This window comes from Artemia sp. Qi Xiang Cuo, unplaced genomic scaffold (assembly GCF_049724085.1).
Source record: "Artemia sp. Qi Xiang Cuo unplaced genomic scaffold, ASM4972408v1 HiC_scaffold_3142, whole genome shotgun sequence".
NCBI classification, from domain to species: Eukaryota; Metazoa; Arthropoda; class Branchiopoda; order Anostraca; family Artemiidae; genus Artemia; species Artemia sp. Qi Xiang Cuo.
Window position 1 is genome coordinate 1 of NW_028300537.1, and position 101,165 is coordinate 101,165.

Genomic DNA, 101,165 nt, shown 5'->3' on the forward strand with positions numbered 1-101,165 from the left:
AACATTCAAGTAAAGGTACAATAAACACATCACAGAAATAAAATGAGGGAATTACAAGTAGAATTATATCTTCATTCTTGAGAGAGCCAAGAAAATTGTAAAAAAAAGACAAAAATAATAAAATAAAACATACCCAGTTGAAATAGACAAACTTAAAAGATGTCGGTAGAATCAATTCCTTTCTTTGTAAAATTAGTGCTCCCAGCCATAATGAATACCATAGGAATACGTCTTCTCAACATAGGACTAATAACTTCTAATGTCAAATACTGACCAGCATTGAAACAGATAGATATTTATCCATAAACAATGCAGGAACAATAGCGAAGAGTAAAAGCGCATACATCATCAACCACTGCGAGGCTCTTTGACCAGGGATACTCCCTTGAAGCCCTTTTGAAAAAGAGAAGACAAGAAATGCTCTTCATTGCTTTTAAAACAGGCATTTTGACGATTTCATTTCAGCCTCATTTAAGTATCTCTTAAAGTTTAGACTTTATAATCGAATAGAAATTACCTGATTAGATAAAATTCAACGCCTTTTCTAGCCAAATCTCAGTTACATAGCTTCAATTATGCTATTGACCCTCTCTCTACCCTGCTTCGCGTAGTTCAGTTTTGACCACGGCTATGGTTTAAGCTATTGCTAGTTTTGCGCTGTCAAATGAAGAAACCGAACAAAAACAGTTATCTCGTTCCTCATGTGTCCTAAGTTAAGAACTATAATATAACTATAACACAAGCATAACGTAACAGAAGAATGGAGGCAGTTGGTTTAATTTTTCGTCTTTTACAGGGCCTACCCTACTTATGATTTCGCATGTCCCATCGTTGATTCCGAAGAGGGAGTCACACATGCTCTGAGAACAACAGAATACCATGATAGAAATGACCAGTACTACTGGCTTTGTGATGCTTTGGGCATAAGAAAGCCTTATATTCACGACTACGCCCGATTGTGTATGAATAATACAGTTCTATCGAAGAGAAAGCTTACAAGGTTTGTCAACGAAGGATATGTTGATGGATGGTTAGTTTCTTCTTTTTAATTATATTTCTTTAAACAGAATATTTTTTTTTCAATATAGGTTTATTGAAAAATAAAATAATATAGTTTATTATGCTTTGTAGTGTGCTGTTTTATGGATGGTTAGTCCTAAGCATTCCTCAGTTACTCTGGTTTTTTTCCTCTCGTGTTTTTGATCAGAGTAATCTTTACTGAAGTTATATTTATTTTTGGGTGTTTGGCAAACATGCTTTTTTCTAAGGGAAAGCTTGTATGCGTTAGCAAAGAACATGTTGATGGATAGTTATTTATTTCTTTTCAATTTGCATTTCCTTAAACAGAATGTTTTATTCACTAACGGTTTTTGCCTCTCTTGCGCTCGGGGTAAAATCTGGATTATCTCCCCCTCTTGTCTCCCACAACAATTTCAGGGCAAATTAAAAAATAATAATCATTTATTAGTAAAATTATTTTCAGTTTACTAATTAATTAATAATTTATTTTTTAGTTCATTGTTTTTTAAATTACTTAAATATTATTAATTATTTTGAATTAATTATTTAATTAATATTGTTTAATTGTTTTTATTTTTAATTTATTTTGTCAATTCATTAATAATGTATAATTTACTAATTGCGCCCTCTACTTTATTTTTATAAAAATGAAATTTCAAAAATTACAAAATATTATAACCGTTAGATTGTTTATTGGAAATTTTGAGCCCTTAGAATGTCTACACGGGGGACAAACGCCCTTTTTTCCCCCATAAAACTGCCTCTGATTTTATTTAATAGTCTAATATTCTTTATTAGCCATGTATTTTGCTGTCGTATGACTTATTTTCTCGCTTTTCATTCTTCATTCTGTCGCTTACTTAGATTTTTTTCTCTCATTTTTTTTATCAACATATTATATATCTATTTGTAAGTTTTTTTAAAAAAAAATTTTTGTTTATTAGAAATACTGTATACTTTGATCGATGGTTAGTTTCATTTGTTTTTTTTTTATCTCTTTACAATGTTTTTCAATATTCTAATATATATCTTTTCCTAGTATGTGTTAATCCATTTTTGACTGAACTTCCCCTGTTTCCTTTTTGCCCCGTCGCTCACTTTGATTTTGTACTCTGACCTTGTAGACTGATATACTACTAACTACACTACATTATGTAGCTCATAGCTTTGGGGGCACGACCCGGCAGTATAGTTGGAATCAGTACAGCTGCAATTCTTTATAAATTAACTGGTCTCAATTTATTGATACATAATTCGGTTATAAATGGTGAATTATTTTCGCTTCGATTAAGTAGTAATTTACTGTGATTTTACTGATTTACTTTGATTTACTGTGATTCTACTGTGATTTACTGTGATTCAGTAGACAGAATATACAGTACCGACAAAGGCTATACTCCCCGTTAAAAAAAATGTGAAACAGATTTAAAACCATACAAGATTCATACTCCGCCATCACGCACGCGCATGACAAATGTTTCCGATCTACACATCACGAGGAAATTATGGAAATTGAACTAAGGTTATGACGTATATTGCCAGGGACGATCCGCGCGGTATCAGATGTGTATCATGTTTGGAAAAAGAAGACGCTACAGTCTACAGTGGACGTAAAAGATGCAGCACTGGCTTAAGTTTGTAAGCCTCCTGGGAGATAGGTTAGCAAATGCAGCTTATTTGTGGATGTTACGGTCGAAGCGGATAGGATCAAATAAAACCTGTTTTACAAGGAGCAGGACTATCAAAGTCGTTTATTGTTATTAACAAAACATAGAGGCTTTTGTTGGTTGCTGATTATACAAAAATAAAATGAGACACCTGCAGCAACTAATAAAATCAAATACTACTACAAAAAACAAAAATCAATACTTGATATTTCAAAATTAAAGCTGGGGTCCTCATATTCATACTGGTAAATATCATTAATGGGCAATGAGCTCTTGAATTGTGCACAGCTTTCAGTAAATAGACACGTGAATAATGTGGTACTGACTTAAAGCTCTGAGTCTTTGACTAGTTAGCAAATGCAGCTTATTTGGGGTTGCCACGGTAGAAACTGAAAAGATCTTGGCTGCATTAAACAGAAGCTGTATTAGGTGGAGTAGGACTATCATATGTTTGAGATGACTGGCTTAATTGTTAGATTTATTACTACCACAGCAAAGAAAGATTTTTCTTCTCGTGCATAATACAAAGATACAATAAAACACGTGGAGTAACTAATACCAATGCAACAAACACAAATCAACACTTCATACTTCAGAACTAGAGCTGGGTTTGTATGAGTTTTTTATGTTTTTCAGTTTTTATGAGTCAGCCCAAGAATTGGCTTCTTAAGTCTCTCAATTCTGTCCAAGAATTGGTATTTTGTTATGGAGGTAATGGGATTTGTGGCATGGATCTTGACTCCGTTTTGATGAATCAGCCAATAGTAATCAAAATCAAAATATTTGTACTTCCGCTATCAAAGGAACACTGTGGACATAGAATTGCGAAAATTTATTCTTAACATTGAAGCCACATTTTGGAGGTATCGTGATAAGTCGTTGTGTTTGCTAAGATCATAAGGCAGTCTTAGGGCCCGGTGAAGGAAGCCTCACTTAATACGGTAAGTAAGAACCTGCCTAAAGTCTACATGTTCTTATAACTTAGCATTTTCAGCCTCATACTAGAGCTGGGATCTTCTAATTCATACTGGTGAAAATCACTGCTGGCTAATGAGCTCTTGAATTGTGCAAGGCTTTCAAAATATACGACATCATTTGAAAGATGGTTAGGGCGGTTAAATCTCGAAAATCATAACTATTCGAACCGATCTTCTATTAACTATTGAGGGACCCGACAAAGCAAGGATGTTGCCTAGTAGCTCTGAAGAACATACTCAGATCTATATTATCAGTATAATGGACAAGTCTTGAAATTAAATTCTTGAATTCCAGATTTGAATCCGGAAAGTAAGAAAATCGGAGACATTGAAGTTTTATGCCTATACTAAAAAGGTTTTTGATTTGAAATTTTATTTTAGATTTGACTTACAAACCGAAATGTTTGAGTCTTGATTTTATATTTGAATGAATTTTATATCGAAAAAAGAATTTTTGAAAGAAGAATGCTGGTCCCAGGTACTCTTCTATTCACTTCTGAGCGACACAACTTGCAAGAACGTCGCCTAGTAGCTCTGACATGCGAAATCTGAAGAACATACTTGGCTCCATATTATCAGTATGATGGACATTCCTTGAATTACAGATTTGAATCCAGTACGTAATATCAGAGACATTGTAGTTCTATGCATATGCGAAAGGTGTTTTCTCTATGAAATTTTCTATAAATTTGAATTACCGACCGAATCGTCTGTGTCTTGATTTTATATTTAAATGAATTGTCTATTGAAAAAAGGATTTTTGAAAGAAGAATGCTGGTCCCAGGTACTCTTCTATTCACTTCTGAGCGACACAACTTGCAAGAACGTCGCCTAGTAGCTCTGACATGCAAAATCTAAAGAACATACTTGGCTCCATATTATCAGTATGATGGACATTCCTTGAATTCCAGATTTGAATCCAGGAAGTAATATCAAAGACATTGAAGTTTTATACATATGCGAAAGGGGTTTTCGTTTTGAAATTTTTTATAAATTTGACTTAACGACCGAATCGTCTGTGTCTTGATTTTATATTTAAATGAATTGTCTATTGAAAAAAGGATTTTTGAAAGAAGAATGCTGGTCCCAGGTACTCTTCTATTCACTTCTGAGCGACACAACTTGGAAGAACGTCGCCTAGTAGCTCTGACATGCGAAATCTGAAGAACATACTTGGCTCCATATTATCAGTATGATGGACAATCCTTGAATTCCAGATTTGAATCCAGGAAGTAATATCAAAGACATTGAAGTTTTATGCATATGCGAAAGGGGTTTTCGCTTTGAAATTTTATATAAATTTGACTTACCGACCGAATCGTCTGTGTCTTGATTTTATATTTGAATGAATTGTCTATTGAAAAAAGGATTTTTGAAAGAAGAATGCTGGTCCCAGGTACTCTTCTATTCACTTCTGAGTGACACAACTTGGAAGATCGTCGCCTAGTAGCTCTGACATGCGAAATCTGAAGAACATACTTGGCTCCATATTATCAGTATCATTGACAATTCTTGAAATCCAGATTTGAATCCAGGAAGTAATATCAGAGACACTGAAGTCTTATGCATATGCGAAAGAGGTTTTCCCTTTGAAATTTTATATAAATTTAGCTTACCGACCGAATCGTCTGGGTCTTGATTTTATATTTGAATGATTTGTCTATCGAAAAAAGAATTTTTGAAAGAAGAATGCTGGGCTCAGGTACTCGTCTATTCACTTCTGAGTGACACAACGTGGAAGATCGTCGCCTAGTAGCTCTGACATGCAAAATCTAAAGAACATTCGTGGCTCCATCTTATCAGTATCATTGACAATTCTTTAATTCCAGATTTGAATCAAGGAAGTAATAACAAAGACACTGAAGTTTTATGCATATGCTAAAGAGGTTTTCGCTTTGAAATTTTATATAAAATTGACTTACAGACCGAATCGTTTGTGTTTTGATTTTATATTTAAATTAATTATAAAATATAATAAAGGTTTCAAAAGGAAAGGGCTATCCCCAAATGCCAATTACTCTTGTCTCAGATATAATTTAGAAGTGAGGGACGTGGCTCCACTTGAAATGGAGTTCTTGAAATAGAGTGGCCCCTTGGAGAAGTGGAGTGTTTATAGAGGGCCAGCTACTTTCTCATTTCAGAAGTAATTTTTATGATTATACTCTCAAGGTCCCAGGAATCCTGCAGACGACTATGAAATGGATATTAATGAAATGTTGTGGAAAATATGTTGTTTTAAGCTCATTTTTTTGGAGATGTGGGGGGATATTGATATTTTTGTTATTTATATTGTAATGCGTATTATTGGATATTGTGTTGTATGGCCTTGTTTGGCTTATAATAAAAAATTTATTATGGAAAACTGAGAAGAGATGAACCTTCGGCTATTTAAGATGGATTCATCAGGAACTAATAACTACTAGTACGATTAATAGTGTGATCTATCAGAACTAGAAAAGTTCAAAATAACCTTAATTTAATATTAAATTAAGCACTTAATAATAATATAGTAATGAAATATTATATATATATATATATATATATATATATATATATATATATATATATATATATATATATATATATATAAATATTAATAAACAATTACAATATAGTATAACAATTATAATATAGTATAGAATAACATAAATATGGTAATAAATAATAATACAATTTTGATTTCAATTGAAGGTCTAGGTTTATGTGGATCCAATTGAAAATCATTTGGAAGCAGGTAGGTTTTTTTATTTTCTGGAATTCAGAAGATACTGAAAAATTCTTTTGTTTTATTTTGTTTAAATATGAAGCAGTCCGTCATAGTTTAATTTTTAGAACACAGGCCGCTCAAATAAAATCCCGGATGGAACAGTGGAGACTGGGAAAGAGATAAATGACTTTAAAATCTACTAGTACGACTAACAACTCACTATTGCACCATGCTGCCTGAGGCCAACAGGACTACGCGCGCTCCTTCTCCATCCCAATCTATTCAAAGCTTCCCTCTTTACATCCTCCCAAGAAGTTCTAATTTCCTTGAATTCCTTTCTTACGACCTTGTTCCACCCCATTCAGGGATGAACAGCTTTTTTTTAACCCTAGATTTGGCCGAAATGGAGGATGTTTGACAATCTGTCATCCTTAATCCGCAAAATGTGTTCTAGCCATTTCAACCTTTCTGTCATTATAACCCTAAGAAGTGCGTTAGAATCGTATTTTTGGTACCTATTAATTCCAATTTAAAATCGATAATCTGTTGTTTTTTTTTCAAGGGATGATCCAAGAATGCCTACTGTTCGCGGAGTGCTTCGAAGAGGAGTTTCTAAGAATCTTTTCATCCTAAAGATGAAAAGATTGGGTATAAAATGGTTTGGACGGCACCAAAAGTGTTAATTGAGGCTGCTGATGCTGAAATGTTGATGGTAAATGTTAAGTGTTTTTATTTAATTGTTTTTATTTTTAATTTATTTTGTCAATTCAGTAATAATGTATAATTTACTAATTGCGCCCTCTTCTTTATTTTTATAAAAACGAAATTTCAAAAATTACAAAATATTATAACCGTTAGATTGTTTATTGGAAATTTTGAGCCCTTAGAATGTCTACACGGGGGGCAAACGCCCTTTTTTTCCCCATAAAACTGCCTCTGATTTTATTTAATAGTCTAATATTCTTTATTAACCATGTATTTTGCTGTCGTATGACTTATTTTCTCGCTTTTCATTCTTCATTCTGTCGCTTACTTAGATTTTTTTTTCTCATTTTTGTGATAAACATAGTATATATCTATTTGTAAGTTTTTTAAAAACAAATTTTTGCGTATGAGAAAGCCTGTATACATTAGTAAAGGACAAATTAATCGATGGTTAGTTTTATTTGTTTTTTTTATTTCTTTACAATGTTTTTCAATATTCTAATATATATCTTTCCCTAGTATGTGTTAATCCCTTTTTGACTGAACTTCCCCTTTTTCCTTTTTGCCCCGTCGCTCACTTTGATCTTGCACTCTGACCTCGTAGACTGATATACTGCTACCTACACTACATTATGTAGCTCATAGCTTTGGGGGCACACGTGAATAATGTGGTACTGACTTAAAGCTCTGAGTATTTGACTAGTTAGCAAATGCAGCTTATTTGGGGATGCCACGGTAGAAACAGAAAAGATCTTGGCTGTATTAAACAGAAGCTGTATTAGGTGGAGTAGGACTATCATATGTTTGAGATGAGTGGCTAAATTGTTAGATTTATTACTACCACAGCAAAGAAAGATTTTGCTTCTCTTGCATAATACAAAGATACAATAAAACACTTGGAGTAACTAATACTAATGCAACAAACACAAATCAACACTTCATATTTCAGAACTACAGCTGGGTTTGTATGAGTTTTTTTATGTTTTTCAGTTTTTATGAGTCAGCCCAAGAATTGGCTTCTTAAGTCTCTCAATTCTGTCCAAGAATTGGTATTTTGTTATGGAGGCAATGGGATTTGTGGCATGGATCTTGACTCAGTTTTGATGAATCAGCCCATAATAATTAAAATCAAAATATTTCTACTTCCGCTATCAAAGGAACAATGTGGACATTGAATTGCGAAAATTTAGTCTTAACATTGAAGCCACATTTTGGAGGTATTGTGATAAGTTGTTGTGTTTGCTAAGATCATAAGGCATTATTAGGGCCCAGTGAAGGAAGCCTTACTTAATACGGTAAGTAAGAACCTGCCTAAAGTCTACATGTTCTTATAACTTAGCATTTTCAGCCTCACACTAGAACTTGGATCCTCTAATTCCTACTGGTGAAAATCACTGCTGGCTAATGAGCTCTTGAATTGTGCAAGCCTTTCAAAATATACAACATCATCTGAAAGATGGTTAGGGTGGTTAAATCTCGAAAATCAAAACTATTCGAACCGATCTTCTATTAACTATTGAGGGACCAGACAAAGCAAGGATGTTGCCTAGTAGCTCTGAAGAACATACTCAGATCTATATGATCAGTATAATGGACAAGTCTTGAAATGAAATTCTTGAATTCCAGATTTCAGCCCGGGCAGTAAGAAAATCGGAAACATTGAAGTTTTATGCCTATACTAAAAAGGTTTTTGATTTAAAATTTTATTTTAGATTTGACTTACGAACCGAAACGTTTGAGTCTTGATTTTATATTTGAATGAATTGTCTATCGAAAAAAGATTTTTTGAAAGAAGAATGCTGGGCCCAGGTACTCTTCTATTCACTTCTGAGCGACACAACTTGCAAGAACGTCGCCTAGTAGCTCTGACATGCGAAATCTGAAGACTTGGCTCTTCAGATTTCTGAAATCTAACATACTTGGCTCCATATTATCAGTAGCATTGACAATTCTTGAATTACAGATTTTAATCCCGGAAGTAATATCAAAGACACTGAAGTCTTATGCATATGCGAAAGGGGTTTTCGCTTTGAAATTTTATATAAATTTGACTTGCCGACCGAATCGTTAGTGTTTTGATTTTATATTTGAATGAAGTATAAAATAGAATAAAGGTTTCAAAAGGAAAGGGCTATCCCCAAATACCAATTACTCTTGTCTCAGATGTAATTTAGAAGTGAGGGACGTGGCCCCACTTGAAGTGGAGTTCTTGAAATGGAGTGGCCCCTTGAAGAAGTGGAGTTTTTATAGAGGGCCAGCTACTTTTTCATTTCAGAAGTAATTTTTATGATTATACTCTCAAGTTCCCAGGAATCCTGCAGACGACTATTAAATGGATATTAATGAAATGTTGAGGAAAGCATGTTGTTTTAAGCTCATTTGTCGGGGGATATTGATATTTGTTTTATTTATATTGTAATGCGTATTATTGGATATTGTGTTGTATGGCCTTGTTTGGCTTATAATAAAAATTTTATTATGGAAAACTGAGCAGAGATGAGCCTGCGGCTATTTAAGATGGATTCATCAGGAACTAATAACAACTAGTACGATTAATAGTGTGACCTATCAGAACTAGAAAAGTTCAAAATAACCTTAATTTAATATTAAATTAAGCACTTAATAATAATATAGTAATGAAATATTATATATATATATATATATAAATATTAATAAACAATTACAATATAGTATAACAATTATAATATAGTATAGAATAACATAAATATGGTAATAAATAATAATACAATTTTGATTTCAATTGAAGGTCTAGGTTTATGTGGATCCAATTGAAAATCATTTTGAAGTAGGAAGGTTTTTTTATTTTCTGGAATTCAGAAGATTCTGAAAAATTCTTTTGTTTTTATTTTGTTTAATTATGAAGCAGTCCGTCATAGGTTAATTTTTAGAACACAGGCCGCTCAAATAAAATCCGGGATGGAACAGTGGAGACTGGGAAAGAGATAAATGAATTTAAAATGTACTTCTACGACTAACAACTCACTATTGCACCATGCTGCCGAGGCCAACAGGATTACGCGCGCTCCTTCTCCATCCCAATCTATTCAAAACTTCACTCTTTACATCCTCCCAAGAAGTTCCAATTTCCTTGAATTCCTTTCTTACGACCTTCTTCCACCCCATTCAGGGATGACCAGCTTTTTGTTTGACCCTAGATTTGGCCGAAATGGAGGATGTTTGACAATACGTCATCCTTAATCCGCAAAATGTGTCCTAGCCATTTCAACCTTTCTGTCATTATGGCCCTAAGAAGTGCGTTAGAATCGTATTTTTGGTACCTATTAATTCCAATTTAAAATCCAAGAATGCCTACTGTTCGCGGAGTGCTTCAAAGAGGAATGACTGTGGAAGGACTTCAAAATTTTATTATTGCTCAATGATAATCACTATCTTTAGTCAACATGGGCTTGGACAAAATTTGGGCCATTAATCAGCAGGTAAGTGCATACAAATAATTTTTCCGCTTGTCCGCAGTTGAATAATCTGTTTGTTGAAATGGAGCAAGTCTAGTGCCAATGTAGAGAATTTCTAAGAACTATTGAGAATCCGAAAGTTTAGTATTTTTCTTTTTAAAAAGGTCATAGATTCTAAATATCCTGGATCGCCCTCATTGACAGTCAGCAAGGCCGGATCCAGGATTTCTGTTAGGGGAGGGGGTGCAAAATATGTTGATCCGATAAACTTGCATTAGGAGCAAGTTTAATTAACGTAAACTTTCTTTAATTAAGTAAATTACACTACTTTAGACTACGTTAGGGGGGGGGGCCGGGATCGGCCACTGACTGTCAGGGTGTTCTATATAATGTTTTGTTGAAGTGTAAGATACGTTGCTCGGATATGATTTCGTTAGCATATCAGAGAGACACTTGAATCTTGAATACTTCATTCTTTGATTGCTATGACATTCATATTATTATTATTGTAACAAAGTATTATTAACAATTCCAAAACTTCTAAGAGTTTATTACGAGGGGTATCGAAAAAGTATGTTTTAGAATTAAAAATAAACAACGTATAAGAAAGTAAATTCATTATGCAGTTGAAAGCGCACTAAGACCCGCTCTTGGCGGTTACAGAGGAAAACTTTTTCTACTTTTGGATAGCCCTTTGAGATATGAATTACAGCACGGACAATACAGTTTATGTAAATTTAGACATATTCTGGATCTGAAATTTCGGTGCTTTCAATATAGTGTTTATGATTAATGGTACTAAATAGTACATCAGATAATCGTAATCTTAATTAAAATTTTATGCTGCTAGACGTTTACCCGTTATTAAAGAAAGCTAAAAAAATGTAAGAAAAATGGACCAAAAAAATATGAGGTTGCTTTCTTCATGCTGAGTACTATTACTCTAAATATATTAATATTGTGGTAAGGTAGTCAAATATAAATCTTGAAAGACCCTTTGAGTCTGAAGCTATTGCACTTTCAATGCTTTGTTTTCGTTAAATTTGACTACATACAAAATTAAAAAATCCTAATTTTAGTTAGTTTTTTTTTTTTGCTGTTAAAAATATCCCTTTTAAAATAAAATAAGCTTACAAATGATTTTTATGCATAAAACTTGTCCCCAAAAAAGGGAAGAGAAATCAATATTTTTGAAACAACCCCTATGTTTCGTTCCTTTTTATTACAATGATTAAAAATATTTTAGTCAGGTCGTTCAGTAATCAGAATAGAATTTTGGCAAACCATTCAGACTTTAAATTGCTGCTCTGTCAATACAGCGGGTTGACTTCGAATAAAACACAGTTTAAAAGAATACAAAATAATGTTTTATCTGTAGATTTATTAGCACTTACTAGTGACAAATAAAATATATATAGATATTTTAGTCCGATCGCAGAGCAACCAAAATATTAATTTTAACAACCTATTGAAAATTAAATTGCACCATTTTCTATACAGTGCATATAACTGAAAATGTCATTTTGCGTATACAGTTTTTGGCGTCAATAAGATGGCGACTTTTTCGTTTTTTGTTGTCTTTTCCAGTCGTTTTTCTGTATATGATACTTGTTAATTAAACGAAAAACACTAAATAATTAATCTTATGTTAGATATAAGAAATATGGTTTAGTAGCCGAGTTATGGGTGATTCAATGCATTGGACTTAGACAGAATGCATTGGAAATGTATAGTTTGAGCTATATATTTGCACATTAGGGGAGTGGGTGTTAGGTTAGGTCATGGGCGCTGTTCAAATACCTTACCTTACCCCTCCCTCCTTTAATGTGCAAATATATAGCCCAAATTATATAAGCATATAAACTTAATATTATACTTCATTAGGATTAACCCTACTTCATTTCTTGGCTGTGTTTCGTTTAATTAACAATTGCCCTGTATATATTTATTGCAAATAGAAACCTAGTTGAAATTCAGTTTTATCTTTTCAGGTAGTTGAACCAATTGCCCCACGTTACACTGCCATTGAGAAGGAGGGAAGAGTTCCGGTATTTATAAGCGGGGCTAAAGGGGAAGCGCTGACAGTTCAAAAGCATCCTAAAGAGGAAAAGATTGGGTATAAAATGGTTTGGACGGCACCAAAAGTGTTAATTGAGGCTGCTGATGCTGAAATGTTGAAGGTAAATGTTAACTGAATAATACATCGTGAAATTTATTATATTTATCACAAAAATTTACAAATTATCTAGTGTTGATGCGAAACTATTCACGTCTTAACAATTATTTTGCACTAAATAGTTACATGGAACGAGAGAGAAAAAAAAACATTAAATGGGCAAAACACTCTTTATTTAGCCCAATAAACGGGCTAAATACTCTAGTTAACAAAAAAGCTTCGGTGGATATCTTAGTATCCAGCACATGTATTAAGACAATTGAGGCATGCTGAATGAAAATTGGCAAACTGTTTGAAATATCTGACTGAAATATCGCCCACCGTTATTAAGATATCTGATATTAACTATTTATTCTTATATATTTTAATCCAACGAAAGAGGATTAAAAATATGTTCCGGTCGGTATCTTGAAATCTGTAGTTTTCAGAGCAAATAGAGCAGAACAATTTTAAGAGATATAATAAGCACGAAAAAATACATTAAAAAAAGATTCAGGTATAAGAATTAGTGTGCAAATGAGCTCTTAAACATCTCTCTGTGATGTGTTTATCCAACTTTATCCAGTAAAAGGGTATTAAAAATATTTTTTTTTATATATCTTGAAAACCTGACTTGATAGAGCAAATAGTTTTCAGATTTATAATAAACACGAAAAAACTACACTAGGAAAAGATTCAGGTATAAGAATTAGTGTACAAATGAGCTCTTAAACATCTATCTGTGATGTGTTTATAGAACGAAATCCAGTAAAAGGGTAAAAAAAATTGTTTTTTTTATACCCTTAAAACCTGACTTGATAGAGCAAATAGTTTTCAGATTTATAATAAGCACGAAACAACTACATTAGAAAAAGATTCAGATATAAGAATTAGTGTGCAAATGAGCTTTTAAACATCTCTCTGTGATGTTTTTATCCAACGAAATCCAGTAAAAGGGTATTAAAAAATATGTTTTTTTTTTATATCTTGAAAACCTAACTTGATAGAGATAATATTTTTAAGATCTGTAATAATCACGAAAAAACTACATTAGGAAAAGTTTCAGGCAATAAAATTAATATGAAAATGAGCTCTTAAACATCTCTCTGTGATGTTTTTATCCAACGAAATAAAGTAAAAACGTATAAAAAAATATGTTTTTTTTTATATCTTTAAAACATAAATCGATAGATTAAATATTAGTCAGATTTATAATAAAATCGAAAAAACTATATTAGGAAAAGATTCAAATATAAGAATTAGTGTGCAAATGAGCTCTTAAACATCTCTCTGCGATAAGTTTATCCAACGAAATCCAGTAAAAGGGTATTAAAAAATATGTTTTTTTTTATGTCTTGAAAACCTGACTTGATAGAGCAAATAGTTTTCAGATTTATAATAAGCACGAAAAAAATATATTAGAAAAAGATTCAGGTATAAGAATTAGTTTGCAAATGAGCTCTTAAACATCTCTCTGTGATGTGTTTATACAAAGAAATCCAGTAAAAGGGTATAAAAAAATATGTTTTTTTTTATATCTTGAAAACCTGACTTGATAGAACAATAGTTTTCATATTTATAATAAACACGAAAAAACTACATTAGAAAAAGATTCAGATATAAGAATTAGTGTGCAAATGAGCTCTTAAACATCTCTCTGTGATGTGTTTATTCAATGAAATCCAGTAAAAGGGTATAAAAAAAATATTTTTTATTTTTATTTTGAAAACTTGACTTAATAGAGCAAATAGTTTTCAGATTTATAATAAGCACGAAAAAACTACATTAGAAAAAGATTCAGATATAAGAATTTTTGTGCAAATGAGCTCTTAAACATCTCTCTGTGATGTGTTTATCCAACGAAATCCAGTAAAAGGGTATTAAAAAATATTTTTTTTTTATATCTTGAAAACCTGACTTGATAGAGCTAATAGTTTTCAGATTTATAATAAGCACGAAAAAACTACATTAGAAAAAGATTCAGATAAAATAATTAGTGTGCAAATGAGCTCTTAAACATCTCTCTGTGATGTGTTTATCCAACGAAATCCAGTAAAAGGGTATTAAAAATATGTTGTTATTTTTATATCTTGAAAACCTGACTTGATAGAGCAAATAGTTTTCAGATTTATAATAAGCTCGAAAAAACTACATTAGAAAAAGATTCAGATAAAAAAATTAGTGTGCAAATGAGCTCTTAAACATCTCTCTGTGATGTGTTTATCCAAATAAATCAAGTAAAAGAGTATAAAAAAATATGTTTTTTTTTACACCCTTAAAACATGAATTGATAGATCAAATAGTTTTCAGATTTATAATGAACACTAAGAAACTACACTAGGAAAAGATTTAAGTATAATAATTTACGTTAAAATGAGCTCTTTAACATCTTTTTGTGATGTGTTTATAAAATGAAATCAATTAAAAGGGTATAAAAAAATATGTTTTTTTTTATATCTTGAAAAACTGACTTGATAGAGCAAATAGTTTTCAGATTTATAATAAGCACGAAAAAACTACATTAGAAAAAGATTCAGATATAAGAATTAGTATGCAAATGAGCTCTTAAACATCTCTCTGTGATTTGTTTATTAAACGAAATCCAGTAAAATTGTGTAGAAAAATATGTTTTTTTATATATCTTTAAAAACTGACTTGATAGAGTAAATAGTTTTCAGATTTTTTATAAACAAGAAAAAAATGCATTAGGAATAGTTTCTAATATATTAATTAGCATGCAAATGAGCTCTTAAGCATCTCTTTGCGATTTGTTTATTGAATGAAATAAAGTTAAAGTTTATTAACAAATATGTTTTTTTTTACACATTAAAAAAAAAAATTTATAATATTTTTATGATTTATAATAATCAATAAACAACTAAATTATGAAAAGATTCAGGCATAATAATTAGTATGCAAATGAGCTATTTAACCTCTCTATGTGATGTGTTTATACAAATAAATCCAGTAAAAAGGTATTAAAAAATATGTTTTTTTTTATATCCTGAAAACCTGAATGGATAGAGCAAATAGTTTTCAAATTTATAATGAACCCGAAAAAACTAGACTAGGAAAAGATATAGAGATAAGAATTAGTTTTCAAATGCGCCCTTAAGCATCTCTCTATGATGATTCATCCAACGAAATCCAATACAAGGGAATTAAAAAATGTTTCTTTTAAATTTTGAATGCTGTCGTCAAACAATTGTCAGGTTTGTCATCAGCATGACCAACTACCTTTAGAAAAAGATATAGAGATAGAACTAGTGTGCGAATGAGCTCTTATAACATCTCTCTATGACGATTCATCCAACGAAATTCTACAAAAGTGGACTACAAAATATATTTTTGTTTATAACTTGAAAACCCGATGTGAGAGGAAACCTGTTTGCAGATGTATAATCATGCTGTAAAACGAGTAACATTAATAGAGAAAAATAATAAAAATTATTTATGCTTCATATACTGGTACCTTAATGTATGTTCAATCTTACAGACCACTATTAACAATATTGCAAACGCAGACCAATTACCAATATAGATAACACAGACCTACCACTAAATTTAAGTGCAAACATTCAAATCTTTGGTGGATGCGTTTCTACAAAAACTGTAGAAACGCATCAAGATGTGTTTATATTAATGTTTTTACGTTTTTACGTAACAGTTGGACAATAATTTCAGGGGGGGAGGGGGGTAAACACCCTAACCCCCTCCCCCCTGAATACGACCTTGATTATACGTACTGCGGAAAAATGTATGTATGAAGCTATATTTATTTTAACGCAATTTTTAAGTTGTATATGGAGATCAAAGAATAAGGATCAAGTCATTCTATATTCCATTCACTTGCTGTGTTCTGATTAAGTTGAAAATTGGCATCTATATTAATTCCTACCTTAGTTAAAATAATTTTCACTTTAATAGTCCAGGCCCAGAATAAGAGACCCAGAATAAAAATGCCCCCTCTCCCAATATTGAACCCCATCTTTGAACAACGGGCAGCTTGAATAACTTACAGCCCTTGTCCCAGGGGCTGTGAAGGACCACGTCATCTCTGGAAGCATAATTAGCTGAACCTGAATTCAAAATAATGTATTCTGCAGTAGGCATCAAGACATGACTAATTGTAGAAAAAAGCCAAGACATAGCCCGAGTAATTGAGAGGCAAGAATGTTTAAATGGCTATGTTGAACAAAATGCTATCCCAAAATTTGATCGAACTTTTTTTTGGGGGGGGGGAGGTTTAGTGTCGAAAAATTGTAGTGAAACGCTTTTCTCTAAATAAAAATTCATGGAGTTGGCAAATTTTTTTTTAGGCAGTGTACTCGCTACGTGAGGAATTAAAGGACATAGTTATTAAAAAAAATAATCACATTGTGTGTGATTGTATTACACACAATCTTTACATAGCGCATAAAAGAGTTTTTTAAATGCATTTTTGCCACTTTTTTGCATGTCGGACAAAGATTTCGGGGGTTCAAACCTGGGACTCCCCTCCCTGGATATGGCCTTGACCTCTAACAAATAATTTCTCGTAAAAGGGCGCTAACTTTGTGGCACCTCGTATGCTGAAATCTACAGGAAGAGTTGCCAGCCAGAGAGTTGCCTATTTGGCTCATGACACCTCGAATACTGCCAACCATTCTAAGCTTTTAACTTCCGTTACGAAGGGAAACTAGAAATCCTCATAGAAATTGAGTTTTTAATAGTAACTTTTGGAAGCTTTATAGTTTGTGAGGTATTTTTGTGTTTTAATTCAATCCGGTATCCCAATTTCTTCTGCTTAATCCAGATTAATTTTCACTTCAACTTATTACTCCAGTTCATACTCAGTAAATAGTTGATTTGAGTTTTAACTGAATTTTAGGAAGGAGAAAATAGCACGTTTGTCAACAATGGAAACGTAATGATAAAGAAAATTCACCGCAAATACGGAAAAGTTGAATCTATTGAAGGGGATGCCAACTTGGACGACAAGGACTACAAGAAAACATTAACGATTACGTGGCTCGCAGATACGCCTAAAGCCCCTTTGATCCCTACTGTCGAAGTGGATTTCGTTCATTTAATCAACAAATCTGTGCTGGACAAAGAGGAAGACTTTAAACAGTTCATTGGTCATCAGACTTGGGTATGTCTTAGTTTGTCTCCCTTCTCTTTTATCATTCCATCGATCTTTTTCCATGGTTGTGTATAAAGTCCTCACTCTTTGGGAAGGATGATAGTCAACGATTTTGTGATGGGGATTTGTCTGATGCATTAAACGAATCGTCAAGTATCATAAAGTAATGTCTTGTAATATTTGGTCTTTTTCCTTGGTTGTGCATACAGTCCTCACCCTTAGGAAAAGATTATTTTTTCCAAGAGGAATTTTTTTGATGCATTGGACGAGGCGTAATGTATCATAAAATAATGTATAATCGTAATATAATATATGATCCGCATATAATCGTAATGTACTGGACAAATGATTGTTATGCATGAGGGCTGTTTTTAAGACTTAACTTCACCGGCCTCCATAACCAATACCGTTGAGCACGATTTTTTCTCTCTAACCGTTGAAAGGACAATTCCGTGACTTCTGTAACCAAAGCGTATCCATCTTCTAATTTTACCACCCTGGTTTAAATTATTACATAAATTTAGTGGCCAAACCACTATTGTTCCGTGGTCGATTTAAAGGACAGTTCCGTGACTGTTCGGACGGAAATCACACGTCTTTTAAATTTTACCGACCTGGTTTAAAGTATTAAATAAATATAGTGGTAAACACCACTATTATTCCGTGGTCGATGTAAAGAACAGTTCCGTGACTGTTCAGGGACTAAAACTCTCCCGTATTTTAAATTTTACCACCATGGTTTAAAGTATTACATAAATATAGTAGTGAACATCGCTATTGTTCCGTTGCCATTTTAAAAAACAGTTCCATGACTTTTCTTTGACCAACGCATGGTCATCTTTTTAAAATTTTACTACCCTGGTTTAAAGTATGGAATAAATATAGTGGGAAACACCATTGTTGTTCCGTGGCCGTTTTGAAGACAAGTTCCTTGACTAAAACACGTCTGCCTCCAGTTACAGTTTCTGATTTTTGGTAATTTATCATTATACCGTGAATATTACTGTTTTTCCGTGAATGCTTATAAGACTTAGTGACTTTTAACATTACAATTTTGTCCAGGAGATCTGTACTGAATTTTTTTTCAAAAAAAAAAATTGTTCAAGGTTAAAAGCTATAAAAGGATGTCTGTGCTCATGCCATTATTAGATTGTTTATTAGAGTTGCAGTCATGTTTCTGTTTCGTTGTTCTTGTTTGAAAAGCAACAACTGGCTTGAAAAACTTCTTGGACCATAGCTCCTCCTTCTCTGGAACTGCTTTTTTTCATTTGGGCAAGATTATGATACTCTTTAAATTGACTTTAATTGATACGACTAAATTGACTTTAAATTGATCCGACTTTAAATTGATGATCTTTTATTGAATGATACCGTAAATTCTGATTTTTCTGTAGTGGAAGAGAGCCCTATTTTTTTTACTATATGCTTAATATACTTAACTTGATTTAACAGCATCTACATTTGGTTTCATTATATTTCTTTATTTTTTATAGTATGTTTCAGTTATTTGTCAGGGTTCATGTTATAGTTTTTAAAAGTGAGAACAAGTCCAAAAAAAAATATTATTGGACCTTAGTCCTCACCATTTCATTTGGGCAAGATTGTAATACTTTATTCCCGACTTTAAATTAATGATCTTTTATTGAATGATACCATAAATTCTGACTTTTTTGTAGTAGAAGAGAGCCTTATTTTTTTTTTTACTATATGCTTAATCTACTTAACTTGATTTAACAGCATCTACATTTGGTTTCATTATATTTCTTTATTTTTTATAATATGGTTTAGTTATTTGTCAGGGCTCATGTTATAGTTTTAAAAGTGACAAAAAGCCCGAAAAAAACTATTCTTGGACCTTAGTCCCTCATCACTCTCTAGAAACAACTTTTTTTTCATTTGGGCAGGATTATGATACTTTTTTCCCGACTTTAAATTGATGATCTTTTATTGAATGATACCATAAATTCTGACTTTTTTGTAGTGGAAGAGAGCCCTATTTTTGTATTATATGCTTAATCTACTTAACTTGATTTAACAGCATCTACATTTGGTTTCATTATATTTATTTATTTTATATAATATGGTTCAGTTATTTGTCAGGGTTCATGTTATAGTTTTTAAAGGTGACAACAAGCCCAAAAAAGCTATGCTTGGACCTTAGTCCCTCACCACTCTCTGGAAATATCTTTTTTTTTTTTTCATTTGGGAATGATTAGTATACTTTCTCCTTACTTTAAGTTGATTATAATGAAACCAATAATTGTGACTTTTATTTTTAAAGAGAACCATTTTTTTTTACTATCTTTTTAATATACCTAAATTAATTTAAAAAAATATATATTTGATTTATTTTTATTTATTTTTTTGTATGTTTTTTTTTAATTTGTTTTAAAATTTTTATGTTATAGTATTTAAATGAAAAACTAGATTGAAAAAAAAACCTTTATCGTTCTTTAGTCCATCCCCCCTCTTTGAAACTTTGTTGTTTCTGTTGTTTTTTTTGGGGGGAGGGGGGATGGTAATACTAGTAATTTTTTCATTAAGGGTTGCTGTCATAGTTCTTTTTGTTTTACATTTAGAAAAGCAGCTGCCTGACGATCCCAAACTTAGATATTAAAGAAAGGGGACATAGTTTTCTGAACCGAAATGTCATACTTTTTGTATAAGTAATGCTTCGCACGCATCCTGACAACAAAAATTTTCATTTTTGCATTTATGCAAGTGAACAATGCTAAGGATTTCAGTCTTACTAGAACAGGGATTTTAAAAAATACTTGTTTTTTCATGTAAAACGAGCTGCAATAAAAAAAATTCATAAAAAAGTAGAAAGGCGTAGTTATTTGTTGACCCGAAACTTTGAACAGGAAGAAGATTATCATCTCTCTTCCGGATAAGGAAGAGGAAGGAAGGTTCTCTCTCTCAGGAGGGGAACTCTTCCTGAAGAGAAAGAGAAACAGAAAGGGGGTAGAGACCTCGAATGAGCAAAAGAACAGGCTGAAGAATAAGATTAATCTTTCAAAGTCTGTATAAAAGTATATGGGTAACTTATAAGACTGTGACCTGTTGATAGTTTCGTCAAAAAAAAACCTTAAATTTCATATTTTCTTTTGTTACTCTTGTCATTTTTTAAGCTTTATAATCCTTTTTCTGTCAGGAACTCAGATTAGACATTATCACACTAATATTAAAAATATCAATTAATCTTATTATTACTTTGAAAGAATGTCAAGCGTCGCCAAACGATAGACGGTGTTGATAGTTTTTTTTGTGGAATCTAGCGCCAGTTCCCCTCTTCTAAGTCACTCTTACTCTTTGTGTTGTAACTTTAAGTGTTTTGAAGTGTGCTTAAAGAGCAGCACTTAGATATTAAAACGTGATCACTGTCCGAAAGGTCAAAAGACAAAACTAGGAGTAACTTTTTCTTTATAGATCTAACGTATTTCTCAGGCTTTGAATTTACAGTCTATTTAGTCCATTACTTTTCTAGGAGCAAAGGAGATATTTATATATAGGAGTGAATAAGGGGGAATAACTTGATTAAATAGCATCTAAATTAGGTTTATTTGTTTCTCTATTTCTTGTAATGTTTTTAAGTTATTAGCCAGGGTCGTGGTTAAATTTTTTTATTTTCTCTATTTTTAAAAGCATCAACATGGTTTTACCGAAAACAAGAAAATAAATAAAGGTGACAAATTTAAAATTATGCGCAAGGGTTTCTACATTTGTGACGAGCCATTGCATTTTAGTCCTTTAACATTAGTTGAACACCCAGTACTACTGTTCAAGATTCCAGATGGGAAGCCAGCTCCTGTAGCTACTACACCCCACACCCAGGTTTGTTTGATTTTCTTTGTAAGTTCTGACCCTGTTTGGATAGAAAACAGCTAACCCTACCGATTTTTAGAGGTTAAATATTAGGTGTGAATAATCTTTTTCATACATTAAGATGGCAATGTGGCTGTGTTAGATTTCGGGGGGAGGGCGGTTCAGTCGCCATTCATGTTTTCACCACTCCTATTTAACTTATGCTTTGAATGAGTTGCGAATTTTTAACTATCTTACTGACTCAGAGAGGGTGGTCTAGGTGGGGGCCTCATGGACAGTAAAGAGGTCTTATTGTTTTATCCTCCGACACTAAGGAAGATTCAGTTTTCAGCAATGGCCTCTGGTTCATAAAAACGTAAAGCTAAAAATGATTAACTAAATTCAAAGTTTGTTAGTTCAATGGAAAAAAGTGACACCTTCATATCTTTAGTGGCGTAACTTTTTCGAAATCTTGGGGGGGGGGGGCCAAGTGGGAGCCAATTTTCCCAAAACAAGTGAAAATTATAATAAAAACTGAAAAATAAGCCAATTGGTAGCATAAAGGTACTATATAGTGCTATAAACGTAAATATATAATAAAAAAAGCTGATCCGTTTCTGTTGATGCTTGAATTACGCAGGCGTATCTTAGTTTTGAATAGAGTTTTTAACATACTAATTTTCAGGGAGGGGGAGGGGAAAACCGGGGTCTGGGGGCTCTCTGAGTTATGAAAGGGGCTGTCCCCCCTGCCCTATCTAAAATTATGCTCATTTATCCCCCCCCACACACACAATAATGTATGGCTGAGACTGTAGAGTGATAGATGGGGGGGAGAGAAGGTGAAAGACCCGCCAGAACAAAAACACAGGCGAAATTTAGTTCATCACACATGACCCGTCGCTCATCAAGCCAGGGTGCAATGCAGAATAAACAGCATGAGGTACAAATAAAATGTGTGAGGAGCAAACATAATGAGGTGCAAAGAAAATGCATGGAAAGCAATTAGACTGATGTGTAGGGTATAATAAACAGCAGGATGTGAAAATAAAATGAAGGAGAAGAAAATAGACCGAGTTGTAGTGTAGAATAAACAGCATGAGGTGCAAATAAAATGCATGAGGAGCAAACAGAATGAGGTGCAATGCAGAATAAACAGCATGAGGTGCAAATAAAATGCATGAGGTGCAAATAAAATGCATGAAGAGCAAATAGACCGAGGTGCAGTGCAGAATAAACAGCACAAATATATTGGGATATGTGGATTAAATCCTAGTAAATGGGATTGTGTCTGATATGACTGTTGAAAGGGATAGAAATGTTGCCTGATTGCGTAGATGATACGGAAAATTCTTTCATTTCTATGTAATAAATTTCACTTGATAATTCTGTCATTATTTATAGAACTAAAAACCGTTGTTAATACAAAAGTAAAAACACTGTAAAATTTAAATGTAAAAAAAAATATGAATTGGAATCTTTGAATTGATAAGACTCTTTCAATCGACCCATAATTCTTTGGCTCACGTGTATTGTTTTGAAGGAAAATTTATAATGTTTGACAGAAATTTGACTTGGATACAAAATTTAAAGCTATTTTTTTTTCATAGCTTCCATAATTTTATGTAAATTTTTTTAAGCTTATTATAATATATTAATTTAAGTTCTACGAAATAAAAAGTTGAAAAAAGCAGAAATCTTCTTAAAATACACGCACGAAAAAAAAATCCTAACGAAAAATTTGTCTCGTTTTGGTAAATTGATGTATTTTTGTGTAGTTTCGTTTCTAAAACAGAATACTTCTCAGTAATATGCGTACCATACATCTTTGCCTCCTTGCTGGATATTCAGTAGATAGGAGAGGGGTCAACCCCCAAGTACGGTGAAATAGCAGTGGAGTTTGAGCAATACGATAGGGCTGAGTCTATCTGACTGATCGGAGGTGAGCTGGGTCTTGTAAAAGATCCTAAGTCCATTCTATCCATTTTTGTGAACCCATAGTTGCGTTTACAATGGATCGTATTATTTGATGTTCAAAATTAACACAAACAAATGATTCTGTTACTGTAATTTAGTGTTTTTCAGTGTGGGAGGTGTACTAATAATTAGATTAAAAGCATGGGTTTTCAAAAACCCCTATCAAGATTGAAAAATAAATAATAAAAGACATGTACATGTATATATATATATATATATATATATATATATATATATATATATATATATATATATATATATATATATATATATATATATATATATATATATATATATATATATATATATTATATTGAGCTGATGGGCGGGTACTTTAATCTTAACGAAAGTAAAAGGACAGTCAGTACTAAAGGTATTAGCTCAATTTATTTCAAACAGTTTTATTGATTGAAGATCAGGTTCTTTTGTAGGGGTGTTAGTTCACGAAAATTTGAGGGATGGGGGCAAAATCTATTTTTTTTAAATATTTGGCTGAGGGCATTTTTTTTTTCAAAGAAAATATAAAAAAGTTTTTTGGGGCTCAAAAAATGTATTTTTTTTCAAAATTCAGAGACGGAAATGGCACCCTCCCTTCAACTGCGTCTAAGAGACTTTTTCAATTTTTTAGGGTCAAGGTAAATCAGAAAAACCCAGTTTAAAAACCACTGCGCCTTCAGGAACCACCGCTCTTGCTGACGGAAATGGCATTTTATTTGTGTATGAATAGCTCTAGACGTGTGTAGAGGACGCATTTTTTGGCATCCCATTTAAAATTTTAGTGTCCCAGTAGCGCTCAAGTTTTAGTTTTTTCTTCTTCCTTTTAAGTTGTATGTCAGTTTGGTCGCACTAAAGTAGCTGGTTGTTTGATTCATTGGGTGTCAATGTCGTATTCAGGGGTGGGGGGAGGGGGATTCTCCCCCGAAATTCTTTTCCGGCTTGCAAAAACGTAACAAAAATGTATATAAAAAAATATGTATTTTTAAATTTTTTTTGTCAACCCCACCCGCCTCTCCCGAAAAAAAAAACCAAACAAAAATCCTGGATATTCCCTTTGGACATTTAATACTGACCACCAAAAATTCAAACATCTTGAGTGCGTTCTAGCGAGTAATTATCAATAATTACACTTAATTATTTAATTATAATAGGAGGTCAGTTTAATGAAGGACCTTTTTTCAGTATCTGCTGAACTTCTGTGAAATAATTACGCTTAGACTCTTTTGATTTTGGTTCTTAGTTTATAAAACTAACATTTTAAATATAATACCAAAAAAAAATATTGAAATTAGAAAAATGCCTTGACGGACTACGAAATAAAAATAGACAAAAAAAAGACAAAGAAATAGCTAGGGAAAAAAAGATTTAAAGGAACATGAAACTGGCTACTAATAGATAATATAAAATCTAGCCCAGATCCTGTCGGACGACGGCATGAAAAGAAGCAAAATATCGTCGAACATTTCCTGTTTTGTGTACAAATTTTGTCCCCCATCCAATTGAACCATTCTGAGTCGCCTTAACCCCCCCGCCTCTCAAACCTACCAGCTTTTTCCTGAAAGTATCAACTCCATTCCCGCGCCTTGAGACAAAACAGGTCACACTCACCAATACATAGGATTCATCACATTTTAATGAAACCTGTTTAGAACGTACGATCTCTGTACTGACAAATGCTCGCTAGCCTTCAGGCATAAAAAAGGTGTGTGTTCCCTTGTAAGCATATGAAACCTACTGAATCTTAACTTTAAAATGCTCTAAAGAAAAACTCTGTTTCAGTTACCCGATATCATCACGTGAGTTTCTTCAGGTCAGTGATTGACTCAGTGTTACGGACACTGTAAATAGTAAATAAAGTAGGCATTGACAAATAGCTTCAATCACATGCACATTTACTGTGAATTCGAGCTCCTCGAGGTACGCTCTCCAAAATATCTGCTCTAACTGCTCTGGAGAAATATCTACTTTAGCTACCCATTTGTGTAACATTACTTGATTGATTTTATCAGTTTTTGACTTTTTGGTACGGGTACTTGTGATCTATATTATGTTAAAAATTAACAAATAAACAGTGAAAATAGTAGTTATTTACGAATAGCTTTAATAAGATGCTTATTGCCTGCAAATTAAGCTCCATGGAATACACTTGGTGGAATGTGTGCTCTGAACGTATGGTCTCTTGTAAGCATCCGAAAACCTACTTAATTTTATTGTAAAAGTGGTCTGGAGAAATGTTTGTTTCAGTTACCCGTGTACAGTATCAGATGAGAGCTCTCTCCTGATCTTCTAGGACCATTGGTTCGAAACAATCGAGCCTGAAAAAAAAGTGTTCATCAGTCGGCCAAAAAATACAAATTTCACATTTTTTAGACAGAAGCTTGAAACCTCCAAGATTAGGATTCTTTAATATGCTGAATCTGATTGTGGGATTTTATTAAGATTACACTACTTTTTGGAGTTGTTTTCCCCCTTTCTCGAAACTCAGGCATGTTTTCTCAGGCTCGTGGTTTTAGGTGGGTAAACCCTATGAACTTCATGTATTTGGAATTATCACAAAAAGCCGATTCTTTTGATGTATCTATTGTAATCAAAATTATGTATAGAGTTTCTGTTACTATTCTGCCTAGTCACTCCTTATTTGTAGTTTGCTGCCATGAACCTTTTGAGAATTGATATGTTTGTTGATATGTTTGATATGTTAGAAATAAGGTAAAATAAGCATGAGAAAAGGCATAATAAGTCCACACAACTTCATTATTTGCTTTTCAGGCTTTTTTATTTGAAAAAGAGGACTCAAAAAACATCAGGGAGGACAAATATGGGAGTTTTAAGCATATATTATTTTTTAGAGTGGAAGAGACAATGGTAGTGAACGACCTTATGTTCAATGAAAGAGATACTTTTGAGCCGAAGTTAAAAATGGACACTTAGAATTTTTTTATGTTGTGACATAATTTAATAATAAATTTCTTCTAAGTTTCAGCTAAAAAACTAAATCGACCCTCGCAATTGTATAAATAAAATCATTCAGTTGCTGCTAGCTCCTTCAAATACTTGTGACTGCAAAAATCGAAATTTTATTTCTGACACTTGTGGTTTATATGTATAAATAGTGTCCTTAGTGCCATAAAGCAACTACAAATAAAAAGCCATAAAAAAGACGAGTTATATGTTTATATATAACTCAATGTTTGTCTCTGTCTCTATATATTCTTATCTTTAAATTTTTCTAAGGAAAAAAAATTAAAATTAAAAACAACAAAAATTAAGAATGTCAAAAATGACATAACCGAAAGTAAAAAAAAAGTTAAATCGTGGAGCATTTAAAAGAATGAGTCAACCCACCAGCAACATTCTTGTATATACTTTTCTCGTTTTTTTAATCCCAAGGGATAATGTTTTTTAATATGCCTCGTTATTCATTTTTTTCCGTATGTTCTAGTGATTTCAAGAACATTTCTAGCAATTATTGATCGGACAGAGACAAAACTGGTCTCCCCCCTCCCTCAGAAAAATTCTGAGTTATTTCCTCTAGCCCCGTCCAAACAATATTACTGATGTCTCCCCTCCTGAAGTGTTTTTTTTAATCATAAAATAAGTAAAAAAAATGAAGTTATAAATGTTGTTGTTGACTTTTTTAATTTTTTTTTTTGTGAAACACCCTAAAATAACTACCCGCCCCCCCCCCAACAAAATCCTGGATATGCCCTTGGTTCTAAGTATATATATATATATATATATATATATATATATATATATATATATATATATATATATATATATATATATATATATATATATATATTATATATATATATATATATATATATATATACATTAATTCTTACGTGTTAAAAAGTGTTCTTTAATTCATTTTGTTTGTTTTTGTGACGTATTTTTATCTTATCCAATCATGTTACTATGATTCACGATCGATTTATGCTGGTAAAAAAGCAAAACCTGATTTTTTTTTTTTTTTTTTTTTTTTTTTTTGTACCATTAAAACGAAGAAACAGTTTTCAAGTTGCACCTTCTTTTAGAAGTGAACTATCTGTTTTGTGTGCTTAAATAGAATTGATTTATTAGTTTGTTAGCAATTAGTTAATAGTATGTACGTTGGTGCCATCTTTAAATGGCGATATGATTTTGGACTAATAGATTGATATACTTGATAAACTAACGAACGCTTAAATTGATGAGCGTAAATCAATGGTTTTTTAATAATGGACCACTTAATTAAAGATTAAATTATCTGGGGGTATCAATTTTTGTATATAAGTGAGTGTTAATTTTTAGACTATTAAATTAAAGAGAAAATATACTGGGGGACTCAAGTTTTGAAAAAACGTGGGTGTTATTTAATGTACTATTAAATTAAAGACTATATATTATTTGTGTATCAATTAGTGAAAATAAATGGGTGTTAATTAATGAACTATTAAATTAAATAATTAATTATCTGTGTAAATCAATTTTTTTAAAAAAATGGGTGTTAAATTAGAGACTATTAAATTAAAGGGAATATAAACGGGGTTAAACTATTTTATTAAAGAAGTGGGTGTTATTTTCGAGACTATTAAATTAAAGAGTCAATATACTTGGGTAAACAATATTATTTCATAAGTGGGTGTTATTTAATGGACTATTAAATTAAAGGAAAAAGAAAATTGGGTAATCAATTAGTGAAAATCAATGGATGTTAACTAATGTACTATTTAAATAAAAAAATATTATCTTGTTTAATTAATGTTTTCATATAAGTGGGTGTTAATTTATAGTCTATTAAATTAAAGGGTAAATAATCGGGTGTAATCAATTTTTGTAAATAAGGGAGTGTTAATTAATAGACTATTAAATTAAAGGATAAATACTATTTTGAAATAAATTATTGAAAATAAGTTGGTGTTTATTACTGTCATATTTAAATAAGAATAAATATTATGTTTGAATATATTAGTGAAAATAAGTGGGTTTTATTCAATTTACTATTAAATTAAAGGATCAATTATCTTTTTTAATAAGTTTTTTTAAAAAAGAGGGTGTTAATTAATGGACTATTAAATTAAGAATAAATTATATTGTTTAAAAAAATATTTATAATAAATGGGTTTTAAAATCTATACTATTAAATTAAGAAACAAGTTACGTGTTGAATCTTATTTTGTAATTATGTGGGTGTTAATTATGATACTATTAAATTAAAGGGAAAATATTCTGGGGGAAACAAGATTATACAATAAGTGGGTGTTAATAAATGGTCTATTAAATTAAAGAAAAAATAATATGTGTTAATCAAATATAGTAAACAAGTGAGTGTTAAATAATGGAATTTTAAATTAAAGAGTATATATACGGGGGGACACTATTATAGTATATAAGTGGGTGTTAATTAATGGACTATTAAATTAAAGGGTCAATAATATGGGGGACACAATTATTGTACATAAGTGGATGAGATAAGATAAGATTTATTTCAAAAAGATCACTATCACAAGCCCACAAAGGGCCAAATTCGGACTTCGGAGTCAACAATATAAATGGTTGCACTAAAAACTGGCAAAAATGAAAAAACAACAACGATATAGAAAAATCATTTAACAGTCAATAATTAAAAGTGTAAAAAGTCACATAAAAAGTTAAAAAGATAAAAACTGGTCAAACTAAACTTACACAAATATGAATCGGAAAAAGAATTAGAACGGACATAAAAAAGGAAGAAGGGGAGGGGGGGGGGAATAAGCGAATATACACAGAAAAAAAAGAGCGAGACATAAATGCATATAAATTAAAAGGGACAATAAGAAAGTGGCAATAATCCAATTACAGTAAGTCAATAAAAGAGTTAAAAAATAAAAACTGGTCAAGAAGGGGGGGACAAAAAAAGGGAAGAAAAGAAACTATTGGGACATTTTATTCATTTTTCCTGTAATACAGGGGACACAAGTTCTTCCGTATCTCAAAGTAACGCAGTGAATGGGAGAAAAAAAAGGGATGGGATCAGAAACAGCTCGAAGGGGTCGTAATCTGGATGGGGAGTGACGTTTGGGGAAAATACTTGCCGTCTGAGGGTTTGTTATGGCATTTTTTGCAAAATGGAGGCACAAATTATTTCTTCGTCTCTCGAGGGCCTCTAGGTTTGAAATTTTTAACAAATGCAAATATGGTATCATGCCCTCTTTAAAAATAATTCTTAGAGCTCTCTTTTGGACATTTTCAATTTTTTGTGTTGCTTCATTAGAGAGGCCAGGATGCCACACAGGACAAGCGTACTCTAATATGGGACGCATAAAAGAAATGTATACTTGTAGTGAATGCGATTGGGGGCAACTAAATTTATTTAAAAGTTTAAGGAGGGAAAACGAGGAGTTTGCTTGTCATAGGATATTATTTATACGGGCATCCCATTTCAAATTGGAAGAAATTGTAACACCAAGGAGTTTAAGAGATGTAACAGAGGTTTCAGGAGGAATAGTAGCAAGAAAAAGGGGAGGGGATTTAAGGAAACTTATTGAGACTATTGCGGATTTAGAAGGGTTAACTGTCATGTCAAGGGAAGAGGCCTCACAGGCAATATCTTGGAGTATGCCCATTGGGTTGCTAAAGATGTTTTTATGACATATCTCTAAAACTGTCAAGTCATCGACAAATTTCCATCTATTGTCAAAGGGTTGAAAGGCTGTTAATCATAAGATAAAAAAGGAGAGGGCCTAGAATGAGTCCCCTGAGGAAAAGAGGCAACGAGCTTAACAAGGAAAGTTTCAATGTGGAATTCATTTATAAGTTTATCTGAGTAAATTGTGGTTAATCAAATCAAAAGCTTTTTGAAGATCAATAGAAATTAGATTAAGCCAAGTGTTAGGTTTTTCAAGTAATTTACCCATGGTATCCACAAGATGGATCAGACAATGAGAGGTTGACGTGGATTTGAGATTACCAAACTGTCTAATATCAATGAGGGAGAGGACTTTCATCTTAAGCCAGTCTGCGAGAAAATTTTCATACAATTTTGAAAAAATTGAGGTGAGGGTAATAGGACGAATGCCATCAAAGCCAGGCTTCCCATTTTTCTTTTTGATTGGGGTAATAAAGCATTGTTTCCAATATTGTGGGAACTGTCCAGATTTGGTAATTTCATTGAACAGGGTAGATCAATTGTTTTTACAACATCAAGTGGAGAAATATGTGGGAGTGAAAAAGGAACAGGAATATCTGGAAATTCGTAAGATAGTGGTGGGAGACTCTGGACAATAGAAGCCAGAAACTTATTGAGGTTATTAGCTGTGGTCTTTGGAGGTAAGTTTTTTAATTTCAGAGTACCAGTTCTTTGGTTTATCATGGCACAAGTATTTAATTTTATTTTTATAATAGGCTCGGGCAGCTTTTCTAATTTGACTTTTTAATTCCTTTCTTAACTTATTTGCTTCAGATAAATTACCCCTCTTAAATAAGCTTATTTTCGTGCGGATTAATATTTTTATGTGATTATTTATGTAAGGTTTATCACTGGAGCACTTTCTGATTTTTTTTTTCTGGGAAACATAATGAGTAGGAATCAATTAGTTTTTTGTGAAAAATCAAAATTTTGTCATCAAGGTTATTAGAATTATAAAGGTCTGACCAACTTCACTGGTCAGCCATGATCCAAAAGAAAAAAGTCCTGTGTCACTGAGGGGACGGCAAACCCCAATGGAGATAGTAAAGGAATGTTCAATGGCTGAGGAAGGAGAAGAAAGAAGACAGTAGTGGTAACTGCCTCCTAGCGATGGCACCGCCTTTGTGAAACTGTAATGCTTATCCATGTTTCTATAAATATTATACAAAGTATCGAGACCTGTTGTTGTAGATATTCTAAATGACTTTGCAATGTAAAGAGAGCTGCATATGTAATCCATCATCAGGTCATTTGTAACACTAAGTACGAAACTTCCATCATTAAGATATTTTGATAACACAAAATCAGCACTTATAAGAAATAGTTGGATAAATTTGCGTTTCTGGTCAATAGTTAGGGGAATGATAAAAGACGGCGGTTACAATTAAATTGAAAGGGCGGGGAAGTACTTTCGGTCGAAGGCTCAGCCATAGAATTTTATCATAATCTGATAAGTTGGGGGTGGGGATGAGTTTAGGTTGGAGGTTATCTCGGATAAAAAATAATATACCACCCCCTTTTTTCCCGAGAGGGTGATCGGGAGGGTGAAGTTTTATAAACTGAGTATAATTGCTAATTTTTAGGAAATCTGGGTTCTTGGACTGAACCTCTGTCACAGCAATAATATTAATATTATGAATTTCAGAGATACCGTCGAGTTTGGTAATTTTATCAAAATTCAGGCTCTCAGCATTGGTAAGTAGGAAACTAGGAAATTTAAACCTATTTGGGTATTGGGATTTTTTTTCAATTCGGGAGGGAGTAATTTGGGGTTGAAGTTTATGAGAAGTGTGTTGTGGGTAAGGGTGTGGTTTTGAGGCATTATTAAAAGGCGGGACTGGACCGGGCTTGAGAGAAAAGGAGGACAGCGAACAAATTATGGGAATATTATTAAGTTGGGATGGAACTACGGTGGAATTCGTCTTACTATTTGAAGTTTTAGAAACTCTGCATGGATGTGTTACCTGTGGATCATTCTGCCTGCTTACTCTTAAACCAGAGTCATACCGGTAGGGTAGCCAGGGGGGATAAAGTGCAAGGGAAGGGAGAAAGGTTTCCTGGTGATCTGGGAATAAGTCAAATTGGGAGTGATCTTTATATGGGGGTTGGGGGGGGGGGCAAGATGATGCTGAGGGAGGGAATTAATGGATTATTAAATTAAAGAATCAATTATCTTTGAGCAGATTCAGAGTAAACTAGGGGTTTGGTGGCAAAACTGTTGTTTTCTAACGCACGTTTTTTCCCTCCGTATTCAATGAGTGGGAATATTTTTGCCTTGTCAACTTTCTAACGCTACTATATAGATATGTTCAAAAAGTGTCAGAAAACTGTTCGTGTCCTAATTTAATCTTATACATAAGAAATCGAAACTGGTGTTCCCTTGATTTATTGTTTATGATCTTTAATTTACAGGTGTCGAAATTAAACGAACAAATAATGGGACAGGGTGAAAATGTCAGAAGTTTGAAAGCAAGAAAAGCCGATAAAGTATTAATTGATCAGCAAGTTAAAATCTTATTAGCCCTCGAATCTGTTTTTCAGGTGGCTAGTGGCTCAGATTGGAAGCCTGGCGCTGCACCAGTGTCAACTGCAGTAAATTCAGCAGAAATTAATAGTGAAATTGCTGCTCTAGGGGAGAAGGTCAGAGACCTGAAGTCAAAAAAAGCTGATAAAGCCGTCGTTGATTCTGAAGTGAAAGACTTATTGGCATTGAAGGCTGAGTTTAAGGCTGTAACTGGCTCAGATTGGAAGCCTAATGCTTCACCTGTGGCAACAGCATTAAAATCAGCAGATCAAATTTATAGTGAAATTGCTGCTCTAGGGGAGAAGGTCAGAGACCTGAAGTCCAAAAAAGCAGATAAAGCCGTCGTTGATTCTGAAGTGAAAGCCTTAGTGGCATTGAAAGCTGAGTTTAAGGCTGTAACTGGCTCAGATTGGAAGCCTAATGCTACACCTGTGGCAACAGCATTAAAATCAGTACATCAAATTTATAGTGAAATTGCTGCTCTAGGGGAGAAGGTCAGAGACCTGAAGTCCAAAAAAGCAGATAAAGCCGTCGTTGATTCTGAAGTGAAAGCCTTATTGGCATTGAAGGCTGAGTTTAAGGCTGTAACTGGCTCAGATTGGAAGCCTAATGCTACACCTGTGGTAACAGCATTAAAATCAGCAGAGCAAATTAATAGTGAAATTGCTGCTCAAGGGGACAAGGTCAGAGACCTGAAGTCCAAAAAAGCAGATAAAGCCGTCGTTGATTCAGAAGTGAAATCCTTATTAGCATTGAAAGCTGAGTTTAAAGCAGTAACTGGCTCAGACTGGCAGCCTACTGCTGCAACATCAGTAGCTACAGCCAAACCAGCAGATCAGCTTAATTGTAAAATTGCCGCGCAAGTGGATAAGCTTGATAAAGAAGTGAAGGAATTACTTCGCTTAAAATCGGAGTTCAAGCTGCTTACTGGTGCCGACTGGAAACCCGCCACAACTGCTCTTGAATCAAAAGTAGTGACATCAATGAAGGATAATGGCAACGCCGCTGATGAAAAAGAATCACTGAAGATAGCCCAAGAGCTTGAAAGTATGGTGAGTGGTCCTAAGTTGTTACTTTTTTCTGTTTTTTTTTCTATCTCACAGAGGTTTGGAGGATCTCGGCTCTCTTGTGATTGGCTGGAAAAAGTTGCTTCTCAAGTGCCGTGTGCCCCTTGTTTTTACAATTTTTACAGCAAGCGTCTTTCTCGGTGCAATTTTCTGTAACGTGGCTAGGTTTACTACACTTTCGACATGACGAGTGACTGTACAATTATTTTTACTATGACCATGAGCTAGGTGAATTGTGTATTGTAGGGGCTTTGGTTTATAGGACTTATGGGGAAGGACCATACCATACAAAAAAAACTTCTCTTTGCAACTATTTTTTACATGCAATGAGCACCGAGCGACTGGGTATAAGATTACCATCATTTTTTAAGCGGAGTCTTGTGGCTGTTGTTGGATGGACGGGATGGCCCGAAGAATCAATTAGTTTAACTGTAAAGTCCTCTATTAGTATACCGATGTCAACACCATAAATCACGTATTTATACGACTTTTCTGCTTCTTTTAAAGTGGCAAACGTTTTGGAACCCCCAACAGTTTGTTCCTTAGACCTTGAAAGGACTGAATCCGTGGCCTTGTGAGAGGTAAAATAAAGATCTATCAGACCGTCTTTCAGGAAGACGTCTTCAAAAGTTGAGTTAGCTAATAGAAATATAGGCTTTCTAATATCCATTAACTGATTTCTAATAAAGGGTTGACCATTGGTTTTCATGATGGTCACAATGTAATAGAATGGCTGATTTAAAAAGCTAGGTAGTGATTTGATTGATGGGGAATCATCAGGGAGTGATCTAAACTCTGGTTGGGGTTCTTCAGGGGGTGATCTAATTGTATAATTTTTTCTTTTTTTGCCAGGGGTTTCACCAGTACATTTGGCTTGAAGGATGTTTAGGGCTTGTATCCCCTTAAGATGTGTGGTTTATTTAGACATAGGAGTTGGGGGGAGGGGGTCTAGTTAAGTTTCTTTTTGAGGGCAGGAAAGGTGAGACATCTATGTCTTTCAGGAGGTTCCTTTGTGTCAGACATGAGCTATTTGGAACTAAAAATCTCACCTCTGATTTCTTTCACTGTTCGGGACTATAGTACAAATCCTATAATCCAATTAACAAGAACCAAGGTCACTAATATCACTTAGGAAAGTCCAGGAACATGCACGGTCTGTAAATGTTCAAGTTGCACGCGGGAAATTTTGACTGGCAAATACCAAGAGTGGAAACACCAAGTAGATGTTAACATAGCGGAAGCGAGTTCATAACTCCCCTATCAGCATAATTGCCACAGGCAGTAGATTTCTGTTATTTCTATATAATTTGTTTTTGGCAAAATAGTTATTTACGAGTACCATATTTGCAGGGGTAGGCTGTGCCATCCATAGATTTTAAATCACCCACCCAGAATTTTGAAAAATTTCTTTTTTGAGGGTACTTTCTTTGAAAAATGCCTTTTTTTAAATTTTCTTCAATTGACGCCACTGAATGGTATATCTAAGGAAAAAAGTATATTTCAACACTGTCTGTTAGTTAGTAAATCCTAAGAAATACCGTTGACTTCTACCCAAATTTTTCAAGTTTAACTCTGTGTGTAGTGCTCCTTTCTCAGCTTAGCAGTACAGCCCAAATTTATCTGAAGAAACTACTGTTCTCTCATTTTTTTTTTCTGTCGCTCCCTCCTTTCTTCTCCTCTCCCACTTCCTCTATATCCCCCTCTTCCCTTGATCCAGTCTCTCAGTCCCTCCCTTTTATCTCCTTTTCTTTCCCACCTCTTCCTCTTCTGTGTTTTGTGATACGTCAGCTATTTGATATCATGTTTAGTATTTATGTTAGTTCATTTATTTTCTGTATGCCTAGATGTTTGTTGCTTAGAACGTATTTATACGTATATATTGCTCAGGTGGATTTGATTCTAAAAAATCGACAATCTTCATCCCTCCAAATGTCACTGATTTATACACAAGCTCGTAATTGACTTTGCAAACAACGGCAAACTGAAGTAAGTACTTAAAATGAACAAAGAAAAAGTTGTTTCAGCACATTTTAAGTATGTTATGGATATTTACATCCGTTTTTTTGATGAATACAAAAATGTATTAGTTTGCGTTGCGTATATCGTTGCGTATTCGTATAACCATACTCGTTGGTGCAGTTACGATATGAGTTGTCCTCCCCTCCCCAAAACTATATCTGTTACAGTTCTAATCAAGGGCGAATCTAGGATTTTAGTTCAGGAAGCATTACAAAAAAAAATTAAAGAACGCATCATATATTAGTTGATATGTATTTTTGTTACGTTTTTGCGATTCAGACAAGAATTTCGGGGGGATTCAAGCCCCGCAACCTCTCTGGATTTAACTTTGGCTCTAGATGTACAAATGGGGAGAATTACGGGATAATTTCGTATAGGTAGGTGAGGCTTTAGGCGTAGAAAGGTAAGTGCTACATGAAAGTAATCACATTGGTTATGATTTGTACTTGGATCAGAGAAATAAATGTACAGTTATTTATAAATTTATACAACACAGAAATTGAAACTTCATTCAGGTGATTACGAAGTCATGATCTGTATATGTGGAGATCCAAATTGTTAAGAGACAAAATGCTAAGGGTTTTCCAAATTAGAAAATGAATAATTACCAGTAGGTCTCAACAGGCAAGGTTGATACCGGACAAAATAGAATTTTTCACTTTTACCTGGTCTTTTTTACCTATTTTGAAACAGTGAGCCCAAATTTGATCATCTTTACTTAAATGATAAATTCCAGTTTGTCTGGTGTACTTTGATTGTTTCCTGATTCTCGCAATATCTCTTTTATTACTTTAATCTTATCATACAAAGTACAATTATTTTACGAAAAAATAAATGCACAGATTTTATGAATTTTGAAAAAGATACGAATTCAAACTTCTTTTCGGTGAGCGTTATGATGTCGGAAAACTATCGCTATATGCCCCTGGATGTCACATAGCCTCATTGTCTCCTCATTTCGTAAAAACAAGTTAAATAAGTTAGACTGTAAGACCAGCAGTGATATTGACCTATCAAATTATAAAAATGCATACACTAAACTCATCCGTAAAGGGAAGAAAAATTATTAGTATACAAAAATACTTGTCCGTAGTTTCGATGATGTTAGGGGGTTGCAAATAAATGCTCATTTTTAAATACTTTTTTACAGTATAAAAATTAGAGCTTTTTTTAAGGTGATTACGAAGTCCGAAATGATTGAGTATTATGATGTCAATGGATGTTACATACTTCGTCCCTGGGCATTTTCCATTTGGAAAACTATAAAAAATTTCTTTGATGGAGAAATCAAGAAACTTGGTGTCGAAAATTGCTACTTTCCTATTTTCGTTTCCAAGTTAGCCCTTGCAAAAGAGAAGGAACATGTGGAGGATTTTGCACCAGAGGTATGTTTTCTTTTTTCCCTATACCTTTCAATTCCCTTCTGTTAGTTGTTCGATATATCATCCTAAGGGTCGTATTTGGCATTTTCGAACTTGTGAAATAATTGCCGAGACAGGTTTGCTCAGGCGCATTCAAAGGGAAGGTCAAGGCAATGTAAGTTTAATCACACATCAATTCTTCATATCGCCAATAGGCTGAAGATCCTCCCTCTGAGAGCAGCCTTTTTTAGCTTTGAGGGATATGTTAGTTTATATTATGTTAGGTTAAGTTAGATAAGGTTACGTTAAATTTGGATCTAAATATCAGAAATGGGTTGAAAACCTAGCTTAAACTAACCTAAACCAACCTAACCTCGTCAAACCAAATCTAATCTAAACTAACCTCCCATCATCAAACCTTTCATTAAATTGAAAAAATTGACTGGCAACGGTGACTAAATCCAAGGATAAAAAGCTAATCATCATATATATCATCAATGATGTTATATCAGCAAGAAACCTTGTTCTATGGATTGGTTAAGGGGGAACTTAACAACGAAATCAAATAAAATATTTTGTTCTAGGTCTTTGCATATTTGAAAGCCACGCTTTTCCAAGATTTTTTTTTTTTTTGATCTTTCAAAATTATGCTGTTTATGGGAGTAACAGATTTTCGTCGTTGTTGCCGGGTTGAACCGTCAAAATAAATAATTAAAATTTATTAGTTAAATTTTGGCAAAACTTTTCATTTGTAGAAATTAAAACATTAACGTTCACTTCAAAAAATAATTGTTTTGCGTTTTAAGTTAAGAGTTTTATCATTTCTCTGTGATTATCCTTGCTATGTCAGAAAAATAATTTTTTGCGTTCTGATTATATTGCTCATTCATCCATTGCATGCACTGTATTTGTTGTAATTTTTTTAATCTTTGAGACACTTTTTTTTAATGATTTTGAACAGCCACTTTTTTAATTTGGATGTTTCTGCATATTACAATTTTTATGTTTTCCAGAAAAATAATGGGGAATTTTCAACTTTCAGAGCTTTTTGAAGTAATTCCCAAATTTTGACCAAAATTTTGGTGAATTTGAGGTAATCTTGGTCTCAAAAGGAGATGCAACGTTTGAAGAAGCAATTTTATTTAATCTGTGTCATATGAGCCTCCAAAACCGGGATATATAAAGTTAGAAGAACCAGTTATTACCAAAACGTATATATAACATTTTTTAGGATTTTTTTTGAGGAGTTGTTACAATTTCAGTATGATTGCTGTCAAATAATGGTGAAATTTTTGATTTCAAAACTTTTTTAGTAATTTCGAAATTTCGACATACTTGTAAATTGGAGGTCACCCGGAGCACTTGAGAAGAATCATTTTGATCTAAAAATATCTACAGAATTTCTTAAACACTGTTTTTCAGATTAACTACAGTTTTGGTAAATAATTCTTAGACAACATTGCCTTTCCATTTACAATTAATACGAAAATCTATTAATAACGGATCTTTTTTTTCTGATTTTTTTTCTTAATTTTTAATTTTTGTTAATATTTTTTTTAAATAGTTTTTTTTATTTTTTTTTTAGTTCGTTTTCGTTTTATTTTCTTTTTCTCTTTTTTTTCTTTCTTTTTATTTCGCTAGTGTTTCCTTTATTTTTTTCATGTTTTATTTAGCTATTTTTTCCCGTGGATAAAGGGTTCCGGATGTGAAGCCCAGACACTTATGATATCGACAAAAACCAGCCAGAACCTGTAAAGCATCCGTTCGAGCTGTAATACTATACCTGTGAGACGTGACCGCTTATTCGATCACCGCTGCCGTTATTATAGACTCCGAATCAATGCGTGGTCTAGAATTCCCAGTATTGAAGCAAGAAGCTGTTGTGGCCAGTCTGAAAAGCTATTTCTCGTCATCAAAAGACGTTACTTTAAGCTTCTTGACCTCAATTTGATTTGCCCTAAAGGTATGATATATTGAGACGTCCTCGTCTGTGAGCCAGCACCCTCCTGGAGGCAACAGCCGGGAGGACAGAGGAAAAATCTTTGGTGAAAATTCAAAGAGGACCTGTAACTATGTGGCCGTTTCCGGAGGTATGGTTGGAGACGGCACAGGAATGGGCTGAAAATCGTCGGGGAAGCTGCAGCCGATAGATCAAAGTGGCCGTCAGAATTAATTCCAAAATCCATTGGTGAAAGGTTTTTAATAGGGAATAAAAAAATTAATTCTTTAGGTTTGGACGTCTAGCCAATTGGAATTTCTTTTTGTGAATATACAGCTTTCAAAGCCTTTGTTCCAATTCAGGATTTTTTATCAATATTTGCCGTAGTTTCAGGTTGCATGGGTCACTAAATCTGGTGATAAAACATTAGAAGAACCAATAGCAATCCGACCGACCTCTGAAACTGTTATGTACCCTGCGTATGCTAAATGGACTCAGTCATATCGAGACCTGCCTTTACGTCTGAATCAATGGAATAATGTTGTTAGATGGGAGTTTAAGCACCCTCAACCTTTTTTGAGGACAAGAGAGTTCTTGTGGCAAGAAGGCCATACTGCCTTTGCAACTAGAGAAGAAGCGGAGTCTGAAGTGTTCGCTATTCTTGGTAAATTGTTTTCTGTATTGATTTAATTTTTCTACATTTACTTATTACCAAAATTCTGGTTTTTTGCTTTTTGAGATAAGGTTTGCCTGGTGATCTTTTGGATTTTTCTTTCAAAAAAAAATCTTTTATGCAACAGGATTCGATTTTTTCCTCTTTTATGTACTGTGAAGTATTTTAAGGATGAAATTTACAAATTATAAATTTAACAGAAATGCAGTATAAACTAACTCGAAATCCGCTTACAATCGCCGAGAAATTTAGAAGAAAAAATAATTCTTGGTAATATTGTCTATCTACATAATTTTTCATGTTGGTAACTCCCAGCCAATCACTAATCTTTAGCTCTTTTTTGGTACTATACAACGGGAATCTGAAGCCAAGCAAGTACTTTTTATTATATATTAACAGTCATAGAAGAATGGTGACGAATGTTACGCGTAGTATTGGTAGGTCTACCCTATTTTGTCTCACCGCTAGGGGATTGAGTTGTAACTACACGATTTTTTTTTTTTGGGGGGGGGGAGGGGTAAATGCACTTATAATAGTTTTGTAAGTGGAAGTTGCGAAATATTTTTTTTGTGTTTTTAACAAAATTTTTGAAAAAGTGCTCCAAATAGTTGAATATGAAATCTGGTTGTTGGAATTGGTGGAGTAGACACTTATCAAGGACATCAAATTACAAATATGCTTTGCGCCCTGCTTCCATCAGAGTTCTTTCCATTTCTGAGAACCGCGATTTTCTAAGATTTTTCTTCAAGGATGTAATAAAATTATGAAGTGCTTAGAACAGTATCGATGTTTCGTCACTGTTGCCACATTGAACCGTGAAAATAATTGAGCAAATCTAATTAATTGCAAAACTAATTTTTGCCTCTTGTCTGACACAATTGTGTTGCTAATTTATCTAATAAACGACTGAAATAAATGAACGAATAACTTAGACTGGCAAGTATATGAAACGGTTGTACTGTAGCTACTAAGCTCATTTCTACAACGCAGAAATAACGAATTTTAAAAGTTCCTCATCTTTTGGAGATGAGGAATATGTGTTCCTTATCTTCTATTGTAGAGGAAAGTTACAAAAATGATCTGACATGATCAATTTATCCCTATGCAGAAAACATGAATATTCTTCCGCAATGGCTCAAGAGGGTTGCCATATTCTTCAGAATCGTACAATCTTTAGTATGTTTTTCTAAAAGAGTGACTTATGCGACTACTCGTGGCGTTAATGTAGTGATTGGGGCTGTGTCTTCCCTTGGTATTGATTTGACAACGGCTTATTATATATTCATTAAAAATTGCATTTTAGTGATTTTCACTGAAGACATCGAAAAAACCGGGAAGTCACCCTCCCCTATAGATATTTAAAATACATTGTGCCTTAACTGTTCTGTTAGTACTTCTGAAGCCTTGCATTAGTCCCAGATTTTTTAAAAGTCTCCAAATAAAAAAACTAGAAACCTTCCATTATCCCTGAATTTTTAAGAGTCTCTCCAAATAAAATGAAAATTGCTATGCATTAGGTATATATGGTGACTAAACTGTTTTGTCAATAATCCTCCTAACACACAAAAATGTGGACTTTCTAATACATATCTTCCTCTTAATCCCTTATCTGTTTTAACTCACCTTAGGTACAAACATACGATACGAATTACAGTTCTCCCATCGAAGTACAATTACAAGCGAAATACATTATGAACATTTGATGGAAGTATTGTAATTCAGGTCAAGCACCAACACGACATTTCGTTAATTTGAACATTCAGGCTGGTTTTTGACTGTCTTCGGTATAAAGTATGTGGTCGTGTTACAAGGGATATTCAATATTACCTTTTTTTTCTATTACTTTTGTTAATTGTATGATATACGCCCTACCTAATGTTCTTCTAATATGTTTCTCTGACCCTCAATGCTTTGAAATACACCAAGTTAATATAAAAATATAATACTTAATAAACAAATTTGAGATATATATTTAAACATTAGGGGGGGTAAAATTTTTATTCATATTTTTTAGCTTAGTAAGGATTTTTTTTTCTTTTTTTTTTTTTTTATTTTTAAATTTTTTACTTTACTTTTTTTTATTTTTACTTTCGTGGTACTTTTTTATTTTAATTTTGGTAAATTGGGGGGGGGGGCAAATACTTCCCCCACCACATGTTCAAATATATTGCCCAAATTATATATTTTCCATCTATTCCGTCAATTGTCTCTGTCTTGTCTCACGCTAAGATGAAAGAAATAACGAAAAAAACGGATATTTAATGCGCCAATGATTTAACAACTTGGGATCTAGGTTGTATACCATAGATGCACCTTAGTTTTCTCTTAGAATTAATTTTATGTAGAAACTTTTCAGCATAACTTCTATGGAGGTCGGTGAACTTCTAAAAGCGGTGCTTCCGTCGTATTATGTCGTGTTTAAAGTCACCAGTGCGACTGATTTTCAATACTAATGATGAGCCTCTAGTTTGCTGCGTCTTCCCCTTCATCAGTGCTACTCTAATGTAAGCCTTTCAAATTTTCTTTGAGGGTTTCGAATTATTAAAGGTCAGATGGAGCTAAACATGTCTATAAAATGGATGTTACAGCAAGTCTGATCGATGATAGAGGGGTATTGAAAGATGGAGCTCTCTTACAATTTTTAGTTGATTTTGCTTTCAATTTAGTCAAATCTTCTACATAATAGGTGTCTGGGAGAGTTTTTCAACCATCTAAGAAGTCTAGATTACAAATCCTTCAGGGATCCAGGAACGGTTACCATTAACTTGTCTACATAAATTCCGCGTATTCTTTGAGTGGCCCTTGTATGAGTATTTAACGCTCGTCAGTGTCTTCAATAGGGGACATGTTGCTGTCAATCAAAGAAAAGGAAGAAGGTACATGAAAAAGTGTCAAGTTGCGACTTTCCAGTCTGTCCAGTCTTTTACAGTAGGTGAGAAGTGCCTGTGTCAAGTAATTGACAGTTTGTATAATTAAGCTTGATAATAAATGACGTCCAATGTTCGTTTGTATAAATTTAGTTCGATTTGAAAGCTATTCACATCTTTCAGTTATAATTTCCGTTTGTTCTGGCTCTCTTCTAGCACATGAATTTTTGTCTTTACCAAACATTTTGATTCTCTACCCTCTTCCCCCCCTCACTCTCACTCTGTCTTCCCGCATTCTCTCTCCCTTTTTTTTTACCTGTTTGTATGTTTAATATTTTTCAGATCTATATGCAACGATTTACACCGACCTATTAGCTGTTCCCGGTATAAAAGGGAGAAAATCAGAAAAAGAAAAATTTGCTGTTGCCGATTTCACCACCACCGTTGAAGCGTTTGTTCCTGCGAGTGGCAGAGGCATTCAGGTATCTACTTTTTTTACTTTTGTTTTATATTTAAGCTAAATATAAAACTATAAATATTTGTGTTTTTGATTCTGCGTGAAACATGGCGCGGATTTAATCTGAAAGGTTTTTTTTTATATATCGCTCGTTTTTGATTAAATATTGCTGAATCAATTGCTATCAAGTGTTTGAAACATAATTTCTCCCTACAGAGATAGACCATGGAAGTCGAAAAGTCGTACCTCGTTTAAAACTATTTTGCGTGTGGCTTTCATCTTCGCACTTTTAACGCATCTTTTAATTATGATTCTCTAAATGTATATTTCAGGTCATAAATATTGTATTTTAAGGGGGGAGGGCTTCATTGAAAAAATGTTTTGCAAAGGGACGATATCAGGCCCTCCCCTCTCATGCAGTTAGCAAGTACGCAGTATTTGCTATAATAGCATATGTTTCACTAGGCTCTATTTACATATTTAAGTAAGCGTTAAATATTTTAAAGATGCTGGATATCTGAATCTTCACCGTTAAAAATCTGATAAAGTTCAATGCTTTGGGCTATTTAAATAATATGAGTTAAATAGATTAAATACTTGAACCATAATTATATTACATAAAATAAGTTAGGTTATCCCAGTGCCTCCATTGTTTCTGTTTTTTTTTTTTGTTTTTTTTAAGTAAATTAAAGTTTAAAATAAAAAATTTTCAGAAAATTTTGTTTTTTTTTGTTGCGAAAAACCAGCCTTTTGGTGCAATTTGAGCAAATTTTTTAGTGAAATATATCAGGCATCTTATACATTTATTTTATTGACATCGATGTTTTTATCACGTCTTTACTGAAATCCCAGTTTGCAAAATAGTTGTTTGAGCAGTGAGTTGGTATGTCATTGATGGCTAACGTCTTCCTTGACAATAAAACTTCCCATTTATACCACATTAAAATTTTGCAAATCATTTAAATGTCAGTAAATCGTTGATGGCGTGTGTATTCCTTGGCAATATGGCACTTGTGCATTCCTTTGCAATTCCCATTTTGTATCATAGTAAAATTTGGTAAATTATTTAAAAATCGGTAAATCATAGGTGGCTTGTGTCTTCCTTGGCAATAAAAATTTCTTTTTTTACCACAGTAAAATTTCGTATCATTTAAAAGATGGTAAATCATTGATGGCTTATGTCTTCCTTGTATAAAATTTGGTAAATCATCTATGGCTTATGTCTTCCTTGTCAATGAAAGTTCCCATTTTTATCACAATAAAATTTTCCTCAGAATGATATGGCAAAAAAAATTGCCTAAATAATTGGTATGTTGAATTAGTAAATCTCCCCTTCTCCTTTTAAACAGGCAAAACCGGTAATTTATATCTCAAGCTCTATTACCTCCATTATTGTTAGATATCTTGTAGCTGTATACCTGCTCGTGCATGACAATACTATTTCTTTAGGGTTTGGCGTCTATTCAGGTAATAATTACATGATTCTATTATAATTTATAAGCAGTATTATAAGTTCTTGTAACTTTCAAGTTTCTATATGTTCTTTGTGTATAAAGACTACAAGGAAAAGACTGTATTTTTCAAATATATGTTCTTTATGTATAAGGACTAAAAGAACTACAAGAACTATAATAAGTTCTTGTAACTTTAAAGTGTCCATATGTTCTTTATGTTCTGGTATTGATTTAGCCAATAAGTATAAAGTTTTACGGTTATTTTCAAGTCCTTTGAACTTCTAAATGGAGTGTATAATAATAGAAAAGCTTAGACAAAATTATTTTAACAGCTAAGTATGCACATTTATATGATGGTCATACATTATCCAGTTTACGTAATTTTACCCCTAAATTTATAAATAAATGGAATAAATAAAGTGTAAATTAAAAATTTATAAACATACAAGTATAACACATGTAAATATTTTTTACATCTGTCGAAGTTCAGTGCCTTTTTTTCTTTCTTTTATTGAGTAACTACAACTGAATTATATGCATACACTTATGTACATGAAAGACATCTTGAATTCAGTCTTCTGACCTGCCTATGAACTTGTAGGAAGACGTTATCTTAGGGGAGTGCCAGGAAAATAAAATTACCCTTGATACCAAATGTTCGCAGTAACAACTCACACAATATTGATAACACAGCACCAATGTGTACACTTTTTCGTCATTGAGCTACTACTAGGGTCACACAAAAAAAAATCGATCAATCATTTCTCCACCTTTCCTCCAGTCACCTCGTACTACCATAAAAAAAATAGACGAAAGGTATTAATACCTCGTTTAATTTTATATTAAAATAAAGTCTATTGATTTGTTTTCTTTTACCTGGGGTACGCAAAACTGTAAAAACACAGCTGCGTAGTTATCTCCTTGCCTTGCAAATTATCATAATTTTCTCAGTATTTTAAAATAAGGCGTCTGCTCTATTTTCGTATTGGGGATAACAAAAAAAAAACTGCGTGTGTGTGCCCTCAAGTATTTGTCATATTTTTTTGTAAATAAGTGGATAATTTTTACTTGTCTAATGCAAAGTAAAAGGAATTAGTAACAATTTATTTATTAATTTTTATGATTACGTGTTTTTTTTTTGTTTTTTGTTTGTTTTTTTTTTTCTTTTACAGGGAGCGATTTCACACATGCTTGGTCAAAATTTCTCTAAAATGTTTGACATTGTATTCGGGAATCCCGAGACGAAATAGAGAAGCTATACATGGCAAAACTCATGGGGTATTACGACCAGAACCATTGGTGTCCTAATCATGGTGCACGCTGATAATAACGGAATGGTCCTGCCCCCTAGAGTAGCTTCTGTACAGGTAAGTTTCCTTTAAATGTCTTTATATAAAGTCTCAACCCAGTCTGATTGACCCAATGAGCACATTATTTAATACCACTGGGGGGAGGGGGGTGTATATGTCCCCTCCAACCATCACCAGGAGTCAAGAAACATTCAGAAGAAAAGTTTAGGAAGTATTTGGAGTACTATTACATGATAAAGTCACCTTGTTACCTTATAAACTACCTGATGCGTTCCAAAATATTTTCTCCACCATCTATATATTTCTTTCGCTTCCTCCATATTAAAGTTGTTTGTCTGTAAAGACATTCTTTCTTTTTCTTGCGTGCTCATCCTTATTAACCCTATCACTATAAATAGCGATACGAATTGTGGCCAAGCTCATAATTATATCGTATTTACTGACTAGGATTTACCGATAGGCCCACTCGGCCCGGGCCAAGGGGCGCACAATGCTAGAGGGCGCAATAAATTATCATTGAGCGATTTTTTTTCTTTTCGTAAAAATATGACCGATAAGTTTTATCATCATAGTGCCAGGTGCCCTCCACCGCCGCGCAAATCCACGCCTCAGAAATCACGAACCATGTAAGTGAGCTATTGAGTTTTTATCCGGATGATCTTGAGCCTATATATATATATATATATATATATATATATATATATATATATATATATATATATATATATATATATATATATATATATATATATATATATATATATATATATATATATATATATATATACCGTATTCCGGTTTTTCATTAGTCAGACTAGAATAAGAGAAAAAACTCATTTTAGTATATATTTTGAAATACTTTGTATAAAACAACCTAACTTTTATTTCCTAACTTGTACATTGGAAAAAAAAAACAATTTACCTAGAGTGTACGAGCTATTTCCGTAGTATTATGGACTCTGAACACTTGTGGAAAATTTTTTATACCTTAAAGCTTGCGAGTTATTGTCAGTATATTCTGTACAGGACACTGAACGCTTCAGGGAAGTTTTGTGTACCATAGAGCGTATGAGCTATTACCAGCTTATTGTGAACACTTCTGGAAAATTCTTTATAATGTAAAGCTCCCGAGTTATTGTCAATATATTGTGGATACCTATTTGATGGACACTGGACTCTCCTGCAAAAGTATTTGTTCACTAAAGCGTATTAGATGGTGTCAGTTATCTTCTGGATACTAGTATCTGCTATTTAAAAATGTGTCTCTCAAAATCTAGGATCAACTGTCTTGAATTTATCTACAGTCAGCCATGTCTTTATGCCTGCTGAAAAATACTTTATTATCATTTCTTTAGAATCAGTTTGTATTACTTGTCTTAGAATCCGAACCAACAATGAACTGTCTCTTCAAATTCTGTCTTTTTTCTTTCTTTTTTTTTCTTTTTTTCTTTTTTCTTGTTCTTTTTTTATTTTTTTAGGTTTTTTATGTCAAACAGATTGATTAGTTCTTAATTTCATCACTTAAGTTGGATAAAAAAAAAGTGTAAAAAGTAATACAAAAAAAGAAAAAAAATTTTTTTTTAATGCAAATTTTAATTATGTGAAAATTTTAATTGGTGATAAAAAAATTTGCAATGGGGAAACTAGTTTTGAGAGATCAAAGCTTGCAAAAACAAATGGCAAATTAAATTATAATAAATAGCAAATAACAAATTAAATTCGACACCTTTATGGTTGCTTTTCCGAGTAAAGAAAGTTTAGGCAGTGAAATTTATTTCAGAACACGGTTAGGATCTAAGGTTCTATAGGGATTGGAAACAGGGACAGGGGTAGGAAAAATGGAAGCGATCAAAGAGAGTATGGGTCACTAAGAGTTAAAATTCTCCCAACCAAGGAAATTACCGTGAAAGTATTTTTCATAGTGACGGTTTTTGGTCATACTAAATGAGTAGGAATGGTGATGAAGATTCTTTCCCCCACGTGGAGGTTTCCTAAGAATTGAAGCTGAGGTTAGAGCTTTTCCGCCTATTTGACAAAGAGGCTATGTGTGCCTAAAATCTATTAAGCAGGGGGGGCTTTCTAAGCATGAGAGGAGTGTATTTATGTGGTCCGAGAGCCTTGCAATGTAGGGGGTGATGTTTTGATGGTGAGAAAGCTTGTAAGGCATTATCTTTATTTTGATGTGTGGTATTAATTGATAGTATTTTTACTCATAAGGTATACTGTATACCTTATGCGTAAAAATAATATCAATTAACACCACACATCAAAATAAAAATAATACTTTACAAGCTTTCACACCCTATAAAAAACACACCCTACATTGCATCAAAAAATTATTGTATACCGTATACAATCATTTTTTGATTGTTTTTTTTTTATTTACTTAATTAAAGGATTTTTCATACAGAATTTTCATTATTCATTATTCATATTTCATTATTCATTATTGCTATTTTCTCTCAACGTATAAGGAGTAATATGATTGACTTGTCAAAATACTAAACTAAACCATTAGAACTTAACACTTTTTAACACGTAAGTATAGAGTAATATACTTTGGCGCTAGTTTGACCACCAACTGGTTCTGTAGCTTCGCTGCCTACCAGCTCACACAAAACCGTCTCCCGGTTTTCTTTTTTCTATGTTTATGATTTATTATCTTTCAAATTGTATTATTTGGGGCATAAAAACGGTTCATGAACCCTCCAAGGCCTCCAATATTTCTTTACCTTGTAAGAAATTTCCTGTGTGTTCCCGTAGAATAGTGTCAAGTGAGTTACTCTCGTAAAACTTTTGTTTAATGCTCCTGTGAAACAAAACAAAAATGGCATGTATCTCCTTTGACCCACTAGTTTGTTTTCAATCTGTTGTTTCAATTCCAATGACGCCTTAATTTGTTTTTTAGGTTGTTGTAAGTCCCTGTGGTACAACCGTCGATACCAAAGAAGAAGATCGAAAGCGCCATAATGAATTATGTAAGCACCTTGAATATGACCTGGGCCTGATTGGTATTCGTGTAAATGGAGATTATAGGGACGACTATTCGCCAGGTTAGAAGTATAGCCATTGGGAACTTAAGGTCAGTGCAATATTTGACAAATTGAAATTAGGCCAGAATCTAAAAAAATACGAAAGGGGACTCATGCTTTAGTATCAAGACAAAAATTTAAATGTTATAAACTTTTATATTAAACAAAAACGAAAAAAAAAATAATTAATTTTTTGCATTATTTTATAAGCAGGGGCAGGTCTGTTTGTTTTTTTGTTTGTTTTTCTATATTCATTATTTACGGTATTTTCTAAAAATTACTTTAACCTCCAGAAATAAAAGTTTATGCTGTAATAGTATTCGGGTTTTTCATTAGTCAGACTAGAAGAAAAGAAAAAACTCATTTTAGTATATATTAGTAAATACTTTCGGAGAAACCAACCTAACTTTTCTTTCCGAACTTGCATATTGGAAAAAAACAATTCACTTAGAGTGTACGAGCTACTGCCGAAGTATTCTGGACTCTGAACACTTGTGGAAAATTCTTTATAACTTAGAGCTAGCGAGCTATTTTCAGTATATTCTGTATACGTCTTTGAACACTGAACGCTTCAGGGCAGTTTTGTGTGCCATAGAGCGTATGAGCTATTACCATCTTATTGTGGAAACTTGTGGAAAATTCTTTATAATGTAAAGCTTACTAGTTACTGTCAGTATATTCTGGATACTTATTTGATGGCCACTGGACACTCCTGCGAAAGTATTTGTTCCCTAAAGCGTATTAGATATTGCCAGTTATCTTCTAGACACCAGTATCCGCCATTTAAACATTTGCCTCTCAATAACTTGGACCATCTGTCTTGGCTTTATCCGCAGTCAGCCATGTCTTGATGCCTGCTGAAAAATACTTGATTTTCAGTTTATTAGAATCAGTATTAGAACCAGATTGTATCAATTGTAGTAGAATCCGAACCAACAATGAACTATCTCCTTAAATTCTGTCTTTTTCTTTCTTTTTTATTTCTTTTTGTTCTTTTTTTCTTGTTCTTTTTTTTATTTTTTTTAGGTCTTTTATGTCAAACAGATTGATTGGTTCTTAATTTTATCCTGTAATGGATAAAAAAAGAAGAAAAAGCAATACAAAAAAAGACAAAAATTTATTTTGTCAAGCAAATTTTAACCAAGGGGAAAAGTTTATTGGTGATAAAAATCGACACTGGGGAAACTAAATTTGAGAGATCAAAGTTTGCTAAAATGAAAGTCGAATTAAATTGTAGTAAATATAACAAATGGAATTTGACACTTGTATGGTTGTTTTTCCGAGTAAATTAAGCTTAGGCAGTGACAGTTATTTCAAAACACGGTTAGGATCTAAGTTTCTATAGGAGTTGGAAACAGGGACAGGGGTAGGAAAAATGGAAGCAATCTACAAGATTATGGGTCACTAAGAGTTAAAATTCTCCCAACTAAGGAAATTACGTGAAAGTATCTTTTGTAGGGACGGTTTTTAGTCATACTAAATGTGTAGGAGTTGTTATGCAGATTATTTCACCCAAGCGGAGGAGGCATAAGGATCGAAGCTTATGTTAGAGCTTGTTCGACTATTTGACAAAGAGGCTATGTTTGACAAAAATCTATTAAGCAGGGGGGGATTTTGAAGCATTAGAGGAGTGTAGGTGTTTGTTTCGATAGCCATGCAATGTAGGGGGTGATTTTTATAGGGCGAGGAAGCTTGTAAAACATTTTTGTTTTGATGTGTGGTATTAATTTATATTATTTGTAATCATAAGGTATAGGGTATACCCTATGTGTAAAAATAATAACAATTAACACTACGCATCAAAATACAAATAATGCCTTACCAGCTTTCTAATCCTATAAAAATCACGCCGTCTCGTGCAACAAAAAATTATTATATACTGTATACAATCATTTTTTGATTGTTTTTTTTTTATTTACTCACTGAAAAGATTTTTCATGCAGAATTTTCATTATTTATAAATTTTTATAAATTTTTCAATCCTTGGGCCATAGGTCTTAGATGCTAAATAAATCAATATAATCTATTTAATCATTTTTAGAAGCCATTTTTACCAACCCCATCATAAACTGTACTTCGAAAATCCTGTCAAAAATTCAAAATATACAAGAGAACGTGAGAAAAATCTTGCCATTATTTTCACAATATGAAATTAATTATTATCAAAATGTCTCTTTTTTGTTTTTTTTGTGTTTTTTTTGTCTGTTTTCTTTTGTTTTCTGTCTCTTCCCAATACCGTGTCTTCATTTTTGTCTTTTGTTGACATTTTTGGCGACTGTGAAAGTGAATGCGAGAAAATTCTTGCCATTTTATTCGCGAGATGAAATCTACTAGAATCAAAACATCTTTTTTGCAATTCCGTTAATTAATTAAGGACAAATCTCATTTAATTACAGAGGTTTAACGTTTTCAGATTACATTTTCAGATCGTTTCAGATTACCTGAAAACATGGGGATGGAGGAGGAGCATGCGTAGCTATGTTTGCCTCAGGCGGCTTGGTGCTGCGGTGAGTTGTTAATAGTCGTAGCAGTAGATTACCTGAAATAACAAAATGTTTGAAAATCCACAATAGCAGGAAATCAAACTTATGTATAGTTTGCTAATTGCTTTCAAGGGTGGTGATCTTTAACCTAGATATGCCAATATTGTTGATATATCGATAGGGCTAGGGCTAAACGGAAAGCAGGTCGTCCTCGTCTGGTGTCGGAGGATGTCATAAAGTAAGATTTAAAGGAAATGGGAACTTCCTGGGAGGGTGTAAAGAGGGAGGCTTTGAATAGATTGGGAAAGGTAAAAAGCATATTTCAAGATCAAGTTGGTTCCATGAATCCCCGGAAAAGGTAACGCTTAAGCCATGAAGCTTTAAAACCCTGACGAAGCAATACAGGGGCGTAATTTTCATGGGGCAACTGCCCCTCCCAGACCTCAGTCCCCCCCCTAAGGTGAAATTTAGCTTCTTCCAAAATCTTGTCAAAACTATACCTGCATAATTCAAGCATCAACAGAAAAAGGTCAGTTTTTTTTAGTACATGTTTACCTTTATAGTACTATAAAATACTTTTATAGCACTAAAAAGTACCTTAATGGTACTAAATGGCTTATTTTTTAGTTTTTACTGCCATTATCCCTTGATTTAGGAAAATTGGCTCCAATTCCCTCCTCCTCCCCCACCAGGATTTTGACGAAATCACGCCACTGAAGCAATAGCCTCAAAAACCTGAATCCCCTGAATCAAAACGTGGAGTGCTATCATCAGACAGATGAGACATTTCAAATGAGCTGTCACTCGCCACAAGTCGGAGCACAACCACAATTAGCTCATGATTATTGCACTTCTCAACAATGCTCAATTAAAAGTTTGACTGGTTATGCTCTATATACCGTTTTATTTTAGCGAAGAATTATAGATAAGTCTTAAATAAAAATCATTTTTTGAATTGAAAGTTGGGAACAAAATTAAACATTAAAATAGTGAGGATGGGGTCTACCCCCTTCCCAACTCTCGCTCTTTACGCTAAAGTCTTCAAGATTTATAAAATTACTCCGCTTTCAAAATCAACGACCCTTTCTCCAGGTTGAAATAACCATTATTTTTCGAGAGAGTCGTTGCGTAATTATGACTCTAGCCCTTTTCTCTTAGACGCATAAAAAAAAGAAGTAAGATCGCATCAAAAAACGCATACAAAATTTGTTTATATCCGTTTTTGTTGCGTTTTTACGAGTCAGACAAACATTTGGGGGGGGGGGTCAAACCCCCCCCCATATAAGGTTGAAATCTTCATTTAAAGTTGCGTTCCACTGTCATATATAAAAAAAATTCCCTATTGTTATAGTTGTTGTTTATTTGGTCAATATTCCTATATTCAATCTTCACACCACCAAGTTGCCGTTGTTATGCCTTTTAGATTTAATCATCTAGAAAAAAATACATGCCAAGGATACATTGTGCATAGCTGTGGTATGCCTCTTTTATTTTGTGATTTTTTGTTTGTCTTATTACCCTGTACAAATCAGGATTTGTACAGGGTTAACCAGGCTATGCCTCTATAAATACCACACTCTACAAAAAATGGGGAGGGGGGGGATTTGAAACACGGGACCTCCCCCCTGGATGCAGCCTTGCTTGTAACTTATAGATGTTATATAGTTATTAGGGTACAGTTGCGCTTAATGGTACACAGCGCGATAGATTGTCGAAGGAATGCAGTGATGGAGACACGTAAAGCGGGTAATTGCTATTTAAATATATCGAAGAGCGTGGTTTTAAGTAGATTTTTTTATTACTCTATCAATGTTGTGTTTTATATGTACTATGGGCAATAAATTTATAAATATAAATAAATAATAAAAACAGTGCACACATGATTCAACAAGGGGACACCAAAAGAGTTTTCTTCAGTTAGGCTAAGGTCACTTGTTCGCCTATGAGTCCAAGCAAATTCAGTTCCCCCTTTTTCATACAAGTCCAGTCGACATTGTCCGTCATGAGTCAATCCAAAAATCTCGATCTTCACTGAAGTTCTATGACTATCTACCTTAGTTTTGTCCCAAGATGGAGGGAAAATGACATAATTTTTATTCATTCCTGAAAAAGGCTTATACCAGCTGTGCCTCTCATTCAGACTATCAACTGTCTTGGGAGTTTCCTTGGGTTTGAAGTTAAAAGGCAGAGGAATTCTAATATCCTCCATCTTCGTAGATTTTCTCAGCAATTTTTATCAGCAGTTTTAGCAGTTATGTTTGGCGAAGAAAAGGAGAGATTTATCTTGACAAAAAACATACTAAGCCAGTACTCTTACTCATCTCAATTATCTATGATTAGACATGAAATAGCAGTAAAATTCCACGGACTTGTCTTTGAAATACTGTGTTTATCATCAAATTGCAGTTGAGGAACTTTCCCACTGTAGCAATTAATCAACTCTGTTGAATAAAACTAATCACCAATACAAATGATTTATTCTTCATCCTTAGGGAGAATCAGAGAGGGATTATTTGTACAATTTGTTGAATGTTTCTTCCTTCCACATGAAGATAATCTGCGGTCCACTCATTTAAACAAGAACCCTAAAGTATTTGTAATTATGAAGTTCTTGAAGGGGGCGAAAGAAAATTAATGCCCTCATTGAATTTTACCAAAGTTTGCGTCCCGAACATTTGTTTAACTAGACTAGGATATTCTGTTGGGGCAAGAATGTTAAACAATTCCTTCTAGTAAAACTAATTGATTGGTAGAAATTTATGTCAATCAAAGAAAAGAGGGAAATATTTTTCTATAGTTTCGTAAAAGTGCACTTGAATTTCATTGGTTTCTGTCTGTGACGTATATTCATCAGCTAGTCACATTATTCCATTCTGCATTTTTTTTGGGAGGGGGGGGGGTGGGAATAAATAAACCCATCTTATATTCACAATATGAAATTAATTGTAATCAAAATGTCTTTTTTTTGTGTTTTTTTTGTCTGTTTTCTTTTGTTTTCTGTCTCTTTTTTTTATCTGTCTTGTCCCACAATCGTGTCTTCATTTTTTGTATTTTTTGGACATTTTTGGCGATTTTGAAAGCGAATGCGAGAAAATTCTTGGCATTTTACTAGTGAGATGAAATCTACCAGTACGAAAACGCCTGTTTTTTCTTATTTTTTATTCTTATCATCTTTTTTCTTTTTTTTCTGGACTTTGGGTCAAATTGACCTCTATAAATTTTACCTCTTTAGGCCTTTTTATTTTTGTTTAATTTGATGGCTTAAAACAAGGTCATTTTGTGCTGCTGTTTGTGATGTGATTATAGTAAGATTCATTCTAGGATGTGCCTTTGAGAATTGAACTTGGTCAACGGGAAATTGAAAAAAATGAATTTGTTGCCATTCAAAGGGACACGTGTGATAATACATCCTTTTCTTGTGCGAATGAGTCAGAACGCGTGAAGAATTTACTTGATACTATTCAGTTTACGATGTTTTAAAAGATCACCCAGTAGATGAAAAGCCACATCAAGGAGTGATTGATTCTCAGTGATCTTGTGGAAGAACTGGATAAGAAGAATATGATCCGTGCTTCTGTCTGTGGGGGAAAGGGCTGCGAGGAGACTATTAAGACTGATTCTGCAAGGTAGGATACTATATTTTGTGTTTTTGTGTGTGTTAAAAACAGTTTTTTCCTTAAGCAAAGAGAAATAGATAGTCGTTCATTGACAGGCTCTTCGTAAAGGAAAGAAATAAAAGCACAGACAGAGATTTTTCGTAAGTGAATACAGACGAATAGCAGCTAATAAATCGGTTCTTCATAAAAGAAGGAGGAACAGATAGCAGCACGTACAGATTATTCATAAGGGAAAGAGATGGGAGTACATAAGAAGATTCTTCGTCAAGGAAGGAGAAAGAGATAGTAGCGCATAGAGATTTTTCATAAAGGAAAGAAAAAGCGATAGCAGCAAATACAGATTATTTATAAAGTAATGAAATTTCGGTAAATATTAAGATTCTTCGTAAAAGAAAGAGAAAGACATAGCAGCACATACAGATTCTTCATTAAAGGACATAGATAGCAGTGTATAAGAGAGATTCTAAATAATATAAAGAAAATAAGATAGCACGTAGGAATATTATAAACAAAGGAAATAGTAAGAGATCGCAACACATAGAGATTTTCCTAAAGGAAAGAAAAAGCGAAAACAGCACATAGAGCTTAATCATAAAGGAAAGAAATGGCGGTCCATATTAAGATTCTTCGTAAAAGAAAGAGACAGAGATAGCAGCACATACAGATTCTTCATTAAAGGAAGGAGATAGCAGTGTATAAGAGAGATTATTCATAAAGGAAAGAAAATCCGATAGCACATAGGAAGATTATACATAAAGGAAAGATTAAGAGATAGAAGCACAGAGATTTTCCTAAAGGACATAAAAGGCGAAAACAGCTAATACATATTAATTATAAAGGAAAGAGAGGGCAGTCCATAATAAGATTCTTCGTAAAAGAAAGAGAAAGACATAGCAGCATATACAGATTCTTCATTAAAGGAAGGAGATAGCAGTGTATAAGAAGAAGTTCGTCATAAAGGAAAGAAAATCCGATAGCACATAGGAAGATTATACATAAAGGAAAGAGGAAGAGATAGCAGCACACAAAGAGGATCTTCAGAAAGGAAAGATAACCATATAAAATAAAATTGACTAATTTTTCGAAAGAAAAAAAAAACAGAAAAAACGAAACAGATGCTGTAGAAGTGAGCAACTTATCAAAAATGATAATTGTGAGGATGTGCCACTCTCATAAGAAGAAAACCATTTTTGATGTTAACATTCAAACGTTTGCACGATAAGTCAAAAATTAAATTCTTCACCTCGCCACTTATAAAAAACTAAAGTTCTTAAGACTGAAAAAAGAAGCGTAGGATGGTTACGACATAGAGAGCCGACCTTGAGTAATTTAAAATACAGATGGACTCCTCTATACTTTTGTTTTTAGTTCTAATAAATCTATTTCTCGAGATAGCAGGAAAACAAATTTTTGCAAGTTTTTCTTGTGGATCTGGAGACATATATATATATATATATATATATATATATATATATATATATATATATATATATATATATATATATATATCTTGACCAATACGTCAGGCACTTTTAACTTGGAATCAAAATAGAGCTTCACTCACTGCCTGAAATGTCAGAAATGGGGTTAGCTTCTGCCCTAGGCAGAAGTGGCCTAATGCGGCCTAGATTTTTACTGAGTTTTTGAACAAACTAGTCCTTCAGTATTTTGTTTCACAATTTGCCACACCACAAATTCCGAACAGTTACGTCAAAATTGTTATGCACGGAAATTTAGATTTAAAGTGAAAAATCTATTTCCTTGATTTTTTATATATCAATTTCATGAAGCACATGTTTTGAGGAAGTGTTGAGATCCCGTTAGGGTTTCCGTGAGGGTTTCAAGACAAAAAGTCAGGTAAAAGTAGGTTTTTATTTTTCGGTGTACTTAAGATACAGATACAAATGCCATTCATTGCTTCCTAATTCCAAAAAATCTTGACTCTAATCTTCTTACTGATTGGTCAATCCTCAAAATGTTTGGATTGCGAGTGTCTTTTGCGTTCTTTTTTCCAAAAATGGGTTAAATCCTCTTTTCTCACATATAGAAGGTTGAAAATTCAAAAAGTCGGATCTTGGATGCGTTAAAAGCTGTCCTTGAATAAACAGTACAAGTATCCATTAAATACCAAGATAAATAAAAGTTCAAAATTAAATTCTTCAAAATTAAGTTCAAAATTAAAGTTCAACATTAAAACTTAGAACGAACAGAAATTATTCTGTATATGGAAGGGGCTTTCCCCTCCACAACGTCTTGCTCTCTACTCTAAAGTTTGACTCTTTAGAGTCAAACAGTTACGTTTGAATTACGTTTGAAAATTATCTATAATACAAAGGACATCAAAATTAATATTTTTGGCCCCATGGAACCTATCTTAGGTCAATTCATACCTGAAAACTATGATTTTCCAAGAAATTTCTTTTTTGTTGTTTCAAAACCGTGAAGTTTTTAAGGCAGCACTCCATTTGTCCAGTGTTGACACCTTGTAGAGTGTGATACCGCTTTTCATACATAAAAATTCAAACATTGACAGTTTGCTAATTCTTAATTACAATTACACCTACGAAGGAAAGTTGCATTTTTCATAAGCTCTTTGGTGTCATGTATTATTAGCTTGTTTTTCAATTATGTTTCTTTTTGAAAAGGTACATGGTACATTATTAATAATAAACAAGGTTATCCTCCTAGATATATTAGGGCTGTTCTTTTACTCATCTTTGTGCTAAGATCTTGCATCTTTTGTCTTTTTTATGCAAATGTCTTTCATCATTCTGCTCTGATCAGTGGTTTGAGAACAAAGATATCTTCAAAGCTCTCTCATCATTGTTCTATATGGCAGAAAGATGGCGTGTTTCACGCTTTTTGCTAATATCAGTGAGCTTTAAGATCTTATAACAAAGATGTGTTGAAAAACGATAATATTGGAAGAATGATTAAAGATCTTATTTGTATTATTTTGTTGCTAATACATTGCTCTATGATTAGCACATCATTGAAGTTTTCCCATCAGTGCTCTATATGGCAGAAAGGTGGCGCTGTTCACACTCTTTGCTAAAATTAGTGAGCTGAAAGATCTTAGAACAAAGATAAATCAAAAGAACGGAAATCTTTGCAGAAAGATGTGAGATCTTAGTGCAAAAGAGCGAGTATATCATCAAAGTTATCTCATCATTGTTCTGTATGGTAGAAAGATGGCGTCTTTCACACTTTTTGCTCAATCAGTGAGCTGTAAGATCTTAGTGCAAAACGGGTCTATTATTTGTTTTTTCACGGTTTGAGCTATTGCCTTGATATATCTTTTTATTGCGTAACATACTAAAATGCGTATATACCTTTTGAAGAAATGCGGCCAGATTGTTTTGTTATCTCTATAATTGTCTTGTTTCAGGAATGTAAAAAAAAATTTTTTGAAGAAGAAGAGTGGAAATCACTTCGTTATAAAAGATTAATTGCATTAATCATTATTAGGATAAAAATTTGTATGTTTTCTGATTGGCCCTTCTTTTTCTAGGGGAACCGATGCAGAAACAGGAGCTCTGGCAATGGGTGCTAAAAGTCTATGCTCCTCATTTGACCAACCATGTGCCATAACAAAGGACATGAAGTGCATCCATCCAGACTGCAGTAGGAAACCCGAGAAGTTTACACTTTTTGGTAGAAGTTATTAAGTGCTCTGATTCCCAAAGAGTATGGAAAACTGAAAACTCATGGCCATCTAAATATATATGTATACTATATTATATGGATGTATACGCCTTCTAGCGCTACGCAGCAAAATTGTATGTCTAAAAGCAAAAGAATAAAACAAAAGTATTATTTTAAAATTATTATTCCATTTTTTATTATATCTCCCCCCACACCTCTGCTTTTTAAAATACTACCACATTCTTTAAAAGAAGAACGACCAGACTACCACAGAAAAGACTGCATTTTGAAAAAAACTCTGCATTTGAAAACACTGCCACATTCTTCGAAAGAATCGGGTAATTTTCATTTATTAGAATTTTCTGTTCTTTTGTATTTCAACTTTGAAAAATAGTTTTTATGGTTGTTCTCATAAAGAAACAACCTTTTCCTGTTTTCGCATTTGAAATGCAAATGTGTTTCCAAGGTTTTGCCAAAACCCTAAGAAATTCAAGTCTTCCGGGTGGGTGGGTGGGGGTTGCATGAGCCTGAGACAAGAATAAAATACATTTTTATACCACAATTCATTCAGGTTTTTTTCTTTTCTCTTTTCATTTTTTTTTGTTAGGATGAAATACTACACTTGCTTTTAACAGTCAACATTTTTGGAAGAAAATCAAGACAGGCGAAGACAGGCAAGACAGGCTAAAAATTTATTATCATCTTGTGTTCAAACTACTTGAGTCAAAGGATCTACGGTAAGATATCTTAGGATATCTAATAAACAAGAGTCAGCCAAGCCAGTAGCTCTGCCCAGCTAACAGAATGAAGGAAAAGGTCTAAACATTATCAACTGAAAAGCCCGCTAGTGTAAATAGAAGAAGAAGAAGAATTTGTCGGTTACAACAAAATTGTTCAGGTAGATGCCGGTAATTCATACATGTTGTCTGCGGTTCCAAGGAAACGTTGACCTTTAGCTAAATGTTAGTAAGTTTTGTTTTAAATTAAATTAATCCCATTTAGAAATTTTTTGTTTCTGCCGAGTAGCACTGTGTTCGAAGTATTGGTAATAGTTATTAATTCCTTTTACGGCCAGAGTCCTTTTCGTTCAGTTTCCTATTATCTTTGGTTATGATGTTTACTAAAGCTGGGTTTTGTTTATTTACTATTTAATTGTGGATGCTGAATAAATACGAATATCATTAATTCCTAGTTTTTATCAATAGTGGTGAGACAGACCATGTCTTTCAGACATAAAAAAAAATTTCCATCTGTGTACAGGGATTTGGGGAGGGGGTTCAAGTTCAAGTTCTTTATTAATCAATAAAAAATGTTTTGACAAAACTATCAAATTAATGACCCACAGTGAGAATAACTCGTGTGTGGGTTTATATACACTCAACAATAAATAAATAATACTATCTCCAGATACTGGAATAAAAATATGCTCTTCAACTCTCCGTACGGTAACAAAAAGCAAAATCCGCATAAAAAAAAATTAATGAAGTGAACAATTAAAACTTGAAAGTTCCAGTGCCTTTTTAGGATCTGGAACTGATTGTTGGTCTAGCCTTCCTCCATTGCCCTTTTTACTAACTCTCCCTCCCCCCTCGTAATTTTCCAAGGCATCCAATCAAAGTTTTGAGATGGTCATCTTTCTCAAAATAATTGAAAGGTGTAAAGAATATTCCTTTGAAGATAAAGGACCCCGAAACCCCCCCGAGCAGTAAATAGCACATTTGCCGATTGTTTACAAATCGGCTTTTTAGTTAAAATGCGGGGGGGGGGGGGATATATTTGGTCTTGGGTGTGCGATTCATGAACAAAGCGGTGTCTCTAACCAAAAAGACCCGAGGGCGAATAGCCCCTCTGAAGCCCCTTCTCTCCCACGTACATTCAATCAAAATTTTTATAGAGCCCGGGGGTTGTATTTTTTTGGAGAGGAGGCGTTCTTTCACGGGCGAAGTTTCTTTTGAGTAGAAATTTTTCGGCGGGAAGTTTACGGGGGGGGGGGGGGATTTCCCGGTGTGATATGAAAAATAGTATACTAAGCAAAAAAAACAAGTTTTTTGAACTGAAAGTAAGTAAGAGCAATACTAAAACTTAAAACGAACAGGAGGTATTCTGGAAGGAGGAGGGCTGCCATCTCCTTAATCACTCAATCTTTACATGAAAATTTGAGTTTTTGCATGATTTTTTAAGAACGATTCTTAAAGCACAATGGTCGTTGAATTTGAGGTACTAAAGACTTTATCGTAAGGAGCGTGTGATTTAAGAGGAGGCAGCCCTCCGAATTCCAGAACAGGTCCCGTTTGTATTGAATTTAGTGTTAGATTTCATTATTTAGTCAGTAAGTTGTAAGGGACACGTGGGCAGAGATAGAAGCTGTTAAATGAGTCATTCATTTTATCGGATTTTAACTGCTTATGAAGAAACTGTCAAAGCGGTCTATATATCATACTCTGGAGCCGTGTTTTAACAATGGGGGCTTAAATTCTAGAAAATAGGGGTTTATAACAGGAATATCCCACTATCAACCATATAGTTTGTATTATATGGTATTTCTACTTTCATTTGACCAAATGTGATCTTTTGTGGGGCAAATTGGCAAAAAATTCTTTGCTGCTATTTTTTAAAATGTGTGGTTTAAATTCCGTTTAGCCTTTCAGAATGTGAAAAAACTCATTGGTTTAACTTTCAGGAAACTTTTGGCCATCCTTGCCGAATGGTTAGTGCGCTAAATTTGAAGTTTGGTGTCAGTGAGAACGGGGGTTTGGTTCCTGGTTGCGCTTGGTCTTTAGTTTGGAATGAGCGGCAGTTGTATAACTGCAAGCTTTGTCTAGAATCGGCACATATCCGAATGGGTAACTTGAGAAATCTGAGGGACAACAGGGGAAGAATCGAGTGATTTTGGCTCCAACCACGTATTTAACTTCCGATAGATGTTTTAAAATCAGGAGATCAGTACCTGCGCTTAACAGACCAGTCATAAGCCTGAAAAAAAAAGCTTGAGAAGACTGAACAACATAACACCATTTCACAGTCAGGATGGTTATACAACGATTGTTATAGCTCTAAGAGCTGCTAAGGTTAGAAACTTTCAGGGCATGTTGGGGGGGGGAAGGGTTGAACAGTTATCGGAGGTTGACCACCCGCTCTTTCTAGGGCCATTCTCTTTAAAATGGTCAACATTTCTTACGATTAGGCTTTTAGGGAAACCATACCCCCCCCCCCATTAACTCCCGGGGTAATGAATTTAAATTTTTCAATGTTTACTTTAGGGCAAACCGGAATTTATGTTAAGACAGTCGGGCGGGGATTGAATACCGTTTTATTCTGTAAAAAATTATGCGCAAAATGTTGAATGTCATGGACCACAGAGGTGTAGGTTTCTTAAATCAAAAGACAGTGTCTGCATCCAGGTTATCACAAAAGTGTATAAGCACTTTCCTAGGAACGGGCAATAATGATCCTAAACTAATGCTACTGTGATTGTAACTACTTGCAACTGAGACTGAGAGTAATTAGGACGACGACTCCTTGCACCTCTGACTTCGTAGAACTGTGACTATGATTTATTTTACCTGTGCCTACTTTCAGGGAATGTCGAGGGGGATGTTGAACAAAATAAAAATACACTGCCTATTGATTGTCAAAAGGGCATATCAGCAACAACTCAGGGATGGCTAAGGGTATTAAGTTCAAACTCTCAAATCACGTTCCGGGGATTTTTTTAGGGCCGCCATGCCATCCCCATTTACCCTATGTGAAGGCCCCCTCGTCAAAAGTGATCAAAACTTGAAAAAGTATATTTTGTTCAATAATTTTCCTATTGTTTACATACAAGATTTACCATTGCAAAAGCGGAATGTTTGATCCTGGGTGTGTCCAAACAGTGAAGGGTGTCAATATGAAATTTCAGGGAATTGTCTGGATTCTAAACTAAATAATGGACACTGTTTGCGTTCGGACTATCAAAAGAAGGAATCTGCAATATCTTAGGAGTAGATAAGGGTATTAACTTGAATCTGTCAGTGTCGCTGCTGCTTAATACTAGAGGGTCTGTAACTGCCACTAGTTCCAACTGTGACTACTTTTAAGAAATGTTGAGGGGGCGTCGAGCAACATAAAAATACCCTATGTTCATGCTTTTTGTCAAAAGGGGGCATCAGCAATAGTTCTGGAACGGATAAGGGTGTTAAGTTGAAACTTTCAGGGCATGTTGAAAAGTCCTGGGAGGGCCTGGGACCCCTTGCATGGGCGCCCATATGGGGGGGGCTCTTGCCCCCCCCTGGATGACTGTTGCGGCCGTTTTTTTATATTTTTGTTATTAGATGTCTATTATATAGCATTAAAAGTAGCAATTAGACGAAGTTTGCCCCCCCCCTGGAATTCAGCTTATGGGCGCCCATGACCCCTTGTCATTTTTGCATGCCCTATCGGCCCAACTTCTTTTCTTAGCACTTTCGTAAATTGCAATTTTGTATAAAATAGTCAAAAGGACAAATAAATCTCCATTGAAGGATGCTCTATTCCCCTTAGCCCCCCTGGGGCAGGGTTGTACATTAAGAAATGTACTTTTAGCTTTCATGCTCGGCTCTGAATTGGGACGGGCGGCAGTGTAAACCAAAGGTTTGTCAGGAAAGAACAAGGGTCGTATGGTGGATTTCAGGAACTGTTGAGGGGGATGTTATAGCAAATCAAAAGACACCATGTGCACCCAGGTTATTATAACGACGTATCTGCAATATCTCAGGAACAGCTACGGGCATTAAGTTGAAACTATCAGGGAATAATGTGGTGAGTTGTGAACTAAATCAGAAACTTTTCTATAAATCCAGGTCGTAAAAAGAACTTATAATGAAAATATCAGGAACAGCCGAGGTTATCAAGTTGAAACTTCAAGGAATACTAAAAGGATATTGAACTAAATCGCAAGATACTGAGAATCCAGGTAGTCAAAAGGGTATATCTGCAATATCTCAGGGTATTAAATTGATATTTTCAGGGCACTTTTAGGAGTATTCTGAACTAAATCAAAAAACTTTAGGTACATCCAGGTTGCCATAACAGCGTATCTGCAATACCGCAGGAACGGTTAATAGTATTTAAAAAGTCTTTATAGACCTTGTACATCAAGAGCTAGTGATATTTTTCTACAAAATTTTATCTTAACTGCTTTATATAAACTATAATAGACAATTTTTTCTAACTTTATTTTCGGAAGATAATTTTACTTTCGGTAATTTTAATCCTACCATTAGTATTTTGCCTTGATATAGACTATTAATTTAAAAAACTTTTTCCACAAAATAATTTTTTCAAAGAAAAGTAAAGAACTCCGTTAAACAAAAAATGAGCAAAAATAAAATCATATGCCAAGCGTGAAACTACCACAAATCAGCATCGATAAATAAATGAAACCCAAAACGAACAGAAATTACAATAATTAACCGAGTCAAACTCAAAACGAGCAGAAATTAACATAAGTTGGGCGCAAAACCCCTTTGCCTTCCCAAGGCCAGAACATAATTTGCACTTTACTGAAAAAAATATAAATGTTTTAATTTTATAACTTTAATAAATCAAATAATATTTGCATTTTGATTAATAAATTTATGTATATGAATATTAAACTGAAGATGCATATGCTTTTGTATTTTTTTATTAACTTGTAAATTCTCAATAAAGTGCAAATTTTCAGTAAATTTTGATGGACTGTGAAACCGTTATAGGCAGAGCTAGTTTATTGTATAGGACAGGTGACATTTTTTCCCAACTGGGTGTTTGGAGGGGGGGGGGTAATGTCAATGCTCAACGGTGGATTTTCCTTGATTAATGACCCTAACCCTTGAATGCTACATGGGGGATGACACCTATATGGACAGGGGGAGATAAACACGAGTAGCGGTGAGGGAAAATAAGACAAAACTTTTTTAGAATTAAAGGTCGTTAGAAACCAGAAATTCTCAAGGAACAAAAAAAACTTAATTTTTACTGACAAATTTATCAAAATTTGGAAAGACAAGGATTCTTATGATAGAGATCAAATACTTTACTATATCATTTATTCAATTATGCGTTCAATTTTAATCTATTATCTATAAAAACTAGAATAAAAGAAAATCAGACATGAACAATCACGCATTTTAAACTTAAAGGATGTATTTTAACCGCTGAATCCATTCCCAGAAGCTTCAATGGCACTTATTTGACCTACTGCTCTAGTTGTTCGGTCATTAGCGCAGTGCTAAACGGTTTTTTTTTGTTAATTTCTAAAGTATTATAAAAAAAAATTTATCATACTTAGGTATATTTCATTAGGATTGAGCGTTAGAAAAACATATTAGAGCGAAGAATATTAGGTTGGGTGTAGATCATTTAAGTACATCGTCAGTCCATCTTTCCTAAATCAACAACTTCTCAAGATCTCAAATGCCCCATAAAGTGAGATATTGCGAGGATCTTCAGATTTCTACAGGCCAATGATCAAAACCCACCCTCACTGCATATGTCATATTTTTATTTTAGAATTGCCCTGTAAAATATAGCTTTTTTTTATAGCAGGTTAATTCTCCGCTTCGAACTGAAATCCCCGGTATTTTTAGACATTTAAAAAACTTACACTTAAACTTACATTGATTGGCAAACTGACACTCCCTGTTCCGATGCCTACAGCAACAAAATGAGATATAATTGAAAAAAAGAGGAAAGTAATTACGAGAAGACAATCTACTTATGGAAAATGAAATAAGAACTGAGATAAGATTTTAGTTTTTTGAATAATGCCGTAAATGTTGAGCATCATCGAACAATATCAATTTCAATACAGTCAACTCGCTACTTTTCTAAAATCCAGGACACATTCGAAAAGTGAAGTTTAGTTAATGATAATGAAATAAAACATAGTAGTATTAAAGTGTAATAATTTATGAATAAATATGGGCTATATATTTGTTCTCTAGGGGGAGGGGGTAAAGCATAGCATATATTAAATAAGTAACCTAACCTAGCTACCTTTTTAGTTCCCCTAAATCCCCAAAAACTAAAGTTTAAATCCTCTGCCAGGGATTGAGTAATGTCTTACTATTCAGCGTAAACCTGTTTATCAACAGCGGCTTTGAGATTTCGATGCGGGTTTTCTTCCGTGTGTCCTGGATTTTTGCATAATACCATTGACATTCATTAATTTTAAACTCATGGGACCAGAGAAAAAGTTCAAATTACCGAGATGTTCAACCTAACAAAATTTCAAATAATCAAAAGGGACAAGGAAGAATTTCAAATAAAAAAAAAATGCTGCATTGAAAATACATAATCACATGTATGTAAAAACACACATATGACCTCTTATATTAACTTCTTAATCGCATATGTCCACGAAGTATGTTAAAAACCATTGGTGCCAACAACTTATTTTATAAAATAGTCTGTTATTTCTTTAGCGACTTCCATCTTACATTGTTCAATTCATTTTCAATGATAGTGAGAGCTGGGAAGAAATTATCACTTGTTTCTGTTCTAAGAGCACAGGAACGTAGGGTATTGATGGATAATCACGTCTGGCTCATTGTGAATGGAGCAAGTGGCTTTTATTCTATAGCTTCCTTGCTCCTATCTTTAAGAGTCAACAATTCGGAATCGGTTATAGCACCGTGGACAGTGATTTCTCCGTCCTTGTGAACAAAATTCTCGAAGGTGAGTTTAGCAGAAGTCCACACTCTTTATCTACGGGGCTGAATTCCGTTAAATCTCATGACCTTGATGACCTTGTTGTGTTTTCTGTTTCCTTGGCAAACCCACATTTTTTTAAGCAGTTATGTAGGGTGGTAGAATCAAAATTTTTCTAGGCCTAATTAGTCATAATTGTTGAGGTCAAAAGGTTTGGTTTCACACTCTCACTGGAGTGCAATCCGGTAGGATTTGTATTATGTATTTTTACAGAGTATTTCCAAGCAAGATGCTCTCGTTACAAATTCAAATTTCAAAGTTTTTTTTTTTTTTTTTTTTTTTTTTTTAGGTTAACCATGTGTTTTTTTAGCATAACTAAAGTGCTAGTTTTCTACAATCATAAGAATATAGGGAAACGAGCCGGTTTATTTTAAGCAGTTTTTCAAAAATACGTAGTGTAAAATATCAAGTAGCAATTTTTGTTCGTTTTATATTTCAACTTTTCTGTTCACTTTCATCAGAAAAATTTATTTAAAAAAAGAATTCTCCTGTATAGCACTAATCATTTTAATATATTTGTCTGGTACACCATAGAAGGATAGGACCTTGACTAAAGTCTTCTTTCGTCTCAACCAAACGCTTGTTCAGAATCAAACAGTTCGTGTTAACGGAGAGAAAGTAAGGAATGACGTTGCTCAATAGTGACTGAACCTCTAAGAAGCAGAACTTTGATGTCAATAGGCATATCAAAAGAACCATATTGTTATGATGGTATGGAGCATATAAGGTTTATTAAGTTTAGTGCAACCCATCAAAAGCCTGATTCTCATAAAAGAGGAAATATCCTCTCAATGTGGAAAAAAATTAATGAAAATGACAACATCAATTTCAGCGTATCCGATAACCCTATTGTAGAAGTTTAAAGCTCCCACCAGCAAAAAAGGTGGAATTCTGTATTTTTTTCAAGAAGAAAGATCACGAATGCTTGTTTACTTGTTTTTGGTTTGTTTCCTCACGGGTGATGGGATTAAACCAATAGTCCTAGAATATCGGGAAAGGGCTCATTCAAACAGAAATTAAAAGTTCTAGTGCCTATTTGAAGTGACAAAAATATTGGAGGAAAAACTATCCTCCCTCCTACCCCCTTTTTTCTCTACGTCGTTCAATCAAAATTTTGAGATATCCTTTTTGGAGATAATATAACCTCTCACAGCCTCTGGACAAATGGTGGTATGTCATAAGATTTCCCTGTGTTTAAGTAGGCCGATAGTATGTGTTATTGGTAAGTATACAGACAATTTATGGGGGGGAGGAAGTGTCTGTGGGGGGATTTTCAACGGGGATGATTTTTTCGTAGGAAGGGAAAATTTTTGAGGGTGAACTTTTCAGGGGAAATTTTGCACTGGGGAGATTTGACCGAATTCCTATTCGAAATTTTTTCTATTTGTCTCACATTCTCTTTGCCAACCCAATTTTGCATGTGGAGATCTTTTTGCGGAATTACCCGGGGGCTATTTTCAGCGTGTTGGGATTGATCAGCGTCCGGCAAAAAATTTCCATGGAAGAGGGAAATTCTGGAGTGATGGGGAAAACAATTAGAAATTAGTCTTTACAAATGAAAGTATGCTAAGGAGAATTTTTTCAGGCTGAATTGTCTACAAGAAATTTTACAGGGGAGGGGATTTTCAGCCAGGATAGAATTGTCAGGAAGGATTTTCACGGGGGGGGGTGTATTTTACGCGGGAAGAAATTTTCAGGGTGGAGTTTCCCGTGTGGGGAAGAAACTTTTCATGGAGGGTGATTCAGATTTACCGGCATTATTTGAAAAAACGACCATAAGTTAATCAAATAATCCAATTGAATAGGGGTTGCCCTCTCCTCAATACCTTGCTCTGTGCGCTAAAGTTTGACTGTCTGTCTTAATTTCTTAAGAACGGCTCCTGAAACACAAAAGCAGTTTAATTAGAATGGGAAGCTTTTTAAAAGTGCTAAAAGCTTCTTTTTTAAGAGTCAGGTATTGAAGAGGGGGCTAGCCCCTTCATAATCGTACTAATTTCTGTTCATTTTGAGGCTTAATGTTGCTCCTTATTTTCATTAAAAAAATAACTTTTCAGTATTTAATATATAAAACTAAGGACTCAAATAAGATAAGGTACACAAGCCATATTTTATGTCCAATGAACATATTCCTGTGTGCCGGGACACAATGACATAATAGGGCAAAAGAAGGACATATTTTACAAATTTATGAAATTAAATAAAATATATTTGTGTAAAAAGAAATTTCATTTTTCACCAAATGAGTATTAAAACTACTTATCTAGCATTAAATTTACCTAACTAATGATTTCCTACTAATTTTTTACAAACTTTATTATTTTTTGGAATTGCTTGATCTTTCCCTTCGACAACTATTTGCAAATAATCTAGAAATTATTTACATGTTTGTATTCTTTCATCTATAAACGATTTTATTTCTTCTTGCTTTTACGCTACAGTCAAGATAATATGCAAGGAGGCACCTTTTTAGTTAACAATCGCTTTCGGCTTTCAATAGTCAGGCAAAAACATCTATTTATCAAGTATTACTAACTGAAAATGAAAAGTTAGCAAAAGAAAAAAATAGACTCTTAATGATCTGGAATCAATTTTGATATCAAAAGATGTATCAAAAAGTTGGCTTATTGTGCTGATTCCAAATATATAATATTTTTTAAGTATAGTGTTACCCATTAGTGGGCCTGGGAAAATTTGCCAAATTTTTGAAAAAGGTGAAAAACACCCTATAAAAGTCGAAGAATTTTGATGGAAAGCACGCCATCAGAGAACCCTACTGTAGAGGTTCAAAGCTCCTATCTATAAAAATGAAATTTTATAGTGTTTACCAGAAGAAGCATCACGGATGCGTGTTTTTTTGTTGTTTTTTTCAGGAATGACCATATCGAACCAATGGTACTAGAATTTCGCAAGAATGCTCGTTCAAACGAAAATTAAAAGATCTACTGTCTTTTTTAAGTGACCAAAAAATTAAAGGACAGCTAGACAATGTCCCACGTCTTTTTTTCCTGAAAGTTGTCTGATCAAAATTTTGAGATAGCGATTTGGTTCAGTATTGTTGAAAGGTACAATAGATATGTCTTTGGACATGACATGACCCCTCAGAACCACCAGAGGAAGGGCCTCAAGTTATGAAATTTGCCCATTGTTTACATATAGTTGTTATAGGGAAGTATACCGATATTTTCCAAGGGAGGAAGGAGATCTTCTGGGGATGGATTTTCTATGGGGAGAATTTCCCATTGGGATGGAAGTTTCTGGGGTTGAACTTTTCAGAGGAAATTTTACATGGGGAGAATTTACCAGAATTTGTATACTGTATGTTACTGTATGGTCTACCACATTCTTTCCATATCCCGTACCAGAAGGTAGCTCAGTCGCATGCTAATTGTAACAAAGGGTTAGAAGACCATCCCTTTTCTTGAGTTCCTTGTCTAGCACGAGACTTGGGCACTACCTGAGATTCGGCAAACAGAAGAGCATGGGTCAGTTCGGAGTAATAAATATTAAGACGTAGACGCGCATGTCTTTCATCACGATGAGAGAATTTCATAAGTAGGTCAAACAGTACGCGAATTTTTGACAAAACAAGATCACAAGAATCTTGAAAATTTTCTTTATCAATTTTACGCCAAACCAGAATCTCATGCCACCTCTGAAAGAGTAGCGACGAATTATTCGCAGCCGAAAACGAGGTAGGCCTACTGATAATACACTGAACTGGAAAATGATCCGAAGTGAAACTATTCGCAAGGACAAGAACCTCCCGTACTGGCAAAGAACAAGAACTAACAATGTGGTCTAGATTGGACGTAGAACCAGAATGGTGGATATACGAAAAGTTCTGGTTTTTCCGGTGAATAGTAAAGCGGTACTCAAGTATCCCTATTAGAATGCAAAAACGACTGTTTTGGGCACTAATATCAACATCTAAATTAGAGTTAAAGTCACCCACTATTATGCACCCAAGGAACTCGCGCTCGGGTTTCTTAAGGCACCGAGCTAGTTTGGCAGCACTTATAGCAAAAGTACTATCAGATTTGTCGTCACGGTAATCAGTTGGAAGTTACACATTTATAACTAGCAGGTTATCTAGTCTAGTTGCAAGAAAATTGTCACTGTTATCGTATACTTCGCACGCGAGACGATTGCTAACCAACGTGGCAATACCACCAGACGGACGGCCCCGCGGAGATTTTGCAGGCACGGAGAACACAGAGTAGGATGGCCAGAGATTTAGTAGATTTAGGCCAGCTTCTGTGATGAAATGTTCTTGCAGGTATATCACATTATATTTATTCACAAACTGGTCAACCCCAAGAGACCACTCGGAAGAAATTCTGTTTATATTCCAAGAAAGTAGTGAAATGTTAGAGATTTCGTTAATCATCATGTTAATGAGTTGCCTTTTGCTGGTTTTCCGGAAACTTCACGCTATAGCAGGCACGACCCGCTTTCTTGCTGGAGACGCAAAACATAGCACGAGTACACTTTTCTGTATCGGGCTTTTTAGAGACGGGGTCAGACGAGCCACATCTGAAGCAGAGGGCTATTGGTGCACTCGGCAGCTAGGTTACCTAGGATGCGGCATGAGCAGCAACGATGGGGTAAGAAACGGAATTCTTCAGTGGGCAGTTTTTCGTAAAAGATCTTGACAGAGTCCTTAAGAAATTTATCCAAATCTGATCGACCGCTGAAAAAAACTTTGAACGTACGGGAACTGCCAAGCTGTTCAGACTTTGTAGCTCTGGATATCAGTGCAGTTAGATCATCTGCTGATACGTCAGAGGGAACTTGTTTCAGTATACTAATATAACTAGAGATTTTTATGGGAGCCGAAATCTGCGGCTGGTTGGTATTGATTGACTCAATAATGGTTTCAGCTGTGTTTTTTGAACGAACCACTAGTTTCCACTCTGATTTGACTTTTCGTAATTCAGATATGTCACTATTATCCACACATACCGAATTTACAAATCTCTTCCTAGCACTTGGGGCATCAAGTAACTCGGGCAGATTTTTCAGGACGATTGCATAGGAGGGCTTATCGGTCTGATTTGAAGAGCTGGGCCATTTGATGGGTTTGTTGGCATTAATAGCAAAATGGCTCTTGATAACTCGAGACATTTCATTCACCTTAATAGCTACGGTTGCTGCTGTAGCTTCACTAGTAGCTGGGACTGAGCAGGGAGGATCAATAACAAAAATCGGCAATTTGGTCTTCTTGGCGTGAGCTTGGTGAATACATCTGCAAATGTCCGTAAAATTCTCTTCATCTTTTGCGTGAGTTTTACAGCGTGTTGTAAACTGCATTAGTTGATGGAGCGATTTTTTGCTTTTAGAATTTCTTCTGGTGTGAAAAAGCCGACGCCTGTATCAACTATTCCCTCCAGTTTTTCTCTTTTTTCATACTACGGCTCACGAAGTATAACACAGCATTCAAGAATAATTTTTCCTCCATTTCCCTCGACATCCCGAAAGCAACGCAATGCTGTCGACGCACCTTAAGAAAATGTTGGAAATTGTTTATAAGATTTGTGTAATAAAATCTTCTGTTGGCAAACTCCAATCGGCAACTCTGAGCTAAAATAATTGTTTCCAGGGGAAATCAGAGCGCTCAAAATAACCAAACCATAGATAAGCTGATTATAAAAAAGTCTTCAAATAAATGTACATTGGGAAATTACTCACAATGTAAAACAGGGTTTTATCCAAAAGAAAGAGTTCTTCACACCACACACTTTAGATCAAGACTGATCTAGACTGAATTGCGTACAGGGTTGCCAACTTTTGGTCAATAAATATGTCTCTTGAGGATCCAAAATGCGTCCTTTTTAGCCAAAATATGTCCATATTTTGTCTATAATATGTCCATCTTGAAATCTCAGAAACTAGTTTTTTTAAGACTTGTAAACATCCTTCAAAGTGATCAGTTAACATCGAATATAATGAAAACGAAAAAGATCCATTTAGTTCATCCAAAAGAAATGAACTAGTGTGAAAGCACAAAAGTCATAAGAACATGTAAACAGTAAAAAACTAATTGTCTGAGCTTAAGGCTCATCTTCCTACGAGATTTCAGCTTGACAGGTATGTTCGGCACAAGGGTCATCCCCACCCTCCTAATTTGCAAATTTATACCCTGAATTGGTATACATAGGGGTGGGATAAAGTTCATTTGCGACTTAAAAGCATTTTAAATTTATATTCAGGATGCAATTCTGACTAGTGAGTTAAGTTTATTTCTTATCTACCTGAATACTCTGTTAATATAAACCTTACCAAAATTTTTTTCAAAAGCACTTGTCAAGCTGTTTTCATGTTTCCAGTAACTAATCTATATTTAAGTATATCGTGATCAGAACTTGCATAATCCTTTTTAGCCTTGATCAAAAAAGATTCAGCCTCATTTTAGAGGCCCAATAAGAATTTTCTTCAGTGATACTAATGATTTATTTTGTTTATTTTCAATAGCCAGTGATTTGAATTTTGACAAAACAGTATTTTACTTTAATGTTCGGGTTTTGGTTTATTTTGTCTGGTTTCAGTCTTGAAAACACAATCCTAGTTATTTAAGTAGACCAAAGCCAGACCAATTTTTTTTTCTAAATTTAGGAAATGTATATACAGATCTTTGAAACCTTATAAAGCAAGATTGAGCAAAATTGTGTAGCTGAAAACACTTTTCTTCCGCTCCATTTAAGCACAACATCTATATTAAAAGTTTTTATAACACCAATATTTTTAAGGGTCATAAAAGGTCAGAAAGGAACCCTCTAAAGGGAAAAGGATTGGATTTGGGTACTTCAAAACACCGTCCCATGACATAATTAAGTCTGTAGACCTATCCCTGAAAATTTCATTTTCCTAACCTAACCCTTTTCCAAGAAAGCAAAAAGTAGCTAAACTACAATTTTACTGAAACACTATTTCGCAAGCTTTAACTTTTGTTATACTGAGACTTATAAAGTTCATCAAATGTCAGTACCCTCTGAAAAGAGAAGGAGTGGAGTTAGGTACTTCAAAATATCTTCCCAGGACATACGTTGGTCTGTAGACTAAATCCATCCGTTCATTTCCCTGAGCTAACCACTTTCCAACATAGCTAATAATAGTCTGTTTAGATTTTTACCCTAAATTACGCACAGTAAGGTATTTCTACTTGTACTTGTATCTCAAGGTATTTACTGACTACTAGTATCTAAGTCAAGATACAAACATGGTCATTGCATCTGGGAGCATGATGAGAAGATATCTAATGCGAAGGTAAATCCTTGGCTACATACAAGGTTTTAGATTCCGTTTTTGAATTGACATTATTAAACAGTTCATGGTAACAAACTGTATGTAAGGAGCAACCCGTCTCAATAGTAAGCAAAACTCTAAAAATGGAAAAGAAGAAAAATAAGAAAAAAAAAGATTTCATTAGCCACTGTTGCTGTCCCTAAAAATTAATTATTTGCCGATACAAAACCTGCCATGGACATTCGGAAGTTCTTCTCAAAAGTGGGCATTCAATCTTCTGTCCCAGATGTTGTTGATAAGAGCAAGAAAACTGACTTGGAGCAAAGTGAATTTGAGGAGAGAGACTCGGAAGCCGAAGAAAAATAATGGGACCTTGAGCGAAGGCGGAAACAACAGAAAGAACTGATTGAACCCAACTGTGAATCTAGTTCTTGTGTCTCAGTGCTCAGAAATATTGAGATGGATGAAAGTGCAGCTGAACCTTCATACACCAATGATAGCGATAAGCCTAGTTCTAAATGCAGAAAGAGCGTAAAAAAGCTTCGAAAATATAGTGATAAATAGTTGTTAAACCCGAAACTAAGAGAGTGGATTCAGCCTAGTTCAAAAGGCTACAAACCATATTGTAAGTATTGTGATAAAATACTTGCAGGAAGTGTATCTAACTTGGAAAAGCATGCTTCTCCCAAAATTCACCTGACAAGAATGCAATCACTAAAATATCAAGTAGCAGTAGTAGACGGGGAAGCTGGTGAAGTGAGGCTTATTGGAGAAGCAAAGGAGAAGGCTATAATTGCAAGACATGCAATTAGACTTGAAATTGCAATGACTGCTTGGATAGTATCAAACAATAAGGAAATTACAACCATGGATTCTTTGCCTGGTCTTATGAAAAAGTTTATACCAGACTCCTCTATTGTAAAACATATTGCATGTGGAAGAACAAAAACCACTTGTATTCTAAAAAATATAATTGCTCCATATGCTATTGACTAACTTAGTCTTAAACTTCGTGCTTTCAATGTTTCATAAATTGTTGAATAAAGTACAGATGAAACAGGCACAAAGTTTCTAGTTATGATACCTCGTCATTATAACATGAGTACTTCTGAAGTAAAAGAGGACTTTCTTGCTCCCCCAGTCGTTACTTATGCTTCTGCTGCTGGCTTGAATAAACTCATTTATGAAGTATTCAGAGGTAGAAACATTCCTTTGAAGAATCTTGTGGGATTTGCGTCAGATAATGCAAGCGTTATGCTTGGCAAGAATAATGGACTTGCTGCTCAAATCAAGAAAGATGTTCCATGGCTCTCAGTTTTTGGTTGCATATGTCACAGCTTTGCATTATGCTCTGCTGCAGCCTGTGAAAAGCTTCCTCCAGAAATTTCAAAGTTCAGCAACGACATCTACACCTATGTCTCCAACAGTGCTAAGCGGCTAACAGAGTTCAAGGAATTCCAAGAATTTTGCAATGTTGCAGAGCATGCTTTGCTTTACCCCTCTGCCACTAGATGGCTCGCTTTTGAGGCAGTAGCTGATCGCTTGTTGGAGCAGTGGGAGGCTTTGATTTTGTTTTTCACTATTCCTGCACAGGAAGGAAGAGATCCGCAAGCCGCCAAATTGTATGGAGCTTTGAAAGACCCCTCTGTAAAACTGTATTATTTCTTTTTGGCCTATGTTCTTCCAACAGTCAACAGGCTTAACTTAGAATTTCAAAGCACTGAAGTTAAAGTCCACCGACTAATCAAATGTGTTGGGGAAACATTAACAGAAATTGCGCGGAATTTTATCAATGATGAAGGATTCACTCTTGCTAAAGGATCACCATTTGCAATTAACTTCAAAAACCATAGGAACTTTAAGAACTTGGAAAAAAAAATTTACTTTGGAGCTCAGTTCGAAATGTTTGTTTTTGACAGCATTGAAAAAGGGACATTAGATGACCGGCGACTCACTTCCATTAAAAAAAACTGTCTCACATTCTACATAGCTTTATGCAGTGAAATTGAAACTCGTATTGACAGTGAAGATCCACTTTTAAAAATGTTGGATTTGTTGTCTCCCAAGACAGCAATGTCAGGCCAGGTTTCCTCGATCATAGCTTTATTTTGGCATTTCCACCCTTGCTTTGAAGACAGTATTAACGTAGAATTGTTGAACAGGGAATGGAGACGTCTTCCCCTTTTAAAAGATGAGCTTGATGCTGCTAAAGGTTCAGTCCAGAAATTTTGGAATTATCTTTCATCAATCGAAGATGGAACTGGAGATCCAGCTTTCACAGCCTTGCCAAAGTTTATGCAGGTAATGATGAGCTTGCTACACAATAGTGCCTCTGAACAGTGGCAATTTTCAACCCTAAAAATGGTCAAAACCCCGGTTAGGAATAGACTTCTTCTTGACACGATTTCTGACATTATGCACGTCAAGAGGGAGGGGCCGGATGCTGAACAGTGGAATATGCCCGACAAGCTCATTACCCGTGCAAAGAATAGGAAAAAGTCTGATTCAAGTAATTCAGTTGGTAACTCTTCAGGTTATAATTAGATTAGATGATTAGATGATATAGCTGTCTTATTAGACAGATCTTATGAAACAGATTACATGATATAGCTGTCTTGTTGTTTTTCCACTAGTTTTTGCCAAATAAATTATTTGAAAGAGTTAGTGTCTGAACCACTATTAGTTGTGTTTATCATAGGGTCATCTATAGCTACAATCTATCCTCGTGGCATTCTCTTCAGCATTTTTGGAGAAAAGAAAAGTTTCAAATACCTGAATGTACTGCAATAATTCAGTTGTCCATTTTATGAAAAAAAACTGGGTGAAAAACCGTCAATTTTGAAAAGTATTGATGCTTATTTTTCCTAGTTTCTCATAAAAAAAAGCTGAAGGTTTTTCCTCTTTTTTTCGTTCTTTTTTCAGGACAAAAAAAAATAACTCTAAGAAAAAAATATAATAAATTTATCTGCGGGACGAATTCCCATTTTATTCAGTAAGCAACATTTGTTTTTTAGCGGGTTCTTAGGAGGGGGCCTGGAAAGTTGATAGGAGTGGAAGTGCTGCGCAAAGCCGAGAATCAGCACCGACTAAGTAAAATCAATATTTCTTTTTTATAGTTGATAGATAGCATTAGATCCGACATTTCATGTTGGATGATTTAAAGATGCGGGAAACCAAGCAGGGGTGACCCCAAGCGGATTGGCGAATATTTTCAATTTGAAAAGCTTGATGATATGAGTGCGAGCGACGCGAAGCGTCGCGAGCGGCAAATTTTTTGAAAATGACACTTTTTATACAAAATTGACACTATTCTGCCACCCAAAGTGGCACCAAAAAAACCTGCTGAGTGGCAACCCTGGTCAGGAGTTGGTGAAAGGTATTTTCGGGTCCCTCAACAGGGACCTGAAAATTTCCTTTCTGGTAAACTTTGTTGAATACTATACATAGGCTAATTAGGTAAATGATTATAATTCCTTTTGATTGAGCAAAGTTGTGAAGCTGAAAACTGGAGCTCCACTTCAGCAGTTACTGGCATGGAAAAAATTATTTGGCCAGATGGTCTATGGAAATAGCGTAGCTGTCTGCCAAATTTGTTTGAAACCTATCCAATATTCCAAAATATACAAGTTCATGAATGTCAACTTCTGAAGGATCCCATGAAATCACCTAGATGACCTAGCCTATAGAAGAAAAAGAGGGGACCTGATCCAGATTTACAAATTGAGAAAGGTTCTAGATAGAACCAAGTTTGACATTTTTTTCTGTAGTCAGACTAATGTCTATATAAGGGGTAATTCTGCAAAAATCCAGAAACAAACAGCGTCAACTAGACAGAGATCTTCTTTCTGGTCAGTTAGAGAAGTTAAAGACTGGAACTTGTTACCCAAAGAAGTAGTGTCAGCACCAACTCTAAACAGTTTCAAAAACTGTCTAGACAAGCGTCTACAGAAAGAAGTTTTTATTCATAAAGCATAGCATACAAAAGTGATATGACTTTGCACACTAGGTGCACTACATTGAGCCAAGATTAGAGTGCCATAACAGGATATGATATCCTAGTAAGAGGCACTGTTCCTGTAAGTTAGGAGAAAGCATGAAATTGTCTTCTGTTTGACTTTATGACTGCATTCTATATAAGAGTCAATGACAATATTCTATCACTGATATTAAGAAAAAATGGTAAATAGGCCTATTGAGCCCAGGAATGGTAGATATTGAGCAGTCCATATTATTGAATGAAGCAGCATTCACAAGCACATCTAGCTAGAATACTATATCTAGACACATGTCTAGCCAGAATTCAATGCTAGCAAATATCTATCAAATCATATTATTGAGTTAGGAATGGTAGATATTGAGCAGTCCATATTATTGAATGAAGCAGCATTCACAAGCACATCTAGTTAGAATCATATATCTAGACACATATCTAGCCACCCCCCTATATAGGCCTATGCCAATTCAGGGTTAGGTATACATAGGGGGGGGGGCTGAAATTCATTTCCAATAGAAATGATTATTATATTCATAATCAGCATAATAAAAGGCATCAAACAGTGTATTCACTTTATTCCTAACTCAATAATATGATTTGGTAGATATTTACCTCAATGTCTAGGCAACAACCATTCACAAGTAAAATTCAGTGCTTAGCTAAAACAACAAATTTAGTTTCAAATTGTAATTTCCTATCTGACGTGAGTGGCTTATTAAGATATTTTTGTCTCTATTTGAATTTCAATGTATTTATCTAGGTATACATTTGTCTGTAAAGAGTTCCATCTTTTTGTTACTTGAATAGTTGTTTAAATAAGACAAAAAGACTACCAATCTTGTGAAGGCTTGCATATAATCTTGTCAGATATATCAGTCAAAATTAGAGTTTAAAGCTACTCTTCAATCCTGGAAAACAAATAGGGTAAAGATACCAATGATTTGACAGTTTTTGTAAAAAACCAGTTTTTCTACTCTAGAAGTCTTAATTTAAAGACTATTGGTTTGAAAAGGGTGTCAGTATGTAGGAAAAACATATAGGAATCTAACTGTTTGATGAGAAGGGTACAAAACTCCAATTTCTGAAAAGGGTACAAAACTCCAATTTTCCGAAAATTAGAGTATTTTCACCTACAAATTCGACACAACAAAAAAGCTACCTATTTTTGATGCAAGTCGGAACCCAATTCAACACCCGTATTGGGTGTTGAACTGATGATTCGACAGTTTTTGTAAAAAGCCAGTTTTCTACTCTAGAAGTCTTAATTTAAAGACTTTTGGTTTGAAAAGGGTTTCAGTATATAGGAAAAACATCTAGGAATCTAACTGTTTGATGAGAAGTTTGAAGTTTTGTCTGGAAAGGTACAAAACTCCAATTTTCCGAAATTAGAGCATTTTCACCTACAAATTCGACAACAAAAAAGTTACCTGTTTTTGATGCAAGTTGGAACCCAATTCAAAACCCGTCTAAATACTTGGGGAATACTATTGGGCAGAACCTGGTGTATTTGACTCATATATTCTTGTTTCTTTGTTTTTCTTCAACTTCATTTAATGTATAAAAGTGTAAAAGACTATGCAAAAAGTAGAAGTAATAAAACATTAAAATCATTTCAAGTATGTAGTACTTGGTACAACAAAATTGGTACAACAAATTTTAATATACACTATTAAACACAAACAGTACTTAGTACAACAAACTCAGCGTAACAAAATTGTCTCACTAGCACTTCGGAAGGGACAGGGTCCAGGAAAACGGGAGTGGATTTCAAGAAGTTTATTTGATTTAGTGGATTTTATTTTCATATGCAGATTCTTAGTTTTGTCCAAAACATAGGCCTATGCGTCATTTTGTATAAGATTTTGTATTTGATAAAATTTGTATTTTTTATTTGGATGAAGGATAAATAAGGGTATAACCTAAAAAAAATCTGGGGGGGGCAAAATCAGGTCTGGGGGGCAAAACAAGGTCGGGGGGGCAACTGCCCCCCCCCTTCCCCATAGCAATTTATGCCCCTGCATGGTATGAGGCCAAGCAACAGTTCCTCAGATGATGGAAAAATCCAGTGTCTGTAAGTAAAACTTCAAAGTTTAAAAAAAATCTTTTGTTTAAATGTTCTTTCATCTGAAATATTATTAGAAATAATAATCATCAAAATTTGTTGCACAGAAAGCACCTGTAAATTTGACAGCTATGGTGCCTATGGTTTTGTCAGTGGATCCTGGAATTTCAACACCTATTATTTCTCATCTTTTTTACATGTTCAGTGAAGTTTTGACAAAGTCACCTATATTTCGACAGGGCCTGTTGCTGTCTGTCCAAAATTTTGACAAGGTTACTACGAGATATTTGCCAAAGAAATAAATCCCTTGATAGAAGCTAATATTTACGCTTGAATGTTGCTGAAGGAACATTTTTAGTCCACCTGGTATTCCACTACATCAAACAAGAATTTTCGACACTTGGAACCTAGTTTCAAAAATGCAATTTCTGTCACCATTTTCATTTAATATATCAAGAAAAAGCTAACGTGGCTACATTTCAGAGAAGATCAGATGTATCTCGACACATTGGTGCTTATCCCAACTTTTTCTTGCAATAAATAACCAAGTAATGACAGTTTGAACATTATGTACCTAAAAAATTGTTGGGAGCTCATTTTGTGTTGAAAACAGGAAACTGACCAAATTGAATGTTCTTTTCTTATCTGGGTGTACTGGATATAGTGTCCATGTTTCGCACTGTCAAAATATAACAACGGCTCCAAGAGATTGCACTCTAAGTCACGGCTAAGCAGAGCTATCCTGTTTTGAAGGAAAATTTCGACAGTGGTTCCAAAATTGCACTGTCAAATCATCAGTGCCTTTACCCTAATTAGATTACATTTAAGTATATTTTCTATTTTTTTCAAAAAATATTGATAAATTATCCTACTCTACAGCCCAAATGATATTCAAGTCTGGTTCCTCAAGGATTTTAATTCTAGCTCACTGGCACAAATAAAATTTGCTAGAAATTATAAATTGGCAGAACCTGTCAACAGTTGGGGGAAAAGCTACACAAACATAACATTACAATAGAAAATCTCTACAGTCTAAAAATAGAAATGATGGTTTTAATATGGGTTTTTTGGGGTATAATACTGAAAACAATATATCAGTATCATAATGATACAATACCAATTTAATTTGCCAGTAAATTCCCCTCCAAAAAAAAACCTAACATAAAGTTCAAATCCTACATTCTCTGCCCACATTCATTCTTGCATGTTTCTTCCTGGTCTATTACACACAAAAGAATAGCCTCAATAATTCACTGTGGATTCCAAATAATGCAAAAAAGATTTATTTAAAAATGGTTTATAAAAACAATTAAACCAAATAAAGTTTTAATCTGGACAGTGCTTGATAAGGTCAGTCCAATTTGGGCAAGTTGTAATGCAGAAAGCATAGCTTTTTGGCATTTTCTCCTTTCAGAGATCTTTGTTTGTTATCATAAATGTCACTAACTGTGCTGAAAACTCTTTTGCTTGGGACAGCAGAGATACTTCTAAGCAAGGTGTGCCAGTCTTTTGAAACAACTGTATTTATTTTGCCACCACTTTAATGGATAGCTTATTTTCTTATCAATGACAGCCTCACTCATGTACATTTCCAGTTTCTTATCAATGTTATATGTTGACTCTTGTTCCTCACTTGTTCAAGTAGCAAGCATGTTATCAAACAGGCAGTCAATCCAGCTTGATGGGTCTACTCTCCATCCTTTTGGGTTTTGCTTCTCTCATGTTGCAGTGGCTAATTTTGTTTCTTCCAATGTCTGACTCTGTGTTTCTTCTTGTAACCGCCATAGCATTTCTGAGTGCCTCTTGATTTAGGGGCTGATGCTTGTATCTGGGATCCAGGTGACAAGCAAGAACAAATTCTTTGGCTGTACATTCTTGGACTCACCATACCTTTCAAATATTGCTGCACCAGGTGTGTATTGACAGCAATTATATTTTGACTTCATTTGAGTCACTTCTGCTGCTCTCTCCACCATGGTCAGACTCAACTGATGGCTCCACCCCCAAGGAATGAATAAGTAAAACCTACCTAAGGAAATCTACCATCACCTTATGGATAAGTTGCTCATAAAAAAAAGGTTGATAGCTGATGTTTTCTTTTCTCCAATATCTGATAATGACACTGACCACATATCTGTCTGATAATATCAGCCAGCCACTATATTGGTTGGGTCCTAGTTTTGATTCTGTGTTAGTTCCACCATGCTTTTAAATACTACTACTATTACAGCTAACAGCTGAGTGCAACACTAAGCTGCTCATCCTTCATCGCAATCTATTCAACCTCCCATGATGAAGTTCCAATTTCCCTTAAATCTTTCCTTACAATCTCTTCTCACCCCATTTGGGGATGACCTGCTTTTCATTTGGCCTTAGACAGTTGACTGGCAAGGACAATCTTTCGCAGTCTGTCATCATTCATCCATAGAATTTGTCTTAGCCATTTCATTCTTTCTTTCAATTTAGCTCTAGAAAGCAGCATTGAACCACATGTTTTGTACAGCTTACTGCTTGAGATACAGTCAGTCAGTTGGGTTCCCAAGACAATCTGTTGGCAATTTCTCTGCAAACATTTAGCAAATCTCCATTTTTTAGAGTGTCCTTGCTTCAGAACCATACTTGAATGCTGTCAAGAAGAAGCTTCTTACCTTCCAAGAATTTATGACATTGGTAGACTCTAGGATGAGAATTTGAAAGTATTTTCCAGAAACATCTGATTGTGAAACTGGAGGGCTTAAAATTTGGCAATATTGAAGACAGATGGAAAAGTTTCCACAAAATAATTTATGAACTAGCAGAAGATGTGTTATGTAGAGAAAATGGAAAGTGCCAAGGATTATTAGCACAAAAAACATTATGTTTGGTAGAGAAGAGGAGTGGTTTGTGCAAAAAATTTTAAGTGATAAATAATAGGAAAGTAAAAGAAGTTGAGAAGGTGTGTAAGTAGTAATTAAGGAGTTGTAAAGGGTAGGCCATGGATAAGATGTAAATAATCTGGAAGATACAGCCAGACAGCATGATGATATTGTATCAGTTTGTTTAGAAGCTGAGAGAAAGTAATCTATTTGGACTTGATCCTGTTGATATTCAGGAAGGTATAGTTTGGAATGTGTATCACCATGCCCATTATATAATAGCCCAGATGGCTCTCAAATGTGTCTGAAGATGCAACAATATATGTAAAAGGGTTTAAAGACAAAGAACATGCATGCTGACTGCATAGCCTCAAGCTGCCAACATCAACAAAGAGGCAATAACCTACAAGCTCTGCAAGTCCAACAACAAAGAACTGTCCCAGCATGCTCAGTCTTTAAGAACCAGAAATCATAAAAAAACAATCTGTTCTACAAGAATGCTAACTCAAGAATAAGGAACTGTTTTTTCCTCCAACCATATCATACTCCTTTGGAACAGTCTAAGCAACATATCTGTGAGTTCACCAACCTTTGACAGCATCAAACCCAATCTCAATAACAACTGGGTGACCATACCATGGCTCATGCAATGTAATATAGCAGGTTTCTCATTATTACCATCTGACGTACACTGGATTTGTCATATTGCAAGCATGTGTGATTTAAGGCTATGATAAAAATGGTTAGGAATCATATAAAAAAGAATACAAACTTTTTTGATAATTGGAAGTGAAGAAGGATTTGTTTTGTGCAGAGTAGTTAGAGATAGTGCTGAAAGGGATAAAAAATAGCTAGGTCTCAGGTGCTGATAGTGTGATGAATAGGTTTTCAAATATTGTTTTTGTGAAGATAGAGACAAATTACTGAAGATTATGAATAGCATTTTTGAAAAAGAAGAAGTACCTAGTGTTTTTTTTTTTTTTTTTTTTTTAAGAAAAATCTCAATTTAAGAAATATAACAAGTGTGACACACATAGACTCCTAGAGATCCCTAGGCTTGGAAGGAGGCTTTGGAATCTCTGAGTAGTATGGTGAAAGACATGTAGGGGGGGAGAAGTTTATTTTAAGCTGGGGTTGAAAGGGGAAGAATTTGGTCTAGAAGCTGAACTTCAGGGCCATAAAGGCAGTGTAAATTGTATTGACTGGGACTACACAGGACAGTAAGTATCTCTTTGTAAACAACGATTTATAGGTTATAGAGATATGATAAGAAGGACATTTTTATGTCTGTCAAGATATCTAAAATAGGCAAAAAAAGAGAAAGAAAGGCAAATGTGAAGAGTAGCAGCTTTCCCTTACCTTGGAAAATTCTTCAGCTAGCTTAATGAAACTTCTGGGATTGGGTCTACCTCCCAAACTAGAGTCCAGAAAGGCTTTAGCCCCACCTCTTCCAGCTGTTGGGTTGATATCATGATATTTCCAGTCTACTTTATGAAAGAAAAAAGGAAAGGGTACTTCATGGCTTGTGCTCAGACTGGGTCCAGAAAAAAAAAATTTGGTTGATAAAAAGCTATCATACAAGTTAATTAGAAAAGGCAGTGCATTATTATCTGTAACCATATCTATAGATAGATAGATAGATAGATAGATCGTGTATTTCAAAAAGCCCAAGAGCCATATACACACAAAAAATATGAAAATAGAAAAATTACAACAGAGCAAATTACAAACACACATTAACATGAATACATAGCGAAAAATACCTTATGGTAAAATACCAAAAAAAAAAAAAACTTGTAACCATATCTATATTATGTTATTTACTTATCTGTGTTATCTGTATCCACCTTTCCTTTATTGTCATATTTAAACTCATTTTCTGCCTTAGAAGCTACATGCTTTAATTCAATTGAATCACATAGCATCTAGGTCATACAACTATATACCAGAAATGAAGTGGATTGACAAATCGTAATTGGGCAGAATTCTAATTGAAGTTACATGTTGGTTCTTTTTTATAGATCAAAGGCTTTATTTTAGATAATGTGGATGTTTAAGTAAAATTTATTATACTTAACATTTATGGATATTAGTTATAAGTGTATATTTAGAATATAAAAGGACTGTTGATCTATAATAAAAAAAAGGTTAGTAATTACTGCATTTACCTCCAATAGTTGGAATGAAGTAAGGTGTGGGGGTAAAAACTTGTAAACACTTTCCTATACCCTACTTTGACCTATTGCTTTAGAAACAACTTATTGATTTAGAAAGATTTTTTTTTATTGTTGGTGTTTCCATGCTTCACCATCTACGAAAAATTAAGTAAGAAAAACAGTTCAATCAATGCAAACAAACATACTATAGATATTAACGTAAATGAATACATAAATCTTAAAACGAGTGAAACTTAAGTAGAATATGCCAATCAAGCTTGAAACAAACAAAAATCACTACAAACAAGAGTTTAGGCATCACCTCTTTCTCTCACTGTAAAAGTCTAAAACCTACTGCGTCATTGGCACTTTACTGAAAACTATATGCGTCTTGAACAGTCCTGGAAAGTATAAACAACATCAAATTGAATATTTTATATATAATGATATTAGTTGTTGAAAAATCCATCAGTTCAATAGTTTATTTCACTCTAATTTTATGTTTATTTTCAATGCTTAAAGAACTGGAAAAAAATATTTGTAATATAATTCGTTTTCAGTGAAGCGCCAATGACGCAGTAGGCTTTTGGTTTTTATTTACAGTTAAGGAAGGGGGCAGTATCCAAATTCTTGTGTGTAATAAATTAAACTGAATATTTGATGTATAATGATATTAATTGCTGAAAGCTCATCAGTTCAAAATTTTACTATAATTTTAATATTTCCAATATTAAGTACAAAAGAAAATATTTGTAATAAAATTGGTTTTCAGTAAAGCACCAGTGATTCAGTAGGTGTTAGACTTTTACAGTGAGAGCCTACCCTTGGGCCCTGGGGGGCTGTGTTGACACCGGAGTTTTTGTTATCTGAACTTTGAACTATTTTTAACAAAATGTCTGCCTCAAAATTTTTATCTGATGCATTTAGGGCGTTGAGGTGGGTGGGGCTATTTGTCCTCCAATCTCTTTTGACTCAGAAAAAGTGAATAAGAACTTTTAATTTCTTATCAAATGAACCCCCTCCGTATTTTATACAAGCATCCCTTCCATAAAAACGATATATGCCCACAGAGCATTACTTACTACGCCTGCCTCCGGGCCATGGAGGGGAGGAGGGTTGCGTCACCGCAGGAGTTTTTCTTATCTGACCATTGAATTATTTTTAATGAAATGGCTATTTTAAAGATTTTATCATATAAGCTTGGGGAAAAAAGTGTGTGTGTGTGTGGGGGGGGGTCTAGTTGCCCTTGGATGTCTTTTGACTCTTAAAAAGTGAACTAGAACTTTTAATTTCCAAACAAATGAGCCCTCTGAATTTTATACTAGCATCCCTTTCATAAGAACCATGCACGCCCCCAGGACAACACTTATAACGACTACCCCCTGGGGTGTTGTGTTGACACCGAAGTTTTTGTTAACTAATTTTTGAAATTTTTAAAAACTGGCTATCTCAAAATTTCAAGTGGATGGGCCAGGGAAAAAAGGGTATGTGGGGCTAGTTGTCCTTAAATCTTTTGACTCTTAAAAAAAGAACTAGAACTTAAAATTTCGAATCAAATGAGCCCTCTATGAAGATTATATGAGGATCCCTTTCATAAGAACCATACACGCCCCCAGGACAACACTTACAACAACTGCCCCCTTGGCCCTGGGGTGTTGTGTTGACACAGAAGTTTTTGTTAACTAATTTTTGAACAATTTTTAAAAAACTGGCTATCTCGAAATTTCAAGTGGATGGGCCTGGGAAAAAAGGGTATGAGGGGCTAGTTGTCCTTAAATCTTTTGACTCTTAAAAAGTGAACTAGAACTTTCAATTTCGAATCAAATGAGCTCTCTATGAAGTTTTATATGAGGATCCCTTTCATAAGAACCATACATGCCCTTAGGGCATAACTTAGAACACCTTTTCCCGGGCTCTGGGGGGCTGTATTGACACCAGAGTTTTTCTTATTTATTTTTTGTCTTAGACCAGGGCACTTTGTATTGAAGGAGTTGTCGTAGAAACTTAAAAAAGGACTCGTTTGACTGGCAATTGAAACAGCTAGTGCCCCTTTTAACAGTCGAAAGTGATTGGAGGGCAATTAACCCCACTCCCACGCCCACCCTTTCTTCTAACACGTCCAATCAAAATTTTGAGATAGACAATTTGTTCAAAGTAGTTGAAAGGCCCGGAAATTATGTCTTTGAGGATAGTATTCTTTGGTAATATTTTTTTTTCTTTATTAATGTTTATTTTTGTATTTCGCTTGTTTTATTTTTTTTCTATTTTTTCATTGCTCTGTTTGTGATTTTGGATCTTTAAAGTGTTCAGTATATTTATTTAATTATGTAAGTTTATTCAGCTAAAAGATCCTGGCTTTTTCTTTGTTTTAATGATCTTGGGCAGCGTTGTCAACTCAATAAATTTTGTAAATTCATTATGGTGTTTTTTTTTTTTTACTTCAGTTCATGCCAGAATCCAAGAATAGGATGATTGCTGTTGGGGCTGCAGACGAAAAGATCAGCTTCATTGATGTGGAAAGAAATGAAACAGCTACTGTCTGTTGCTGCCATTACCATGGGGTGAAAACATTAGCAGTTTCAAACGAGAATCCTACTCTTTTATGGTCTGGTGCTGAAGATTGCACTGTTAGGTAATTTTGCTATATTATTTTTTGTATTATTTGTTTTGTTTTTACTTTATTCACTTTTTATATCCTTCTTAGCTCATTTACCTCAACTCATTGACTTGTTTGTTCCAAATCTGTTTCAAATAAATTTGTTAAATTTATGAGCCATTATTGATTACTTCAAATGTTCTATTTCTTCAAATTTCATCAGTATATGTGCTTCTCATGACAGTGCAATAATACAGAATTGTACATCCCCCTATTGTTTACTTCCCCTTGGCTAAATGAAAGGACATAAACGGGTGATTGGACCCAGCAAAATATATAAAACAAATACTTTTATACAAGACATTGAGATGTGGCAGTCGATAAGGACACTTGCCGCTTGGATCTTGCTGTCAAATTTGGTGCTCAAGATCTTCACAATATGACACAATATTGTTTTTTCAAATAGACTATAGGTCATAATATGGAAAGATACACGTGCTGCCAAAGAGGTATGTCATGAAGGAAACGGAAGGAATGTACGGGAATTACCTGCCACGGAACTAAATATTATCGGTAATAATTTCGGTTCATTCTCTCTCGTTTTAAGCTCTATTTATCTTCATCATTGTTTTACATGTGTTTGTGTTTCTTGGTATAGTTTTTGTCTTGTCTCTGTTGGGTCTAGATTTGCTTTCAAACACTCCATCGCTGGTTAGAACCTGGAGCTCAAAATGGAACTTGAAATCAAGCTAGTTCCAATTGGAAACCAAGAGGGCATAGTAGTTAGAAATGTGAAGTGTGTAAACCAGTGATTCCCAAAGGAATTCAGGCCACGCCCCACTAAGATGTTTCTATAATCCTAATGCCCCCTCATGATATTTATTTTTTTTTATATGAAAGAAGCTTGAAAGAGCATTAACATGGTATCTATTTTTGGTCTCGTCCTCTAGTTGTTTTTTTATGTTCATGAAAAACATTGTCTGAACACAACCTTTCTTATAGGTTCCATTGCAACTGAACCCTGGGCTTCTGAACCCTCGTGCATCTGTGACCCTTGGTGCAACTGAACCCCTTAAACTGAACCTCCATATAACTGAACCCTCACGCAAGTTAACCCCCGGTGTAACTGAACCCTTGTCAAGGGTAACTCTCTTTAACTGAACGTCCATGCAATTAAACCCTCATGCAACTCATCCCTGTTTAATGGATTCCTTAACTGAACCCTGTAGAACACAACCCCCATTCAACTTAACTCTCACTCAACTAAATATTATTTATCCTCGTTTATCGGAACCTTCGTTCAATTGAACCCTCATGCTGCTCAATCCTCGCTTAATTGATTCTTTGTGAAACTGAACCCTATAGAACATAACCCTCGTGTCACTCAACCTCCATTCAAGTTAACCCTCACTCAGCGCAATATCCGTACCACTCAACCAAATTCAACTCAACCTCCGTGTAATTAAGTCCTTGTGCAACTCGACCCCCCAATAATTTCTTTCCCCATTCTTCTCATCTGTGCATTTTAACCCTCATTCAACTCAATTCTCTCTCAAGTTAACTCTTGTTTAACCCAAGCCTGACTCAACCGCCATTTAAGGTTACCCTACATTTAGCTCAACCCTCCTCAAATCAATAATATAACTGACAAATGTAATTCAGGCCGTTTTGTCGGAGGTGACAAAAGCTTACTTGAATGTAATGGTCTTTGTTTGTTAGTTAATTCTTTTTTGTCTTTTCGGTTATACCGCTTCGATGTAAAACTATTCCCTACATCTACAAAACAACAATTTATTCTTCTGTCCTATATATTTGAGAAGTAACAGAGCTTTTCATGCCCTGGGGCCAAACCCACTTGAAGGTCATGGTTGCAACAATAGCTCTACCCTTGTACGAAGAAAGCCTATAGTAGCCAAAATCTTAAAGACGTGTTAAAAAACGATATGTCATTAGAAGGCTTGCCATTAATGCCGGTTCAGAAATGATAACTGTTATTTAAATTAATAGTACAGGTTGATTTTAGAAAAAAAACAGCAAGAAACATTGATAAGAGTCCCTTTTTCAGTTTCATTGCTCCAGTACTGTCAGGGAAATTAAATATCGCAGAGAGCAGTTTAATGCTATTCAAAATTTAATGTACGAATTTACGCGGTTTTATAATATCCATCATAAAATGCCTAATGGCGCCAAAGTGAAAAAAATTCATCCGAATGCAAAGCTGATTCATTACTGATAGAAGCTATTTATTTCTTTTCAACACTAAAATTAATTACGAAACGAATTGTGGGAAATTACGAAAGAGCGCTTGATACCTAAACATATCTGCTTTTTCTTTCTCTTTTTCCCCAGGACTGAGCGGTCACTGGAACATTGTAAGGGCACGGAAATGGATAACCCTCTGAGTTTCTCAGATTTAGTGCTCTATTTCCCCCATCCCATAAAGGTGTACATTAACTGGTGACTGGTTTGATGTTACTTAGCATACTTCACCTAGAATTTTCAAATTAAAAGACGATTTATTCACTATTCAAACCTATTTACAGGTATAATAATCGCTACTGTCACAACCTTCTTTTAGAATATTTTTTTTCAACAGAAATTTTTGTTTCTTCTTTGTAAAACTTTGGGTTGTTCTAGATATCTCAACTGTTTTCAAATTCATTCTACATTTGTGCATTCCTGCCTTCTTGGAAATTTCAGTCCGACCAGGGTAAAAGCTTTTTCTTATTTTAGGCCTGAGGTCTAAATCCAACCACCCTACCTCCTTCCCATTTACACATAATTTTTTTTTTTTTTTTTTTTTAAACGTTACGGGGAAAGAAATGAAAATCGTGTCATTCGGGTGGAAAACTACTTCTCCATTACTACTTGAATGGAGAAATTATGAACTTTGTCTTGCACGAAGAGATACACGCAAGCAGTATCCTGAAAGAGAAGCGTTTTCATTGGATGCCAGTAACAGAAAGTAGTTGTAGTCGTGGCTCTGCCGGTTCTTTGTCTTTAGTCCAAATCAGTTTAGCTTGCCTAAGTGGGTCATATAAGTTTGAAACTCTGAACGAAGCGAGAAGCATGTTTTGAGCTTCTAATCAGTACTAGTTCAAACTTATTCTCAGACCCTGGGTTGAGCTCGGTGAAACAAGGAATTTGAATATGGGTGAGTTACATAAGGGTTAAGTTAAAAGAGGGTTAATTTAAATGAGGGTGCAGTGGAACGGCATTTAGCTAAACGGGGCTGAGTCGTACGGGGGTTCAGTTAAAGGTGGTTGAGTTACAAATGGGTTGAGTTGCAAAGGAGTAAAATTGCACGATGGTTCAGTTAAATAGGGTTAAGTTGCTCGTGGGTGCAGTTGAACGGGGCTATGTTGAACTAAGGTTCAGTTAAATGGAGTTGATATGCACGTAAGCTCAGTTGAATGGGTACACTTACACACTCATGCCTTTTTACAATATATAACGTCATTACAACACTATCACATTTTTTGGGGGCTCTCTAACTACATTTGATTGTGACATTGTTCTCATGATTTTCTTCTTTTTTTTAATAAAGGCTTAAAGTAAAGTCAGCTGAAGAGTGCACGTCCTGCCCATGACCCACTAAAATATTGCCATGCCCAACTGGTGGAGCATGTGCACCATGCTCCATTATTGGGAATCATGGGTGTAAATATTTGCATAAGAATAATAATGTCATCATAATAAAATCAGAAGACTGAAAGGTCGGAGATAATAAATAATAAAAAATGCCACCAAAATGGACGAATCAGGTAGACAATAATTTTTTTTTTAATTAATAACATTTTAATAAATAAATATCAGTATATTAGTTATATAATTGCATAGTATAATATATTAAGTTTTTATATGTATATTATCGCACTTTACTGAAAAAAAAATAAAAATGAATGTGCATTAAGTTATAAAAGTGAAAACATTTACAATTTATTTTTTCCAGTAGTGCAATTTATGTTCTGGCCTTGGGAAGCCATAGGGGTTTTGAGCCCTACTCATGTTAATTTTCTGCTCCTTTACTTTTCTTTGAAAAAGTTATTTTGTGGAAAGTTTTTTTAATTAGTTTCTGTTCGTTTTATAGTGGCATAGTCTTTTCAGGGAAAAAGAAAATAATAGTTCAAATCTTTTCGGTTTTTCTTTAAGAATTTAGTTTGGCCTGCTATTTGTAGACTGGAGAAAATTTTTCAACAATTTTTAACAGCATATACCCTTTTAAAAATCTGGACACAAATAGTAGTGGTGGATTTAGTTTTATACCTCCTCTAGTTGACCTGAAAAATAAAACTAGATAACATTCGCAAAAAAAAAAATCTATCTATGATCTTTGACAGCTTGGATACACTTACACTCTTTTGATTCAGTTAGATTCTAAACTCTTTACTCTGGGTTAAAAAACAACTTGTTTTTATACTAGAATAGAATAAGTTTTTTTACTATGATCGACCGTATCTTTTAAATGAAGTTCAAGTGGCTGAATGGGGGGGAGGGGCTTTTTTATAATAGGGGGACCTGGGGGGCTTGATACCAGGCTAAAAAGTGCTAACCTAATAGTTCTAAGGAGGTGTGTAAAATGCTTACTTTCAACTTAGAAATTAAAAATAGCCCGTCTCATCATGTTTCTGTAAATTTTTCAAGTTAATTTGATGCGATTCTCGCAATCGTAATGTTTGTGTGGTTAACGAGCTTTAAAAACACTCGTTCATGGTCAGTACTTAGTTCCAAAGAACGCTTTGAGCGATCTCTGCGTGATGTAAAAATTATTGCATTATTTTATTTTATACGGATTTGCAAGAACTAGACCAATTATTAATATATTTTTTTTTTATTTTAAACCGGTTGATTTACGAGAACTGCACGATTATGAATATGTTATTTTATTTTAGACAGATGGATTTACGAGAGCCGCACGTTTGTGATGAAACTAGCTCAAACATTTTTGTGAATTTGATGGTTCCTTGTTCTTCTGTATCAGAAGTTAAGGCAATTGCTATGAATCCTGTTAGGTCTGAATTACTTGCAGTTGGAGGGGATGATCCGTATGCAAGAATTTATGATAGAAGAAAGATAAAACCGTATACGTATCAGGTTAGATATTGGGTATTTTTGGGTCTTGGTCTTATTAGAGTGTAATTTGGTTTAAAAAAAATAAAGCCTGGATAAAAATTACATATCGAAATAGTGGGGGTATTAGATTACATTCTTACGTCTAAAGCGGTGTTTGAATTATCACCTTTGTAAGAACAAAAAGGAGTTATGCGGTTTTATTTGATTATTTCTTTACACTGTGGGTGTTCATTTTGCATTAAATTAAAAAGTTTTGAAAAAAAATCAAATATATCCAGCCAGTGAAGAAAATGAGGATAAATATGTAGATATTTTGATCAAGACATCAAGTACTGAATGATCAAGTACTGAATTCCTAATTGGTATTTTACATAGTGTTTGTAGCAGTTTAACTGCTACACCAAGTCGGCAGCTGCTCTAAAATCAAAAACAGCCAACAATTATAGACTGGTAGATCTTCTGTGAGTAGTCAAAAAAAATTCATAACTGCAAAGATGTGTTCTGTTTAGCTATCGAGAATCCTATAATTGATGTAGACCACAATATTAGCTGTAGGAGATCTTTAGACCACAAACATTCCTCGAGTTATTTCTTTTTCTTGACACTGCTGTTATGACTGGAAATCAGCAAGGCAGGCATTTTTTGAATATTGGATTAAAAAATAAAACCTTTTATCTAGCGATTGCAATGACACGATTGATTTTAGTAACTTATCTATTGATGATTTGTATATTAAAATAGTGAAGTCGATAGATTCTCCATTGATAAAGATGTGACATGTACAATTCTTAAATTGGGTAGATTTGGTATTGGTCTAAAATAGGATATACAAGCCATATTCCATTACTAATAATTCTATTAAATATTTAAACCAACACGGGCAATATCACAATTTCAATATCACAATATCGCAATTTATCAAAATTGCGGGTATTCCATTATTTCCTCATCCAGACCTTCCTTTCATATTCCTGACAACTTTCCTAATTTCTTCTGACGAGACATCCCTTACCGAATCATAATCCTTTTCTCTCATAGGGAACAACGCAAAATCGCTCTAATTTTCCTTACTTAATTCTATACATTTTTGACCAGACGTCTTTTGTATTACCTAGATTAAAAGCTTGCTCCAGCTCCTTATGTTCTTCTCTAAGCTTCTACCGCTTTTTTCTTTTAATCAACCTTTTACATTTTCGCACTTCTTAAATTTCTACGCCCGGGGCAAGTGCCCCCTCTGCCCCCCCCCTAAAACCGCCTATGGAAGAAAGTTGTAATAAGGTGTTTAAATTATTAGCATGTCATGTTCTTTGGATTTACCATCCTGCCATATTTACCAAGAAACACTACATAGTAGGTTGGTATTTACGACCTCAAGTTTAATTGGTGCTGTATTATTTTTTTATTTTATTTTTATTTTTTTTTCTGTTAAGAATATCAAGTATTTCCTTAAAGTTAGTTTTTAGTAGTTATCCTTAAATGGCGCAGATATCGTGAATTAATCTTTCGACATCTCTTTATTTCACTGCTCTCGTTTTGTAACATTGAGTTGGTCTCCGTGAAGTAAGTATGAATTAAGGTTTACTAAATATTCTAAGTAACTAAGTTACTAAGTAACTAAGTTACTAAGTACTAAGTTACTAAGTCTAAGTTACTAAGTAACTAAATATTCTTTGTTTTGGTTTACTATCAGATTCTAGTAGTGCAAATAATTTCAGAAATTGAAAATATTACCAGTAATCTAGCTAAGATTGTACCCAAGTCATCTTTCAGGCATATAGGAGGGTTTTCATACATTTTGTGCTCTTAAAAGTCAAAGCACGAGTTGCGTACGGTATATAACTTCAAAAATCAATTTTTGTTTAATAATCAAAGATAAATTTTCTTCTCTGCACTTTTTGCAAAAACTTTGAATTTCGCGTTTTCTGGTTATGGTGCCTCTGAGGGTTGTAATAAACCCCCTCTAGAAACAATTTCTTGGAAAAGAAATTGTCTTCCAATCTCTCTCTCTCTCTCTTTGTCTCTCTCTCTCTCTCTCTCTCTCTCTCTCTCTCTCTCTCTCTCTCTCTCTCTCTCTCTCTCTCTCTCTCTCTCTCTCTCTCTCTCTGTCTCTCTCTCTCTCTCTCTCTCTCTCTCTCTCTCTCTCTCTCTCTCTCTCTCTCTCTCTCTGTATGTCTCTCTCTCGAGAGAGAGAATGTTTATGTTTTTGATTAGAGTAGTAAAGGAATCTATTTTGTTATTAGGAAGCTAGGAAATAATAGTTACCCTAGAATAGTTCTATTTGTGTCAGGGTCGCCACCTAGATATTATTACTGTCAAAAATTACTTTTCAGGTGTTTTAATTGGTAACTTTAGAACATAATTCATTTTAGATTAATTATTCTTAGTTTAGGTTTTACCTCTATGACAACAAATGCGTAACATACTAATTGAATCAATACAACGAAATAAAACTTATAAACTCTGGAGGAGAAATCCTCTTCAAGGGACACAAAGACGAGAGAAAAAAACGTTAGAAAAAAAATTACCGTCAACTTTGTGTGGCTTAAATTCCTCCCCAGTTAGCTCTATTCTGTATACTGTTTTCCCTAAATCTCGTAAAAAATAAACACATATTTCTTCTCATACAATAAATACATATTTCGAGGTATTTCGAAATATGTATAAATACATATTTCTCCGTTTACTTTTTTTCGCTTCTTTACATTTCTTTTATCTCCAATCGATTAACGTCCTTTTTCTTTTCTAGGCTAAGAAATTAAAGAGCTGAGCAGTAAATTTCGCAACTAACTTAGTGTAAGCTTGTATACTGTTGCCGTCTTTTTGTGTAATGGCGTTCAGTTTTACATAAAAAGTCGTTGCAATAGACATGGCTTCTTGTAATTGTAAAGTTAAAATAAAAATCAAGGGTTCTTAACCTTAAGTTAGTTTTATTCTCCGTAAAATTGTTGTTTATGCCTCTTTTTTTATCTCCCCTTTTTTATATTTTAAAAGAAATAGAACCCTTTACTTTTTCTTCAATAAATTATCTTTTTTGCTCATCCCTCACTAAACGAATTTACTGCTCATTCAAGCTCTTCTGCTCCTTGTACAGCTTCTGCTCCTCAGCCAAGAAACCGCATCCAGAGTCAACAAACAAGTAAACAAGAAAATAAATTCGAGGCATTTTATTTACTCTTTATCTAAATAAATATTGAAAAGCTTTGCCAAATAGTAGCAAAGATGTGAAATATCATATTTGGGAATATGAGGGGAATTGGTAACATTGTTGTAAGTCATCAGCCAGTAATGACACGTGTTCGAAGTTGATTGACTAAGTTGAAAGCTTGGACTAGCAATGAATTCTGTTAGGAGGTGGGGGTATAATTATTTAAATTTTAGTATTATTGTATCTTGGATCCCACCTCTATGGGGTTGAACTTTGTGGCATCAACACCTTTATAGCCAAAATAAATATGTAATTTTTTTGAATTTAAATGCACTGGAGAGAGGCGGTGGGGAATGGGGTCTCCTTGGGAACTTGGGTCACTGTCTTTTTTTACCTTCTCACACACACACACAATTAAAACATTTCTAAAGTTTAAAATCTTTTCTTATAGCTTCGTCAATCGCTTCAGCTCTGACAAAAACGATTTTATGTACAAAGAAGTGTTTCGCTCGGAATTTTCATTTTTCTGCCATCTATAAAAAAACCTAACAGATGCTAACCCTTATTACTGCAGGGAATTGTTACACATCAAGGTTTATATGTCAAATATATGTAAACAGAGGTTTATCTGTTAAATATAGAAATATTTTAAAACAATGAAAATTCTGCAGGAAAAATGTATGAAATGTGCTAAAATTATGCTATTAAAATGAATTGTGAAAGATTTAAAAAGGGTTTTTCACACACGAAACTGAACAAGAAGCAACTTCTGTTCGACGCATATGTTTTTCGAATTATCTGTTGAGTTTCTGCCCTATTGACAACCTGGTTGCACAGATTGACAAATGACGTCCTTCAAAATCTTAATCAACTGTCCCATCAAACGTAAGGATAGTCACACTTTTAAAGATTCAAAGTTTCCCCCGAAACTTGGTATTATGTCTTAATCTTTTCCTGAGTTTTGTCAGGATAATTTTGACGGACCTCGTATATTTCAATTTGGTAAAATAATCACCTTCATGTCTGAAAATATCAACTTAATAACCTCAGCCGTTCCTGAGATAACACAAATGCACTTTTCTGCGACCTTCATGTGCACGAGTGTTTTGATTTTTTTCGGCCCCCTCCTGACCATTATATGGGTAGTTATCAATCAAATACCAGTAAGAGTTTTTGAAATTTTGAAGTTACGCCATTTAAACATTTAGCTCAGTATATGCTGGCAGTTTCGCTGAATTTTTTATATAAATTCACTTAAAAATAACTGAGAGGCCCTCAAAAGATTGAGTCAGTTTGGAAAGGTGATTTTGCTGGTCGACGATCCAAATCCTGGGATTCGGATTCGTCACAGCATTACATCTGTGCGGCTATTGGTCATAGCCGCATTCTATTAAAATCATAAAAGAATAATTATAAAATTATCCAATATTTCAAATATTTTGTATATAAATCATATATAGATATATAGATATATATGTATATATATATATATATATATATATATATATATATATATATATATATATATATATATATATATATATATATATATATATATATATATTGTTTATACAGAAAAATAAATTGTCAAAGCGATATTTTTAGTTCAAAATCTACTTTGCCTTTAGTAGAGACATTGACACCCCCTCCCCCCCACAAAAAAAAATAATACTGTTTGACTCGTAAAACGTAAAAAAATGCATATAAACAAATTTTTGATGAGTTTTTTCAAAATTTGTAATATATTTTTGAAACTTTGGATCTGATATGTGAATCTTCTTCTATTTAACAGCAGGCGGGCTTTTCAGCAATGCTATTTAGCCCTTTTCCTTTTGCTTACCTCTGTGGGCTACAGAGCTACTGGCTTGATTGCCTCATATTTATTAGATATTTTCAGATATCTTTCAGTAGATCTTTCGACTCTAGGAGTTCAATTATGAGATGATAGATGTCGATTTCTATGCTCTATGTGCAGGTATAGTTGGCTAGGCTCTTGGCTGATAGTGAGATTTTGTGGTGTTTGAAGCATTTTAACAGTTTAAAAAGAAAGGTATGTTGTGCAGACGTAAGCATATTACATTCAAATAGGCAATAGTCAATTGTTTCATTATTCATATGACAATGCCTGCAAAGAGGGGACAGGGGAATTGAACCACTTGAATTAGAAAACTTATACGAGAATGCAAGAAGATTTAGTCCATTTGTGCCAGAACGAATTCTATGGTAAATTTTAGATAAATACTTATTGGGAAAGGGGAAAAGATAGAATTTTTCTTACGAAAATTAATATCTGATAGTCTCCATCAGTAAATATATTTAATCGGGATTGGTCTCCCACTTGGCTGGTCAATATTTATAGCATTTTTTTGCTATTTCATCAACCTGATGATTACCACTTATGCCAGAGCGGCTAGGAATATACTGAAAATAAGTTCTTATGCCACTTGAAGCAAGTTTATCTATAATGAGACAATGATAAGTGTCAATGTCCAACTTATACTGAGAAGCTGAGGCCAGCAACTCAAGGCTTGATAAAGAGTCGGAATATAGTGCGGGGACGTCTTAGTGCGGCCCGCAAGATCCTCACTGCAACGCACCTGACGGACTATTACACACCCTACCAATACTGAACGGAGTGAGAGTGGGTGCCATCTAGCATTCTCGGAAAAATCCGTAAACACTAGCCTAGTTAGTTTGGTGTTCAACCATCTAGACCAATTATTTTGGTAAATTAAAAATTTTTTTTTGAATAATCCTACCTCAAAGTTTAGGAAATATCCTCCAAAAACATTTTGCCTGTACATTTTATTTGTTTATTATTTTTTGGTTCAGTAAAATTTAGTGCTTGTGGTCCCATATAAGAGCCAAATTATCTGGTCATGTTATTTGGCCATCTTGTGGTAAAATAAATATTCAAAAAAAAAAAAAATAACGCATGATTTTGTAGATGGATGTCATCTGGTATATAATAGGGCGGGAAAAAATGGTACACACTGGGAAATATGATACCTGTCTACAAAATCGAGGGTGATTTATTCAGATTGCGAAAAGGGTGTATGTGCAATACGCCAGGAAAAAAAAGGGAAGTACGCTGAAACTTTTAGATCATATAATTGGGGATGTTCAACTAAATCAAAAGACGCTTTGTCCATCAAAGTTTATCATAAGGGCATACTGTACTACAACATCTTAGGAATAGATAAAAATATTAATTTGGAAATTCAGGACCTGTTGAGGGGGATTTATAGCTAAATATGGATGTTGAAATGGCATATCTGCAATATATCTGAGATGGCTAATGGCATTAAGTTAAAACTAATAGAGGATACTGCAGTATATATTGAACAAAAACAAAATGCACTCTATGCATTTAGGTTATCAAAAGGGCATATGAACAATATCTGAGAAACTGCTTAAAGCAATAAATTGAACCTTTGAGGGCTACTACAAGTACTACTAATACAATTAGAGCTACTGCTATTTTGACTTTTTCAAGCTATGACTGCTTTTAACTGTTTGAATTTGTGACTAATTGCAACTGCAAATACTTGTGACTGTGACTGATTGCAACTGAAACCCCAACTACTTGTAATTACATCAGCCAGTGCATGCGACTGTATCAACCCCTTTCCCATTGCAAACAACAAGACAATCTTTCAGAACTGGAGTAATGCCTAAGAGGCAGGGATAGACTGGCTGATAGGCTCCTTAAAAACAAATAGATACACATAGACCTATATTTTATTTCCTATTTTTGAAGACATATTTTCTATTTTTGCTATATTTTTGCAGATTTATACGCCCAAGACGGCCTCTAAAAAAGAAAAATCCTTGATGAAAGGCGGATTTTTAATGAAGCTTTGACAAATTCATACTTTTTTTTATTGAAGTTAAAAAAAAAAATTTGTGTTTAATGTCAAAAAAGTATTTCTCTGCTAAAGGAATATAACTTGAAGCGACATTACGATACTGAGCACAAGCCTAAATTTGTCTTTCTTGTAGGTGAATCTCGAAAAAAAAATCATTAACTTGAAATTGTCAATCAAAAATCAGCAGAAAATATTTAAAGTTGTGACAGACATAAGGAAATCAGCTGTACGTGCCAGCTACAAAGACAGTGAATCTACCGACAGCGAACTTGTCATAGAGTGTGTCTTAGCCACTGTGGAGGAAGTATGCCCATAACAAAAAAATATTTTTGAAAACATTAATCTCTACTAGAACTTGCACCCGCCGCACCGAAGACTTGGGTGCTAACTTGTCTGAACAACTTAAGGACAAAACGCAGTCTTTTACGTACTTCTCTCTTGCGATGGACGAAAGCACGGATGTGTGGGATAAGGAACAATTTCTAGTATTTGTGTTAAAGTTTTTTGAAAAATTTCATGCATATTAATTTTTTTGCAAAGGGGGTAGGATTTATTTCACCACTTAGAACAAGCTCTGGTTTCATGCGGCTTGAGCTGGGATAAATTAAACAGCATCACCACGGACGGTGGAAAAAAACATTTGTGGTCATAATAAAGGTGTCGTTGGAAGAGTCAACAGCAAACTTCTGGAGTCCGACCCTGAAGTTCCATATACATTTCACTGTGTTGTCCATCAAGAAGCATTGTGTTGTAAGGTTTTATCGTGGAGAGAAATAATGGATACCGTTATATCTGTTATTAATTTTATAAGAAAAAATAGGCTTACTCACCGTCAGTTTGAGAAGTTTTTGGAAGATGTGCAAGCTGAAAATGGCAACGTGATGTATTACTGTGAAGTAAGATAGCTAATCCGAGAATCAATGTTTCAACGATTTTTTATTTAAAGAAAAAAATTTGTAACTTCATGGAGATGAAAAGAAAGGTAATGCCCGAACCTTACAACAACCTGAGGGTTTTAGATCTTGGGTTTTTAACTGATCATGGATGCAGCGGCAGCTGCAACCTAGTAAAGAGCGATCAAAATCCCATAGAAACAAAAAAATTTTTTTTTAAACAGCCTTGTTAAAAAAAATTGCCATGTGACACTGATTCAGGAATAGTAACTGTTATTTTGGTTTGTCTTAAAAGTAAAAGTGTTTATTGCAAAAAGAAATTTTTCATGAATTATAAAAAGCCTGAAACCCCTCGAAAATCACGTCAGATAAAAATCAAAAGTGTACCATTAGAATCAGCATGGCGGAAACCCTAAAATAGGGAAATTACAGTCCCCTTTTTTGAAAAACAAGGAAAATCGCTTTTTTGCATTGGTAGCACTGATCTGTCTCCCTTTTTATTCTTTTTTTTCTCTAGGCCTAGCGGGTTACCAGAAAATCATTGAAAAATTGTTAATGGCTCATTCAAAAGCTATTTCTAATATCTACGTTCTTTTTATGGATTCCTCCATCTGCAAGTACCGTATCGCACTAAAATGGCACTTTGTGCCATTTCTCAAGGGGTGGCACTAGCAGGCTACCATAACATCGTAGACAGATTTTTTATAGCTTGGAAGCATAAAATGGTATAATTGCAATAATTATGGTCCAAAACCTTAACTGGAGGTTTGCACGAAAACCTCCCACATGTTCCTCCTCCATGCCCTCTTAATACGCTATGCCATGAGAGTCGTACAAATACTACTACATTAAATTACATTATTAGAGGCATGGATCTGTTATTGTAATTAATTTAAAAACTTTCC

The 101,165-nt window shown here is 34.2% G+C and overlaps 2 protein-coding genes and 1 pseudogene across 3 annotated transcripts; all 3 read left to right on the plus strand.

The window, feature by feature from the left end:
• Positions 1-796: 796 nt before the first annotated feature.
• Positions 797-58,757, plus strand: LOC148938549 (bifunctional glutamate/proline--tRNA ligase-like; annotated as a pseudogene). Its single transcript, XR_016143674.1, has 12 exons — positions 797-1,035; positions 10,395-10,538; positions 12,506-12,690; positions 17,536-17,799; positions 32,630-33,793; positions 37,003-37,212; positions 39,521-39,791; positions 43,010-43,149; positions 45,751-45,945; positions 48,797-48,970; positions 54,725-55,029; positions 58,532-58,757. The product of XR_016143674.1 is annotated as a bifunctional glutamate/proline--tRNA ligase-like (transcript).
• Positions 58,758-74,715: 15,958 nt separating this feature from the next.
• On the plus strand, positions 74,716-76,161 carry LOC148938550 (uncharacterized). The gene has a single exon (XM_089107710.1). It carries the CDS (start codon positions 74,716-74,718, stop codon positions 76,159-76,161), a length of 1,446 nt encoding a protein of 481 aa, XP_088963836.1.
• An 815-nt stretch (positions 76,162-76,976) lies between these two features.
• Positions 76,977-95,561, plus strand: LOC148938551 (WD and tetratricopeptide repeats protein 1-like). The gene is made up of 4 exons (XM_089107709.1): positions 76,977-77,037; positions 87,129-87,316; positions 92,173-92,374; positions 95,100-95,561. The coding sequence occupies exons 2-4, from the start codon at positions 87,132-87,134 to the stop codon at positions 95,118-95,120; spliced, it is 408 nt and encodes a 135-aa protein (XP_088963835.1). The 5' UTR covers positions 76,977-77,037; positions 87,129-87,131; the 3' UTR covers positions 95,121-95,561.
• The last annotated feature ends 5,604 nt before the right edge of the window (positions 95,562-101,165 follow it).

Coding starts and splice junctions, on each gene's coding strand:
- LOC148938550 (XM_089107710.1), top strand. CDS start 74,716: ATGAGTACTTCTGAAGTAAAAGAGGACTTTCTTGCTCCCCCAGTCGTT.
- LOC148938551 (XM_089107709.1), top strand. CDS start 87,132: ATGCCAGAATCCAAGAATAGGATGATTGCTGTTGGGGCTGCAGACGAA. Junction 87,317..92,172: donor GCTGAAGATTGCACTGTTAG/GTAATTTTGCTA, acceptor ATTTTATTTTAG/ACAGATGGATTTACGAGAGC. Junction 92,375..95,099: donor TAAAACCGTATACGTATCAG/GTTAGATATTGG, acceptor TTTCTTTTCTAG/GCTAAGAAATTAAAGAGCTG.